The 142,461-nt window shown below is 52.0% G+C and overlaps 1 protein-coding gene and 2 pseudogenes across 1 annotated transcript; 2 read left to right on the forward strand and 1 right to left on the reverse strand.

Annotated features, from left to right (window-relative positions):
* Nucleotides 1–21,319: 21,319 nt before the first annotated feature.
* LOC130153731 (hydrocephalus-inducing protein homolog) lies at nt 21,320–84,074 on the reverse strand (annotated as a pseudogene).
* Nucleotides 84,075–103,117: 19,043 nt separating this feature from the next.
* On the forward strand, nt 103,118–105,736 carry LOC130153733 (E3 ubiquitin-protein ligase RBBP6-like). Its single transcript, XM_056348999.1, has 3 exons — nt 103,118–103,288; nt 105,519–105,618; nt 105,727–105,736. The coding sequence occupies exons 1-3, from the start codon at nt 103,123–103,125 to the stop codon at nt 105,734–105,736; spliced, it is 276 nt and encodes a 91-aa protein (XP_056204974.1). The 5' UTR covers nt 103,118–103,122.
* A 25,849-nt stretch (nt 105,737–131,585) lies between these two features.
* Nucleotides 131,586–142,461, forward strand: part of LOC130153734 (hydrocephalus-inducing protein homolog) — a 51,358-nt pseudogene continuing 40,482 nt past the window's right edge.

The raw sequence follows: 142,461 nt of genomic DNA on the forward strand, positions 1-142,461 counted from the left end.
CGCGGCCCCCACAGCAGGTCAGGGCCCACCGAGGGGCTGGGGCCAGCAGCGCGGGCTGAGCCCGCCGGCTCCTCCTCGCAGCCCCGGTGGGAGGACGATGGGGACAGGCCCTGGCTCGGCCTCCGCTCCCTCCTCGCACCAGCGCTGCCAGGCCAAGCTGCTCGCTATGGCAACCCAGGCGGCTCCGCATTGTGACAGAGGGGCTCAGGGGGCCACTCAGCGCCCCTGGGGGAGGGGCCTTCATCAGCCCCGCCTGGGCCGCCGGTGTCCCTGCTGTCCCCCAGCCTGTCACCGCCCCGTGCCCTGTCACCCCCCAGGCTGTCACGGCTTGCTGTCCCCTCCTGTCACCCTCGATGCTGCCACTGCCTGCTGTCCCCTCCTGTCACCACGCAGGCTGTCATGGCCTGCTGTCCCCTCCTGTCACCCCCATGCTGTCCCAATCTGCTGTCCCCTCCTGTCATCCCCAGGTTTTCACGGCCTGCTGTCCCCTCCTGTCACCTCCCAGGCTGTCATGGCCTGCTGTCCCCTCCTGTCACCACCCAGGCTGTCACTGCCTGCTGTCCCCTCCGGTAACCCCCAGGCCTGTCCCTGCCTACAGTCCCCTCTGGTCACACTCCACACTGCCACTGCCTGCTGTCCCCTCCTGTCATCCCCAGGCTGTCACTACCTGGTGACATAAGCTACATAAGATAAAAAAGAAAAAAGAAAAAAACCAAAACGAAAACCTGCTTAGGTGAACACCAAAACACCCATGACTTTCTCAGACTCTTCACTACCCCACATGTGAGTCAAGGGACAGGATCTCCCAAAGGCTCTTTTGCAGGCACTTCCTGAAGACACCCCCACCCCCCACCCCACCCTGCTTTTCTACAAGTGCACAAAGAGGTGAAGAAGAGTTTCATGTTTAAGTTAAAGGAGGCAGTTTCGGAAATTAGCTTAGGTGAAAAAAACAAGGTGGTGTACTCATGGATTTTCTCCTCTGCAAAGCCATGAAGAAAACATGAACCGCACTCCCCAAAGGCAAAGGAGCAAACTGAGGGAGAGCAGCTCATCGGCGCCTTTCAGAGCTTCAGCAGTCTGGAGAAATGGGAAAAAAACCCCATACAAAGATAAACAGCAGCCAAGAAGCACTTTTATAAAATGCATATTGGGGCCTGTTCCAGACCTCAGAATGACTTTCAATATTGCTTTGCATGACTATTAGACCAAGGCCTAAAGTGGAGTGATAGCTTCTGCTTGCCGGGGCATGAGAAGATCACTCAAATGAGCGACACAGTAACAAGTTAACACCAAAGGCAACAGCGGAGCTTACCATTTCCCTCCACTGGCGACCAGCTGTGCAGTAAACCAGCTTAACCAGCCTCCCTAAGGATGGCTCTAAAGTCACTGAAAAGGAAAAAAAGAAGGTAAGTTCCTAGCCTGGAATGCAAAGGCACCATCTTGGCTCCCAGGCAGGTGGCACTGATGGCCCAGCAGGGTCATGTCCCCACGTTCCAGGAAAGATAAAAAAAGTGCAGGACGTGTTTGTGGGGTGGGTTTGATGCATCCTTTCCGTTTGGTGAAAGCCTGAGGAAGGATGTACCCCACGGTGGGACCGGTGGCACTTTAGACCTGAGGTTAAAAAAGTGCTGCACATCAGTGACACTGCCCAAGCTGCTTTCACCACCAAACAATAAAAGATTTGCTTTCTGCAGTATGGTGGGAATGATGCCATAAAGTCGGTCATGGAGAGAAACCCTCTAAGCCTTGCTTGCAAGTTTCAGAAGGCAGGCATTCTTTATGGCAGTGCTGGGAGCACGGGGGAATGTTTCCTCTGAGCGTGCTCACCCAGTTACTCGAGGGCACGCACTATGGACAGCAGAGCACTTGCACACTCATAGCGCATTACACATGCATTTTCAGTCAGGCACAGGATGGGTTACAAGTTTCTTGCTTTAATACAAATGAGCACACACCCTCAGACAGCACTGCTGAGGTTTTTTACTAGCTCCCCATGCTCCCCAAGCGGGGCCTTGCCCTCTCTCGGGGGGCTATCTGAGTCAGAGGTCGCGATCTCCCCCCACAACAATTACCTCTGCCCGACTTCCAACCAACATTCTGCGGATCGCAGCACTCTATCGGCTTGTCTCCTCCTGTGGCCACAACGTCCTCACCCAGAGGCTCTTTCTGCATCACTGAAGAGAACGGAGATCTTTTCCCCATCCATTCTTTGTTCCCCATCATTCCCAAGGCTGACTCCCTGGATGAGAGGTCCCTTAATTTGTCACTTCTAACAGCTTTAGAGAGTCAGCTTGGCCTAACCTTTGTGCGCAGGTGTGTTTAACGTAGAGCTAAACACCAAATCAGTGTGGTAACTGGGGAGCTCAGACATCTTGTCCCTTCGCCGAGCCAGCAGCCTTCCCTTAACAGAATCCCTGGACATAAACGTATATACAGTGGAATCTATACGGTGGCATCAAACGTCCGCCCAGACACCACATCCGTCCCTAAAATCCTTCCCCCCAAACAACCCTGAAAGACTTCCCTTGACCCCCTCCTCCACCCTGGCTGTTCCTGAAGTCATCCCCCACCTCCACCTCCCCGCCCTGTCCCTAAAACCTTTTCCCCCAGACCCTGGTCCAGCCCTCCCCCACCCTCGGCCCGTCCCTAAAATCCTTCCCCCAACCCCCCGGTTCTTCCCTAAAGGCCTCCATTAACCCCCCGTCCGTCCCTAAAACCCTTCCCCCAGGCCCCCCAATCTGTTCTCTAAATAACGCACACACCCTCAACCCCCCCCACGCCCCCACCCCCGGTTTATCAATACACACACACCCACCTCCCCCCACCCCCCACCCCCCCCACCCCCACTCCCACAAACACACATCCTTGCCCCACCCCCACACACCCCGCTCCATCCCTAAACACCTTCATCCATTCCCACCCGTCCGTCCCTAAACCCCTTCCCCCCGCCCCCTCCCCTGCCCCCGTCCCTCTGTCCCTGGCACGGCCCAACTGCCCAGCACCACCAGACCACTCTGGCCCAAGCACCGTAAGGCAATGGTTCCCACCTGCCAACAGCAAGTCGAGGAACATTTTTTCTTCTTAAATAGAGAGAGTTTTACTTCATACGATGCCGACTACGCCAAATTATGTTTTGCTGACTGACTGGATACACAGCAAAGCTGAACTCTACATCAAATATAATCAAATCTATCAAATATATCAAATGATGGAATATATCAAACGCAGTTTCTTATATTACAATAAAAGAAAATAGCATGCAATATGATAAAAGGAACCAGTAGCAGTTACTGTGAGCAATATGATAAAAGAGCAACAGAAGCGAAGCATCCAATTGTTATTCCAAAGTGTTAACATGCCTAAGGAAAGGAGACATCACCAATTCCCACCCCAATTCCCTTCGGCTGGGAGCCCCCTTGCAGCTGGTGCCAGGAGTCTCTCGGGAACTGGGAAATTCCCCTGGAGAAGGTGCCAGGAAGGAATTCTCTTGCTGCTTCCCACCGTGCATGGTAGCCATGTGAGGCACAGCGCAAGGGTTCTGCTCCCTGCTTTCTGTGGTGAGAAAATTGACACAGCACTTTAGAACTCATTCAGAAGCAAAAAACATGGCTTGGGAAAGTGCAGTGCTGCTCCCCTGGAGAGGGTTCCAGGCAGGAATTCTCTTGCTGCTTCTCACCCTGCCCTGGCAGCCATGTGAGGCACAGCACAAATGTGCTGCTCCCTGCTTTCTGTGGTGAGAAAACTGACCTCTTTTCAGTGGCAATAATGCACAGCCCAAAAAACTCACCTTGACAAAGTGCAGCAGTGCTCCCTGGAGAAGGTGCCAGGCAGGAATTCTCTTGCTGCTTCTCACCCTGCCCTGGCAGCCATGTGAGGCACAGCACAAGAGTTCTGCTCCCTGCTTTCTGTGGTGAGAAAATTGACCAAAACCTTGTGCACTCATGCAGCACCAGAGCTCACCTTGGCAAAGTGCAGCACTGCTCCCCTGGAGAAGGGGCCATGAAGGAATTCTCTTGCTGTTTCTCACCGTGCCCTGGCAGCCATGTGAGGCGCGGCACAAAAGTTCTGCTCCCTGCTTCCTGTGGTGAGAAAACTGACCTCTCACATTTGCAATCATGCAGAGCCGAAAAAACCCTCACTATGGGTAAGTGCAGCACGGCTCCCCTGGAGAAGGTGCCAGGAAGGAATTCTCTTGCTGCTTCTCACTCTGTCCTTGCAGCCATGTGAGGCAGAGCACAAATGTTCTGCTCCCTAATTTCTGTGATCTGAAAATTAACCCCTCACATTTTCAATCATATAGAGCCAAAAAACCCTCACCTTGACAAGTGCAGCATGGCTCCCCTGGAGAAGGTGCCAGGCAGGAATTCTCTTGCTGCTTCTCACCCTGCCCTGGCAGCCATGTGAGGCACAGCACAAAAGTGCTACTCCCTGCTTTCTAAAGTCAGCAAAATTGACCGTTCACAGTTGTACTCATGTTGAGACAAGACTTTCTTACTCAAAAGCAAAACCCAAGAAACCACGTACCCGTGGGAACCCCCTTGTCCTTCTGTGTGGCTGGTGACTTCCCATGGCTCTTCCACAAGGCAGGACAGATAACCACGAATTTGGAAGCCCACGTAAATTCAAGTACACTTAGTCCTCTGACAGTCACTACTTATGGGCCAGCGGTCCTCTCACCCCTCCACAGATCTGCCTGTTAGTCCTCTAGCAGTCATTCTCCATGGAGGGACCACAAGTCCTCCACACCTACCTACCAGCTCACCAGAAATGAGTCAGACCACGCCAGAAGTGACACTGCCTGACCTGCAGGAGATCTATTAGACCAGTATCGATGGTTTCAAGACAGAAAAGCCCACCACCATCCACCAGCACAGCAGAAAAACAACGAGAAGAAACATCATACACAAACCAAAGGCACCCATCCAAACCCCACAAAGGCAAAATAGCTGAAAAAAGGCACTCTCCACAAAAAAAACCCACCACACAGATCACAAGATAAGATAAAAATGCCATAACCCCAGGAACACAGGGCCAACAAACACAGATTCTGTCCATTACAGTAACACACTTTGACACTAACTCGCTTGACCTCTGACATACTTGACCTTGTTGCCCCCAAACCACAGCACATCGTAGCCCTAAGGCAACACAAAACGGAGCACAAAGTCCCTGAAGATCTCTGCCAGGGCAAAAGCAAAGCACAGAGCCACACAGGAGGGGGGGGTTGGAAGGGACCCGTGGAGGTCCTCTGGGCCAAGCCCTCTGCTCCAGCACGCTCGCCTCGAGCAGGTTGCTGAGAACTGTGTGCCCTTGGCCTTTGAAGATCCCCAAGGACAGAGACTGCACAACCTCCTTGGGAAACCTCTGCCAGCATTTGATCGCCCCGAGGGGGAAAATTTGCCATTTCTATCTCTCCTTTCACTGTACCACATTCCAGAACAGCCATGAGATGACAAGCTCAGGCTTGAAAGCCAGTGCTGTGGCTGGCCTGAAATTCTGTCCCCCTTTTTTTCATCCACTAGTAGCTAAAGGAGGACAAAGAAGGATTTCTTTCAAAGGAGAACTTCTCTTTTCCTCTGTCCTTCTTCTCTACCAGTGATCTGGATTCTGAGTGCTGTGCCACTGTCCTAATGGCTGGGATAGGGATACTTCTTGTAGGACAGGGAGGAGGTGACAGTGGAGATGATCAGGCTGGGGAAGCTGAAGGAAAACGCAAGCAACTGGAGCTGCCTGGAGCAAGAGTGGCCAGCTTCTGAGCTAGGTCACCTCGTGTCCTCAGCTCCCATGCAGGAGCTGAACCACACACATGGACTGCAAAGCAGTGTGACCCATAGAAAAAAGTTTGCTTGGCTCGGGATCGCCCAGGGGCATTTAACTGCAATTCCGCCCTTGTCAGCAGGAAGGAAACATGCCCTGCAAGCACACACTGAGGCACGACACCTTGCCCGGGGCTAAAGGGTACCTCAGGAGACCTACATGGGACCCCCCAGCACCTGGATTGCTGGCTGGAGGATGGGTAGGTCAAAGGACCCTGATGGGAGCCCTGCAGGCTCTCATACATTGGACCAACGGGCACCTTCCCTTGTCATACAGAGCATCCTCTCGGATGCTCTGGACAGTTTCTGGTAGATCTCTGGAGAAGAGCTTCTCCCCAGGCCTCTCCCATGGGCTTGCTCACCCCCGGAGCCCTTCCCAAGCACAGCCCCAGCAGGTGGATGCAACCGGCGTTGCAGGGAAGAACAAGCAGCAGGCACCACAGTCAGCACTGCGGGAAAGCTGGGACCCCAGACACCCACCCAGGCTCTCCAATCCCAGCCTGGCCCACAAGAGTGCCTTTATCTCCCTTTCCCAGAAGTGCTGAATTCCCCTTCCAGCATTAGCCACTGGACCCACGCTGCTTCTTGCTGCAGTGTACAACAGCCACAAGAGAATTTGCTAGATGTCTCTGATTTCCTGCATTTTTCCTGAACAGGGCGGGTGTGTAACTCTCTGAATCACTTCTATTTGAAGCAAGGCATTGCTTAGGGTCAACAGTGAAACGAGACACAGGCCATCAAAAGCTGACTACTTTTCCCCTTCTTTGCCATGGTCACGGCCTACCCCACAGACTCGCCCCTGGCCGTGTCGGCCACCGGCTGGGTGAAGGTCATGGCTAACAGGGCAGGGGCTCCTGTGTGGCGCTCATCCAGCCCTGATTGCCAAGGGTGAAGCCTTAGCACCCAGGTGGAATAAAGCCTTCCCAAGCAAGGGTGGTGCTCCAGGGGCACCACAATTCCTGCCGAAGCTCACCACACATTTCATTTCCCTGTGGCGCCTGGCAGGACACGAGCGGCTCTTGACTGCTGCTAGTCCCCCCGTCTTTTGGTAAAAATGGAAGTTTTTCCTCCTGCTGGGCCTGCTCCAGTTCCAGCGCCTTGGGGCCTGAGGCCTGGCACGGCCTGTGTGCCAGAGGCCTTCCGACCGCTAGGCCGGCCTCCACCAAGAGGAGTCTGCCTCAGGCCACAACGGTCACCTCTAGGAAAAACGGCTTCTTTTATCGAGCAGGACCCTGTCCAAACCCCAGGGCAAAGCGCTGGCCGCAGGCGCAGGGAGGTGGCCCTTGCCCCCTGCCCTGTCCTGCGCGGGGCTCCCCGGGGCGAGGCAGGCCCGGCCATACTGGAGAGGGCCCCAGCCCCGCCCCGCAGGCCCCGCCCACTTTCCGTTGGGCTCAGACCGTTGGTCACGGGGAGCCCACGGCCACCACAGGCAGCAGGGCAGAGCCGTGCTGGCACGCAGCGGCGCTGGCAGGAGGCAGCCTCTGGCCCAGCAGCGCTGCCACAGCACCAGCACCCCGCTTCCCAGCCTCGCCGTCGCCGGCTGGGCCCCCTCCTCGCTGCACGGCCAGGGCCCTCCTCTCCCGGGCAGGATGGGCCAGGCCAGCTGCTGCTGCGGCTCCAGGTGGGCTCCCCCCGGGCTCGGGGACACGCGGGCACAGCTGGGCCACGCAGCACTGGCGTTGCTCACGCCCGCCGCTCTCTGCTCTGCAGGGAGGCTCTCAGCGACGCCGAGCCGGTGCTGAGCGCGGACGTGCGGCTGACGCGGGGCCGCAAGAGGAGCGAGAGGCGCCTTCTGCTCCTCCACGAGGAACTGGTGGTCGCCAAGTTGCGGTAAGACCCTCAGAGCCCAGATCCTTGCCCCCAGCCCCGGCCCAGGGACACCCTGGCACCAGCCCCAGGCCCCGGCCCCTCGGTGCTAGAGGCACCAATGTCCGTCCCAAGGGCAGGTGGGGGACAGGGCTCTGCGCGTGGGGACCCAGCCCAAGGAGCCCCCCTCCAGCTCACTGCCCGCCTCTGCTCTCTGCAGACACGGCACCAGCCTGCGCCCACAGCTCCGCCTGGCGCTGGACCAGCTGTGGGTGCTCAGCAGTGGGAAGGAGGCTGCAGGGCAGGATGGACAGGAGGAGGAGGAAGGCACCGATGAGGACAGCACCTCTGTCATCCTCGCCTGGCCCACCGGCTCCTGCATCGCCACTTTTGGGTGAGTCGTGGTCGGGCAGCAGAGGTTCCCAGCCGTGCCCACGCCATCCCATGAACACAGGCCTCTGCCTTGCGTGCAGAGCTGGGCAGGGGGCAGGCAGCCCGGTGGCAGGGAGGGAGGGATGTGGGATGTTTCCCCATCCTGCATCCCCTGGTCACCTTTTGGTCCCCAGAAGGGAAGGGCAAATGCAGCCGCTCAGGCAGGACAGAGCGACCCAGGGCTTGGACAGCACCTCTGTCCTGCCCCACAGCACAGGGCTGTGCAGGCACCCACCTTTGCCCAGGGCTGGGGGCAGCAGGGCCTGACGCTCTCTCTCCTCTCTATCTGCAGATCCCAGGCACTGAAGGAGCTGTGGGTGGCCACGCTGCTGGGGTAAGCCGGGGGGATGCTCCAGGAGAAGCTGGATGGACGGGGGAACACAGCCCCCAGCTGGGGGAGGTGCCCCCGTGGCTGCGAGCAGCTCTCGGGCACAGCTGCCTGACAAGAGACAAGAGACGGCTTGGGGCTCACCCAGCTCCCTCCCTCTCCCTTCCCGGTGCACAGGACACCAGAAGGACGCACGGGAGCCCGCGTCACCCATCTGACATCCATCAAGCTCCTGGAGAGGGAGCTGAGCCGCCGCCACGCCGTGAGTGTCTCTCTGCTCTGGGCCCTGTCCCCAAGCACTGCTCCTGCAGCCGAGCAGCAGAGCCATGGCTGCTCACCTTCTTCCCCTCCTTCTCTCCTGCCCAGTGGAGGACACTGCGCGCCAGGAGCCTGGAGAGGCTGATGGAGGCACAGGCAGAGGTGAGAATGGCTGCCTTGCACCTGCCTCTGGCTGCGCCGGGATGCGCAGGGACTGGGGTGAGCTTGTGCGGGAGGGACAGAGGGTCTGATGGTGCCACTCAGGGAGCAGAGAGTTTTGGGAAGCCAGCAGCACGCCAGCACGTTCTGACTGGTGACACTGGGAGGAACCCTGCCACATGGGGAAGAGAGCCCGGGAGGGCAGAGGGTCCCAGCTCTGCCGCGCTCAGGCTGCTGGTGGCCCTTTCTGCTGCGGGGCTGCTCTCCAAGCACAGCCCGATTCTTGGTTCTTGCAGGCTCATCCCAAGCAAGGGCCTGCGACGGCCCCATCTGCAAACGCAGGGGGACTTTGCCCCGCACCAGGTGAGTTTGGGAAAGCAAGGCAACCTCCTGCAATGCTGTGCTCACTTGTCCCGAGTGTCGCCATGCAGGTTGGGCAGCCCACGGAAGGATGTCACCTGGACGGACAAGGACAACTGCTGGGCAGTGCCTGCTGGATATGCTTCTGCGGGGACACGGAGCCTCTGCTGCTGCCCGCAGCTTGCAGAAGGGCAGGGCGAAGGCTGGCACAGGCTGACCCCGTGGCACGATGGCTCTCAAGAGCCTCTAAGTCAACACCTCCGAGCCACAGCCGCGGTTCCAGCTGCTGCCTCCCTGCCCATCCTGCCGCACCACACAGCACCGTGCTGCCGGCAGGGCAGCGCAGGGCAGGGCAGGCGCTGGGACCGCTGGCCTGGGGTCTCCATTGGTGGCGTCTTACTCTGTTTTCCTCTGCAGCAGGAGGGAGCAGCAGCGGGAGCAGCACCAGCAGGAGGAGGATGGGGCTGCCCTGGCCCTTCGCCCTGCGGCGCACCCCGGCCGCTGCCCAGGCGCCAGGGCAGGCGGGCTCCAGCTGCAGCAGGGTGCTCTTTGGGCAGCCCCTGGCAGCCCTCTGTGGGGAGGACAACACGCTGCCCCGGCCCATCCAGGTAAGCCAGCCTGGACAGACGGGGTCCCCAGCCCTCCCTCCGGCTGCTCTGGAGAGGGCCTGCGTGTCCCCAGCAGCTGCGGGGACAGGGCACTGGGCTCTGCACCCCCAGAACCTGCTTCTGGTCCCAGACCCTTTGTGGCGCTTAGGCAACCACGTCTGGGGCAGAGCTCTGGTCCTTGCCACCGCTTGGTTCTTCAGCCAAGCAAGTGGCCTCCTGCCTCTCCTGCAGGAGCTGCTGGCTGTCCTGCGCCAGCAAGGACCAGCAACGGAGGGGATATTCCGCAGAGCTGCCGGTGGGACAGAACTTCGGCAGCTGCGCGAGGCCCTGGACCGCGGCAAGGACATCGACATAGGAAGCCAGCCTGCGCTGCTGCTGGCCGTCATCTTGAAGGTGAGCACTTCTGACGTGCAGCTGGAGGAGCTCCTGGCTGGCCTGCAGCGTTCAAAGGCTCACCTGCAGCCCTTGGCATTGCAGGACTTCCTGCGAAGCATCCCCACCAAGCTCCTTGTCGTCGACCTCTACGAGGACTGGATGGCAGCCATGGAGAGGGCCAGCAAGCAGGCCAAGGTGGAGGAGCTGAAAGCGTAAGTGTGGGCAGCAGCCTGCCTGGTGAGCAGGGACCGGGAGAGTTCTGGGACCTGCCTGCAAAGGCACGGGCTCCTCAGAAAGCTGTCTTTTCGGGCAGCTGCAAAGCTGTGCAACACGGCCGCTGGCTCCCACCCGCCTGGGGCCAGCTGCAGGGACGGCTGTGGGCACCCTCTGCTTCATCAGCCTTGTCTTCCTCTTCCCCCAGGGTGGCCAACAAGTTGCCTGCGGCCAACCTCCTCCTCCTGAAGCGGCTGATGGCCCTGCTGCAGCACATCGGCCACAACGCAGCCACCAGCAGAATGAGCTGCAGCAACCTGGCCATCTGCGTCGGGCCCAACCTGCTGAGCCCACCCAACGAGGACCTGCTCCCGCTGCAGGCCATGCTGGCGGTGACCGAGAAGGTACGCCCTACCCAGCAGCCAGTGCTGCCTTCCCGGCCCATCGGAGCTTGGCTGTTGCGAGGTCCCTGGCTGCCTCCTCCCTTGGGCCAGTGCTGGTGGGCTGGGTGCCTGGAAGAGCAACCCCCAGCCGCAGCCGCCTGCGCAGGCGAAGGGTCAGCAGTGGGAAAGGCTGCTTGACACGTCTGCAGGCACCTGGCTTGAGACCAAGGCTTTGATGTCTGCAGGTGAACGTGCTGGTGGAGTTCCTCATTGAAAACTGCGGGGACATCTTTGGGGAGGAGGTGGCCGGCCTCTCCCCTCCATCAGCCGAGGAGGTGCCAGCACCCATGGACCGGGGCACAGGTAGGAGGCGGGACTGAGGCTTGTCACAGACACTGGGGCTTGGGATGCCAGAAACCTCAACGCTGACGAGACAAGTGGTGTAGGGCTCGGCTGGGCTTTGCTTAGGTGTTCTTGACTTCCAAGAAGTCGCGCTGCTGCACGTGCTTTTGCTTTCCAGAGCTGCGGTGCGAAGAGCAAAGTGGCCCTGCAGGCACAGCAGAGACCCAGCATCCGGCAAAAGCCTTTCTGGATGCAGCCGCCTCTCTGCTGGGCATCGACAGCGGAGCTGGGGGAGACACAGGGGCAGGGCCCAAAGCGGCAGAGGTACGGCAGCTCCACAGACGCTGGGGCAACATGTCTCAAGTGGGACAGTAATTTCCCAGGAGGCCAAGCAGCCGCTGGGCCTCCTCCTGGCAGCCGCTCTCTTGTGCCTTTGGGGTTCCTCCTCTCCCCCCAGAGTGGTGCGTGCTAAGGAAAACTGGAAAGGCTGTTTCTGGAATGCACTTCATTAAGTGTGATCTGCTTCATCAAACAAAACATACCTACAAAATACCCACAAAAGGACAGAAAGGAGTAGCTGCCACCTTGAGAGGGCTTTTGCTCAAATCCTACTCCGTCGCAGCTTCATCAAGTCTAGGCTGCGTTGGCTGGACTGTGCAAAATGTGCACGATGCAAACCAGCATCTCCTCTGTAGAGCTCATACAGCAATTTGGCAGTCAGGCCCTCACTACCCCAGGCTGTCACTTGCCACCCGTTACCTCCCAAATTTCTGGTTTAGGCACCTCCAGATTTGCCTCCAGGCACCCCCGAGGGCACGGCAGAGTCCCTGGCACGCCTGCCACAACTGACCAGCCTGCCCCAGGAAACCAGGTAGGAAGAGCTCCCCTTGCCTGACCTGAGAGCTCGCTGCAGGGGCTTGGGGCTTTCCCCATCTCATCACGCTGTGGGATGGAAAGGTTTGCAGGCTCCCAGCAGGAGAAGGAAAAGTCAAGGAAAAGGAAGAGAAAAGAAGCCTGGGCAGAGGAGAGGGACAGCCAAGCACAAATAAAAAGGAGAAGAGAGGAAGTGATTTTGTGGACCCAAACCTGCGAAAATGCAGGAAGCTGCAGCATGTCAGGAAGGCCAGGTGCGTACCACGCGCTGCTGCCCATCTTTCCCAGCCCTGAACACGGCCCTAAGTCAGCCCAGCTGGCTGGCAAGGGCCGGCGAGGGCTGGTGCTGAGCAGGGTTTGGGATGAGCCCCACGGCAGCTCCCCGGGGGCTCCCCGTCGAGCCCTGCTGCGCGGCACAGGGGCACTGTCAGCATCCCTGCGCACGCACAGCTCCCTAGGGACATCACCCCTGGGGAGAAGGCACCGGAGCCGGCCTCGAGTGGAGGCCAGCAAGAGCTGTCCCTTCTGGGCCATGAGGAATTCCTCGGAAACAGCGTCCCCCAAAGAGGGGGGAACCAAATCCTGCCTCTTCCTGCCTCTGGGGGCTTATCAGAGCTTTCTGACTCTGTCGTTGCAGGTGCCGACTGATTTTCACCGGCTGAACCGCTGTGACTCCTGGGCCCCTGCAGCTGCTGTTGACAATAAAAGAATCTTTTCCCTCTCCTGACTGTGTCTGCCATAGGGTCTTGTGGAGTGGGGAGCGCTTGTGCTGGGGTGGACCCTCGGGGAGGAGATTGGGATGGTCCCTTGCCCCAGCACCCTTTCCAGCGGGCATCGGGGCTGAGCTGAGGGGCTTTAGGAGGAAAAGCAAAGCACAGAGCCACACAGGAGGGGGGGGTTGGAAGGGACCCGTGGAGGTCCTCTGGGCCAAGCCCTCTGCTCCAGCACGCTCGCCTCGAGCAGGTTGCTGAGAACTGTGTGCCCTTGGCCTTTGAAGATCCCCAAGGACAGAGACTGCACAACCTCCTTGGGCAACCTCTGCCAGCATTTGACCGCCCTGGGGGGAAAAATTTGCCATTTCAGTCTCTCCTTTCACTGTACCACATTCCAGAACAGCCACGACATGACAAGCTCCCTACAGCTCTGGCAAAACCAAACTGGGTGGAAATCAGAAACTGGTACTGCTGTATAAGCAGCACAGCCTTTAAACCCAAACCAAGGGTTTAATTCTAAAGGTCAGCTGTTGGAGCACCATGAGGCTCTGGTGGGACAGCTCTGGAAAGAGTTAAGCCTACGCATCTTCAAAAGTTCTGCTCACCTTGGAAGAGGCCACATATGCAGGGCTAGCGCTGCCCGTACCCTGGAAGGTTAATTTAACCCTAATTTCTAAATAGCACTGCAGATACCATTTGAAGGGCACAGCACTGTCTGCCTCTGTCTCACTAGGAGCAAACACTGACCCGCTGGCTAATTATTCAGCTGCTTTGGGGGGGCGGGGGTGGTGGTGGTGGTGGTGGTGTTAATTTGCAGTAGATTTAAAAACCACCCTCTTGCCAATTCAAGTCTGCTCCGACTTCAGTGAGAGCAGCTGGGGAGAACTGCAGTCAATGCTGACATGCTCTTCAAAGCCTTCACTGCCCCCAGCCGGCACGGTTTGCTCAGAGAGCAACAGAATTGCCCGTCAGCCAGAACAAGGAACAGAATCACTAAAGCAGCATCCCCTCATCGGCACTGTTTTTAAGTTTATCTCCTCCGTGTTTTGCTGTCTCTCCATATGGCCGTTTTGTTAATAAAGGCAGTGTCGCCAAAGGCTTGAGGTAATAAACAATTAAATTAGTAAATGAAAAAAATTGTGTGCTAGAGGGGAGAAGCCAGTATGGGAATGGGAACTGCGTGTTCTGCCCTTGCTTACACCACACCTGACCAAGAGCCTTTATACATTGCCTGAAAAATCAGTTATCTGCAGTGAATCCCAGTGACAAGACAAATAGTTACAGCTTTTTTTCTTTTTTTAAAAAACAAACAAAACTTGGTCTCTTCTGCAAGGTCAGCTCCAGTTGAATGTGACAGCAGCGCATCCCTGGGAACGCCGAAGGGGATCTGCACTGAGCCACCAGGCACCCTCCTGAAGACGAAGCAGCTGGCTGTACGACCGCTGCTGGAAACCAGGCAGCAGCGAGCTTCACCTGGAGCACAGGGCTCTGGATCAGGGAGGTCAGGGACCAGGCTGAAGGAGACAGGACCCCGCATTACGACCGTCATGAGAAGAGGAAATCCCAAGGAAGGTCTTCTGCCTCCTCCCTCGTTACAAGGCGCTGGGAAACCATTTGCGCCCTGTGGCAGCACATAACAGACCCAGCACGGGGGTTATGCAGGCAGAAAAAAGCTGCCACTGATTAAGAAAACTTACACCCTAGGCCTGTCTCTTCTTTCCTGATCACAGAGATGTGACATGCAGCTGCCTTCTGTGATGCCAAGAGATGTCAGCCTTAGCAGCCACATAAAACATCTCCGAGAAGACAGCATGACAAAGAACAAGTAGGAAATGACCTAAGAATGATGCTTTTTCCTTTCTGCAGGGAGAGCAAACACTTCCATCAGTCCATAACAAGCCTTTGGCACTTGTCAATACGGCAAAAATCAGGCACTTAGGGAGGCAGGAAAAGAAGATGACAATGGAGCAAGGAGGAGAAACAGCCACTTTTGTCAGCAGGTTACATCAGCCCCCAGCTAAGCTGCAACAGCTCCTTCATGTTGACTCATTCCTCCAGTCTTTTTTTACCCAAGACAGACACAAATCCTCCCCTTGCTGGATCCAGAGGATTCCCTAACACGCTGGGCTGCCTGGCAGCTGGGAAAGCAATCTGACAGGGAAAAGCACACCCGACAGACACAGGATTTGACAGTGTGAGCACAGGACGACACACTGGTCCCAAGGGTCGCAGATCTGCAGACACCCTGGCAAGCAGGGATAAGCCAACCGAGGACGCAGGTATGCAGTCCCTACACCCCTCTTCCAACCCAAAAAGCCCCGTCTCAACACACAGATTTGGCGGGTTTTTACTTATTTTCTTCTGGTGGCAGAGATACTCCCTCCCTGCTGCTCCCTGCAACTGAGAATAGAACAGACACAACTCACCCAGCAGAGAGGAGAGGGGTACAGGGAAGCTGGTGCCTGAGGGGGACTGCAAGGAATTCCTGAAGTCACTTTCCCAAAGTGAAGTTCACCACAAATCATGCTGGCTTGCTCAGGTAATGATCTTGTCTCCCACAACGCCAGCAGCAAGCTTGCCTTAACAGGAAGAGCAATTATCACTCGAGGGTTAAGAGTACCACCGGGGTGGCAGCACGGCCACCTGCATTACAGCATTTTCCTTTTCTGTTTCAAACAAGACACCAGCCTTTCGTTTGCCCTGTTGCCGCCCCTTAAATTAACCTCATTCAGTTTGTCAAGCTGTCCGTCAGTCTGCATAACATTCCCGATGCAACGCTCCTGTGAAAATTTCAGTCGATAACTCGCCCTTTCAATTGGAGACCATGATCTCTGAGCCTCACAGCCACCGTTTGCAGATTGGCCAACAAATGGGAGACAGGGAAATGATGGCTCACCACCCTGCAGCAACCTCCAAGCAGGAATCAGAGCAGCGGCTTTGGCGCTTTACAGGACACAAGGCTTGGGTTCAGGGACACGGGGGAATGAAGGATGCCCGTGTCACCCATCAGCTGGGCTAAGGCACAGCGCAGCCTGCTCCGCTCTCAGGTGGACACGTGCACGTCACCCTGACGCCCGACTGCATCTCAGGCTTTATCTCCACAATTATTCAGTCCCCTCTGCTTCCCGTCAAGGAGCTGCCAGGCAGCGTAAAGCAGCCAAGGGCAAAACTTCAACTGGGGCAGCAAAAGAGCGGCAGAGCAGGCAGCTGCTGAGGGCCAGGGCGCAGCTCGGGCACATCTCGCCCACGCCCGCGCTGCTCCCATCAGGCAGCCTCAGCAGCACCGTGCCCACAGTCTGTCTGAAGAGCCTTTGGTGAAGCGGCTGATGGAGCAGGTTCCCAGGACCTGCCTCCTGGCACGTCTCCATGAGAGCAGCAGCTGCCCTGAAAAGCAGAGATGCTCACCATGGGGGAACTCAGCCCCGTGGAGTCAGCAGGGGGGATCATCACACACACAGAGTCACAGCGCGGCTGGGGCTGGCGAGACCTCTGGAGATCATCTGGTCCAAGCCACTGCTCAAGCAGAGCCCGTCTTTATTGCAGGGAAAGAAGCCGTCCCTGAGCCGCCTCGTGTTACTGCTCTAGTGACTGATCAGCCCCAGGACTGGCAGAGATGGCGGTGAAGCACGACAGGCTTTATTGCCCAGTCCCATGGGTTAGGGCCCTGAGGCAACGGAGGGGCAGATGTACCCTGCAAGCCCCCCGGCTACACCGCGAGCTGCCCGGGGAGGAGGGAGGCATTGCACCGGGGCAGCAGGACCCGAACAGCTCTGCGGGTCACTGCCTGCGACAGGCATGCAAACCCATCATTTCAACACCAGTACCAGCCATCCCTGGTGGCTTGCTCTCGCCACAGATGGAAAGTGGGTTTTCATGGTGGATTCAAAGAAAGCTGCCCTGGGAATCCCTCCCCCACTTGGAGGTTACTGTTGTCCCCCAAACAGCTGGAAAAGCAGCAAGGAGGAAATTCGCCCCCCTCCCCCTTGGCCCAGGAGGCTGAGCCTGGCCTCTCGCACGCTGCCTGATGCTTTACCCGCAGACCCAACCAAGCCCACAGAGCCAGGCCTGGGTGAACCAGCTCCACAAATCCAGCCCACCTAGCGTGGAGCAGAACAAACCTCCTCCCAACCCTGTTTTTAAGCCCCTCACAGATCCCACCTCCAGTGAGCGGCACAGCCCACCCAGCGTCTGCACGGGAGCCCTCCCTGGCTGCACCAGCCCTGCCCCCCCCGCCAGGGCAGCGACCCAACCTCCTCCTGCCACGCAGCTTGTCAGCTGCAGCCTCCATCAGTTCAACGGCCTTTCCCTGCGGCTGGCCTCCGGAGATGCCCTGCAACGCGACGGAGCCCACACGCTCTGTAGCTACACAACCCTTACCGTTATATTTTTGTGCAACACCACAGCTGGTTGGGCCCCCAGCAGGTGTGAAACTCACCTCACCACAGGCAGGCTGAGGACAAACTTCACACCCCAGACTCTGTCACAAACAGCAGTCTGACACAAAGCAAACGCAGACCTAATGGGGAAAGTGTCGGGAAATCCATGCCCTTCCAGGAGCAAAGGGCCACAGGGGCCTCTTGATCTCAGAGCTCCAAAGACACGACTCTCCGTTAAATACCACCCAGAAAACAGAGGGAAAACTTGTAAAGATGATCCAGACTCATTTCTGCACAAACATCTATGCAAGCTGTCTATTTTACTGAGGGGTGCCCCAGCTAAAACTGCCCCCAGAGCCAGGCTCCTCTCGCTGCGTTGGGACGGAATATCTTGCTTTCTCTCCGAGACAGCAATATGGAAACGTTGCATGTAAAAATCAGGCCACAGGCTGCTACAGACCAGTCAATTTTCATTGGGAAATAGCCCCACAGATACTTACCATCTCTACACAGAAGGAAGCAGGGATGACAGCCTGATTGGAGAGGTGGAGAGTTTTGGACGCATCTTGTAGAACTTCAATACTGCTGGAATTTATCTCACTCAGATGCACGTAGACAACCCGTCCTTCTCCAATGCTCACTAAACAGATATTCTGCTCCAGGAAGCAGGTAGGAAAGAAAAAAGAAAAGCAGGGGAAGTTAAAAAATATGAGACAGCTCTAAGTGTCCTCCTCGACTGGGCGATAAGTACGGCTGTTGGAAGTTTTCAGTGTTGCAAGGCTGAAACAGAAGGCCTGGGGCAAGTGCAGGCTCGGGAGTGACCCCATCTGAAAGCCACAAGCTCCCGTTCTCAGGGGACAGAGAAACCCTGGGTCCCACGCTCTCCTTTCCAGACCTCCTCCACAGTTAGCTCTCCTTTCTCTGCCTTGTGCCTGCTCCCGCTCCTTCTGCCGCTCAGCCTTGCCCCAAACCTCCCTGACCGCTGCTGCTGCACAGCGACACTTGGACAGTTACTTTTCTGACATTCCCAAAAATGCACCTCTGAAAACCAGCAGAAGCCAGAAGCGAAGCAGGCTCTTCAGAGCAGAGATCGTGCAAGTTATGGCCTCTGATGTGTGCTTATGTGTATTCCTGGTATGGCATGAATAACAGGCATTAATTATTCATTACATCATTCAAGTGGTGTTTTTTCTCTTGACAGTCAGAACCAAAAGCTTTCTCCTTGCAGAACTGGCACAGACTACTGGAGGAGGAACACAGATCCCTTTGCTAAACCACCTTCCCACATCATTAAAAACAACGAGAATTTGTCCACTCTTGCGGTGGATTTCACTGGTTCCAAACACCTCAACACTTCAACAGGATCTGAATGCATAGAACTCCCAACACTGACCAGACGCCGTATGATTCACTGGAGGGCACAGAGTACGATTTAACCGAAAAAGAAACCAGCTTCCACGATGTAAAACCTTTAATGATGTCTGGCTCAAGGAAGTGGTATTGACCGCTGTCAGAATCACCAGCCCAACTCAGCCAGAAGCAGCAGCATCCAGAAATGCTCATCCCTTGACAGGGCACTGCTGCGTGCAACTAAGAGCCAAAAACCTCACCTACCAAGGCTGGGGACTCCAAAATAAGGAACTGAAGCCATGCACGATGATGCACGTCTGGGCGATGCTGCCCAAAGCTCCCGGGAAGGAGGAGCTGCAGGGAAGAGCTGCGCCTCGCCAGCCAGCTCAGCTTCCCGGTGACAGCGGGACAGCAGCAGCAAAGGCAGGGCAGAGCCCTTTGGGGATGAGCGGAACAACATCTGGAGGATGCCCAGGAGAGCTGCCTTCTGTCAGCCTGTGTACTAACACCACGCATCCTCACCACCAAGGAGAGGGCTTCAAAAACCCCAACCCCTTCATCTACAGGGTTCTAAAAGGGACAAGGAAAATGCCATGCAACAGCGTTACAGGCAACATGGCACAGGGAAAGGCAGCAACAAGCGATGGCAGCTCTGCCACCAGTAACGCCAGCGCTGGGATTTACCAGCTCCTTCATGCAGATGACACACGCCAGACTGGAGCTGGCACGCGTTCACCTGCAAACAAAATACCCGACAACGGAGCTGTGGAGGGACTCTGCACAACCTGGATGAAAGATCTGTACCACGTTCTGCCTGAAACGGTGGTAAAGACCAGGCATCGACACTGGGCACCCCAGCCTAAGGCAAGAACGAGCTTTGAAGTTCTACTGGAACACACTGCAGCGATTCCCAAGGTCAGACTTGCAGCCGTACGGGTAGGATCTGCCACCAGCGCAGGACATGTAACAAGACAGCCAGCTCTTCTGCCAGCCCAGAAAGCTTTGGGTGCGTCAGCTACCAGGGAACTACTGGAACTGCACTGCAACCAGAAGACAGACCTATAGAAAATGCAACACATCTAGTCCTTTCTTTAGGCACAGCTACGCTTCTCCAGCTGAAATGCTCGCCCTTTGGGCAAAACATTGACACGTTCACGTCCAAACAGAAAAGATTAAGGTAAGGTCAACTTTCAATTTATAAATTGTTAGCCCAAGCGTAAAAGCTTTTCAAGGTACCTGTAGTTCAAAATCCAGCTGACATTTAAACAACTGGTTATTCCAGTGGGGAGAAACCCTCCTCTTTCGGGGAAGCATGCCTTCTGTTTGCAAGCAACTGTTTTGTCAAACGTGAGACTTCCCTGCAAAGCCTGCATTGCCTGGCCTTGCTGTTGACTGGTTTACATGCACATCCCCAGCAGCCAGGGTTGAGATGACCAGTGGCATCCAAGGGATTTGGCATCATCGTTTCAATTCGGTTTATAAAAAGTTTATATCCCTGCAATTGTTTTCAAAATGTCAGCCTTCCTTTCTGTTACAGAAAGCTTCACGTTCTCGGGAATCCTCTGATATCCCCTTCCGTGCTCAGAGAGAGGACAAGACATTTTAAAACAGCTGCTTCAAAAGTTAGTATCCTTTTAAATTAAAGTTTAATTAACTAAATTTGTTCTCGATTTCAGCCAGTGGAAGCCAGGACACCAGATACAACATTCTCTTGCCTACACTTTGTTGTTGCTGCTGTATATGCCTGAATGCAAATGTCCTGTAGGAGCCTTTAGTCCAGGAATGCTTTGCCTCACCCCTTTTCAAGCTTGGTAGGGAAAAAAAAAGAAAAGAAAAAAAAGCTTGTGCTCCAGATGCAAGCAGTGTGGAGTCTCATGCGTCTTTGGCTGGGGCTTTTGGCAAAGAGATATGATGGATATTTCTCAGGCGGGATGGACCTGACTTTCAGGAAAGCTTAAATCCAGCTTTACAGAAATCATCATTTCAGCACGGTCTCTTACACCGCTCTTGCTTTAGTGGTATTCAGCGATGTCCCCGTGCGCTCCCGAACAAGAGTTCTAATGAAGCAGCGGTTGCTGCTCATCTCGTAACGCAGGAGAGCGAGAGACCCAGGAATTGCTCTGGGTTTCAGACTGGGCTTGTTATCCCGCCTCACACGTCCGTAATTAAACACCATCTCAGACACTTAGATTTCCACCTAAGAGGACACCACCCTTCTCTAGGCATTAGCTGCTACTTATGCCATGAATCCCTTCTTTCCGTGTCCGCACCAGCCACATATTGTCACGTTCTCCTTTTCCCTGGCAGAACCCCTGTACACTTTATGCCCACCAAGATGAGTCACACAAAGGCACGCATCTCGCCTAGCACTCACCAGCGGGGATCTTTCATTCCCAAACACTGAGACACTAGCCACAGTGTCCTGCCTTCCTATCGCCTGGGCTTCCAGCGTCAACGGCATCTCTACCGAGCTGTGAGGCTGGATAATCCCACACGGCACAGGGCTGGAGTACCACACAGCAGCATCCTCCTTGTGCTCCTATAAGGGACAGAATCAAAGACAACTTCAGAGTGACCTCTGAGGAAACTCCAAGCTTCTTAACATCCACCACAACGGCAATTCACCCACATTTTTAAAAATCCCTAGGAGAAAGCAGAAAGGCACAACACAAGGAGCAAGATTTGTATGGGCCTAATTAGCATCCTCACAGGGTCCAAAAGCTGCTGCACTCGCAAACGCCCACTCCGGTGCTGGCGGCCTCCTTGCAGCAGCTTTTCACAACCCTCAAAGTTCTCCTGCATGAAAGCACCCCAAAGACTAGAACCGAAACTGCTTCCTGAAGAGTTCAAACCGCTCCTGAAGTTCATATTCAGGTAGCTTCCCGTTCTCTCCAAAACTTTAGGTTTGAATATAAAACAGCAAGGTCTTATCCAAACCCCGTTTCTTTCCTAACAAACCCCTCGATAACGACGTTTGAGGGCAGGAGGCGAACACGACGCCAAGCCTGAGGAAGGACTCCATAGCAGCCTGGAAGATCGCTGTCGTTCACAAGGGTCAGCATCCACTCGCAAGGGAACTTCAGAAAGCACCGTCCAAATGTCAGAACAGGGCTGAGCACGGGCAGTGGAGGAACGACACATCCGGGTGAAGAGATGACCAAAGGGAATTAGAGACACTGAGAGAATGTAGAAGTTGTTTACTCCCCAAACAGCATGAAACAGACACAAGGCATTTGTCTCTGCCAGATAGACATTTCCTACCTCTACGGCAATCGATCACCTCTAACTTCTTCTTACTCAACAGCCTCTTGTAACGGAGGGGCAGCCCCAGACTCCCGTGGCAGAGGCTGCCCAGTGCCCTGCCCCAGTGCTCTCTCATCAAGCTTTGCCCCTCCCTTGCCCCAGGAGGCCGGCAAGGACCCTCCCACAGTCCCAGCAAGGCACGAGCTCTGCGGGAGCCTTCCCGCTGAGGACCAGCGCTCCCCAAAGCTCAAGGAAAACAAGACTCCCGCATCTCAGTAAAAGCAACTCCCTCCTCTCCCGTACCGCTCTCGCCCTGCCTGAAACCTCAGCCGCTTGCCCCCGCGATGGAGGGCACCAGCACCGCCTGCCTCTCGCACTGGGTGACCAGCCTCTCCCAGCTCCTGCAGCTGCCTGGGTCCTCCACACACCAGCCCACACACTGACTCTTCCCATTCCCACTCGTTTTACAAAATTGCAGCCCAGGCACCCAGTGGGTGACTCTGCCGGGGAGAGGGAACCGCACCAGCAACTGCGTCCCTCTCGTCATTAAACTGGCACCCGCTGCGGCGCAACGGCATTGAACGACGCTGCAGCTTTTGGCTTAAGTCTGGGAACGTTCATGCTCAAGAGAACCAGAGAAACCTGAGCTCACCTGCCACACCAAGGACTAGTTTCCCCTCACCACTCCTGCCGTAAGCCCCTTTCCCATTTGCACACGCCTTCATTAACTGAGCCAGACCCCAGCTTCCAGCAGGCTGCTCGCCGCCTTCCAAACAAATGCTGCATTTTGGGCCAACCCAGCACAAGCCCACCGCTTGCAGGGAGAAGCAGGGGCAGTCCTTTGGAGATTCATTACTCCTCACGTCCCAGACAACAGGCCAATAGTGAATATAATCACTGCTCCCTTAAAAATAAAATAAACCAAAAAAAAAAAGACAGAGGCATGGCCCTGAGCACTGAGCACAGGTGCCTCTCAACATGGGCTGCTTTCAAAGCACGGCTGTGCTCACAGCGAGCTGGGCAGAACTAGCTCGTTAAGCAACATTTCTCATTTGGAGCTGAAGCCAGGACACCCCACGCCAGGCAGCGTGCTGGGCATGGGTACGCGGGGAAAGGTGGCCAGCTGCAAGGAAAGCGCCGGTACCTGGCTGTGAGAGGCACGCCAACACCTCCTGGCCAACACCATCCACGTCCACCACCAGCGCCAGCTCGTATCGCCCCACCGTGTTGGAACACAGGGTGACCTGGTAGAGGAGAAGAGCGTCAGATACTTAATCACTGCCAGAAGCCACCAGCCACGCGTGGTGTCCTCTGGCTCTCACCCACGGTCAGGAAAGGGAGCGATATTTTGCCTTAGTTCTCCTGCTGGTCCACGTGTAGACCACTGTCTTTCCGAGTAACAAAACTCTTCTGGCGATATCCGATTTATTAAGTACGCCTTGCATACCAGGGCATATGTAAGCTAAATTAAAGCACAATTCATGTTCTACTTGCCACTGGGACCAATTTTTACTCTCGACTACAACAGCATAAATCCAGAGGAAATCTGTTGACTTTCACAGAATGAGTCCAGCTTTACAGTGGGAAGCCGAGGGCAAAACGTGGCCCAGCAGCAGCTGTGCAGCTCACGGCTGCTGGAGCTTTTCCAGTCCTCGCTGCAGTGGATGCAACCATTCTGCTCCACACGAGAGGAAAGATAAGACCGGGAAGAATAGCAAACTGCTTTATGCAATGACATCTTTCTTTTAACAGTCACCTTCTGTCCCCATCCTTCCTCGGCCCACTTTAAATCAAATTGCTCTAAGCAGCTCAGACACACACGCGTGGCTTCTGTGCTTGACCGTAGGGTACATGATCCTTGGCTTACAACTTTGGAAACAAAACGGTGCTCCGCCCCAGAGTACCCCAGCTCACAAAAACCTAACACGAACACCGATCTCTTACTTGCGTTATGCCCAAAGCCAGCAGCACTACAGCCCTCCTGCGCACCAGTGAAGCTTCAGCTCCACCTGCTGAAGCACGTATGGCCGGGCTCGTGCCATACCTGGATACCCAGGGCTCCTTGGGAGCGGATGGTCCCCTTGCAGGGCATTATGGTGAATTCAGTTGGCTTGATGTGATGTTGGGCTCCCTTTCTCCAGGACGGGCAAGTGTTGTCTGATATCTGAGCAAAACTGGTGACGCTGCGCTGTCCTGAGCCTTCACCAGGGATGCGAAGGTTGAAAGTCATGGGAACCAAGGAGGTGTTAGTGAGGCGACACGGCAGGGTGCGAGGAAAGCCTGGGAAGGTGAGACAAATATCAGTTAAGTCCCCGGTTATCCCGTGATTCCTGGTGTGACTCTCCTGTTAGGATAGACCGGTGCTTGTTGTTTATCTCTTTTCAGTGTGAATGAGAGGTAATGGAGAAGCTCAGGGAGGAGTGAGTTGTGACTGAAGTTGCTTTTTCCATGGATGGCACAGCTTGCTTCCTTGGCAATGGGCAGTGCCGTTGGTGCTGAAGAGCTGTCTCTACCTGTGAGGAGCTCTCTCACCTGCCCCCAAACCAGCCCCAACTCTTTCTCACTGATCAGTGTGCACCCAGACAGAGCATTTATTCTGAAAATTCAGTCTGTAAAATCCCCATTAACTCCATGAACATTCCCCCAGTTTTCAATATATGAAAGTAGGGCATTGTCATGTAAGGAAAAGAAAGGATGAGACCGGGCACTACAACATGATGCATTGCACTCTAATGCAGTTTCTCTAGGCAGGACCCTTAAGGCATCTCCTGTTTCTGGGCAACCAGACTGAGCACATGACAACTCAGCCCACCTCACTGCACGCAAACCTGACGCTTCCTTAGAAATGAGCAGGAACTGTGTCTCACCTTACCTAACACACGGGGACATCACATCCACACTGCCTTTGATTACTGCCCACAAAGCCTGACATCACTCCAGCTCTGACACTTGCTTTCCACAACGGAAAACCAGTGGTACAACCACACTGGGTGAGGGGGTGGCTGTTCTGCAGAGGCAGGACACCAGCCCGCAGCTTGGTCTGGAGCGGACACCAGCTCTGCCAGAAGACACCTCCCATGCCCTGCTTACCAAGTGCTATTTGAATAAAGACAGGGAGGAAAACCACCCGCAGACACAGCAGATAGTTCCTCTGTGCCCAGCAGCAGTGACCATTGCCCACCGCCAGCAATTACTCCGGCAGGGAGGCGGGGGTGGGGCACAGAAAGGACATGCACCAACTGACCCACTGCACAGCCCCAAATGGGACCGAAGTCACCAGATGCAGACAACAGCCAGCAGCACAGTGACAAGAAGCAAAAATACAATAGCTGCCTTCAGCTGAAAAGGCCTTGTTAATGAAATCAGATTAAAGTAGGATGAACCTCCTATTACACAACCGCATTTCTGCCGGTGCGTTTCTTGTGGGTCTATTTATTCAAAAGGAAGCAGAGAAGTGGCCGAGTGGTGATGCAGGGAGAGGGGGAAGTGGCTCAGGGAAAGTATTGAGATTTCCTAGAAAGTCCACGAACAGCATGAAACCACAGAGGCATCCTGGGCACAGAATGATCATGGCCCTTCAATCAATCCCCAATTGATTTCACATGTAAACTTTAGAACATCTCAGTACAAAGCCTTTTCTCTGAGACTCGAGATGGAGAATCAGAATCTGCATTTCAGTGGAGATGCTCTGGGTGCTCAGCCACCGGCTCCGTCAGTGGAGCAGTGCTTCGGCTGGGGAAGGAGAAGGAGCCCACATCTCTGGAGACATCACTGCCCAAACCAATGCCGAGCTACTGCCTGGGCTTATTACCGGGCAGGTGATAACGAGGAGCCCTCACAGCACAAATTAACAGCTCACACTAAAGGTCAAGTGGGTAAGTGGTGTCCTCGCCTTGCAACAGGAACGTTCACCCTGAGCAGCCACAGGCTAGCGTGTGGCTCCAACTCCCTTCTCCTGCAGCCCCATCCCCTGGGCCCTTCTGGGACAAGGGCTTTCACCATCATTCTGCCGCCAAGGATTGGGAGGTTGGGGCTGAGCAGGCTCTGAGGGCACCAGGAAAATACTGACTTTCTATTCCTTTGGTCCTGTTTGATCTCACGGCAGCAAAATACCACCTGAGCAAGCGGCAGCCCTGGTTCTAACACCCTGAAGGCTGCTGTGGAGGAACACAAGTGACAGACGCTCCCAAAGCGCTTCATTTCAGTAAGGCACAGACCTCCCCACCAGCGGTCCAAGCCCAGGGCACACTCACCAAAGGAGACGTCGCCGAATGGAGGGAAGGTACATGGAAAGGGAAAGTCGGTCCGATGACACAGCCCCTGTAAGGACAAAGGCAGAGGAGGAACTGGCTTGGTTAAAAAGAACTGCAAAGTGTTCGGCTTTTGTTACCACCGGGACGGATAGAAGCTGGTCTCAGCAGCACGGTGGGTTTCAAATCAACCCGTCACCCCTGCGCTCGGCACAGCATCCCTGTGCACAGGGGCAGCCAAAGCAACGTGGTCAGCAGGTGGCAGCTGCTGAGGTGGCTCAGGGCACCAGGGCAGGCAGGGTACACCCCCAGGTTGCTGCTGGCCCAGTGAAGGACCCTGAACAAGTGATGGCTCTGTGCCTCAGTTTCCCCATCTGTCATGTGACGGGCAGAGCTGTCCATGCAGAAGCAGGTTCATTGTAACTAGCCCTCTCAGCCACAGGTTCCCTGCTTTGGTATCTCTTTGCTGGAACTGGCCTTTCCACGGGCTAGATGGACATCTTCCTCAGACCTTATTCCACACTACCATTATGCGTGCAGGATTTTGAGGCACGAATCCACAGGAGCCCCAGACATCTACTGAGAAACGCAGCACAAGTTCTACACAGTGGATGGCGGAATCTTGGAGGAAAGTATCAGCTTGTCACCAGTGCACCGGCTGACACATCCAAGAGCAAGACTGTTTGCACCACCAAACATGAGTGTCCTGAAGCCACCACACCAGCCCGCCCATCCCTAAATTCAGAGAGGTTCCAAACTCCCAAACTCACCAACATCCACTGAAATCAGCACTTGAAGCTGCACAACATTCATTAATTTCATGGTTGATGCCAATCAATGCCAGCTCTGCCTCTTGGTGAAAAAAACAAATACAGATCAAGGAGCACAGTGACCCGTGCCTCCTAGTTTTATTCACAGGACTGCCACCGGGTCTCTCGTACACATGAACAGACCCCAGCCTCCCGCAGGAGGGACCTGCACTCACCCGTGGTGTCCCAGTTCCAGCATCCCTTTCTAAAGAGCAAAAGAACAAGCGTTCAGGACCTCGTCAGGTCTGTTTCCAAGCAAAGAGTGATCACCTATGGTTTGGGCATCTTCTGACTGCACAATCAAAAAGCACTCAAAATCTGACTTTCAGGAGTTTCAATCCCATGCTAATTCTCGATTCCTGGAGCTGAATCAGTTCCTGAGAACAAGTTAGGTAGCAAACCCCTTCTGGCAATGAGGTTCCCTCTCCAAGGACCTCACGTAATCAGACTTAACCTGCCAAGCCCCAGCATCCTACTCTGGATGGAGCAAAGGGAGCAGACATGCTTTCCGTAATAGCACTTGCCAAAAGACGATAGAAAACTGCCTCCAAACCAGCCACAACTGGGTCTCACACTGGGAAACTGCCAAGGGTGAGCCTTGCAGCGAGGGGGGAAATAACTGCCGTTTCTGCTGAGCACACAGGAGCTGTGCTCAAGGAAGTCAGACCTGAAGGACTGCCCAGAGGGCTCGGCCAAGCAGCCAGCCCAGAGCCCTGTGCGCTACAGCCGGTAACAGCGCAGCTTGCAAGAGAACGGGGGAAGAGGGCAGTCTTTATGGCAACAGCCACATCTTCCAATAGTGCTTCTGAAGGGAGATCGGGGTCCTCGCAGAGCAGGAAGGAGCACAAGGTAGGAGAGGAACCACCTGCACTCCCACCGCTGTTCCTTCCTCTGCAGCCCCATGTCCCACCAGCCAGCTCATCTCCACTCAAAAGAACTGGGAGTTTTTCCCTCCCTGGAGAACTAAATCCAGTGCACAACCCCCCCTGAAGAGGGAGGCTCGGCTTGCCCCGGTGGGTGGGCATCTCAAAAGCATTTGAAACAAACAGCTTGAGTTGTGGGGCTGGAGAATGAGAGATAAGGGCTGGACAGGGGTCCTTGGAACAAAGGCAAGACAGAAAGCAAGGAGGCAGATGCCATCTCGAGGAGAGGAGTCTGCAGTGGGAATTACTGTGGAGGCACCCCCCAGGCTCCTGTAACCCTCCTCACCTGACGGTCAAGGTCACGGGCTCAGGGGACCCATCCACACTGAACCGGAATCCTTCTGTGAACTGCCCCAGGGCGGTGGAACTGAAGGAGATCTGGATGACTTGGAGGACATCTGGTAAAACGATGCCCTCCTGGGGGAGAAAGGAGAAGCAGGAGCCCAGAGCGGTCGCCGGAAGGACCAACTTGGAGGGGGCATCAATGACTCCTTTGTTAAACAGGATCACCTGCAGCAGCAAGAAAGCAAAATGGAAATACATGAGGAATCTTCTTTCCTTACAGAAGGCTGATTTGTTTTCTAATTAAACTTCTACAAAAGGCAGAAGATGCTGTGTGCTGCTGCTTGGCTGAAGCCAAAGAAAACACAACAGGACAGTTTCTGCCTTTGGGTTTTTGCATGCAAAAAACCCCAGTGATAACTTCACATAAACAGAGTCACTCTGGGTTTATTCCACTGACACAGAGCAGTCCGCTTGGACTTGCAGGGCTGAGGATGTGCTCAGCATCACCAAGGCGATGCAGACCTGCCCCAAAGAGCAGCAAAGGGCGGTCGCAGCATTACAGCGAATCGTCACCTAACTGCTCCCGCTCCAGATGAGCCCAGTCCTGCCAAGGGCAAAACACATTCAGCTCCCGTTACAGCCAGCAAGTTTACTGGATGTAGAAAATACCTTGGGACAGCCCCATAACCAGCTTCAGCAGCACTCCCCGACTCTGCTAGGGTACGTCAGTGAGGCGCATTTTGTTCTTTTCTTTGATCTGAGAGTCTCTTTGTCTTTGCTCAACCAGACATGTCAAGAAAGGATGAGAGTGAGGGGCATAGCAGCTCCACCTGCTCTAAAGAATCTCTTTCATAAATATTCACAGCCATCATCTACTAATTTACCATTATTTACTGTTCCAACAAGCTACACAATCCTGCAGCATTTGCTGAGATTCAGCAAGAAATGCCCACACCTGCCTGTGAGTATCAGCACACTGGTGGTCACCAAACCTACCCAAAGCAAAGCTCTACAGTTTCCGAAGGCTGCAGGTGAAATCCGGCCATTTCTGTGGACTTATCTACCTGCTTGGCAGTTATTTTCCCTAAGTTTTGTCCTTGCAAAACCTGTCAGAAAAACTGAGACAGAAGCAGAGGTACAGCCCTTATTTTTTTAATTTTGCAGCTGCTGTTGAAAACATTCCTGTATTCAAATTCTGCACTGGTAACTTGGAAACTACTCATATGTTTTACACCTTAATTACAAATTGCACTTAGGGATCCTACACTGAAGTTTACCTCCAGTCTGGCTACTTAATACAGCACTTGGAGTATCATCTACTTATTCACATTTTCTCCAGTAATGAAACCAACACATTGATATATATAGAATCAATAAAGAATCAGCATTAAAAAATGCATACATACAGTGCACAATATTTTGGCAAGAAAACACCTTAACGTGTCCTTCCCTGCAACAGTCAAGCTTTTGAAAGTGTCTGGCACGATGTACTGCCTCATTTTCTACCGCCTCCAGTTGCTGTATCTTGGGGTTTTTTTTGGTTGGTTTTTTTTTGAGAAAACTTGCCACCATCGGCGGGGGGAGGCAAATACCCAGAAAGCTCCTTTGCTTCATTTCCAGAACTGCCCTGCTCTGTTCATAGAGCCAGAGGGGCACCAGGTCTGAAGGGTGGCAGGAGGCTGCTCAGCAGGGACAGCGCTCCCGGTGCCTGCGCGGGCAGCTCTGCGCGGGGAGGCTGCCCAGCTTCCCTCCGGCGCCAGGATCCAGCAAGTTGCGCTTCACTGAAAGGTGTTTGCAACGGACTCGAGTCGGAACACAACACCTTTGTTCCAGCTGCTTTTTAACCGCCAGGGTACCAGGGCGCAGTGCATCTAGGGCTGAAACAAAAGCCTCTGGATCCTGACCTTTTTGACCCGGTGTTGCTATCATGTGTCAAGGGCTGGATTTTCTGCATGAAGCCTCCCAGCTGGTCTCAAAGGGAGGTTGCCAAAACGCAGGGATCGGGGCTTTGTGGACAACATACACACCTTTCAGACCCCATCAAAACTATCCAGATTCTGCAAAAACTCCCACATTTAACTTACATCAAATAATGCGTGCACATAACTGCCTGTGTTGCCAGAAATCCAGCAGGTGCACAAAGCTCACTGCTGCCCCAGGGGCCATCAGGATCCACCCCAACCCCAGCAAGCCCCACTGCTCACCTCGTAGCTGGGGGCTGACGCAACAAAAACCTTCCCGATGTCCAGCTGGTCAAAGCTGAAGCGCAGCTGGGGCCCTGTGCTGCTCCCTTTGATGCGCAGGGGCAGCCTGGTCTCACGGCCTGGGGAGAGGTTGCCATGTCAGTACAGAATTCCTTCGGTTCGCCTGGATTTTCCAGGCAGCCTCAGAGCCAGTCCCTGACTCCGGGCTGGGTGGCACCAGCACTAGATGCTCCGCGAGAAGATACGGGACCCTTCTCTTCCCTCAGCAGATCAACTTTGCGGCTGGTTTCTAACTTCTGACGGAGCCCTTGGGCTGGTTTGTAACTTAGCAATCAGTTTGCACCCTCAGAAAGTGATGCTGCATATAAAACATGATTTCTGAATTCCTTCCCATGCACTTAAACGAGCTTTGAAATCCATTCAGAGAAGGCACAAAGCTCACAAAACAGAGCCGGAGAGAAAAATCTGCTGTCTGTATCGCTGCAATCGGAGACGACCGCACAGGAGCTGAGAAGTATGAGCCCAAGCAAGGCAGAGCAGCCTGCTGACAGCGATACCCCAGCAGCCTGCTGACAGCGACACGCGCACCCGAGCGCTGCCTCAAGCAGGCAGAGCATCTCAGCCACCACCTGCGCCTAACGTAGGGCTCCGTACCGGGGTGCTCCAGGGCTCACCGCCTGCAGCAGCGCCTTGTTAAGACGGGGCTTTACGGTCTCCAGAGAGCAGCACTCACCTGTTCCCACCATCAAACCAAGAGCTCAGCTTTGTAAAGACGCCCCACCTGAAGCATACTGAGCAGTTACGGAAAACCAGCCTCCTCGCTACTGAAACCAGATAAGCTCTAAGTGTACTGCTAACACACATATCCCTTGCTGCAAAGGCAACTGAGACCACAAGGCTTACAGCTGAACTCCAGGATGCTGAGTTTCTTCCTTAAGTCTGCTAAGATGGCATAGTGCAGGATCTTTCAGTCTGAAGCCTTTCTTGAACCACTGGAGCAGCCTAAAGTGCCTGAATTCTAGCTCAGATTTTGGCTTAGGTCCCCCTGCTGTTATAGATTTGCTAATAAGTTAAGATTGATTGACTTTATTTGATTGATTATTTGATTTTATAAAATCAATCATGTAATAGAAATATAAGAGGATAAGAAAATATATTTTAATGAAACTTATAGTTATAGTAAAAAGCGGCTATAGAAAATCCTCTGTACAGCCCCGTACCAAGGCCGGAGGAATTGGTCAGAATCACCTAGTAGGAATGTTTAGAACTTAGATAACAGACTTAAGATTTGAGATGATTGTTTATATGTAACCTAGGAGGATGTACTAAAATGTCAAAATGAGAATTTATGTGAACTGGGAAGAGTCGAGTGAAGCAACCCATAGTTGCCGGCCAAGAAACAGTTACCTCAAGTGGCAGGTAATTCCGGCAGGGGGAGATCGAGACCACCGACTCACATACCACCTACCCAAATCGTACCCCAGACCCATTTCCGGACCTTTCTAACCTTTACTGCGCAGAATCGGATACGGGAGGAGAGTATGTTAATGATTTATGGGAAATCTTACGATTATGCATGAATATTTAATGAATATGGATGAATGAGTTCTATATAAGGTGTATGATTTTGAACCATGGTGTGCGTCGATCGTGAGGGGACTCGCTCACGCACCCGGCCGTCCATAAAGAAATGTCTGCTTATCTACATCACATTGGTGTCGGTAAGTTCTTCATTCCGAGATTTCGGTAACAGTTTTGGCGACCCAGATGGGACCTCGCTGAAGGAGACCGGAGGAGTCGGGGACCTGCTCGGTTCCAGCCGGCACCGAGGATTTCTCGGGGACACCCATCGATCCCCGATCCGTAAGGCTCTTCGCGACGTTCCCTGGATTTTGGTAAGACACTTCTTCTTGTAATTGTAGTAAGTGGGTAGGAGTCCCACTATAATAAGTGTATGGTAAGGAGTGGGTTGGAGACCCACCAGTGGGTTTGAGTCTCACTGAGTAAGTCTGCCTGTCAGACGCGGTGAGAGCTGCGCAGGCTTGGACTATAAGGATCCTTGTGGAAGAGGAAGCCTAGGCGCCTGCCCGTAAGACATAAGCAAAAGCTATTGCAGGGTTGGACAAAAGTGGAAACAAGAGAACCTACATGCTCTAGTGTTCTCTAAGGTAGTGCCTCTAACAAGAAGTTAGGAGGGGTTTTTCTTCTGATACAGAATTGTTTATTGTGTCTGTGTATCGAGAAGAAAATTAAGAAGTGTATAATATTGTGTTTTATGTCTTTGTTTAAAGTAACAATTGTGGAAAAGTGTGAGTGTGGCTGTAAGGGTGAGACGTGCAATTAAGCACGAAAGCGAGTGTGGAGCGTGGATCCGCGGATCGGGGAGACAGAGTTGAATAATTGTGTATTGTACTGTGAGTGATTATACCATGGCATCTAAGTTAACTCGGTTGTTTAAAAGTAAAAGCATGCGTAATCTTGCTGTAAATGATAAAATCCCGAAAAATTCTCCATTGGGATGTTTATTGGCACATTGGGGAGATTTATATGAGGATTTGCCAAAAAGCCAGATGATTGAGTATTGTAATAATTGGTGGCCTCTGTATACATTGGAAAATCAGGAAAAGTGGCCCATAAATGGAACACTGAATTATAATACTATTCTGCAGTTAATGTTATACTGTAAAAGGGAAGGGAAATGGAGTGAAATGCCGTATGTGGATTTGTTCTTTTACCTGAGACAGAGAAAAGACTGGCAGGATGAATGCAAGTTAACTGATGGAGATAATTTTGTGATGGCTGTAACTGCTGATAACAAGAAAGTAAAAAGGTGTTGCTCAACTTGTGAGATCGGGAAAGGTTGTTTAAAGAAAAAGATTGTCACTGGGAGTGATGATGGACCAGAATTAGATATATCCCCTCTTAGGAGAGAAAGGAATCAGGGTCGAGAATCTAGGGCACGAGAACAGGCGATTGAACCGGATAGCAGTGGAACAGGAGATGTGGAAGAGAGATTATCGGAGATTGTAATTCATACTCCTGTTTCACGGAGAACTCGGCAACAGACACAGACTATAGCTCCCCTGCGACAGGGAGTTGGTAGTGATGGACCGGTCTATGTGAAAGTACCTTTTACAGCTATGGATTTGATGACTTGGAAGCAGGCAGCAGGAAATTATAGAGAAGATCCTGAAAAAGTGGGCAAGGTGGCAGATACTATAACTAGAACACAGAATCCAGACTGGAATGATTTACAGGTGATCCTGGATAATGTGTTAGATGATACAGAGAAGCAAATGGTATTAAAAGCTGGTAAAGCTCAGGCAGAGTTGGATGTGATGAGTGGAATTACAGGTGGAACAATAGAACAGAATTTTCCATCTGGGGATCCGCAGTGGGATCCAAATAATGTAACACATAGAGAAAGACTGAGACGGTATCAGAAATGGGTTTTATATGGGATTAGACATGCCATGCCTAAATCTCTGAATTGGTCTAAATTATATGAAGTAAGACAAGATAAAAATGAATCTCCCTCAGCATTTTGGGAACGATTAAAGGAAGCTGCCAGAAAACATACTGATTTGAGAGTGGAAACAGAGGCAGCACAAATGCAACTGGCTTTGATTTTTATGGGGCAATCGGCACCAGATATAAGGAAAAAACTCCAGAAACTGGAGGGAGAGAATTCAAGGAGTTTGAATACAATGCTGGAAGTCGCATGGAGAGTATATAACAACAGAGAAAGAGAAGAAAGAAAATCAAGGAGAACAGATTTATTGGCAGTAATGACAGGAACGGTAGACAGAGGAAGGGGCAGAGGAAGAGGACGAGGATTTAATGGGAGGGGAGGTTGTATGCACTGTGGCCATCGGAAATTTAATACCCCCTTAGGAGTAAATCAGTGTGCTTTGTGTAGAGAGGAAGGACATTGGAAAAAGGATTGCCCTAGAAACAAGAGTGTTTCTCACGACCTTGCCAAGATAATGATTTTAGACGACTGAAGGGGACCGGAGGGGAACCCAGCTGAACCTCTGGTTAAAATTTAGCTGGGAGATAAAGAAGTTAAATTTTTAGTAGATACAGGAGCGACATCTTCGGTATTAAATACATGTAAAGGAAAAATAGGAACAAAACCAGCCAATATAATAGGAGCAACAGGGAAAGAAGAAAACCAGGCCATTCCTACAACACCTAGATTTGAAATTTGGAAATAAGATAATTACACATGAATTTTTGTATGTACCAGAATGTCCGATACCCTTGTTAGGAAGAGATTTGTTGTCTAAATTAAATGCACAAATTGTTTTTGATGAAGGAGAACTTTTCTTGAAAATACCCGAGTCAAAAACGGGAGAAACCTTGATGATACAAGAAAGAGTAAAGGAACAAGAAATTCCACCGGAGGTGGATTTGGCAGTGATCCCTACTGTATGGGAAACAGATATTCCTGGTAAATCGAAACTAGCAGAGCCTGTTAAAATAGATTTGAAGGAAGGCGCAGGAACAGTGAGAATTAAACAATATCCAATCAAACCGGAAGTGAGACAGGAATTGAAGAAATTGAGTGATAAATTTTTGGAGTATAACATTTTGGAAGAATGTGAATCTGAGTATAAGACTCCTATTTTACCAGTCAGAAAACCCTCGGGTGAATATAGGCTGGTACAAGATTTGAGAGCAGTAAATCAACTAGTTAAGGACATTTATCCTGTAGTAGCAAACCCTTATACACTGTTAACAGCATTAAGGGACACTTATCAACGGTTTACAGTGCTTGATTTAAAAGATGCTTTCTTTTGTATACCTTTGGAAAAAGAAAGCAGAAAACTGTTTGCTTTTGAATGGGAAAATCCTCAAACCGGGCGAAAGATGCAGTTGACATGGACTAGATTACCCCAAGGATTTAAAAACAGTCCAACTATCTTTGGAAATCAATTAGCAAAGGAACTTGAAATGTGGAAACAGGATAAATCAAGAGCTGGGCATTTACTTTTACAATATGTGGATGACATATTGATTGCTACAGAAGAAAGACTTACCTGTATACAGGTGACTATCGACCTCTTGAATTTCCTGGGACTAAATGGATACGAAGTGTCCAGGAAGAAAGCCCAGACAGCCCGCCAGACTGTGATATATCTGGGCTTTGAGATTTCAAAAGGACAACGACAATTAGGAAAAGATCGCAAAGAAGCTATCTGTGGTATACCTGAGCCGAGAAATATTCATGAACTCAGAGCATTTTTGGGAATGACTGGGTGGTGTCGCCTTTGGATCATGAACTATGGGCTAATAGCTAAACCGCTGTACGAGGCCCAAAAGAACCCTCCCTTTGCATGGGGCCCACAACAACAAAAGGCTTTTGTAGAGTTGAAGCGTGCCTTAATGTCTGCACCTGCCTTGGGACTGCCGGATCTAACCAAAGATTTCCAGCTGTTTGTACATGAAAGGCAACACCTTGCACTGGGCGTGTTAACCCCGAGGATAGGAAGCTGGAAACGACCAGTCGGATATTTCTCTAAACAACTGGACACAGTGAGTAGAGGGTGGCCAAACTGCCTTTGAGCAGTGGCAGCAACAGTGATGCTCATACAAGAAGCTCGGAAATTGACTTTGGGAAGAACAATAACAGTCTATGTCCCACACATGGTGATAACTGTCCTAGAACAGAAGGGGGGACACTGGCTGTCCCCCAGCCAAATGATGAAGTACCAGGTAGTACTGACTGAACAGGATGATGTGATTCTAAAGACAACTAACCTGGTAAATCCTGCAGTATTTTTAAGTTCCATACAGGAAGAAGGACGACTGGAGCATGATTGCTTGGCTGCCATCGAGTATGTTTATTCCAGTCGTGAAGATCTGAAGGATGTACCACTGGAGCGACCAGACTGGGAACTGTATAGTGATGGAAGCAGCTTCATGGAACAAGGAGTCCGATACGCCGGATATGCGGTAACAACAGAGACTACAGTCATAGAAGCAGGAGCATTGGCGAGTACCACATCAGCCCAAAAGGCAGAACTCATCGCTTTAATTCGAGCCTTAGAGATAAGCAAAGACAAGAAAGTAAGGATCTGGACTGATTCAAAATATGCCTTTGGGGTAGCGCATGTCCATGGAGCTTTGTGGAAAGAGAGGGGGTTATTGTCCTCTCAAGGATCAAACATTAAGCATCAAACAGAAATTTTATGATTATTGCAAGCAGTTCAAAAGCCAGATCAAGTAGCAATCATGCACTGTAAGGCACACCAGATTGGGAATACAAAAGTAATAGCTGGGAATAATTTAGCTGATAGAACAGCAAAAAAGGTAGCAAAGAAACAAGCATTGCAAATGGCAATAATTCCTTCTAAAACAGTAACCCTTCCTAGGGAAAACCCGAGATATTCAGAGGAAGATGACAAATTGAGTCCATTATTAAATGCTAAGAAAAACTTAGCGGGATGGTGGGTAACCCCTAATGGACAGGTAGTAATTCCACCTCTTGTGATGAGAGAGATAATTCAAACGAGACATCAGGAATGTCACTGGGGAGCAGAAGCCTTAGTAACATCTTTACGAAAACAAGTAATATCAGTTAAGATGTTGGGAATAGCTAAAATGGTAACTGCAAAGTGTGAAGTATGTTTGAAAAATAATCCAATGATTAAGAAAAAGGTTCAAATGGGTAGACTGAAATCTGGTGTAGAACCTGGAGATGATTGGCAAGTAGATTTTTCAGAGCTACCCAGACAAAATGGGTACCGGTACATCCTGGTAGGGGTTGATACTTTTACAGGATGGCCAGAAGCCCTTCCCTGTCGCACTACACAAGCAAAAGAAGTGGTGAAGTGGTTATTACAAGAAATAATTCCGAGATTTGGAGTTCCTATTGGAATTTCTTCTGACAGAGGTCCACACTTTGTTGCTGAAGTAGTCCAAAGTGTTAGCAAAGTATTGGGTATTAATTGTGACCTACATTTATCTTGGAGACCCCAATCTAGTGGGAAAGTGGAAAGGATGAATCAAACTTTGAAACGACAAATAAGTAAAATTTGTCAAGAAACCAGTCTAAAGTGGCCTCAGGCGCTTCCATTGGCATTATTACGTATCAGGGTACAGCCAAAGAGTGGAACCTCACTCAGTCCTTATGAATTATTATATGGAAAACCATATGAGTCTCCAGAACCAAATCCAAACGTACATGTAAAAGGAAAGCAGGATGTATATAACTATTTGCTTTCTCTAGGAAAAACTTTGGCTGCAATTCGGAGTGCAGTAATTTGGAATAGACCTTTATCCCTGGAAAATTCAGTGTATGATTTCCAACCAGGAGATTACGTCTATGTGAAGACCTGGACCTCTGAACCTTTACAGGAACGTTGGAAAGCACCTTTCCAAGTACTGTTAACCACTTTTACGGCTATCAAGATAGCAGAATCGGATGCTTGGATCCATTATACTCGAGTGAAGAAAGCACCTATTCCATGGAAGATTATCAACCGTGACCCAAAGACTTTAAATTTGACTTTGAAAAATGTCTAATTTTTCATATCAGGTTATGATCGTTCTTTGGATTCCATTTGGGTTGGTAGTGTTGGCAGGATCATGGGCTGACTTGGTGGACAGGAATGAAAGACAAATAGAGACAGAACAAGTGATTGAAATTCCCAAACAAACGGCTGAGGAAAATTTGATGGTAGGATTGATTAAAGGATTTGCCAATTTACAAAATGTTATGCAGATCACTGCTTGTTTACCAATACCGAGGGCAGTAGGTGAATCTATTCCATGGGGAATCTTAACCATGAATCTGACCAAATTAGAATATGAAAATGAGACAATGGATTGTAAACAAGAACCTAGGGAAACTTGGGAATTGCAAAAGGTTAAAGTTGGGGAAGAATCACCAGTATATTCAACCATTTGGGAATGTAAAGGATGATCTGTAGCTAAACCGGGATTATATGGAGATTTAGGGAACAAGGGATGGTGTTACTAGCCTAAAATGGCTACAACAAACACCAGTGTATGGATAACCGAGACAAAATGTGAGAAAAAGAATCGAACCCTACAGGAAAAGGAAATAGTTTGGGATTCGGTTTGGTCTATGACCTTATATTCCCATTTTCAGTATATGGCAAAAACTCCTTGGTGTTTTACCTGGGATGGAAAAGTGTTTTCAGTATTACCCTGGGTCAATGATAGATCAACTTCATTGGGAGAAAAGGAGAATAAAATAGTGCCATGGTGGAAATGTGAAAAAGTGTATGATTGTAGCAATGCAGACTTAATAATTCAAAGAATCCCTCCTTTGGCTGCCGCTTTAAAATATGGTTGTTTTTGTCGAGGTCTTAAGAATACTCTCAATCTATCTAGCGCCTATATACCCAGAAGAGGAATTATGTTTAGTTGTAGAAAATCTACTATTCAAAGTCCAGGACATTTAATTTGGGCATTGAGTGATGGAACCTGGACAACTCATCTACCATTAGATGGTAAAGTGAAACAAATAACTTTAGGCGTGCCAACATTGTGTCCGATTTGGAAGAAATCACCGTTTAGAGGATCTCTAGAAAATTTAGAACTGAAACGAACAAAGAGATCTGAGACAAATGATGATACTTGGAATGAACCATCTACAGGAGTGAAAATTGGCTGGGCAATTGAATCACTTTTAAATCCTATAGCATCATATAGAAACAGAGCATGGCTTTATAAGTTAACTGGTCAAGTGGAAAAATTAGCAAACGTTACCAAAAAGGGGTTTAAGGAATTGAATATACAATTACAGGCAACCTCTAGAATGACTTTACAAGATAGAATGGCACTAGATATGCTCCTACTTAAAGAACATGGAGTATGTGGATATCTCAAAGATAAACTGGACCACTGTTGCATCCCCATTTCAAATGTCACACAAGATGTGGAACATGATTTGGATTTATTAGATAAAATTGAAAAAGAAACAGAATCAATTCAAGAAGATATGTCAGAAGACTGGTTAGGGAAAATTTTTAACAAATTAGGAAGGAACTTGAGCTCTTGGATACAATCCCTAATCAAAACTTTGTTTCTGTTACTGATTGTCTTTTTGATGATCATGTTGGTATATGCATGTTTGAAGAAGCAGTTTACCAATAGAATTGCAATCAATCGTATGATCATGAGAGAAGTACCAACCAGTCCACCAAGGTATAGCCCACCACCAAAATATGTTGAAACAAATGATATGTAAATAATGTGAAAGTATTGAAATAATGATTTTCAACACTTTCAAAGGGGGGAAATGTTATAGATTTGCTAATAAGTTAAGATTGATTGACTTTATTTGATTGATTATTTGATTTTATAAAATCAATCATGTAATAGAAATATAAGAGGATGGGGAAATGTTATAGATTTGCTAATAAGTTAAGATTGATTGACTTTATTTGATTGATTATTTGATTTTATAAAATCAATCATGTAATAGAAATATAAGAGGATAAGAAAATATATTTTAATGAAACTTATAGTTATAGTAAAAAGCGGCTATAGAAAATCCTCTGTACAGCCCCGTACCAAGGCCGGAGGAATTGGTCAGAATCACCTAGTAGGAATGTTTAGAACTTAGATAACAGACTTAAGATTTGAGATGATTGTTCATATGTAACCTAGGAGGATGTACTAAAATGTCAAAATGAGAATTTATGTGAACTGGGAAGAGTCGAGTGAAGCAACCCATAGTTGCCGGCCAAGAAACAGTTACCTCAAGTGGCAGGTAATTCGGGCAGGGGGAGATCGAGACCACCGACTCACATACCACCTACCCAAATCGTACCCCAGACCCATTTCCGGACCTTTCTAACCTTTACTGCGCAGAATCGGATATGGGAGGAGAGTATGTTAATGATTTATGGGAAATCTTACGATTATGCATGAATATTTAATGAATATGTATGAATGAGTTCTATATAAGGTGTATGATTTTGAACCATGGTGTGCGTCGATCGTGAGGGGACTCGCTCACGCACCCGGCCGTCCATAAAGAAATGTCTGCTTATCTACATCACATTGGTGTTGATAAGTTCTTCATTCCGAGATTTCGGTAACACTGCCATCCCATTCTACTCTTGTACGGAAAGCGAGTAGCACAAGGAGCAGAAGATAGCCCCAGAAGTTGTACACAACCGTCACTGTGGCTTTTGTGCAAAACTATTCCTCTATCCTTTGAGCTCCTTTTGTGTGACACCCACCAATAACTAAAGCTTAGGGACTGAAAGTTGATTTCTTTTTTTATAAAAGTCTGCTGCTTAGTCATTCCAGAATGTCCAAACCAACTTCTTATTGCAAAGAGCAGCCCACGTGTGACTAGATCACAACTCAGAAAAAACCCTCCTGGAACAGCCTTTTCAGTGATCCCTGACTTTGGGCTTGCAACCGTGGCACGGGGATGTTTGATCACATCCAAAGCCAGAAAGGAAGAGCTAGGGAGCTTTTGCTGAATTCAGTGGTTTTTCAGTGGATCCAGCCGCAGCCCAGCTGACAGCAGAGATGAGTTACACTTCACAGCTCAGGCACGCATCAGAGGGCTGTGTACTTCTATTGCACAGACACCCGAAAAGAGGCAGTACTGGGTGCTCGCTGTTCAGAAGATTTTTCCATCTTGCATCACATGTGGCCTAATTTTCATTAAAAACTTGATGTTCTAAACCATCAAAGCTCTTAGGAAATGACAAAGATTTCCAAGGGACAAGTTTTGCCCATAATCATGGGTGAGGCATGCCCCACGGCCACTATCATCAAAAAAAATCAGTGGCCATTCTTTCCCTTCTGCAGCAGGCCCTCAGCCTCTCCTGGAAGGTCTGCGGAAGCTATCCTTTCTTCTGCCCCACCATTGATGCTGGAACTTTAGGAAACCCTGGGAGTTTTACGCTCTCTCCTTCCAGGTGAACCTCAGAGAGTGCTCTCCTGAAAGGAGGAGGAGCAGAGTAAAATACAGACCATTCAGGACAGCCGAGAGAAAAAGAAAGAAAAAAGAGAGTATGTCCCGCTCCTCGCTAGCAGCTGGGGCTTCCAGGAGCACCCAGCCGCTGGCCAAGGCCTGGGTACCCCGGGCTGGGACCGTGTGATGCCCCCACCACAGCATGTCCCAGAGCACATGGACCAGGGCATGGAGGGGCCACAGCCTCCTTGTCCTCAGTCCCAAAGCCACACCTGGTTCTGTGGAGTGAGAATTCGGATCTCAGTCGGGTTAACACCTTGGCACATCATGGAGGGATTACAACTCGGCATTCAAAGAAACAGGGGTGTGGGTGGCCCAACAGCACAGAACTGTTTCCCAAGTCCCTAACTTCTGCTGCTTTCTGGCACTCATTTTTTTGCCCACGGAACGTCCCCAGGTTTTGAGGTTGGTTTTGAACGTGATTCTCAACCAACCACATCAACACAGAGATCCAGTTTTACACGATGTAGGACACGGCAAGTGAAGGAGGGATCAGCACTTAGGATTTTGCTTCTCCCTGCAAAAGTGGCTTAGAAATGGGTTTTGGAAGAAATCAGATGTAACCCAGTACATTTCCATATCCAGAAAAAAACAACAAAAAAAGAATTTTAGGTGATTGAGCCCCCCCACCACGTGCTTCCTTCCAGCACTCACGAGCCATGGCTTTATTTGCATGAATAACTAAGAAAGTTCATTTTGAGCTTAAACAAAACAAATTTCAAACCACTTCTTAACCGCTGGCTTTGCAAGTTGCACAGTGCTGATGAGTTCTGTAAATCACCTGATCCAGAAGCGTTCGGCTAAGCAATTTATGGAGGCAACTGCAAAAACACACATGGAGGCCAGCCACTTCCCCGTGGGGCTCGAGATCCAACTGCAATTTCACAGTGCTGCACTAGGGCAAAGCTTCTAAATATTCCCTGCAAGGGGCACACGCTGTCTGCAAATCGTCCTCCAAAGGGATCTGTGACTGGCATGCAAATGCACGAGGAAGGCTGTCACACTGCTCAGAGTCGTCAAGAAGCAAAATTAATGACTCCCTAGTTAAAGATCACGGGTTTCTTCTTTAAACTCTTTTTGCACCCTGGGACAGTCTCCACCCTGACGATACAGCGGCTCAGCTCTGTTTTGTGAGGGATGGGGGGTAGGTGACCTCCTTGAGGTCCTCTCCCAAGGGGCCCATGGAAGAGTTCAGATCTCCTGAGGGACCACGAGGGTTTTTCCAGAGACGCCTCCTCTTTCTAAACACCGATCGCTTGCCCAGCTCTGTTTCCTGTAACTCCCAGGTTGCATGTAAGTAATTTTCCTATTTCTCTGCCACAACAACAACAAAAGCTCTCCAGGCACAACCCCTGGAGATCCCTGCAGCAAAGTGATGGACAGCCCCACCACCACAGCAAAAATCCCAGGGCCAGGAGCACAGCGCTGAGCCAGGATTCCCTTGGGAGCAGCTTTTTAAATCAACCCTTTCCTTCCACAGCTCTAACAACTGCAGCTGGCGGCCAGGAAGGCGGTTTGTTAACACGAGCCCTGGTTAATTACTGTAGGTGGCATTTGCCAAGTAAACCCTGCGCAATTACCGTATCAATAAAAAGTTGTTTCATGGCCTTTGTATCTGTCAGCTTGGAGCAGTAAGGAATGGCTCGAAGCAGCTGGGTTAGTGATCTCAGCACCCTCCAGAACGGGAGCCTGGCTGCTGGGGACCACGGGCCTCGCACCTCCTTCCTCTTAGATGGGGAAAACCAGAGCGTTCCCTGGATGGAAATCTGACAGGGACCTCCCACTCCTGAAAAACACCTCAAGCAGCACCACACGGACGGAGAGGAAGGACAAGGTAACCTGAACCACGGAGCTTGCTGCAAGCATTCCCTGCCCCGTGCCAGCACAGCAAGGCCATCACCTCTGTAAGGGCAAAGGCGGCGTAACTCGGTGGGTCAGTGATAACCGCTCCCAGAAAAAGACCTGACAGCACTTCTGTCAGCCGGGAGGAGCATAAAGCTTGTCTAGCAGGCTGCTCGCACTCTGACTTCTGGGGAGGGTGCTCACCCTGCTGAGGGCAGCGAGCCCTGTAACACGCGACCCAGATGAAGCAGAGACTTGAGCCACGAGGTGACGATTCCCACGCAGGGACAGCAGCACACGTGTGGCACGTTCACAGACACCCTGCGCTCAGCAGGGCTCAGCCACTACGGTCTGGCAGCGCCTGGAGAGCGGGAGGTGACCCAGGGGCAGGGAGCACGTTTCACTCAGCTCCTACCGCCTCAGGAGCCCGATGGTGCATCCACGTAATAAAGGCTCATCCTGGAGGTCTATAGGGGCTTAGTGCTCGTCCACCAAAGCTCTTCTGCTGTGTACCTCTCTGCCTTTACAAACACCTTGCAGCACAACGAATGCATGGTATGAAAGCTCGCTGCTTTGGCTGCTCTGGGATCAGCGGTCGGAGCCAGGCGCGCTAAGCCCTGGCTCTGCACAGACCAGCTGGGAGCCACAGGGACAGCAGGAAGGTGCTGGCACTGCCCTGCTGACCACCGGCTCTTCCTAGGAATTCCGTGGGAACCAACTGGGCTGGAAGAGTATTTGTGCCTCGCCTTTGCTGTGGGTAGCAGGAGGAGGAGAAAGGAGCTGTACTGAGATGTCGCAGCAGACTGTTGATACGCTCTGGCTTCTCGGGGTTTGAAGATCACGTAAATTTCAACTGAAGAATTTGGCCAGACATCTCCCTCCTAAGACAGGAGACAACAAACCATTTACCTTCAAACGTTACATTTCTTGTTTTCAACCACAGCCCTGTAAGCCTTTATTTAGAGCATCAATGACGAGCAAGGAGCAAACAACACTTACAAAATGTGTAAGACTTTGGAAGCAGCTGTGAAAAAAATTAAGTCCCTTACCTTTACTAGCACCCGGTAAAGGCTTGCCTTTTTTTTTTTTTTTTTTTTTAATTAGGGCTATAATAAAGGAACTAAACTGGCTGGCTTCGGCATATCAAGGATCTCTTCAGAAGTGCCAGCTGACCTAAAGAAAAGATACGGTTTCCCTCCAAACCTTCCCTTATATCCCTGTGTCACTACAGCCATGTGAACACGTCTTCTCAGATCAGAAGAGATTTAGCAAGTCAAATGGATTTTTCCATTCTTAGTTACAAAGACAGAAAGAAAGAAAACCATGCCTGCCTTCATCATTGCAGAAGAGATCTGTAAACCAGCTCACAAACAAAGGCAAGGTCCCGTCAGGGCTGGCTACCCCGGCCAGGGCTCACTGTCCAAGCCTCCCTCTGCTTGCAGGCAACAACTGGCAGAAGAGGAATATCAGGGCTTTGCAATCTGCTCCAGCTGCCTGCAGGTCTCCACAGGGGGTATGAGACATTGCCCATGACACAAAGCCCTAGTTGTCCTGGCCTCCTCCCGTTCCTGCATCACCGCTGCTGTCGGAAGCGGAACCGGAGCTGGGTCAGTGCCCACGTGGCATTTCTCTGACACTAGAATGTGATCCTGGCTCAAAATAACCCAAACCGAACACCAAAATGGTGAACTTCCGCTGCACAAAAAAAATCCAGCTTCAGCAAGAACCTGGGAGAACCCTGCAAGCGTAAATCTTCAAACAGCGAGGGAGTGGCGATGGGTCCCTGCAGGTGTTATTCCCAGCGGCCGAGGCCCCAGCGGGATGATTTGCCCAACACCACCGAGACCACGGTGATCGCTGCAGTGTTGCTGGCATCTCTCTGTACGCTGTATAACTCACCAGATGTCCTGCCATGCTCCAGGAAGCCAGTCAGTGGTGCAGTAAGATCCTGGTAAGGGACATATCTCCCTACATCCAGGGTGCTGCTGGATCCCAAGGCACAGTCAGATGAGACTGCTCTAAGGCATCAGAGGAGACAAGCCTACGGACGAGCAACACAACCCATCCATTCATATGCACCCGCACAGCTCTCTGCAACAATCCTAACGCAGCATTATTGATGGAGCCTTGCACTCATATCCTCACTCCCAAGAAAACCTGCACCAGCAGTTAACAGACTCAAACCTCTTGAGCTTCTGACATGAAATCACCATTCTCCAGGATTCAACGTATTCGGACAGAAACTTCAGGCAGTACGGCCACAATCAGCTTCCCTGTATTGTCAGTGAAGCTGCACGCCAGACTGTTTGACTCAAAGGGAGAGGGCAAGAAGAAATCATCAGTTACACATTATTCTACTATTCTGTGGCTAAAAAAAAATTGTGAAGGACATGACTGTTTTGGGAAACCTTTGTCATTTCTCCCTTCATTACTGCTGTATGTCAGACCATAAAACTGGAAAATATTGTGACCTATTTCTCCTGGGAAATGAAAATAGGCTGTTGGAAAGGTTCCTCACATTCCTGCTACCCCACGGGGAAGAAAGAATTGCTGGTTAAAAGGATACACTTCACTACTCACCCTTGCGGGCTACTGCTACATAGGCGTACCAGCCCTAGGACACGGCAGGAGCCAGCTGTCTGCCGCGGCTAGCATATTCTCCGTAAGATGGCAGTGGAGTCAGATCATGGAAAACTACCGTGGATGCTTGCCAGGACAGAAATGCAACTATGCAGTGCTGTGAACACGATACTGCAACACTTCTGGCTTAATGTCAGCCTCAGGCAGGCTGCAGCTGGCAGGTGGCATAAAATACAGACGGTGGATGTATGATGATCCAGCACAAAAACTCCTGCTGTTGTGCCCTGGCTTTGCTACAGCATATGCCAACGTGATACCCGAGGGGACGGCACACCATGACTCACCGCTACAGAAGTGACCTCAATAAGGAGACCAACCATAAATAGATGCAGATCCTATTTCCCCTCCCTCAGCCCCTAAATAATGCGAATCTCCTCAACCTCCACCAGCCTGAAAAGGAAAAAGCTGGTCTTGGAAAGTGGGGCACCACCAACTGTCGGCCTGCTTTGTTTGGTGGAGGGAGAAGGTGATCCATGGAAAGGAAATCACTGCTCAAAGCACACCAAAACCCCCAAAGGCAGAGCTGGCAACACAAGTACTGAAGTGACTCCCCAAAGTGCATCCTGTTAGTTCAGGGCACTCAGGGAAAAGGCAGCGCCAAAGCCAGTATCTGCCCCTTCCCATCAATAACCGAACCCACAGCGAGCGGAGGGATGGACCATAGCTCCCACTGGAGATGGCGCCTTCTGCCAAAAACCAAAGTGCTCTGCAGTCCCCTCTCATTTGGATGGGGACCAGCTGGGCACCTCAGCTGAGGTGGACGTTTGCAGGAACAAATATAGCTGTTATCTCCTGGCCCAACCTCTGCACCAACAGCAGTAGCACTTGCGTAACCTGCACATCTTGAAGACCACCTCCATCGGCTCAGAGCTGACACGTGGCACTGAGGAGTCGCTACCAGGCAATGACAAGACAGTGATGACTTGTCAAGGTAAGAGCAATGATTACAAATCCTTTTCCTCCCTTTCCTCTGGTTTCCATTTCCAAGGAGTCAGCTCCCACGTGTCTGTACTGTGACTTACAGCTAAGCTGTGGTGGGGAAGGTGCAGCAAAAAGCAAGGACTTTGTCCTTTGAGAGCCACCTGGGCTTCTACCACAGATGCTCCTGCTGACATACCATGTGTCTTTGCAAAAATAAATCAACTTTGAGATGCACTCAGGAAGTCAGAGTTACAGAACAGCTTGTTTCCCACAGGCTTGGACGGCTGCTCAAAACGTTCATGGTCACAGGCTGACTGCAAAACCGCTCCTCCTCTTTTCTCTTATTATTTTCATCAGCAAGTTAACCTTATACAGGCTGAAACAGCCTGCTGCAGCTTCCACTGAGAGCAACCCCTGGCAGCTAACGGCCCGCTTACACAGCAAAGCTGCTGCACAAACCCTGCAAAGCCACCCTGCCCAGAGAGCCTTTCCAAGGCTATCGTCCCTCCAGCGGCCTCCTAACCTCTGGGAACCTCCAGCCACTTGTTCCAAGGGTTTGATTCTTTCTATAGGGTGCTCCCAGGCACCACAGGTGATAGGTGAGAAGAGCAGCCGCCGCTTTTGGCCAGGAGGTCCGAGGCAGCAAGGTCCCAGCTCTGGTGGGGCCCCTCCAGCAGATTTACACGGCGCTGCAAGAAGGGTCTCTGTCCACGCTACAAGTTACGGGACTCTCACCGGGGAGAAGGTTGTGGAAGTCAGCAGCAGTGGATTTTTAGATTTTACATTTGATAGGAAAAAAGACTAACATTTGATGTGAAGACACCCGTACGCCAGGGGGGAAGACAGACATCAGCAAAACTATGAATGTGAAACCCATTGGTCCATAAATCATGGAATTAATGGAAATCTAAAGACTGATAATGCTGAACCAGCCAGGAGGGGAACGACTCCTGTAGTATCCCACTTACACCCAGTCCTAAGCCAACTGTAACATCAACACAGCCATTCAGGAAAGGTTTCCACTCGAGACTTGAGGCCAGGCTACACTCTGGGTCCGTACAGCGCTACACGGAGCACCAGGACTCAGCGGGCAGCCAGGCTGCTGGACCTCACCCTAATGCACTTCAGGAGCCCAAGAGCAGGTTAAGCTCGTTATGGAGACCTAGCCCAGTTGTAATGAAGCAGGAGCCCTGCGACATGCTCCAAAACCAGCTGGCACAGCTCAGGCGATCGGCTCCCGCTCTCTGCAATACCCCCGCTGCTCTGACACAGGCTCTTGGTCCCATCATGCTGCTCTCAGCTGCAGTGGTGTGAAACTGCAGCTGTGCTCACATGGGGGGCTCTCAGCCTCATTCGGGCTATAGGAGTAACCAAGAAGAGAACAAGATCCCCTTCCTTAAAAAAAAAAAATAATAGTTTCACCTACTATAAAAGAAAGAAGAGGCTCGGATTATTCTAGCGTTTGCAACAGGATGAGAAGGGATTTTGCATTGCTCAGGCAGCAGGCATTCTTCATCTCAGACCACGCAAATACTCAGAGTCAGGGCTCTGTTTCATTGAAGGACATGAGGTTTTGATTGCGCAAACACAAAAGCAAAAAGTTTTCTCCAAGTCTGCAATGAAACTCAAAAAGTTCGTTTAAAGCTGCCAGCCTTGCGTGCAGGCTCACAGACAATGCTGGGAGGGAGAGTCACGCATGGTATAAATCCAGATTATATGAAGGGATTGGTCTTTCCATGATTAAACGGGCTGAACTTGGCCTCCTTTCCATAGAGGACCTTTTCATTCTTCAATAGGTGAACTAATGCCCATGGTTAATCCCCACACGCTACGTGTAAGGCCTGCCCTTATATATAATAATCAGTACCCCTGAACACTGTAAGGACAATTATGAAGTGCCCTTAATTTACAGCCCTTGCAGCAGAGCTCAGCTTTAGGCAGGCTCTCGCCGCCTGCCAGGAGCTCACTGTTTAGAAACGCTTTTTGCAACAACCTCTCCCAGCCTCACTAGAAACCTCATGTCTTCCCTCTCGGCACATCAAGACGCTGACGCGGGTATCTGCCAAGTGACCTCATTCAGGGAGGAGGAGGAGGAGGAAGAGAGGTTCTCAGCTATTGCTTACCACCGGCTCAATGGCAAAAATATCACTGGAGAAAAGCATAGAGTCTTCTCACACCTTTGCCCTCTGGTTCTGGAAGGCACGGGAGAGAAGGGAAAGGCGTTCTTGGAGCGTGGGGTCCATTGCACGCTGCTTGAGAAAAGAATCCCTCTCATTCTCCTCCTGCTTCTGCAGCCTGAGACAGCACCTGCAGCCATGGGGAGACACAAACCAAGCAGATCATTTAATAAACAACATATTTGCAGAGACTGTCGCGTAAGCGCAGGAGCAGCCACGCACTGGGGGAGGAACAGCAGGAGCAGCTCAGCAAGGGGCTGACCCCAAGCCACGGGGTCCCAAGCAGATCAGGTTATCACTTGTTCGCTGGCACGGCAGGTAGTTTTACGCCACACTCACGAGCTAAGAGGAGGTTTTTGAAAGCTAGCAGCCCTCAGGAGAGCCTCCTGGCTCAAAGCTACTGCCACGACTAATGGACAACCCACCAACACCCTCAGATGGCTTTTCCTCCCGTAGAGGTGCTCGGGGAGATGGATGAAGATGAAGGAGCACACACTGCAGTGCTTCGCTGGCAAGGGGAGAGCAGCTGGGATTCAGCTGCAGGTTACCAGCATCACTCTTTTTTACCTTCCCTTTTGGACTGGCAGGGATAAGCAAACTAGATCTGCTCCACCGCCTACACTGCCATCCAGCAGAGGATCCCAGAGCATTTGAAAAGCCAACTCACGGACTTTCAGGCATTGCATCACTTCAGTGAAATTAATGGGTTTATATGCATGAAGACAGAGGCCCCGAGAGGTGAAGGGACTTTGCCTAGCATCACCCAATAACGAAGGCAGGACCAGCATCTCTGAATGCAAACCCTTACATCCAGCCTTGAACCACTTCAACATTTTTCTCTTTTTGGCCTTCTCCACAGAGCTTTGACACAGGTCACCTCTCCCTCACTCGGTAGTTGTAGCAGCAATCATTCTAGTGTTTAAAGCTCGCAACCGAGAGGTGAGAAGGGAGCACTGCTGCAGAGCACTTGCTTCCCAGCTGGCACGTGGATGTGCCCCCTTCACGCTCCAGTCCCCTGGCCACCAAGGACCAGCAGGTGACTACTCGAGGGGGATGAGGGGAAGGCTCCATACACAGCACATCAGGGCAACGTGGTATAAACAGGACCGCAATCACCACCCAGCTAAATTCCAGTACGTTTAGAAAGGAAACACAGCCATGGACATTACTAGCAGCACGCAGACAGAGCCTCGGGCAAATGCTGTCACCAGTGCCAAAAATACTTTCTTTGGCTTGCTCCCTGTGGAGTGTCATGAGAAATGTTTTTCCACGGCTGACCTACAGCGCTGTGCATGAGGGGGGCTTCCAGGCACCAAGATGAGCAACCCTCAACTAAGCCTTCATCAACAGACAATAATTCCATTGTTGAATCCCAGAAAGTCCTGCAGGAGGGAGACAGAGCAAACCCCTGGGTAGACCTTGTGATGATCCAGGTCTTTTGGGGTGACAGCCAAGCGCAGGGTGCTGAACTGCCTCCTCCCATTGGAAAGGTCCTCTCTGCTCTGACATCTCAAAAGCTTCTGCTACAGCAGCACAGAGGCCTCGGAGCTATGACCACCCCTAAGACTGCAAGTAAGGAAGAACAAAGCACTCTGCTCAGAGTATAGAACACGAGCTGGCATAAGATCAAGTGCCATTGGAAAAAAATGGGTTGAAGTTAACTGTGGGGAAACCTGGTTGCTTCTGAGGGGAGAGAGGATCACTCAGGGTCCCATCTGAGATAGGCAGGTGGGAAGAGATGCTAAAAGAATGGCGCAGGGACGTACTAAGAGAAGGTCATGAGACTTTTTCTGTTAACACACTGATCTTGCACAGAAGTCACACACTGCGCAATTAAAAACAGAGAAGAGTGGAAAACTCGTTTTGGCCTTCAAGGCATTTCTGACCTAATTACACTGAACTTTATTTGCTCAGAAGCCCTCAAAAAGTTCTCCAGCTGAAGGCAGTTTCCTGACCAGCTCTGGGTTCAGACTAACTCCTATACACCTACAGCCATTCAACTCTGAGAAGGCACACAAGGACTCCCTAAATCACCCCAGCTTCTAAGTGTCATTCCCAGTGCATCCCCTTGGGCTAGAAGTGTTTCCCTGCTGCCCCAAACGGAATTTCAAAGCTTCAGAGACACCCTGTGGAGAGCCTGCCCCACCTCTCAGCACCACGAAGACACAGGTGCTGACGCCCAAAGGCACTTCCAAGTCCTGTGCTGCCCTGCCTTCCCCGCAGAACCCTCCACCTCCGAACTCTCCGAGCCCCGGAGAAGGGGCAGGGATACCTCGCTGTGCTGGAAGCCGGGACAGCGCAAGGCAATTCAGCATCCTACAGCCGGATGGCCTCAACGTTCGGGGCCAGCAAAGCACCCTGCCCTGCGCACTACTGGACAAGAAGGCTGAAGAAGGTTGCCATCTTATCAAAGCTGGAGGGGAAGAAACTGCAGTGAATATCACAGCAGGTACGCTGCCTGCAGCTGTTAGGTGCTACCGCTCAACGCAGTCCCAGGTAAGGAGTGCCGACACCTTCCTCAGCCTCACAGACCCTCTGCGAGCCCAGGGACCTGGCCTCACGGACTTAGGGCTCCCACAGATGGGAATTTGCTCTCCAAGGAAATGCAACCTTTCCTCCCCAAAACATGAGCTGGAACATGGATGGAACCGGAATGGGAAGCACTGAGCTCCATTACCCTGAAGCCCAGGGGGGGACACCCTGGTGTCGTGGATGGTTTACTTGTCCTACGCCATTCAAAAAAGCACCAACATCCCTCTGAGGCCGTACGTTAGTTTTACCCTTGGGCAGCCTGTCTTACTGAAATGAATCTTCCCAACGAACCTCAGGTTCTCCTGATCCTCCCCTTCTTGACTAACAAAAGCCTTCCACTGGAGTGGGCTATGACTTTACTCCGATTGTGGATGACCACGGATCTGTGGTTTGACAGCGTGATGTAGGTCTTCCCAGCTGTCAAGGAGTTCCTGTCTAGCCTGATGTTGACATCTTCAGCGGCTCCATGAAGGCTTGTGTGAATATCTTCACCTGGAACAAAGCAAAAGCGAGACTTTGCTCATCGCCCTTGCTGATGGGAGTACAAGGAACAGAGGAAGCCACAGGGAACAGAAGTGTCACAGCCTTTAGCTGTATTAGCAGTTCCACAGATCAATACCTTTATCACAGCCTGATAGCTGCATGTGTACAGCACGAGGATGTCCTGGACACCACCTTAAGCACCTTATTTCTGGGTGGGCTTGTGAAGATTTATCCCCAAGGTGACCCTGTCTACAGGGGGACTTTTTCAGATGTGCCCAGGTGGCCTTTGGGTTGCCATCCCACTCGGGTCCCAGGGAATTCTGCATCTGAGTCGTTCAGGTGACTCTCAGGAGTCCCACCTCGGTCACGGCTCGCCCAGAGTCTCCTGCAAGCACGCCACCGGGGTTGTGTCTCTCCTGATCCCTTGTTGCCAACAAGCCAAGGTGCCTGGGGCATGCAGGCAGAAGAGGGAGGCAAGCAAAGTGACAGCCCACGGCAGGATGGGACGCAGATGAGAACTTCACTGTGTTGGAGCAGCAGCACCCTCACTTGCTGTGTGTCTGTGCAGACAGGTCGGAATGAGACTGGTGGGGCACGGCCCACGCCAACCTGCCCATCACAGCCCTGCAAGCCCATTTCTTCTGCCTGGAGCCTGTCGGTGCCTGTGCCTGAGCGTGCAAGTCTGCACCGAGTATGCCCAAGCTGTCCCACAACCCGAGCGAGCACACCTTTGCTTTCCACCTCAGACCGAAGAGGAGAGAGCCCCTGGCTGCGCACAGCAGCCGATTAACGCCTGGACACTTGCTGGAGCACCCGCCAGCACTTCACCCTCCAGAAGAGACCCCCACCAAAGCGTCCCTCACTGCCAGAGCTTCCAAACCTTCATTCTTCCCAACCAAGCAACTCCTGGGAGTCAACCATCTCAAACTTGAGCACCGAGCCTACTCTGCCTGTTGCAGGTGAGGGTTTCCAGGTGAGAAGCAAACCACAAACACGAGACATTCTCCGTCGAAATGGCACTTCTGTGGAGCGTGTTTAAAGCCTCAGAGCCAGCCCCAGCTGAGAAGGGCAGCGACCCGGCCATCCCTGGAGAGCATCCCCCTGCCAAGGCAGAGCCTTCTCCTCGCTGCACGGGTTACAGCAAGGCAGCCAGGGGATGGACCTGCCTTTCCAAGGCAGCCACGCAACAGCATGGGGGAGAGCTGGCGGTGTCCTACACGGACTCCTTAAACCCTAAGGCAGACACAATGCGGCGACTCACAGCCGTGCCAGGAGAAAGAGAGCCCCTCTCTTGGAGGGAGGCTGGGAATGAATCACCCTTTAAACAGATCTCTGCAGCCATTCCCTCACCTCCACACATGGAGAGTTCGGCCTTCGTGCCTGTATAACCTCAACTTCTCTGCTCTTAAGGGAGCCCAGGAGGAGTGGGAGGGATTCGTGGCCAGAGATGAGTTATGTTGCGAGAGAAACAGCGACGTCTCCAATGACTGGACAGCCTGCTTTCTGGAACGGACAACTTAGCGTAGAAAAATAACTGAGGTTCAGAAGCGTTACAGAGGCAGGTGTGCTTTATAAGCACTGCCTCCCCCCTCCGCTGAATCCTCGGCGTACGTTGGCAAGCAGAGGAAGCAGGACCCAAGAAATGGGAGACATGCACAGTGCTTTGAGCATGCACAACTCCGGTTCATGGAAACATGACATGAAAAATGCTCTACGAGACAACAAACTACTGCAAAATGAACTCCACGAAAACTATCATGATCTCCCTGTCTAAACCCATGGCCAGGTGGGTCTTGAAATAATGGGTATAGTTCTGATCTTAAAAACCAGACTGAAGCCTTTGAAATTTAATCGTTCTTTCTGCCCTTCTCCGAAGTACAGAGCAGCTTCTATACGAAGACTGAACAGGATTCCTCAACCTAGAAACCACACAGGAGATAGGTAGGTTTGTAGAAGTATGAATGGCCTGGGAAAAAGTGAACGAGGAAAAAGTTGTCACAATTTGTTGTAAAACAGGAACCTGAGGGCCTGAAATGGTATTAGTCAAAATGAGAGAAAAGTAGTTCTAGTACTTTTCCAAGGAATATTCCTTCCTTTGGAACGTACTGCCATAGGTGCCTACAGGCGCTCATCGCTATAAATCCACAAAGCAACTGGACAAAGGCTTGGAAGGTAAAACCATCAGAAGCGATTAAACAAAGACGTGAATAAAGCCTCCAGCACAGAAAAATGCTGCCTCCAAGGCCCACGAGGGAGAAAGCATATGCACTGCCTGCTTCTACACGCTTTGCTAAGCATCCCCTACTGCTGCTCTCCTGGAGAGCACTTACACTCCCGGCTGCAGGCACCGAGGACGCTTCTGAAGGCTGGAGGGCTTTGCCGGAGCACCTTCTACCACAGAGAGAAGGATCTGGCATCGTGCTGACTGTGTAAACCCACAAACCTCCCGGTACAGACGAGAGCGTGCAGACGCCAGCGAGTCAGGAGGGAGCAGCAGGTCTTTCTGCCAGGCAGATAAACTGACACAGAGCAGAGCTGTCAGGGTTGGCCCAGGGCAGCTGCAGGCTTCACGGCCTGGGTGCCAAATTAGATGTGACATTTATTTAAGACTCTTGATGGTTTAATATATAAGTCTGGAGGAAAAGAAAAAAACAACAACAAAACAATCTCTGTACTGTACCAGCAATGTAGCCCTAGGTATTTCACCTGATGGGGTAATGTCCGTGGGTCTGTGCTTTGGGATGCTTTGCTGCCATGAAAGCACATTTACTGAATCCAGACGTACCTGCCCTATTGTTACTTACACAACACGATGATCTTATTACAGGCTGTCAGCTCTCTCATTCTTACACGCTTTTGACGTATTTCCCAGAGACAGCAGGACACAGCTCACTCTGCAACCTGAACAAAGCAACACCTGAACTTGAAATTAAAAGAGAGGCTTCTTACACAGCAGTAGAGCAGGTGCTTTGGGCTGTGCACTCCTGAGCGATGCTCTCTGAGACAGCGGGAACACCACCGTGTTTTATTCCAGCATCCATCTGCATGGCTATGGCCACCGGTATCTCAGCACATCATGGTAACTTTTAACTATCTGAAAGTAAGAAACCCAGCACTGGGTCGTCCTCTGGGGGGCCTGTTGTGCAGGAGGAGAGGGAACTTACAGAAGAGCTAAAATATCTTTCCGAATATTAAGCAAACCCTTGAACAAGATTTCAAAACAAATTTCAGGTTTTATGAAGAATGCGTTCCCAGCATTCAACAGCCAGTACCTTCCTCCATCGATTACTGCTCTAAATATTAGGAAGCTGGTAGCCAGATGGATTAGACTGAAGAGAAACAAAACAGCACTCTGCTGCCTTTCGTCCTCACCGTAATATTCTCCCTCTATCCCTGTAACTCCCTCCTCGCTGAATTTGGATTTTAAACCTTTCTAGGAGTGCATGACAGTCAGGTTCAGAATATTTGGGTAACAGGGAAAGCAAGTTTAAGTTAATTTGCCCAGTTTGTCAGAAAACTATGCCTGGCTCTCACCTCTTCTAAAAGAGACAGGTCCTGCTGCTTTTTCACTGAAAATACAAGCAAGCAACGAAAGCCGAGCTCTTCACTCAGAAGTGTCATTGTACCTCCACATCGACCCTTTGAGCAGTTCTTTTGCTCCTGCTACTATCACGATACCCAACTGCCTCACCATCACCAGCATATTCTGGTTTTTCAAACAGCATGCAAAGGTCTGCTGGTACCACTTCACCACCGGAGAAGGGAGTCACTTCACCAGGCTAACGATCTCTGGAAAGCGAGAGGAGTCCCCTGCGGCTGGATCCAGCCCTCCCCACCATACGCTTTTGGCTGCACCTCCCACAGAGCTACCTCGGTCAGAGTCAGGAGCGCTGCTCTGAGCTGTTTTGCTGTCAGGAAGCTAATGGCATCACCTACAAAGTGTGCTGGGTCTCTGACAAAGGCCACCTGTCAGTCCCCACGCTCGTATTTCCAGCACTAGAGCAAAACACAGGGCAGCGACAGTCATTTTTAAGTGCTTCTCGGAGGCAGTGCTCATGAGCTACCTTCAGACATCATTAAAACCATCGTGCTAGTTACTCCAGCCCTAGGAGCAGCTTGTTTATAAACCTCACCATTAAATAACTGCTGCCAGCACAGGGGTTTCTACAGGACCATTGCCCAGGCTACAACAAAGCTCAGGGCACCCTAATCATCACTGCTGCCACAGCTGATGCTGTCAACAGCTAAAGCCCCCAGCAAAGCCCCCTCTGAGCCCATGCAGCCCATCGCAAGGAAAGGATCTGCTACCCCAGAGCACTGCAAGCCACCGTGAGACAACAGATGGGCAGGAAAAGGGAGATGGAGAGCAATGACCAGCCACAGCGTCTACGGGACAGGTCGCAGGCTCTTCAGACGGCTCTCCTGCACTTAGGAGTCACCTTGCTTTCCACCAGGCTCCTTGCTGTGCATCCTCCTGTAATGGAGCACCCAAAGGATTCCCCATTACCTCCTCCGCACCGTGCTTAGGAAGGGCTGTTGGCTTTCTTACGGGATGAAATACTCCAGCGCAGGAATATCTGGGAGCCAGCACAGAGCCTTTGTGCTGCCCAGTGTGAAGGAGCCTCGCAGAATGGACTGAAAGGACAATGAAACTGTTGGATAACACAAGACAGCGCTGCCGCATATCCAGGATGCCGTGGGCTATATATAATCATTATTGGTACTACAGCCATGATACGCTGGGGTTGCTGATCACTGAAACACTGCTTTTGGCCCACGGGGAAAGACAGGGCAGGAACCTTCCTTCTGATTGCCTGGCAAAGACATGCTTAATACGCCACTTCATATATCAATCACCCTTCAAGCTACTCTTCTGCTTCTCAGCAAACGCTGATTGATCCACCAGGAAAGGAGACTAATGAATGGTCAGTTCTGCCCCGAAACGCATCCAGGGTTCATGGCACCTAAGAACATACTAGTGATTTCCATTGATGATAGAAGAGACAAGCTGCACTCCAGGATGCCCTGCAAAGAGATGAAAACTACATTCTCCAGAAATCCTTCACAGGCTAAGAACGGGATAGGCGGCGTCACATGGAAGTCTGCTTCTGGGGATGAACAAAACAGCCAAAACCGAGACTTTTGGCAAGTCCTGAGCCTCCTCTGCTCTGGCTGGAGTCAGTACAAACCGCAAGGGCTCAGCAATCTGAGTGATCTCAGGAACGTGAAACGCAACACAGCAAGGGCTGAACTTCAGCTAAACCCTGCTGCCTATCCACATCCATCCGTGGGTTTCCAGAGAGAAAAGACAAAGGCTTGATCTAGAGGCTAAGCCAATAGGATTTTCATTTTGTTTTCAAACAAGTTCCTGGAAGCTACTGATGGCAGTGCCAGCCTGGCAAGATGACAGGACCTTCGGTAGAAAGGGGGTTCTTAAAGAAAAGAGAAGAGAGGCATGCAGAGGTGGTCGTCTTCTCCAAAGTCTACACAAAACCACAGACTAATATCACAGCAAGGTAATGTTTTACTCTTGCGAGTAGCTGAGATGCCCACAGGTGTTCAGCCTCAAACATCAATAAACACGTAGGGCTGGGATTTAATGAGCTTCCTGCGTGTGTACAGTGGCCACTAACACACCGCCAAGCCCTTGCAGAGGTGGCCTCATTTACCAACGTAAGCTGATTCAGCTAAGCCCAGCATCAATTTCAGCTGAAGAAAGGGATTCAGCACCCCAACACACCGACATTCCCGGCTGGGAACCCCATGCTGATCTGTGCAGGAGCTGAGCAGTCAGCAACGCCCCTGACAATTCCCCTCGGCCCATTTGCAACGCGATGCAGCCCCTACCACAGTTTCCCACCGCGGCCGAGATGCACAGGCTGTGCTTGCCCTGCTGCCAGCCGAGCACACCCGGTTCTGTAGTTACCGTCATCTTCACCAAACCCAAATGGCTCTAACACACCACACCAAACTCTCTGTCGTGCCACAGGTGACTGAAGAGCTCCACATCAGCTCCCTAATTAATCGTGTTTCATATGCCTTGATTTTTCCTGTGATCTCATGCCTCATTTTCCCCCATTTGTGATGAAACCTCGGTGCTTTCTCAAGCTGGCGGTTATCACTCACAGCTCCAGAGGCTGCTGCAGCACAGAGAAGCTGCCTGTGGTTAGACTGAGAAGGGCAGAGGCACCTCAGGGCAGTAGCTCAGGCCGTCCTGCGTAGGACAGACGACCCAGATCCTCTTCTGACATCCCCTGCCACCCTGAGCATTGCTGCCGCACTAAATACAGTGATCCCCAGCCAGTTCTTCCAGATCTACCCAAGAAATTCTTTTGTTATTATTTTTTATGCTTACGTTGCCCTAAGGAGATCTTGTCTATCGTGCAAGTGTCGGTGCTGGCTTAGAGGAAGGGGAAGATCTGAGGCCAGCTCATCACGCTTACTGACCAACCCAAACCACACATCCCAGTAGCTCTCCAGTGCTCAGTACCAAACCCCCCTGCAGCAGCCCCCCGCGTGCGGGCAGCCTAAGCAGCAGCTGCTGGCCAGCCTTCGGGACTGGGGGGCTGGCGGGAGCCTGCCAGGGAGGAGACGGCTCTGGCAGGGCTTGCTTCTCCACGCTGCAGGCTGGAATCACCACCCCTGACGCGTTTGACAAACACACAGATGTGGTGCTTCGGGACACAGTTTAGTGGTGGGCTTGGCAATCCGGGGTTAAGTTGGACTTGGTCATCTTCAAGGTCTTTTCCAACCTCCATCATTCTATGATTCTACGAGGCTGCTGGCATTTGCCCCACGCCTAGCAAGCAGCAATGGGGAGGAAACGGTGCTGGGGACCCCCTGCTTCCAGGGCCAGGCAGCAAAGCTCAGCGGCGGGGGAACAAGGCAGCCAGACCCCTCCCTGACCCAGGGCAAGGCAAGCTCTGCTCCACATCCAGCTCCCAGCGTGCTGCACTGAAGAAGTCTGTTTAGCTGCTCTCTCCTGCCATATAGGAATAACCTGAATCTGGCACAGAGCAAGTTTTGCTGCCCAGGGCTCAGGAGGGGAGACATGACTTCACCCACTTCCTACGGGGACAGGAACTGAGCCAGCGCAGGAAAACTCACTCTGATTAACAACCACGGAGCCAGAATCAGACCCTGCTCGCACTTTCTACCTGCCCTTGAAGTAAGCAATTGAGGAGCCGAGGCTGAACTCCCCCATCTGTGCCCTGGGCGTGCAGAACCACAAAGGATGCTCTGAGCCTGGGTCTGCCATCCACAGCAAACAAGCCAAGATTTGCTTTAGCACAGCTCCTGCTCAGCAGCTGTCAGCCCTCCTGCAAGCTGTGTGGGAAGTTGAGGGAAAACAGGGTATTCATCTGCCAAACACCTAGACGGTTCCTCAGCAGGCTTTTAGCACAAGGCTGGAGGCTTCCAGCAGGACTAAAACCACCGAGAACTACTCCTGAGCCACACACGTTACCTCTCTTCTGGGGAAACCGCTTTTTGGGGCTCTGAACCAAGGGGAGACAGAAGAGTAATGGAATAGGCAGTTCTGCTTGAGGGCTGCCTCCTCTTGGGTGTGCTGTCTCCTAAAATACTCCTATGGGTATGGGTTCTGATCTCCCCCCTCAAAGAGGGTGAGATCCTGCCCCAGGCTTTTGCTTCTGCATTAGACTCACAGAGCTACTGAAAGAGAGCCATCTGCATCATTACTTTTATTACTGACAGCAATAAAAGCATCTCAATACATAGCGTCCGTCGGCCACGCACAAGCTCTGTGGTGCTTTGCTAATTACTGAAGTTTTCTGTGCTGACAAAGAGATGCCAAGGGATGCAGCAACCGATGGGGAAAAACTGCACAGAGGAATTTCAATACCGCACCACAGATCCCCTGGGCTAGAAGCGTGTTGTAGCGCCTTGCCACAAGGGCCAGTGGGCACTGCTGGCACCCACATACAGGCACAGGATCTGGTCCTACACCTTGAAGACCACCCATCATACTATACTAGTACTCGTTGGAGACAGGAGCCTAATGTGAGTCAGCATTTAGGGAGCTCCGAGTAGAGAAGCAATTCTCCTTCCACAACTCCAAGCATCTCGCCGGCACCTCCTGTCTCTGGCAGCCTTCTTCACCTGCATGGAGCACCTGCCGTAGACGTTATTGTTTTGGATGGCATTGGACTGGTGGATTTGCTTTGCACCTCTGGCACACCTCTGGGAACCCGTCATGCATCTCCTCAGCCACGTGTCCCTGAGCAAAGCTCACCTTCCCACACCAAGCTGGTGCTACGCTGCCAGGTTGCAATAAATGTTGTTACTGCAGCAGACTGGGTTTGGTGTACAATCAGCAGCACTCAGGGCAAGCAGCTTGGGCATCATCTCACTTGAGCAGGACTTGACAGCTGAAAGAATATCGAAACTTTAAGAATACTGGATTGGTTGAGACTAGGACTTACCTCCATAAACTTATTTTCCCACATCCACACGGTCCACACAGGGTGGGCTGAACGTCATCTGGGAAAGGCCAAGTGACCGACAGGACTTTCAGTGGTATTGAAACCTTTTCCAAAGCTGTACGAGTGCTTCGCACGCAGGTTTCAGAAACCCTTTCAAGTACCATAATCTGATGTTAAGGTGCTGGACAGGGATATGCTGGAGCCCAGAACATCCCAAGTCACCCTCATTTCAGTACGAGCTGGGATTTTTCACACCCAGACACACGTACACAGGCGAAAAGGAGGAGTTTAGGCATGTAAAGCACTGAAGGACAAGTTTTCATTGTAAATCATTACGCTCATAGCAGCAAACATTTTCTCCACACTCATCCATAAATTTGTAGCAACAGAACCGCCACCACACACACAGTCTATCCAGGGGACAGTACCTGTGCTCCTAACCAGCCCAAAAGACACACAATTTAAATCAACCAAATCATACGCTAAGGGAAAAATTGTGACTTGTTCACATGGAAGAGCTCCATGCTTGCTTAAGCAATGCTAGGGACAGATCTGACCCAGCTTCAGCAGAAATTTAAGCAATGTTCACCTGATCCTGCGTAAGTCACCCTAAGAAGGGTGTGATCCATTGAGAACGACTGCTGCCTGCGAGCAAGTCAGTACTGATACACAGCCAAGCGAGGGAAACGCCTCCCAACACCTTAAACTGCTGTTTTGCTCTTAGCACTTCTGTTTCTTAATAAACACTCTGTTGGTGGCTCTGAAAGAGCAACCCGGCTGCTTTCTGTACGCGCGTCACAGGGAGCCTGCCGTGGTGCCGGACACATGAGCCAGGGCTCGCCACGCGAGGTCAGGGAACGCTGTCTGGTGCTCTGCACTACTCCTGCAATAAACTCTGCACCACACCTCGAAAGACTGATTGATTACACGTTTCTGCTTCACTTTAGCCATTCATCTCAGCAGCCTTTCACTTACCTGTACGCTTCAAAGCTAGAGAGATAATCCCTTCATTATCCCCTTGCTCTCCTTCGCAATTCGTAGTTTATTTCAAAATAACTGCAACATTGTACTGGCAGGCAGGAATGAAATCCTGGGTTCATCTCCCAGGGAGCTGCACGTGTTCCTGGGAAAACACCCATCTCAGAGCCAGCAGAGAGTTTATCCCCGTGGCCTACCCACACAAATCACTTTTGCAAAGATTGACTATGGGGGAACCAGCTGTTTCAGTAAGAACAAGACTCTCAGGTTTTTCAAAGCAAGCCACGAAGATCCTGGCCCTAATTATTCGCTCACTCTGTTCCGTCACAAAGTATAAACCCTACGGCCCTAATCTCCACTGTCACTGCTCATCTGCCCCAGAGAAATTCTAGCCCTCTGAATTTTATCCTATAGATTCTGTATAGGCATACAAATAAGGCACGTTTTTGTGCTTCCCTAGCTGATATTTCAGTCACCCGTCCTAGAAACTGTTACCCAAAACAATAAGCTCCTCTGAGTGAGCATCAACCATTCTCCGTGAATATGTCAATAACTGGAAAACATTAGACAAAGCTGAAATAAGTCGTGAGGCTACATAAGTGTTTGGAAGATACAGGAGCATTTGTAACTTCCACAAACCCAAGACAACTAAAATGCTCTTTGCCGGCCTAAAGCAGCACACAGTATCCCCTCGGTTAGGACACCGCACTTCCAAGGACCAACGCTGAGGAACAGGGACAAACCAAACCTCCCTCTCAGGCGAGAGGAAACACACGCCAAGTGCCTTCACGCAACTGAGGAAGCGCCTCGTTCGGCACCACAACATACGCCTGCTGAGCCAAGGCCGACAGAAGCATTCTAACATGGCGCCTTTTCCTAAAGATATTCCCCGCTTACTCTTCAGTGAAGCGTAAAGCTGATGGTGTTTCTGTGGCCTGACCTCAGCTTCTCCTAGCCTAATATAAATCTTACACCTATCTCGGGAGGCAGCGAGCTCTTCCTGCCAAATCCCAAGAGCCCTCAAGTCCTGGCTGCATTAGTCCTGATGTCGTGAGCTGTGGGAGAAGGCAAAAAGAAAGAACAAGGCTCTGCGGCAAAACAACGTAGAAGCAGTGCAGGGGACAGATGTGTAAGAGACAGCGGCATTGGAGCGAGTCTGACAGAGGCACGCATTCCCATGTCGCGCTTCAAACATAGCACCGCCAAGGAATGAAGCTTCACACGTGCATATGCACACCGTAACGGAGAATCAAGGTTCCTCCCGCCTCCGACTCAGCAACTCCCAGCAAAACCCGATTCCAAAAAACCTCATTCCTGCTTGAGGGGATGCACTTTAAAAGCCCCCTAAACACCAACTATTTGTCACTTTTCTTTGAGGCAAAGCCGGGACAGGGGAGATACACCTGGAGAGGCAATTAAGGTGACCGGGACAACAGGGAATGATGGCAGATGGCAGTCATGGGGGGTGCTGGGTGGAGAGCACCCAGCCGACACCAGCATCCCCCAGGGAGAGACCGGCACACAGCCACACAGAACGAGGGCACACGCAGCCTTTGCCCCTTACCTGCTCACTTAAGCACCGAAACATACAGAGGTTTTGAAAGAAAAGGTTTTAGAAGTAGTCTGCAAAGCAAGCTTAACATTTTTCTGCTTTGAAAGGTCTCTGTTTTGAAGGACGCAGAGACTGGGCACCATGCAGTGCCCAGACCTTACCTGTGTCATAGTGAACTGTCAGGGGCCTGGAATAATCACCAGTCTTCTCTGGGTGGAAGTCCACCCTTACTTGCACGGCATCGCCAATCCCAAGAGTCCCAGCAGAGGGATCAACAGAGAAAGGGCTGCAACACGGAGAGGCACATCAGGATTATTGTGGGACCTTTGGGGACTACGTTCCTTCTGCCATCCAGCTCACTCCAGCTCACCTGTATTAGCAAGGGGCCAAGAAACCACAGTCAGCAGCAGAAAAAGAGAACATACAGGGCCAGGAACTGAGCCACCGACCCAACTCCTGAAGAGCTCCAGCCCTCAGAAGATCCTAAGCGATAAAATGACCTCGTCTCCCCCATACCCTGCATCCAGTTTTCTGCAGCAAGGCTCAAGAGTCTGACTGCTAGCGATACGATCGGAGGAGGGTTTTTGAAGGGCACGGAGATGGCAAGAGTTATTTGCATGCACAACTTGACACTGAGTTCCTCAGGAATCCGTCTTTTCCTGCCACCTATAAACCTCAAGAGATGCAAATGTCAAGGCAATACCTGTCCCAGTGAGATTACAGCCTGGAAATCAGACAGGGAGAACAGAAGTTTATTCTTGAATGACCGGAGAATAATTAGACTTTAATGGCAGAATTAATCTATCTTTCTTTTTTTTTTTTTTTTTTACCTTGAAAGCATCCTGGGTTTGCCTCAGAAAGGGCACATTTTATCAGCATTTCAATGAAAGCTGTTCTAAGCAAAGAAAAATCTGTACGAGTGCAAAGGCAGATTAGAGTGATACAGAAACAAGAAAACAAGACACAAAAGGAGTATCCCATTTACAGCCTGAACAATTAAATCTCTAGCTAAATGAAGCACCGCTAGCAGGAGCATATCAAGGCACCTTCAACAGGAGGTTTTCTGCGTATTCACAAGCAATGCAGTCTGGGGCTCTGGGTTGTAATCCAGGCTTGGTAACTGTTTGCTTGGCCTACTAGAGAAATTCTGTGCAATGTGTGGGAAATAGTATGAAAATGTGTCGGTGTACTTTAGATTTAACAAGAGCAATTATGATTTGTCGCCAGGTAAACAGCTCTCAGCTGACAGACACATAATTCAGTCCTTTAATGCTCAGGGAAAAGTCACATGCAACATGTTTCTGCACAACAGCAGCTGGGCTTTGCGGCTCTTGTACAGCCTCACTTAGAAAGCAAAAGTTATTGGATTTAGTGCTTTGCTGCTGGTCAATTTGTCACCTTAAAAATATTTTCTGCAGAGTTTTACAGTGATTGGGGAGTGCAGCCCACAGAAATAATGAGAAAAAATGGAGCCATGCGCAAGCTGAGCTTCGCTCATGGAAGCAGTGACAGCTGATGAAATTGCTGGAGTTCCTGCTCATTAAGGAGACACTGATGCAATTGGGGGCCTGACCTGCTCCCATCACGACTAGCAAGAACATCGCCAGTGACTAATGGGGAAGCATTGGGCCCGCAATGTTCACGTGCTGGACCTGAGGCTTTTGAGAGGGAGGAGGAAAGCCAAGGCGCCGCCAGCCTCAGAACCGGGCTGCTCTACATGGCCCTGCACCTGCGCTGGGGGTTGTGCCTGGTTATACTGGGCAGGGCTCTGCTGGTGCTTGGCGGGGATCACTGCCTGCTGTGGGAAAGGCACAGAAAAATTCCCCCCCACCTCTTTTAGTTTGTTGTTTTTACCAGAAACATTGCCAGAACAGAAAAGCTGCCGGGTAAGGGCCACACTTCAGCACTACCTCCCATCCCATGCCCTTCCTACTCCATCCCCATGTCTGCATACCCCTGCCCTCAGATAGCTGGGATGGGAATGACACTCCTGAGGATGACTTCAGGGGATGCCCGAGAAAGTAGATACCTTCACATCTTCAAATTACCAGAGAAGAGGATCCCACCGAGGTCAGGACTCATTCTCAGGACTGAGAAACAGAGCACAAGTCAGACACCGCACCTCCTGCCTCCCACCCCACGCTGTACCCACAGGACAACTTGGTTCCTGATGTAGCAGGAGCTTGGTATCCCTCACGTAGACCTGCTTCTCCAAGACCCAGAGGGATGTAAGGTCCATGCTTCACCTGAACTCTGAACTTCAGTCCACATCACTAAGCTGTTCCCTGCAGCCTACAGATAAGAGATGCTAAGGAAACGTCCCTGACACACTAATAGCCACACGGAAACCACTGCCAACAGATGAAGCTGGCAGGCTAAACTTTGGCCTTTTAGCCATTAATTGTGAGCTGTTCTTTACGGTAATTCTTGTCCTGTTAGATCTACCCTTGTAATGAATAACTACTGCTCCTGACAAAACAGGAAAGATAAGGTTTGGAGGTTTATTAATAGCTCTTCTTCTGACATGCTTTTCAACTACGTCCATTTGTACGTTTGCTTTGTTGTACAACATCTAAACTTTCACAGGTCCAGATCTCCCAACGGTGCCTTGCAATCCCCAGCTTGTATAAACTCATCTAGCCGCACCAATCTGAGGGAGACCTTCCCAGCAGAACCTGCTGAGATCTTGCCCGTAATTGCCCTTCAGAAAGGGAACAACACCAGATTAGTGAGCAATTTCATTGTGATCTGCCTTGGCGTTTACATCTTGCTTGCTTTCACCAGGCATCAGCTCCCCAAGCTGGGCAAAAGTTAAATCCCATGAGGATACCACGGGCAAAATACTCCTGACAATTTAGCAACCAACTGACAAGTGAACAACGCTGACAGTTCTGTGGCTCAGGCTTTCCCGACTACCGCGCTGCCTTTCCTCCTGGAACCATACGTTTAGTCAGTGCAGCGTGCAACGAGGCTGCAACATACTTCGTCCCATGGTATGTTTCTCTTCTACAACCAAAACCCCTTTACTCCTCTGGTGCCTTAATTTGCATTATAAAATCATCTGAGTTTGTGAGAATTGATTTCATTAAAAGCTGCCTCCAACCCCAAGACCGACAGTAAAATTACTGGTGATTGAATTGCCCCCTCTGTCAACTAAGACCTATTGCAGGAAAAAACCCCCAAAGATCACTTAATCTTGGCATACGTAATGTTTTGGTAATGGTATAAAAGCCAAAGTCGAGCACTGTAACCACTCCAGTAAACACAGTCTGTTAGGTCAAAGCATCCAAGACTCCATCTCCATACTGAAAAAATCCTGCACAGAGCCAGCATCTCACAAGCTCTCTCTTTCCCTCTTTCCCTGCACGTAGGCTCTGTTGTCACATCCCTGTACATCCCATGGTAACTCTCCAGCCCCACACCTCCATGTAGTATAATGGGTACTGCAGGGAGGGATGCAAGGCGGCTCCTGGCACTGTGCCATGTAAGATCATTTCCTGAGCTTCCAGAGCTTGATGGGACATTCCTAAATGGACCTTCTCAGACAGATCCTCTCTAACCCATAGCACAGCACAGCACAGTGTAACGTCAGGAAAAGGCAGTGCTGCACTGAGATCTGCTTCCAGGCACCATTTTCAACTGAAATGTGCTGGAATGACATTTATCTCCGTGAATGCCGTGGAGAAGAAACTCACTATCCAGCCTTAACAATGAGAATGGCAGGAAATGACTTTCTATATTTATACTATTGTTATTTTTTTTATTACTACACTATGCAGTGAACAGCTGGGTATGGGCATGCAGGGGGAGGACAGGCACAGAGCCAAGCTGCATAATGGGGAGTGCTTTGGTGTCAGGGTTCCCACACACACACACACACACACACCCTTTACGAAAGAGGAGTCAAAACGTGTCCATGTTTTCTGGTAGATACCACGGCAAGGGAGAGTTCTGAACAAGCAACAGCAGAAGGATGCTGAACTGGCCCCGTGGATTCATTTGAGAGCTCTGCCGTGGAGTAAAATACACCACACAAGTCCTTAGATAAAGTTGTAAGAGGCAAGGAATGTCCTTATGAAGTGACCCGCTGCAAGAGCAGAGCTCGCAGTACTGACCGAGAGGAAAGGTTAGCATTGGAGATGGGCTGAAAAATGCACTGAAGGTGAAAGCTGGTAGGTTACGCTTGATGCCAAGGGAATTTTGAGAAAGGAGGCAGAGAGAAGTGATACGAGCGGCGCATTGGACTAGGAAACTGTGGCGCCTGCAGCTGCCTTGCAAAGGGGCAAGAGCCTGAATTCGCCCAGGCCAGAAGACAGAAGTTGCAGCAACTAAGAAGTCTCAGTTGTGCAGAGAGAGAATGAAGGACACAGAGGCCAGCTGATGGTCCACAAACTTTGATCTCTCATTCCCTTCTACCCCACTAAGCCTCCTCCCCCTCTCACGTGCACGCATGCTTACACATAGCGGCACACAAAACTATTATGTGATATTGATGTTGGCTTTAACACAACACTACATCCGTACTCAGCAAAAGTTAAGCACACACTAAAGCTGCTTCTGTTCTCCACTAAATAGGAAGAGACTAAAACAGTCCTGAATGTAAGTCTGTAAGGCTGGCACTCCTACCACCTATGCCATAACTCTTAAATACTGCGTCTCGTATCTACACATTAAGCTCTCCAGGACAGGAAACACCACGCATTAACGTCCAAAGCACAGGTTTAAGTGTTTGTGATGCTGAACAATCATTACGGGAGTCATTCAAAAGAATGCATGACATTAAACTAAAAACTTCCCCTGTCGTTAATAATGATGCAGCCTTGGTCACAGCCTCTAACGCAGGGAAATTAATCCCCTGACATGAGGAGGAAAACGGTCTCTCCCGCGAAAGCCTCTGTAAGTAGAGTTGTTCAAAGACAATTAACAGCTAATGACCTACTCGCCTGTGGAGCAGTGTATTGGTGAGACTCTCCAGCCAACTTGTCATGCCAGCTGGGAGGCCAGTTCTTTTCTGCTGGGGCTGCTGGAGCCACTGAGCTCACCTGGGACCTCGGGGCAGGCACCTGAGCAACTGCTCACAGCACAAGCAGCAGGGAACCCACTGTCACCCAGCGCAGTCCCCAGCACTGGCTGGAGAAACCACTCCTGGCACACCATGGCCTCATCGCACAGGGAGAACGTGGTTGTTCTGCTCCCAGGCTGCAAGGGGACGTGGTGACCTGGTCAAGAGTGGGGAGCACTCGGATTTTGAGTGGAGGATACAAGCTTGGGGGAGTACAGTCGAGATACTGGAGGGCTGGGCTGCTATTCAGGGGACACAGCAGAACCGCATGCAGCCGAGGGATGGAAAATGCAAAAACCTGTATTTGGGATGGAAGAATCCCTGGCAGTGCAGGCTGGTGGGCACGAAAGCCTTTCTACAGAAGAGGAGCTTAGGGGCTGGAGCACAGCACATACAGGGAGATGCTGGGATAAATGGCTTTGCACAGCCTTGAGAAGGAAAGACGAAGGCTGGTATCACTTGGTCTTACTTTTCGTGTTGAGTGCACACCTGATCAAACTTTGACACTGGTCTTGCTCTGAGCACTGTGTTTGCTCACATGATCTCCAGAGGTCTCTTCCAAAGTTATTCTAGGATTTTATCTTCTCCAGCAGCCCAATTCCATTTCACGTGTTCCCCAAATTTCTCATATTATTTCTTATACATCTGTGCATATATATAGGCAGATGGTAGACACACAGGCATTAGAGGAACTCAACCTTTAAGAAAGTTCCCAATGAGGAATTCGTTATGACATTTCGCTGAACACTTAAAGCAAAAAAAAATAAAAGAGCAGAAAGACAGGAACCTCAGAGTATTTAAAAAAGAAATCTGAATGAAAGTGGGGGCGACCTAATTAGAATAAAACGCTGCTTATATTCAAAGATCATCAGTTTGAAATTTCAGACTGGCTTTCAAAAGTTCATAACGAAATGGAAGAGATGACTGATGCCTTTGGCTGACATGGGAAATCTTACCAGCTTTTGATCTCTGCGCACACGCAATCCAGTTATTCAGAATTGTACTTTCTTGTGTAGTTTGAAATAAAGCTTTCGTAACGCTTCCCATCCCTTTGTTGCAAGTCAGGACTGAAACATTCAATTGGTGAAGTTCAGCATAAAATCCATATCAAGCAGGATTCAACGTACGCCGTATCACGCGATAGAACAGTTGGCAAGGACATTGCCAAGAGATGCTACACACGACTGGGTACTTGTTTTGGTGGTGACAAGTAGATCTGGAAATCCCAGAGGGAAGCTGTACAGGGATTTACAAGTTCCTGCCTATGTATTTCCACAGTGAAAAGAAGCAGCCTGCTTGAACAGCATCCTGGAAGCCTGCTTCAACAGCCTTGCCAGGCTTTGGTAGAAGCCTCTTGGACCTTCGCATTTCCCAGGAGAAAGAGCAAAGAGCCTTCTCTTGACCCCTGTTTTCCTGGGGAAGAAACCGAAGCAACTCAGGTGCACTAAGGCAGACGGCACGTCTTTGCTGCATTCTGGACCTCAGCTCCTACACCAAAACCTCTGGGACCAAGCAACACGGAGCTAACTACCAGCCAGCTGAAGTGGTTTCCTTGCAGGTGCAGTTTCCAAAACGCATTACCCTCTCCAGTTCAGCAAACTGGAAAACCAGTGACTGTCTTCTCAGACCAAGAGGAACAGTACAGGCTGTCCACGACACAGCACACATCAGGCGCTTGACCAGGAGACTGCCGAAATGCCACGTGCTTGTGGCCTCCCAGGGAATGGGTATATTTGGTCAATAGGGCCACATAACCACTTCAGAAGGTACTGAAGATCAAGGGGGTTGCTGGTAGCTACTACAGCATGCTAGAGCACTTTCCAGGAGATCTGAGAGAGACAAAGCTCTAGAAAAGGCTCCCAACCCACGCACCAGCCATTTGCTGCACCTTTTGCCTGTGCGCCCATCGGCATTCTGCTTTGGGGCTAAAGTGCAGGTTTGAAGCCGCTGCCAGCTCATCTCCACTTAAGAGCTCATTCTAATGAAGAACAGTGGATCCCAGGGACCAGATCAAACCTACTGGAAAACCAGGTTCTGGACCCCACAGGGTTTTTGTCAGGGTCTCAATACCAGTTGCTTTGATCTATCATCTCTGATTGCACTTGCTACTATAGACAAACTGCTGGTAAAGCTGATGATAAATTCTTAAATGTCTCTTCCACCAGCTCAGAGCTTGCCCATTTCTTAACACTGCCTTTGGTCCTCAGGAACTGAGCTCCTAGAGCTGTCGTCTGCCACGCAGGATCTTACACAGCCCGAGGGCAGTCCAGCTGCCTTCCTACATTTGCTCGTTCAATCTAACAGAATCAGTCTTGCACGACTGTGCACTGAAGACACCGTTGCACTATAAAACTCCACTCTGCAGCTTGCAGAGTTTTAGCAGAGGCTGCGCCATGCTTCAAACACTATAATCAACAGCAAACCCCACGTGCCCTGCCCATTTCCAGCCACGGCAGCAGTACAGCAGCTCACGCGCTCTGGCTCCTTTTTGTCGCTGTTTACCAACTGTATTATCACACAACAGTGTTTTGCACAAAAAGAGATGAGCTCCCTACCTCTGAGGGCTGATGCAGTAGCGGGCCGCCCCGTTACCGATGTTGCGAACCAGCAGTGTTTTCTGGGTGCTGTACTTGACTGGACAGGCTGAGAAGTTCACCTGGTCGGGGAAGTCCAGGATAGCTCGGGCACCTATAGCTCGGAGAGGCACAACAAACTTCTCCCCTTTCTGTGATGCAGATGAGCTCGTGGAAATAATCCTGCGGGGAAAGAAACAATCTCAGCACAATGCTTTTAGTACTTTCCCCACGGCAGAAGGAAAGCTGCTGTTTTCTATGGCTGTAGCAGTATCATTCAGTAACGCAACAGTACTTTTTACCTTCATGAGCTTTCATTCCAGTAGCATGACTTGCACAGGGTCGTTAACTTGCAAAGGAGAAACAACCCCATTGATTCACCTGCTTTTGCAGCAAGCTGGCAGCACCACAATTATCTGATGCTTTGATTCCGAGACACCAGAACAGTCTCTTCATGCAAGGGATCACAGCACTAACGCAACCTGCTTCGATCGCCACTGCAGACTATTGGAAGCACCACTGAGAACCCAGCTGTGCCACAGCACTAACTCCAGTGCCAGCAACGCGGCGACCTCGTTGAAGCTTGGCAGGGGATGCTCAGGTACACTTTCAAAAGGACTTCACCACATGCATAGTCAACGGTCAGTCTTCGGTGAAATACTTCACAAGCTGGACACGGTAATTGCGGCAGCGTCAGGGCAGTGCAGGGTACGGCTGTATTTCCTGCCCCTTCTCACAGCGTTATAGGGCCAAGGCTGGGGACACGCACCCTTCAAAAGCCACCTGATCCATCTCCCCACACCAGAGCTGGCTCAGCTCCAGACCCAAACTGTTTTTGCGAGAGGTTTCACAAGTACCTAGAAGCGCTAACGGTTCCACCCCTGCCCTCAGCAGCCTATGCCACCTCTGCGCTAGAATTAAAGGGTGTTAGTTCTTCCTGTGTCTGAACTCCGTTTCCCTTTACATCTCACCCAGCCTCAGGGGACACAGGAGACAGCTCTGGCTGATGCCGTAATCACACCCCTCTGTAAGGTCTGTTCTAGAGGAGTAAGTGACGGCGTGCCTGGTTAGCACACCCACCCCAGGCAGGCGGCATCGGGAGCTGCACACAGGGGACACTCAGACACCCCACCAGAGCAAAGCCGGCTGTGCAGTCCCAGCCACTGCCTTCTGCAGAACAGAGCCAGGCAATCCCCCCCGCGCCCCGGCTGCCTGGCGTTTAGCAGCAGGAAGGCAAATCAAATTACCAAAATCATGTTACTGTAGAGATGAGCAGAGCAGTCTCCAGATGTATGGCGTGGCATCGCTGCGCTGGAACTATCACCTTGCCCCCACTGAAATCAGTGGTAAATCTGCTGCCATAGGGCCAGGAGCCATTACCCCCAGCAGCGCTCTTATGGATGAGCTGATAAAAACTCTGCTTCTCGTCACTCACTGGCTGCCCTGATTTTTTCCTCAGTGCTTTTAATTAATTTGATATTTTTATCACTGTTGAAGCAGCAAGCACTTTAGGATTTTAATGATTTAGGAATTGCATACAGCAGCAAACTCCCTTCAGCAGAACCGATCCAGACTCCCCCACAGCTGGGATTGCCTGCTCCCGTCCCCATCCCCTCCTGGAAGGGCCCTAAGGCAGCCAGCCCAGGCACAGACACGTACCTATTGCTCTAACGCAAGCGCTGACAGCCAGCGCCTCACCCACCACCCAGCACCTCGCCTACCACCTGCTCAGCTGGGGTTTAAGCTTGTCAATACAGATGCTGCCCCACCCAAGACAAAAAGAATAATCTCCTTTTCTAGACATCTCAAATATTCACCCTAGAAACTGCAGAAGGGCTTTTGCTTTTCCTATTTGGAAGGTAAAATACTAGGAAGGGAACTGCAGCAAGCAACCTGCATGATTTAATACCGCATTTCAGGAAAGCGTTTCATCTTCAGCAAGTCGTTCTGAGTTAGCAATTTTGTACTCAATCTTGCAGCCTAAGCCCTCTAAAATAAAAGCTATGGGCAGCCCATACGAATTTAAAGCACCTATTATCTGGGTACTTCACGTCCTGCACTGTTTCGATCCTCAGAAACTCATTAGCAAATGAAGAATGTTATTTGCTTTTGTTGTTGTTGTTCTTTTGGCCACACTACTGTAACAAAGGCATTGCAAAGCCAATTGAAAGCTACCTGCCTTATTAAGTCTTGGCATGCCATATTTACTTAGCTCCCTCTTCCAGGTGCCAGGTAGGCAGAGGAGGATGCAAGTTCAGATCAGCAGGAGGATAAAGAAAAAAGGAACTTCAACAACTGGAGCTACTTGGAGCAAGTAAAAGGAAGTAATTGTCAAGGTGTTGTCATTGCTAAGGAGCAAATGGATCAACAGCAATGCAATTAAGAGCCCAAGAAATAAATCCCCCCCAAAAGCAAGCACAGGCAGCCTTCCCAGCTCCGTTGCTGGTGAGGGGCGCTGGGACCACCTGCACAGCAATGCACAAGGGATTTCTCCAGGGACCTGAGGGCAAGGCTAAAGCAACAAGGATTTGGTTTCACAGAGACAACCACGACCTTGAGAGAGAAAGATGCCTCTCGCCATTCATGCAGATGCACATTATGCTCCAAGCCCCCTCTCCAGGGACACCGTGGGACATGGCATCCCGTGCAAGGCTTGACTCAGCACTTCAGAGCGGGCTGACCCTTCAGCCACGCTCTACCACCCCACCAACGTGGGACCCTGCACCAGGCTGAATGCAGCGCCAGCCCAAACAGGGGGAAACCCAAGGCAAGAGGGGTGCTAGGCAGAAGCTGGCTGTTTGTGCCACTGTGAACCCATGGTCCCTTAAGCTTTTGAAAGCTGAATTGCCCTCCCTTGGGGGCAACAGGTTGCAAAGTCTCTACTGCAGCACTGCCTCGTGTTACCAGGGCACTAACCCTGCTACGCACTTGCTTGCAGCCTAGGGGCACAGTTGAGACCAGTTCAAAATGTTGTTCTGCTTCGCAACTGCAAACCCTTAGCAGACTGTTTAAGACCAGGTTTCTAAATAAACGTGCCTGGATGACAGAGGGGTTGCATCCCATCTATGCTTTAAAGTTTGCTGTGTTTAGACACAGCTTCAGGCTATAGGTTTTCATGAAAACACGACTTCATCCTGCATACAACTCCCCTCTCAGTTTCAAGGAAGATACAGACAGTTGTACGATGGCTCCCCTTCTCGTGCTCCCCTGTGACAAGCAGTAAATTACAAGCTCTGGCCTTCCAGGTATCACCACTGGCGTCTGAACTGGCACCCACTGAGACTGAAGCGGCTGCTCGTCTTGGGTGTTGTTTCAGGCTCTTTGTAAACTCAGGCTAACAGTAATTACTGTCGCAGCAATATCAAGCCTAACTGCCCAGAACCCCAAACTCAGATGTCAGTTTCCCTGCATAACCTATCCCAAATGCTTCACTGAAGTCCTTGCAGCAGCCAACCTGCAAAGAAAAGATCCTTGTAGCATGAGGTAACACAGCAAGCCAAGCAGGGAAAGCTCCTGCTGAAACCCTGATATAAAAAAAGGCTGGAAAATAAGGGCCGTGACAACGGAGGAGAGACCAGAGGATGAATATCCGTTCGCAGCAGAGGGGGTGCCCCTGCGCCTGCCCCCCTCAGCCGCCGGTTCACAGGAGTCCTTGAAATGAGTCACTTGGCTTCAGGTTCCTGTGGCGCCGCGCCATTTGCCTTGGTCTTCTGCCCCTTTCCTCCTCACAGGAGTCATCTTAAAAGTATTCTTGGAATAGCTTCTGTGCACAACAAAACATCTAGCAGGGCTGGGCTGAATTTTAAAGGACTTCATTTCAGTCATGCAATAACTCACCGTCCTGTCATATTCCAGAGTAATCAATGTGCATTAATTCAGTCTCCACTGAGCATCAGCAATGAATTTCACAAACCTCACAGACTGAACTTGCACTGCCTGAAAACAGTGCACTGCTACAGTGAAAAGAGCAAGAGGACAACACAGAATAAGCTCTGCCATGTTTTTATGTGCTTCTTGCTTCCTTCTTCCTTTACAATAAACTACTAATAAGCCTGAAGGACGCACAAATGGAAGTATTTCTGTCTGTTGTTTATCTGCCGGTCAGTGCCACAATGGTTTCCAGTTCAGCAGAGGCCGTCAGACCATAACGCAAGAACACACGGGAACAGGGGCTGGCACGAGAACACCCACGCTGTACAATGGAGCCATAGAACAGAAACGTGCAAATCAGAAGCAGCAAGAGTAACAAACTGGAAATGTTGCCCAGCAGAAAAATTAGCAGTTCATTTATAACACAAGTGCCAATAAACCAAGAGGCGCGTCAGCTATTCCTTTTCTGACAGTCTGACCACGTGGCACATTCCCAAATGACTGCGAGACAGTAGGAAACTGCTCATTTTCCAAGAAAGGGCTACGTGGCATTTCAGCCACTAACAACTCACATGGCCCTATTACTTAGGGCTGAGGCACAATTTTACTCCTTTCAATCAGGAGTGACTTCACTGAAGTCAGACTTACGCCAGGGAAGAACAGATTCAAAGCAAGAGAATGACACAAACCGGCTCCTCATCAGGAAGACCCAGACCCCACTTCACTGGGTTACCCACAGTCCCTGTGGATCATGCAGTATCAGAGATGTAGGAGTTATTCAAAGGCAGCACTCCTGAGCCTTCCACAACTAACACACAGATACTCTGCAGGCAAGCAACTGCAAGCCCAACACAGGTGGCTTTACAGAACCATCTCCCAAAGCCTGCCTCTTGGCTAAGGGCTTTTCAAGGTGCTCTGCACATCCTGACCATGCTACTGATGCATTTCTAGCTGAGCGACAGCACTCCGGCACTTTCCTGACTCACACTCCATCAAGTACGAGACAAAAAGTTCGATTTATACAACATTCTGGTTCTGCTGTAGAGTCCCCATGTGCTCCTCACCAAGCAGCCCACATCCCTCTCCCAATGCCCTGCAAGGAGCACAAAACCCAGGTCGGCAGAAACCGCCAGGGTGTCGCTCGAGCTGTGCAGAGGACCTCGCTGGCACAGCTCCCTAATGCCACACACTCACCAGTTCAAGGGCAAGACAAGGGACAAAGTACTGGACATGAGTGTTCCTGGGAGTTACCTCACCCTACTTCTATTTGGGGTGATGTTCATGTGTTGCTCTGCTGCTTCTCTGTAGTTGAAGAGCAGCTCTTTGCCCTTCATGGGAACCGATTTACTTCCATCCCAAAAATGAATGCTCATGAATACTAGTCAATCACATTTTAAAGGAAGCAGTGTCCCCTGCAAAGCCTACCTCGGTGGGATTAAGCTCTTATGTCACTTGGGCAGTATGGAGAACTGCCCTAAGCCAACATCGTTTTAACCTTCCATACGAATGACGTAAAACAATTTCTCAGTCCCTCCGCAAAGCAACAGATCATTTCACAAGCATGGGGAGCCAGGCACCACAGGGCATTTCCTCTCTAGTTTGCTACAGCCATGCTGTTTGAGGATAGGACAGGGTGTTCAACTAAGTCTAAGCAGCAAACGGAAGATGAGAGAACAGCTGTGCCCAAAGAGAGCCTGCACCTCTGGCCTGGCACAGAAACACCAGCTGGCTCAGAGCGACCCCCTCACCTTGCATCACCCACAAAGTCACGCAAAGAACTGTGCCAAGAGGCAGCAGAGTGCTGGTGTAAAGAGTCAGCCTGTCTGTCTGTGTTCCCCTGCAGGGCTTCCTCCCTTCCATGCCAGGTACCAAACCCTTTTGCGTTAACAAGCCTCCAGGTAACACCGCCGCCCCTTCACATCACGGCACAGTGCCAGACTTGCCAGGGCCACAGCACCGACGTTCCAACCTCCGAGCAAAAGCATGGCACACGGGGCAGGGAATAGGTGCCAGCTGACACAGCAACCACAGCCCCATGCACGCAGGCACAGCCACACCAGCGTGACTGCCCAAAGGCTCCAGGCTAACACTCTGCCTGCAGATGCTACCTGCCCCTTCACTCCTGTGTGCGCTCCAGATGCCTCAGTCCTCTGCAGCACACCAGCCTCCTGCTGGTTAAAGACATCTGGAGCTCAGCGTGTCTGGGCCAGGCTGGCTCCCTGCCACGAGCACAGCGCATCTTCTCCCCTAGAATCACAGCTGGAGCACAGGTGGGCAAGTATCCTCAGGGGCAGCACAGCGGCAAGGCTGGAACACAGAGGGTATGAAAAAGCATCACCTTCGCTCCAGCCCAGGGTGAGGCAGGGAACTGGTTGCCAGACGGGAAAGGGGAAAGCTCTCTGGATCTAGCCATTCCCCTAGCGTTTTCCATCATAATTAAGCCCCTAACATCGAGTAGAGAGGTGCGATGGCTAAACACCTTATCAGCACCCCTCCCTGCCATTTCCCTACTGTCCCACGTGCGCCTTCCCCTGAAAACGCCCAGGAAAGCACAGGGAGGGAACGCACAGCTCGTCAGTCCCTGCTGCGGTGGCATCGCATGGTGCTGCCAGCCAGGATGTGACCAGCTGCAGGCTGCCTGACCACAGCCTAGAGCAAACCTCGCAGCACGGCATGGGCTATGACCGGTGTGCAAGAAAAGTGCCGGCTTCAGACAGAACGTTCCGCCGTCTCACTACTGCGGCCAACACGATATGCATTCAAGAAGCAACTCCAGTTTTCAAAGGTGGTGGTCCTCACTCTGATCAGGCTCAGCTTTGGGTCCTCCAAACAACAGGTTTGTATTTATGCAAACAGGCTTTTGTATTTATAATTATCAGAGCAAACCCGTAATTATGCAGCAATAGTCAGATACTAGAAACCAACACCATGAGAGGCCACCCCACCACACAGTGCACTCTTATCCCTGAAGCCAACAGACATGGCATTAAACGTTCCAGCACCAAAGGATAATCACAGTCTGAAGCATAGAAGAGCCTCCAGCCTATGACAGCATCATCTTCACCACAGGAAAAGTTTCCCCCAGCTGCAGATCCAGTGCAATGCCACCGAAACCAGGACAGTGCCTCAAAACCCACAGCAGATGCCCTGTTCTGAACCCAGCCCCGCAGGTTCACCTCCCACTGAAGGCACACACCTCTCGGGACCTCCAGTCTCACCTTGTTCTCATCAGGGGAGAAAACGATGCGGAAAGTCGCAAGCATGCCAGGCAGTACCTTGCGGCACACAGCATGGTGGCTGATCAGCTTGAAATAAGGTGAGCTCTCCAAGATGACCTTCACCAGCCCAGGAACCTGCAGAAAAGAGAGGAAAGTATGATCTTGCAGCTTGTGGAAACAGGAGGAGAAGAGGCCTGGTGATACCACCTTCACAAAGCACTTTTAGCTCTGGAGGTACATGCACGTAACACATAAGAGTGAACATTAATCCCTTCTGCCTGGGCAAAACAGCTCGAGGCCAGAGGCAGCAGGGCGATGAAGGAAGGGCCAAGCAGGGAAGACACCAGCAGCACGGCGGTATAATATCTGAATCAAGTCACCCGTGTATTCAATAAGCCCAGAGAATCTGCTGGCTTCTGCCCGTACACATCCAGGCAGACATGCCCCTAGAAGGGGCATGTATTATCTGAACGCCAAACAGTACGTGTTAATCCTGGCGGAAGGAAGAAATTCACTTTAACGTGCTGGGTTTGAGCGGGGCAGTCAAGCTGCGGTGCTACAGCCATGTAGGCAGACCAGCAAGAGGGGACCACAGATACTGTGGCCTTACTGGGAATAAAAGCAGCAAATGAAGAGCAAAAGGAGGAGACCCAGGAAGACAAAGAGACAACCCCAGAAACAGAGAGATGGCTGGGAAAATCCAAAGGGAGCTGGAAAGAAGCAAGGGAGAAGCACAATATGCTACAAGGAAAGGCTGATGCAGAGGATGAGAGCCAGCAACCTGGCCAAGTGATGGAAAGCCAGGCGACCCCCCAGGCTGTGCCTATCAACTAGGGGCCTCAAAGGCATTTTCTGCCCCGAGATACATGACTGGCACTGCCTGGTGGTGGTTTCATTATTAAAAGCCAACCTCTGCTCTCCGGAGGCTCCTGCTGCCTGTGACTGTAGCCAGGCAGCTGCCAGTGCAGGCAAGCCAGATCCCTGGGGACCCCTGCCCACCCCCAGCAGTCCCTGCAGGCACCCTGCTGCACGGTTCTGCCCTCTGGGGCACCACCAGCACACAGACAGCACACAGGCATTTTCCTAGCACATAGAGAGCAACCCCTGAGCGCCAAATCTCAAAGTCTGAAGCAGGTGGTTTGGACTGGTGGGCAGCTTCACGGATCAACAACAACCCCACATGAGGCTTGGAAAAAATGGAGGCTCACTCTGCACCACCCACCCGAGCCTGGTAACCCGTGGCCAAGGCAGTCCTGAACTCTCCAAACGCCCTTGGAACGCAGCAATGTCCTGGGGCGGCGAGTTCCAGGAGCCAACTTCACAGTGCAGACAAGCATTTTGGTCACCATGTCCCTTAGAAGGGGAGCACGTGTGGCTCAGACCTTCAGCAAAAGCCACCCAGAACATCTGAGGGTGCTGAGGAACAGCCTGAAAATAGAAAAGCAATTTTTACAACACAGGTAAGAGCAGGAAGTATATAGTACAGCACTTCTGTAGTTGCATGATTACAGAGCCTCTATGCGGAATATATTTTGCTGTCAGCTGTATTTTTATGGGGCAGACAACTTCAGGCTACCATGCAGTGTAACTCAGTATGATTCAGAGGAATGTGGGAAACTGGCACGAAAAACTTGAGACGGAGCACAACGTTGCTTTTCTCCAGGACATCGCCAAAAGCCAACCAATTTAGAATATAACACCCTCGCAGGATTATCCTCTCTGTCTTTCTGTATTTAAAACATACCAAAGATTTTCCTGGAGCTTATCTTACTTTTACACCCATGCTCTCCAGTGGTTGAGCTCTAACTAGCTTCAAAACTACATTGTTTTGGGAAAAAAACCACAGTTCACACATTGCCTCCCCCTTCACAGGGCACGTAAATCCCAAGGTGCAGCTTTACACAGTACAAGTTTATTATCATTTACTGGGAATGGCAGAAATGTTAATGCAGATGATCTTTTCCACTTGAGGAAGCATGAATAGAGCAAATTAACTGTTTGCCTGTTGGCTGGTACTTGGCAAAGATAAACATTTTGAAGTGCTGCATGGATAATGGAGCAGGTGAAGCCAAAGACTCAGTGGGAATGAAGCAGGGAGTAGGAAGAGAGAAAGTGAGGACTGAGGCACATTTTAATCAGGGACGAGGATACCTACAGCAAAGACTGCCCAAAATTCAGCGCAGATCACACCAGTGGCATCCCCCGGGTGCAGGCACACATGCTGCATCTTATCAATGTTCCCAAGTTAAATGCCAGACCAGGAATGGTGCAGTACTCTCCCGGAATAACTGAGGGAGCACACCCGCATCCTTCCTTGCCAAAGGGTCTTCCATTTTCACCCACATCCCTGTCACAACCTGTTATCTCAGGAGATACTTGGACTTGCTGTTCTTCCACCTGCAGTATGCCTCGACAGCTTTTTTTTGTTGTCCACCTGTTTGCCCTCCCCAACAGGGAAATTTGGAAAGGAGGCGAATTCACCGTCTCTTGTGCACACTTCCATCTTCCCATCCCACCCTGCCCTCACGCATACCCCTTCCTCTTCATTACAGAAGAGTATCCTTAATTACACCCCTCTTTCTGACCTGTCTCTACTGCCCGTGCACTTACTGCTATGTATCAAGAGAAACCCCTGCGTGTATGAAAGTGCGCAGGGAGAGAACACCAAGCTCAGCTCCTTTCCTCCCTCCTGCCTTTTCCCACCAGCTTGCCCTTGGCACATGCCTCATTCCAGCAAACGTTTCCCCAGCTGAAGTTCAAAAGGTCCCAATTTCCCTCCTGACAGTGGAACAAAACTGCTGACATTTTTCAACTTTTCCATTCTCAACTTTCTTGGGAAGTCTCAAAATGATCGTTTTTTTCAAGTAAAGGTGGAGACCTTTGAGGGCACTTTACTCCAAACAGGCCGTGGCTCTCCAAAGGGGAAGCAGAGCATCACGTTGTCTCAGGAAAACCTGAGCAGAACCCAATTAAGCTTAGCAGGAGCCTGAAGGGGCACCTAAAGGCCTCCCGCTGCTGCTGCTAAATCAGCCTGCTTCCACTGCTGTTTCAAAACACCTTTCCTGAAGCGCTGTTACCACTAATTATAACTTACTCCAGCATAAAGTGGAGAAGACCCCACCCCGAGCTCTGACAGCCCATTCAGCTCTCTGTGCAGCTCACCCAGAGGCAGAGGTGCCCTGTGGAAACTGAGATTAACCACGGAGCCACCAGGACGCGGTGCACACTCGAGGGAAAGCACGAGGGCAGGGAAGAACTGTACAGCCCCCAACATTCCCACCCGTGCAGGGCTTCCACGGGGAAAGGTGCTGACCAGAAAAGCTCCTTTCAGCTAGGTACCACCAACACACAGCCAAAACCAGGGGGAGAAACCTCAGCATGGCAAGATTTCCACCGTCTTGCAAAATAAAGGCGGTGAGACGTTTTATTCTGGATGCGCTGTGCTGCAGCAGGCGACTGGCTGTGCTGTGCACCGCACGGATGACACTGCTCTCCAGTTCCAGCACAGGGTTAAACTTCCACATCCCAGCACTTACCTTGTCCACGTTCCTCAGAATCAGTGGCACTTCATAGACCTCATCGGGGACGTAGCTCTGAAATACCACCTCTGATGGGAAAGGCCGGAACAAGCTCTGTTCCAGGGCAACTGCCGAGAACTGGAGATGCAAAAGAGAGCAGAGAGTTTCAGCCGCGGGGAGAAAGACTCATCGGTGAGAGAATACAACACTGGCCTCCAGCGAAGGACAGTCCCTTGGTGAGTACGCCTGCCCAGCTCACGCTAGGGGAACAGAAGCTCACCCACCTGTGTTCTGAGCAGATCAAAAGTTTCTGGGCCACACTAGAGCAGGCTCAAGCGAGCAGCTCTTTTGGCAGGTGTTTCTCCAGGTCGCCTTCTCCAACAGGCAAGGCAGCACTTACCTCCGGCAGAGCCCTGGGCTAACACGGTCACACAGCTCCAGAGCACTCACTGCAAGAGCTGTAAGCACTCGTGGAGCAAGGGAAAGCCAAGAATTTACAGGAGACCCCATGGGAAACAATTTGGGGATCATCTTTACATTGAGACACAGAGACCGAGCCCAACACATCCTCAAATCTCTTTTTTGACACACAGCCCAGAAACCAGGAAGAAGAGAAGACAGGCCAGAAAGGAACACCGCCGTTAAGAAAGCGACAGATGAGGTGGTAAGTTCCAGGTACTTTCCCAGCATCACTGGGCAATCTGAGTAAAGCTGGACTTGGCATCTCCTTTTCCCACGAGCTTTAAATGGATGCTTCATTATATTCTATTATTGCCAGTTTCTTTAATACCACTACAGAAGCAGGTCTGAAAACATACAGAAACAGCAAATGCTTACAGCGCCGAGGCGTTACTTTGAGAAAACTCCTCCCTGCTCTGCCTCCCCCCTTCCAGCTGAACTCTTCACACTCACAAGACACAGGCACGTCTCCTGCTTCTCCACAGGAGTCAGGGTCGTGCTGAAGCCAGCGGCCACAGCACACGGCCAGTTCTGTGTGCGCTCGTCCGAGGCGTTCCCAACCTCACGCGCTGTCTAGGGCAATCCTTAACCAATTTGCTACAGGTCTCTCGCTGGCAGTTTGCCACTCAACAGCCTACCTCAGTCATCTACCCCTTTGGAACGTGTGTTATACTAAGCAGATCTGTAAGAAAAGCAGCTTTAAACACACGTGTAAATAAACATTGATCCAGATAAAGCACACCCACTCCCCTCTGCCCAGGGCCATTCCCCTGTGTACCCGGCAGCCTGAAAAATCTAACACCCTGTACGGGTCCCACTCGATGGTCCAACCCAAAGCATTCATGCAATTGCTTTAGCTACACCTTGAGTAGTTACCGTAGGCCCTCAGCCCTCAAAGGCCAACGCTGCCACCACTGAGGGCATCCTATGACCCCAAGTGTTCGACAGAGACTACACCAAACCAAGGGCTGGCTATTTCAGCAGGAAGGTGGGAAATTGCAAGCTTGCATCCTTGTGGCCCGCCCCAGCCTTCCCCCAGTATCATGCTTTAGCCGCAGTAGCTCATCTCCAGCAAAAGCCACCAACTTCAACAGAGGTTGTTTATATGGGCTTAGCGCAGGTCAGGACTTCAACATCTCACTGGGGAAAAATGTTTTACCTTTCCCCCAGCAGAAGGAACTCCACACCGGCAGCAGTCTGAAACAACAACAGGACTTAGTCACCAAGGCATTTAGATAAGCTGGAGGCAAGCCTGTCACAAGCACGCGCTCTCTTCAAACGTCACATCAAACAGCAAGGAAAAGGGCAAGAAAAGGCTACCTTACGATGGGAGGCTTCGCTCATGTCTAGAATCTGGATAATCTGGGGTCGCCGCATCTCCCGAGTGCTGGCCAGCCTCTGCTTGGTGGTAAGAGACATCTCCTTCAGGAGGGCAGAGGGAGTCAGCTGAAATGCAAAACACCAGCAAGAGCTACAGAACTGCCTTTATTCAGAAAGGCTTTTCTTCTTCAAGAGCCACCGATGAATAATTTGTGATCATAGCCGCTAGGATAGTCCTGGAAGTCCCATAACTACCTGTTGAAATATTTAACATTAGTAAATTAATGATAGAGAGTGCAATACACATGCTCCAAACAAGTAGCTTTGTCCCGTTAGCTTCTCCTTCGTGATTTGATGTGACATGTTGGGGGTTTTGCTCTTCGGGCATTTGTTTCCTTTCCAGTTTGGCCGGAGTGAGCCAGTGACCTTTGAAAAAGGTTGGGAGGAGTTACCAGAAATCCCTTAACTCCACCCTTGCACAACGCTCACAACCACCACACATGTGGAGATGTCACTGCTGGGTGAGTCAGGAAAGCAGAAAATCAGTGTTGTGCCAAGACTGAGGTGGAGAGGAATGGCTCCAAGTTTTAGTTATCTCTTTTGAATTAGCACTTGTTTTCTCTGTTTGGGCCTCCGAGACCCCTCCACAGAAGTATGCAAAGGTATCTCCTCGACAGAGCTTCAGCACCAGGTCATCTTCAGCCAAGTGAGCTCTGGTCAGCAAAGGGCTGTCTGAGGACGGGGAGGAGGAATTGCCCTGACTCCGCTGCTGTCTGCAGCGCTGGATCTGTGCTCCACACGGGATACGGGACAGAACAACTGTTTTGGAACCTGTTCCATCTGGGACCAGCCATACCTCTCGAAACCTTCAAGCAGAGTTTGAGCAGCCCACCACGTGCCCAGCTGCCTGGAGGGCAGGTATGGTCAGAGCAGCGCTGGCAAGCATCCCGAGGTGACAAAACGTTACTGCCCACACAAAGGGGGCGGAGAGAAGCACACGCTCACGCTTCAGCTATTCCGGTGCAATGCCCGGTACGTTCATTTAAACTGGCTCCAGTGGCACATCCAGACACAACTCTGGACTTCCCCTGAAGCAGCACACAGTCCATCCCCTACCGCACCATGGTCACCACCTCCGACAGAAGCATGGCAGCAGAGAGACGGGGAGGTGGTGTCCAGCTTCACAGTGCTGCCAGACAACAGGAGGGGCAGGTAGAGGAAGGACGCGGGGGCAGTTTCCAGCCTTACACAGCTCCTACCTGGCCGCAGCAGGTACTTACAGTTGCAGGCTTCTCTGTCCCTCTGGCTAGCTTCGGCTTACGAGGCACTACCACTTGGCTCGGGAATCTACCAGCCATCCTGGAGGACCCCGTGAACCAGCGGGGCTTTCCAGTGGCCATGCCTCAGTTGACCTGCAAGGAACAGCAACGGGACTTGGAAAACCCAGCATCCCCTTCCATGGCAGACCCAAAGGAGACAGCTGTGTCTCCGGGCTGTGGCTCCTTCATAACTGGAGAGCAGCCGGCATCCCCACCCTGTTTCATAACTAGACCATATTTCAGTGGCAGAGTTAAGACTGATAGAAGTAAAAGCCCAGAACAAACACCCCAAAACAGCCTTTTGCTGTGGGCGCAGTCCCACAAGCCACAAACACACATCAAAGACTGCTGCCACTTCTCATCTTCTCCCCCTCTTCCATGTATTTTGGAACTATTTGCTGGAATTATTATCCAAATCTCTATTAATACCCAAACTGTCCTTTATTACTCTTTAAAAGTTTTTTGGTGGGAACAATGTCACTTCACTGCTTCATTTTGCAAAAACAGCTGACCCGATGTGACTTTGTGCCTGACCCTACTAAGTGCTCAGACTATTATGAACAACCTTACACCCAGGGATCGCTGCTGCCCCAAGCATCAAAATCAGACTGCTCTCCTACTTTGCAAACCAAACGCCCATCCTTTGTGCAAGGAGGTTGGTGATGTTTTTAACTAAGGGACCATAGAGTTCAACACTCTGATTAACAACTATGGTTTCTCAAAGCTAATTTGGTTAGGTTACAAAACTTATCCAGCAAATATGACTCCTTCCAGGCATGAAATTACCATGCCCAAGAGCCTTTCTCCATGGAGAATGAGGGCCTTATTTTTTTCACTTACTAACACCCAAACTCTAGGCTCCCTACAGGCATGAAAAGCTGTGGCAGCAGAAATAAAAGCATGAAACCATTAAAGTCGCATGAGCAATTAGCTCAAATAGAAATACAACAGATGTGACAGCTTGGCCACTTCAGGCTATCCTAATGGCAGTTCCTCTCAAGCATCCTTATCCTGCAGGCAGCATGGCTTGACAGGTCCATGGGCCATCCTTCTTCTATCACCAGCCTGCTGACAACCTCCCCATCTGTCTCTCAAAAAGTGGGTGTGCAAGAAAGGGAAAGAAAACACCCCCAGAAAGTGGGTCTCAAGCACCGACAAAAGTCAAAGGTGAGTATGTACAGCATTTACTAAGCACTACTTTGGACGAGAAATCGTTTCCCCTCCCTTTCTGGCTAACTGGACCAAGGAACAGATGGATGTCCCCACCTCTTTTTTTTTCTGGGACTTGAAAGACCAGTGGCCTCAAACCCAGCTCTACCCTAAAATTATTTTACATCCGGACAATAAGTAAAAAATCACAGATCCTACCCCCTCCTGCTTCCTCCTGTTCCACATCATTTTTCTTCATGTGGACTTGCTGTACACAGCTAGACACCATTCTATGCAAAGACCACCATTCCCTTCCCCTCAAGTTTGACCCACATCCTGCAAACGAGGCAATACTTTCAGCTCATTACTCCCGAAACAGCTACAGCATTGCGCATGTTCACGGTACCAGGCCCTTCATAGTTTCAGGGACATTTCCTTTTGTCCTTGCCGGGAACATGAGAGAACAGCACGGTCCTACGGACACAAGGGCATGCTGCAGCTGGAGCTCGGATTGAAAGCCAGAAATAACTATTCGTTAAGAGAGAAATCTAATGGGGATGATACAACACTAATCTGGGTATCAGTGCTTTATTACTGGGTCTTGAGAGTAACTGGATTATTTGTTTCAATTTGCTAACTGTAATTTCACTTCACTTGAAACTAATCCTGCTCATCATGCCCACACCAGTTATTTCCAGAGGGCTTCCAGTCTGCATGCCCCCATACCAGTCCAGCAGCTTCCCCTACCCTCTAGCCCCAGAGTTAGGCACTTCCACAGCCCCACTTCCCTGGAGCCTGCAGGGACCAGCCTCCTGCATTAGGAGGAAAGCAGCAGAACTAAGAAAGCAGCCACATTCTCCTGCGGGGGCAGGACAAAACAGCAACCGCAACACAGCCCACCTCCAGCCACCACCCCTGGCTGCTGCACGGGGAGCTCCATCTTCCCCACCTCAGAGAGCCCTTCACCCCCCCCAGAAATTAAGGACAGACTGCAACTGCCCCTCTGCTCCAGGCTCAGGGCACAGACGGCTCGGGCACCTCGACTGTGGGTTCAGAGCATGAACGCCCCAACCCTGGGCAGGGGAACCAGCTGCGCCAGGACACAACAGCTACCATCACCTCAGAAAAGCAATGAGGAAATATACCCAGGGCTGGGGTACAATTCCTGACGTGTCTCAGGAAACCCAGGTGTGCCAGAGCAGGGTGCCAAGCTCCAGCCTCCTCCCACACGCTCCCTTTACTCCAGTACCTACTACTATGTACTGCTCTGCTTTTGTGCTGTGCCTCACATGGCTGCCAGGGCAGGGTGAGAAGCAGCAAGAGAAATCCTGCCTGGCACCTTCTCCAGGGGAGCAGCGCTGCGCTTTGCCAAGGTGAGGTTTTTTGGCTCTGCATGATTTCAAATGTGAGGGGTCTGTTTTCTCACCACAGAAAGCAGGGAGCAGAACTTTTGTGCTGTACCTCACATGGCTGCCAGAGCACGGTGAGAAACAGCAAAACAATTCCTTCCTAGCGTCTTCTCCAGGGGAGCAGCGCTGCGCTTTCCCAAGGTGATTTTTTTGCTCTGTGAATGATTCCAAGTATGAGAGGTCAAATTTCTCAGAACAGAATGCATGGAGCAGAACTTTTGTGCTGTTCCTCTCATGGCTGCCAGGGCACGGTGGGAAACAGCAAGAGAATTCCTACCTGGGATCTTCTCACCATGTCCTTGCAGCCACGTCAGGCACAGCAGAAAAGTTCGGCACCCTTCTCTCTGTGGTGAGAAACTGGACGCCTTTACATTGGCAATCATGCAGAGCCCCAAAGAGTCACCTTGGCAAAGTGCTGCACTGTCCCCCTGGAGAAGGTGCCAGGCAGGAATTCTCTTGCTGCTTCTCACCCTGCCCTGGCAGCCATGTGAGGCACAGCACTAAAGTTCTGCTCCCTGCTTTGCGTGGTGATAAAATTGACCCCAAAATTTTGCACTCATGCAGAACCAGAGCTGACCTTGACATAAGTGCAGCACTGTTCCCCCCTGGAGAAGGTGCCGGGAAGGAATTCTTTTGCTGCTTCTCACCCTGCCCTGGCAGCCATGTGAGGCACAGCACAAAAGTTCTGCTCCCTGCTTCCTGTGGTGAGCAAAACTGACCCTTCAAAGCTGCAACCGTTAAGAGCCCAAAAAAGGCACCTTGGGAAAGTGCAGCACTCCTCCCATAAAGAAGGTACCAGGACAAAATTTTCTTGCTGTTCTCACCCTGCCCTGGCAGCCATGCGAGGCACAGCACAAAAGTTCTGCTCCCTGCTTTCTGTGGTGAGAAAACTGACCTCTTTTCATTGGCAATCATGCACAGAAAAAAAATAATCACCTTAAAGCGCAGCGCTGCTTACCTGGAGAAGATGCCAGGCAGGAATTCTCTTGCTGCTTCTCACCCTGCCCTGGCAGCCATGTGAGGCACAGCACAAAAGTTCTGATCTCTGCTTTCTGTGGTGATAAAATTGATCCTTCAGAGTTGCAATGGTTAAAAGCCCAAAAAATCACCTTGGGAAAGTACAGCACTCCTCCCATAAAGAAGGTACCAGGAAAAAATTTCTCTTGCTGTTCTCTACCCTGCACTTGCAGCCATGTGAGGAACAGCACAAAAGTTCTTCTCCCTGCTTTCTGTGATGAGAAAATGGACCCAAAGTTTTTGCACTCATGCAGAGCCAAAAGAAAAAATATATCTTCGGAAAGTGCAGCACAGCTCCCCTGGAGAAGGTGCCAGGCAGGAATTCTCTTGCTGCTTCTCACCCTGCCCTGGCAGCCATGTGAGGCACAGCACAAAAGTGCTACTCCCTGCTTTCTAAAGTCAGCAAAATTGACTGTCCACAGTTGTACTCATGTAGACATAAGACTTTCTTACTCAAAAGCAAAACCCAAGAAGCCACGTAGCCTTGGGAACCCCCTTGTCCTTCCGTGTGGCTGGTGACTTCCCATGGCTCTTCCACAAGGCAGGACAGATAACCACGAATTTGGAAGCCCACGTAAATTCAAGTACACTTAGTCCTCTGACAGTCACTACTTATGGGCCAGCGGTCCTCTCACCCCTCCACAGATCTGCCTGTTAGTCCTCTAGCAGTCATTCTCCATGGAGGGACCACAAGTCCTCCACACCTACCCACCAGCTCACCAGAAATGAGTCAGACCACGCCAGAAGTGACACTGCCTGACCTGCAGGAGATATATTAGACCACTAACGATGGTTTCAAGACAGAAAAAACACCACCATCCACCAGCACAGCAGAAAAACAACGAGAAGAAACTTCGTACACAAACCAAAGGCACCCATCCGTACTGTACAAAGGAAAAAAAAGCTGAAAAAGGCACTCTCCACAAAAAAAACCACCACACAGATCACAAGATAAGATAAAAATGCCATAACCCCAGGAACACAGGGCCAACAAACACAGATTCTGTCCATAACAATAACACACTTTGACACTAACTCGCTTGACCTCTGGCATACCATAACCTTGTTGCCGCCAAACCCCAGCACACTGTAGCCCTAAGGCAACACAAAATGGAACACAAAGTCCCTGGAGATCTCCGCCAGGGCTTTCAGGTGCTCCCTGACCTCAAGTATCACAACCTTCAAGAGAGAACAAGATGGAGGCACCAGGACAACACCGCCATGCGTCTTCACACCCTGGAAAAGGGCCTGAGATAAACGCTCCTGGGCAGAGAGGCTGAGGCACTCGGAGGCTTTGAGCCAGCCCTCCACCACCACAGGGCTTCAGCTCATCATTTCTGTGTCAGAGCCACCAGGCAGGTGGCCCCATCCTCCCTGAGAGACCGCTCAGGGCACCTGTACCCAGCTCCAGGGGGCTGGACACACAGCCTTGGATCCATGGGGGGAGGGGTGCTTTAATCCTGGGAGCAGGATTTCTGACAGTGCCCCTGAGGAGGAAAGCCTCCTCAGGCCTGGAAGCCTGAGAGACATCCCTGCGCTGCTCCACATGTCACCAAAATCAGGGGCTGAGGAAGGCTGCTTTGGGGCCCGTCGAGGGAACCAGCTCCCCTGGGCTGCTCTGCGGCCACCGGCTGCCGTTGCTGTCGCGCGGGTCTCAGTGCTGCTCTGCAGTCGGCCGTCACCTCCCCGCGGGACACTCCCCAGCGCAGCACACGTCTGCACTGGCTCTCCCTGGGCACAAAGATCACAAGCGAGGGACGGGCTTGGCTTTGCCCCCAGTCCCAGGCTGCCACCAGAGAGACCTGCCACCCCCCGCCCCAGCTGTGCGATGTGGGCACCACGTACAGCTGCAGCTGTGGGTCAGGGCAGCTGTGGGCAGGGGGCAAGCCCCGTGGCGGTGCCCCCGGCGCTGGCAGCAGGCAGAGCTGGGGGAGCGAGGGGCAGCCCAGGGCAGCCGGCAGCCGGCGGCGGGGCCCGGCAGGGTGCAGCACCCTCAGCAATGCCCGGCTCCTTGCGCCTCGGCCCCAGGGCTGCAGCGCAGGGCTGGCCCCAGCCGGGGCTGGGCTGGGAACAGCCAGGCAGGGCCCCTGGCACCCCGGCACGCACCTGCTCCCTGCGTGGGGCGGCCCGGTCCTTTGCAATCGACCCCGTGGCATCCAGAGAAGAGCCCTGCCCTGAGCCTGAGCCATCGCTGCAGGGATGAGGCCTTCCTCGGCATCCGTCCCTCAAATCCCTCCCTCCGGCCCCCACGGTCCGTCCCTAAAACACTTCCCCTCGCCCCCGGTCCCTGCTGGCCCTGAAGGCTGGCCACAGCACTTGGTTTCAAGCCTCAGCTGGTCATGTCATGGCTGTTCTGGAATGTGGTACAGTGAAAGGAGAGACTGAAATGGCAAATTTTTCCCCCCAGGGCGGTCAAATGCTGGCAGAGGTTGCCCAAGGAGGTTGTGCAGTCTCTGTCCTTGGGGATCTTCAAAGGCCAAGGGCACACAGTTCTCAGCAACCTGCTCGAGGCGAGCGTGCTGGAGCAGAGGGCTTGGCCCAGAGGACCTCCACGGGTCCCTTCCAACCCCCCCCTCCTGTGTGGCTCTGTGCTTTGCTTTTCCTCCTAAAGCCCCTCAGCTCAGCCCCGATGCCCGCTGGAAAGGGTGCTGGGGCAAGGGACCATCCCAATCTCCTCCCCGAGGGTCCACCCCAGCACAAGCGCTCCCCACTCCACAAGACCCTATGGCAGACACAGTCAGGAGAGGGAAAAGATTCTTTTATTGTCAACAGCAGCTGCAGGGGCCCAGGAGTCACAGCTGTTCAGCCAGTGAAAATCAGTCAGCACCTGCAACGACAGAGTCAGAAAGCTCTGATAAGCCCCCAGAGGCAGGAAGAGGCAGGATTTGGTTCCCCCCTCTTTGGGGGACGCTGTTTCCGAGGAATTCCTCATGGCCCAGAAGGGACAGCTCTTGCTGGCCTCCACTCGAGGCTGGCTCTGGTGCCTTCTCCCCAGGGGTGATGTCCCTAGGGAGCTGTGCGTGTGCAGGGATGCTGACAGTGCCCCTGTGCCGCGCAGCAGGGCTCGACGGGGAGCCCCCGGGGAGCTGCCGCCGTGGGGCTCATCCCAAACCCTGCTCAGCACCAGCCCTCGCCGGCCCTTGCCAGCCAGCTGGGCTGACTTAGGGCCGTGTTCAGGGCTGGGAAAGATGGGCAGCAGCGCGTGGTACGCACCTGGCCTTCCTGACGTGCTGCAGCTTCCTGCATTTTCTCAGGTTTGGGTCCACAAAGTCATTTCCTCTCTTCTCCTTTTTATTTGTGCTTGGCTGTCCCTCTCCTCTGCCCAGGCTTCTTTTCTCTTCCTTTTCCTTGACTTTTCCTTCTCCTGCTGGGAGCCTGCAAACCTTTCCATCCCACAGCGTGATGAGATGGGGAAAGCCCCAAGCCCCTGCAGCGAGCTCTCAGGTCAGGCAAGGGGAGCTCTTCCTACCTGGTTTCCTGGGGCAGGCTGGTCAGTTGTGGCAGGCGTGCCAGGGACTCTGCCGTGCCCTCGGGGGTGCCTGGAGGCAAATCTGGAGGTGCCTAAACCAGAAACTTGGGAGGTAACGGGTGGCAAGTGACAGCCTGGGGTAGTGAGGGCCTGACTGCCAAATTGCTGTATGAGCTCTACAGAGGAGATGCTGGTTTGCATCGTGCACATTTTGCACAGTCCAGCCAACGCAGCCTAGACTTGATGAAGCTGCGACGGAGTAGGATTTGAGCAAAAGCCCTCTCAAGGTGGCAGCTACTCCTTTCTGTCCTTTTGTGGGTATTTTGTAGGTATGTTTTGTTTGATGAAGCAGATCATACTTCATGAAGTGCATTCCAGAAACAGCCTTTCCAGTTTTCCTTAACACGCACCACTCTGGGGGGAGAGGAGAAACCCCAAAGGCACAAGAGAGCGGCTGCCAGGAGGAGGCCCAGCGGCTGCTTGGCCTCCTGGGAAATTACTGTCCCACCTGAGACATGTTGCCCCAGCGTCTGTGGAGCTGCCGTACCTCTGCCGCTTTGGGCCCTGCCCCTGTGTCTCCCCCAGCTCCGCTGTCGATGCCCAGCAGAGAGGCGGCTACATGCAGAAAGGCTTTTGCCGGACGCTGGGTCTCTGCTGTGCCTGCAGGGCCACTTTGCTCTTCGCACCGCAGCTCTGGAAAGCAAAAGCACGTGCAGCAGCGCGACTTCTTGGAAGTCAAGAACACCTAAGCAAAGCCCAGCCAAGCCCTACACCACTTGTCTCGTCAGCGTTGAGGTTTCTGGCATCCCAAGCCCCAGTGTCTGTGACAAGCCTCAGTCCCGCCTCCTACCTGTGCCCCTGTCCATAGGTGCTGGCACCTCCTCGGCTGATGGAGGGGAGAGGCCGGCCACCTCCTCCCCAAAGATGTCCCTGCAGTTTTCAATGAGGAACTCCACCAGCACATTCACCTGCAGACATCAAAGCCTTGGTCTCAAGCCAGGTGCCTGCAGACGTGTCAAGCAGCCTTTCCCACTGCTGACCCTTCGCCTGCGCAGGCGGCTGCGGCTGGGGGTTGCTCTTCCAGGCACCCAGCCCACCAGCACTGGCCCAAGGGAGGAGGCAGCCAGGGACCTCGCAACAGCCAAGCTCCGATGGGCCGGGAAGGCAGCACTGGCTGCTGGGTAGGGCGTACCTTCTCGGTCACCGCCAGCATGGCCTGCAGCGGGAGCAGGTCCTCGTTGGGTGGGCTCAGCAGGTTGGGCCCGACGCAGATGGCCAGGTTGCTGCAGCTCATTCTGCTGGTGGCTGCGTTGTGGCCGATGTGCTGCAGCAGGGCCATCAGCCGCTTCAGGAGGAGGAGGTTGGCCGCAGGCAACTTGTCAGCCACCCTGAGGGAAGAGGAAGACAAGGCTGATGAAGCAGAGGGTGCCCACAGCCGTCCCCGCAGCTGGCCCCAGGCGGGTGGGAGCCAGCGGCCGTGTTGCACAGCTTTGCAGCTGCCCGAAAAGACAGCTTTCTGAGGAGCCCGTGCCTTTGCAGGCAGGTCCCAGAACTCTCCCGGTCCCTGCTCACCAGGCAGGCTGCTGCCCACACTTACGCTTTCAGCTCCTCCACCTTGGCCTGCTTGCTGGCCCTCTCCATGGCTGCCATCCAGTCCTCGTAGAGGTCGACGACGAGGAGCTTGGTGGGGATGCTTCGCAGGAAGTCCTGCAATGCCAAGGGCTGCAGGTGAGCCTTTGAACGCTGCAGGCCAGCCAGGAGCTCCTCCAGCTGCAGGTCAGAAGGCTCACCTTCAAGATGACGGCCAGCAGCAGCGCAGGCTGGCTTCCTACGTCGATGTCCTTGCCGCGGTCCAGGGCCTCGCGCAGCTGCCGAAGTTCTGTCCCACCGGCAGCTCTGCGGAATATCCCCTCCGTTGCTGGTCCTTGCTGGCGCAGGACAGCCAGCAGCTCCTGCAGGAGAGGCAGGAGGCCACTTGCTTGGCTGAAGAACCAAGCGGTGGCAAGGACCAGAGCTCTGCCCCAGACGTGGTTGCCTAAGCGCCACAAAGGGTCTGGGACCAGAAGCAGGTTCTGGGGGTGCAGAGCCCAGTGCCCTGTCCCCGCAGCTGCTGGGGACACGCAGGCCCTCTCCAGAGCAGCCGGAGGGAGGGCTGGGGACCCCGTCTGTCCAGGCTGGCTTACCTGGATGGGCCGGGGCAGCGTGTTGTCCTCCCCACAGAGGGCTGCCAGGGGCTGCCCAAAGAGCACCCTGCTGCAGCTGGAGCCCGCCTGCCCTGGCGCCTGGGCAGCGGCCGGGGTGCGCCGCAGGGCGAAGGGCCAGGGCAGCCCCATCCTCCTCCTGCTGGTGCTGCTCCCGCTGCTGCTCCCTCCTGCTGCAGAGGAAAACAGAGTAAGACACCGCCAATGGAGACCCCAGGCCAGTGGTCCCAGCGCCTGCCCTGCCCTGCGCTGCCCCGCCTGCAGCACGGTGCTGTGTGGTGCGGCAGGATGGGCAGGGAGGCAGCAGCTGGAACCGCGGCTGTGGCTCGGAGGTGTTGACTTAGAGGCTCTTGAGAGCCATCGTGCCACGGGGTCAGCCTGTGCCAGCCTTCGCCCTGCCCTTCTGCAAGCTGCGGGCAGCAGCAGAGGCTCCGTGTCCCCGCAGAAGCATATCCAGCAGGCACTGCCCAGCAGTTGTCCTTGTCCGTCCAGGTGACATCCTTCCGTGGGCTGCCCAACCTGCATGGCGACACTCGGGACAAGTGAGCACAGCATTGCAGGAGGTTGCCTTGCTTTCCCAAACTCACCTGGTGCGGGGCAAAGTCCCCCTGCGTTTGCAGATGGGGCCGTCGCAGGCCCTTGCTTGGGATGAGCCTGCAAGAACCAAGAATCGGGCTGTGCTTGGAGAGCAGCCGCGCAGCAGAAAGGGCCACCAGCAGCCTGAGCGCGGCAGAGCTGGGACCCTCTGCCCTCCCGGGCTCTCTTCCCCATGTGGCAGGGTTCCTCCCAGTGTCACCAGTCAGAACGTGCTGGCGTGCTGCTGGCTTCCCAAAACTCTCTGCTCCCTGAGTGGCACCATCAGACCCTCTGTCCCTCCCGCACAAGCTCACCCCAGTCCCTGCGCATCCCGGCGCAGCCAGAGGCAGGTGCAAGGCAGCCATTCTCACCTCTGCCTGTGCCTCCATCAGCCTCTCCAGGCTCCTGGCGCGCAGTGTCCTCCACTGGGCAGGAGAGAAGGAGGGGAAGAAGGTGAGCAGCCATGGCTCTGCTGCTCGGCTGCAGGAGCAGTGCTTGGGGACAGGGCCCAGAGCAGAGAGACACTCACGGCGTGGCGGCGGCTCAGCTCCCTCTCCAGGAGCTTGATGGATGTCAGATGGGTGACGCGGGCTCCCGTGCGTCCTTCTGGTGTCCTGTGCACCGGGAAGGGAGAGGGAGGGAGCTGGGTGAGCCCCAAGCCGTCTCTTGTCTCTCGTCAGGCAGCTGTGCCCGAGAGCTGCTCGCAGCCACGGGGGCACCTTCCCCAGCTGGGGGCTGTGTTCCCCCATCCATCCAGCTTCTCCTGGAGCATCCCCCCGGCTTACCCCAGCAGCGTGGCCACCCACAGCTCCTTCAGTGCCTGGGATCTGCAGATAGAGAGGAGAGAGAGCGTCAGGCCGTGCTGCCCCCAGCCCTGGGCAAAGGTGGGTGCCTGCACAGCCCTGTGCTGTGGGGCAGGATAGAGGTGCTGTCCAAGCCCTGGGTCGCTCTGTCCTGCCTGAGCGGCTGCATTTGCCCTTCCCTTCTGGGGACCAAAAGGTGACCAGGGGATGCAGGATGGGGAAACATCCCCCATCCCTCCCTCCCTGCCACCGGGCTGCCTGCTCCCTGCCCAGCTCTGCACGCAAGGCAGAGGCCTGTGTTCATGGGATGGCGTGGGCACGGCTGGGAACCTCTGCTGCCCGACCACGACTCACCCAAAAGTGGCGATGCAGGAGCCGGTGGGCCAGGCGAGGATGACAGAGGTGCTGTCCTCATCGGTGCCTTCCTCCTCCTCCTGTCCATCCTGCCCCGCAGCCTCCTTCCCGCTGCTGAGCACCCACAGCTGGTCCAGCGCCAGGCGGAGCTGTGGGCGCAGGCTGGTGCCATGTCTGCAGAGAGCAGAGGTGGGCAGTGAGCTGGAGGGGGGCTCCTTGGGCTGGGTCCCCACGTGCAGAGCCCTGTCCCCCACCTGCCCTTGGGACGGACATTGGTGCCTCCAGCACCGAGGGGCCGGGGCCTGGGGCTGGTGCCAGGGTGTCCCTGGGCCGGGGCTGGGGGCGAGGATCTGGGCTCTGAGGGTCTTACCGCAACTTGGCGACCACCAGTTCCTCGTGGAGGAGCAGAAGGCGCCTCTCGCTCCTCTTGCGGCCCCGGGTCAGCCGCACGTCTGCGCTCAGCACCGGCTCGGCGTCGCTGAGAGCCTCCCTGCAGAGCAGAGAGCGGCGGGCATGAGCAACGCCAGTGCTGCGTGGCCCAGCTGTGCCCGCGTGTCCCCGAGCCCGGGGGGAGCCCACCTGGAGCCGCAGCAGCAGCTGGCCTGGCCCATCCTGCCCGGGAGAGGAGGGCCCTGGCCGTGCAGCGAGGAGGGGGCCCAGCCGGCGACGGCGAGGCTGGGAAGCGGGGTGCTGGTGCTGTGGCAGCGCTGCTGGGCCAGAGGCTGCCTCCTGCCAGCGCCGCTGCGTGCCAGCACGGCTCTGCCCTGCTGCCTGTGGTGGCCGTGGGCTCCCCGTGACCAACGGTCTGAGCCCAACGGAAAGTGGGCGGGGCCTGCGGGGCGGGGCTGGGGCCCTCTCCAGTATGGCCGGGCCTGCCTCGCCCCGGGGAGCCCCGCGCAGGACAGGGCAGGGGGCAAGGGCCACCTCCCTGCGCCTGCGGCCAGCGCTTTGCCCTGGGGTTTGGACAGGGTCCTGCTCGATAAAAGAAGCCGTTTTTCCTAGAGGTGACCGTTGTGGCCTGAGGCAGACTCCTCTTGGTGGAGGCCGGCCTAGCGGTCGGAAGGCCTCTGGCACACAGGCCGTGCCAGGCCTCAGGCCCCAAGGCGCTGGAACTGGAGCAGGCCCAGCAGGAGGAAAAACTTCCATTTTTACCAAAAGACGGGGGGACTAGCAGCAGTCAAGAGCCGCTCGTGTCCTGCCAGGCGCCACAGGGAAATGAAATGTGTGGTGAGCTTCGGCAGGAATGTGGTGCCCCTGGAGCACCACCCTTGCTTGGGAAGGCTTTATTCCACCTGGGTGCTAAGGCTTCACCCTTGGCAATCAGGGCTGGATGAGCGCCACACAGGAGCCCCTGCCCGGTTAGCCATGACCTTCACCCAGCCGGTGGCCGACACGGCCAGGGGCGAGTCTGTGGGGTAGGCCGTGACCATGGCAAAGAAGGGGAAAAGTAGTCAGCTTTTGATGGCCTGTGTCTCGTTTCACTGTTGACCCTAAGCAATGCCTTGCTTCAAATAGAAGTGATTCAGAGAGTTACACACCCGCCCTGTTCAGGAAAAATGCAGGAAATCAGAGACATCTAGCAAATTCTCTTGTGGCTGTTGTACACTGCAGCAAGAAGCAGCGTGGGTCCAGTGGCTAATGCTGGAAGGGGAATTCAGCACTTCTGGGAAAGGGAGATAAAGGCACTCTTGTGGGCCAGGCTGGGATTGGAGAGCCTGGGTGGGTGTCTGGGGTCCCAGCTTTCCCGCAGTGCTGACTGTGGTGCCTGCTGCTTGTTCTTCCCTGCAACGCCGGTTGCATCCACCTGCTGGGGCTGTGCTTGGGAAGGGCTCCGGGGGTGAGCAAGCCCATGGGAGAGGCCTGGGGAGAAGCTCTTCTCCAGAGATCTACCAGAAACTGTCCAGAGCATCCGAGAGGATGCTCTGTATGACAAGGGAAGGTGCCCGTTGGTCCAATGTATGAGAGCCTGCAGGGCTCCCATCAGGGTCCTTTGACCTACACATCCTCCAGCCAGCAATCCAGGTGCTGGGGGGTCCCATGTAGGTCTCCTGAGGTACCCTTTAGCCCCGGGCAAGGTGTCGTGCCTCAGTGTGTGCTTGCAGGGCATGTTTCCTTCCTGCTGACAAGGGCGGAATTGCAGTTAAATGCCCCTGGGCGATCCCGAGCCAAGCAAACTTTTTTCTATGGGTCACACTGCTTTGCAGTCCATGTGTGTGGTTCAGCTCCTGCATGGGAGCTGAGGACACGAGGTGACCTAGCTCGGAAGCTGGCCACTCTTGCTCCAGGCAACTCCAGTTGCTTGCGTTTTCCTTCAGCTTCCCCAGCCTGATCATCTCCACTGTCACCTCCTCCCTGTCCTACAAGAAGTATCCCTATCCCAGCCATTAGGACAGTGGCACAGCACTCAGAATCCAGATCACTGGTAGAGAAGAAGGACAGAGGAAAAGAGAAGTTCTCCTTTGAAAGAAATCCTTCTTTGTCCTCCTTTAGCTACTAGTGGATGAAAAAAAGGGGGACAGAATTTCAGGCCAGCCACAGCACTGGCTTTCAAGCCTGAGCTTGTCATCTCATGGCTGTTCTGGAATGCGGTACAGTGAAAGGAGAGACTGAAATGGCAAATTTTCCCCCTCGGGGCGATCAAATGCTGGCAGAGGTTGCCCAAGGAGGTTGTGCAGTCTCTGTCCTTGGGGATCTTCAAAGGCCAAGGGCACACAGTTCTCAGCAACCTGCTCGAGGCGAGCGTGCTGGAGCAGAGGGCTTGGCCCAGAGGACCTCCACGGGTCCCTTCCAACCCCACCCTCCTGTGTGGCTCTGTGCTTTGCTTTTGCCCTGGCGGAGATCTTCAGGGACTTTGTGCTCCGTTTTGTGTTGCCTTAGGGCTACGATGTGCTGTGGTTTGGGGGCAACAAGGTCAAGTATGTCAGAGGTCAAGCGAGTCAGTGTCAAAGTGTGTTACTGTAATGGACAGAATCTGTGTTTGTTGGCCCTGTGTTCCTGGGGTTATGGCATTTTTATCTTATCTTGTGATCTGTGTGGTGGGTTTTTTTTTGGAGAGTGCCTTTTTTCAGCTATTTTGCCTTTGTGGGGTTTGGGTGGGGGCCTTTGGTTTGTGTACGAAGTTTCTTCTCGTTGTTTTTCTGCTGTGCTGGTGGATGGTGGTGTTTTTTCTGTCTTGAAACCATCGTTACTGGCCTAATAGATCTCCTGCAGGTCAGGCAGTGTCACTTCTGGCGTGGTCTGACTCATTTCTGGTGAGCTGGTAGGTAGGTGTGGAGGACTTGTGGTCCCTCCATGGAGAATGACTGCTAGAGGACTAACAGGCAGATCTGTGGAGGGGTGAGAGGACCGCTGGCCCATAAGTAGTGACTGTCAGAGGACTAAGTGTACTTGAATTTACGTGGGCTTCCAAATTCGTGGTTATCTGTCCTGCCTTGTGGAAGAGCCATGGGAAGTCACCAGCCACACGGAAGGACAAGGGGGTTCCCAAGGCTACGTGGCTTCTTGGGTTTTGCTTTTGAGTAAGAAAGTCTTATGTCTACATGAGTACAACTGTGGACAGTCAATTTTGCTGACTTTAGAAAGCAGGGAGTAGCACTTTTGTGCTGTGCCTCACATGGCTGCCAGGGCAGGGTGAGAAGCAGCAAGAGAATTCCTTCCTGGCACCTTCTCCAGGGGAGCCGTGCTGCACTTGTCAAGGTGAGGGTTTTTTTGGCTCTATATGATTGAAAATGTGAGGGGTTAATTTTCAGATCACAGAAATTAGGGAGCAGAACATTTGTGCTGTGCCTCACATGGCTGCAAGGACAGAGTGAGAAGCAGCAAGATAATTCCTTTCTGGCATCTTCTCCAGGGGAACTGTGCTGCACTTACCAATAGTGAGGGTTTTTTCGGCTCTGCATGATTGCAAATGTGAGAGGTCAGTTTTGTCACCACAGAAAGCAGGGAGCAGAACTTTTGTGCTGCGCCTCACATGGCTGCCCAGGCACGGTGAGAAACAGCAAGAGAATTCCTTTCTGGCATGTTCTCCAGGGGGGCAGGGCTGCACTTTCCCAAGATGATTTTTATTGGCTCTTAATGACTGCAACTCTGAAGGGTCAATGTTCTCACCACAGGAAGCAGGGAGCAGCACTTTTCTGCTGTGCCTCACATGGCTGCGCGGGCACGGTGAGAAACAGCAACAGAATTCCTTCATGACACCTTCTCCAGGGGAACAGTGCTGCACTTTGACAGGGTGAGCTCTGGTTCTGCATGAGTGCACAAGGTTTTGGTCAATTTTCTCACCACAGAAAGCAGGGAGAAGAACTTTTGTGCTGTTCCTCACATGGCTGCCAGGGCAGGGTGAGAAGCAGCAAGAGAATTCCTGCCTGGAACCCTCTCCAGGGGAGCAGCACTGCACTTTCCCAAGCCATGTTTTTTGCTTCTGTATGAGTTCTAAAGTGCTGTGTCAATTTTCTCACCACAGAAAGCAGGGAGCAGAACCCTTGCGCTGTGCCTCACATGGCTACCATGCACGGTGGGAAGCAGCAAGAGAATTCCTTCCTGGCACCTTCTCCAGGGGAATTTCCCAGTTCCCGAGAGACTCCTGGCACCAGCTGCAAGGGGGCTCCCAGCCGAAGGGAATTGGGGTGGGAATTGGTGATGTCTCCTTTCCTTAGGCATGTTAACACTTTGGAATAACAATTGGATGCTTCGCTTCTGTTGCTCTTTTATCATATTGCTCACAGTAACTGCTACTGGTTCCTTTTATCATATTGCATGCTATTTTCTTTTATTGTAATATAAGAAACTGCGTTTGATATATTCCATCATTTGATATATTTGATAGATTTGATTATATTTGATGTAGAGTTCAGCTTTGCTGTGTATCCAGTCAGTCAGCAAAACATAATTTGGCGTAGTCGGCATCGTATGAAGTAAAACTCTCTCTATTTAAGAAGAAAAAATGTTCCTCGACTTGCTGTTGGCAGGTGGGAACCATTGCCTTACGGTGTTTGGGCCAGAGTGGTCTGGTGGTGCTGGGCAGTTGGGCCGTGCCAGGGACAGAGGGACGGGGGCAGGGGAGGGGGCGGGGGGAAGGGGTTTAGGGACGGACGGGTGGGAATGGATGAAGGTGTTTAGGGATGGAGCGGGGTGTGTGGGGGTGGGGCAAGGATGTGTGTTTGTGGGAGTGGGTGTGGGGGGGGTGGGGGGTGGGGGGAGGTGGGTGTGTGTGTATTGATAAACCGGGGGTGGGGGCGTGGGGGGGGTTGAGGGTGTGTGTGTTATTTAGAGAACAGATTGGGGGGCCTGGGGGAAGGGTTTTAGGGACGGACGGGGGGTTAATGGAGGCCTTTAGGGAAGAACCGGGGGGTTGGGGGAAGGATTTTAGGGACGGGCCGAGGGTGGGGGAGGGCTGGACCAGGGTCTGGGGGAAAAGGTTTTAGGGACAGGGCGGGGAGGTGGAGGTGGGGGATGACTTCAGGAACAGCCAGGGTGGAGGAGGGGGTCAAGGGAAGTCTTTCAGGGTTGTCTGGGGGGAAGGATTTTAGGGACGGATGTGGTGTCTGGGCGGACGTTTGATGCCACCGTATAGATTCCACTGTATATACGTTTATGTCCAGGGATTCTGTTAAGGGAAGGCTGCTGGCTCGGCAAAGGGACAAGATGTCTGAGCTCCCCAGTTACCACACTGATTTGGTGTTTAGCTCTACGTTAAACACACCTGCGCACAAAGGTTAGGCCAAGCTGACTCTCTAAAGCTGTTAGAAGTGACGAATTAAGGGACCTCTCATCCAGGGAGTCAGCCTTGGGAATGATGGGGAACAAAGAATGGATGGGGAAAAGAACTCCATTCTCTTCAGTGATGCAGAAAGAGCCTCTGGGTGAGGACGTTGTGGCCACAGGAGGAGACAAGCCGATAGAGTGCTGCGATCCGCAGAACGTTGGTTGGAAGTCAGACAAAGGTAATTGTTGTGGGGGGAGATCGTGACCTCTGACTCAGATAGCCCCCTGAGAGAGGGCAAGGCCCCGCTTGGGGAGCATGGGGAGCTAGTAAAAAACCTCAGCAGTGCTGTCTGAGGGTGTGTGCTTGTTTGTATTAAAGCAAGAAACTTGTAACCCATCCTGTGCCTGACTGAAAATGCATGTGTAATGCGCTATGAGTGTGCAAGTGCTCTGCTGTCCATAGTGCGTGCCCTCGAGTAACTGGGTGAGCACGCTCAGAGGAAACATTCCCCCGTGCTCCCAGCACTGCCATAAAGAATGCCTGCCTTCTGAAACTTGCAAGCAAGGCTTAGAGGGTTTCTCTCCATGACCGACTTTATGGCATCATTCCCACCATACTGGAGAAAGCAAATCTTTTATTGTTTGGTGGTGAAAGCAGCTTGGGCAGTGTCACTGATGTGCAGCACTTTTTTAACCTCAGGTCTAAAGTGCCACCGGTCCCACCGTGGGGTACATCCTTCCTCAGGCTTTCACCAAACGGAAAGGATGCATCAAACCCACCCCACAAACACGTCCTGCACTTTTTTTATCTTTCCTGGAACGTGGGGACATGACCCTGCTGGGCCATCAGTGCCACCTGCCTGGGAGCCAAGATGGTGCCTTTGCATTCCAGGCTAGGAACTTACCTTCTTTTTTTCCTTTTCAGTGACTTTAGAGCCATCCTTAGGGAGGCTGGTTAAGCTGGTTTACTGCACAGCTGGTCGCCAGTGGAGGGAAATGGTAAGCTCCGCTGTTGCCTTTGGTGTTAACTTGTTACTGTGTCGCTCATTTGAGTGATCTTCTCATGCCCCGGCAAGCAGAAGCTATCACTCCACTTTAGGCCTTGGTCTAATAGTCATGCAAAGCAATATTGAAAGTCATTCTGAGGTCTGGAACAGGCCCCAATATGCATTTTATAAAAGTGCTTCTTGGCTGCTGTTTATCTTTGTATGGGGTTTTTTTCCCATTTCTCCAGACTGCTGAAGCTCTGAAAGGCGCCGATGAGCTGCTCTCCCTCAGTTTGCTCCTTTGCCTTTGGGGAGTGCGGTTCATGTTTTCTTCATGGCTTTGCAGAGGAGAAAATCCATGAGTACACCACCTTGGTTTTTTCACCTAAGCTAATTTCAGAAACTGCCTCCTTTAACTTAAACATGAAACTCTTCTTCACCTCTTTGTGCACTTGTAGAAAAGCAGGGTGGGGTGGGGGGTGGGGGTGTCTTCAGGAAGTGCCTGCAAAAGAGCCTTTGGGAGATCCTGTCCCTTGACTCACATGTGGGGTAGTGAAGAGTCTGAGAAAGTCATGGGTGTTTTGGTGTTCACCTAAGCAGGTTTTCGTTTTGGTTTTTTTCTTTTTTTCTTTTTTATCTTATGTAGCTTATGTCACCAGGTAGTGACAGCCTGGGGATGACAGGAGGGGACAGCAGGCAGTGGCAGTGTGGAGTGTGACCAGAGGGGACAGTAGGCAGGGACAGGCCTGGGGTTACCGGAGGGGACAGCAGGCAGTGACAGCCTGGGTGGTGACAGGAGGGGACAGCAGGCCATGACAGCCTGGGAGGTGACAGGAGGGGACAGCAGATTGGGACAGCATGGGGGTGACAGGAGGGGACAGCAGGCCATGACAGCCTGCGTGGTGACAGGAGGGGACAGCAGGCAGTGGCAGCCTGGAGGGTGACAGGAGGGGACAGCAAGCCGTGACAGCCTGGGGGGTGACAGGGCACGGGGCAGTGATGTGCCCAGGGCTGTTGGGAGAGCCCCCACAGGCATAGGGGCTGACAGGTGACGCAGGATGGTGAAGGCCCCAGGGGGTGACAGCAGGGACACCGCAGCCCTGGGGGGTGACAGGGCACGGGGCGGTGACAGGCTGGGGGACAGCAGGGACACCGGCGGCCCAGGCGGGGCTGATGAAGGCCCCTCCCCCAGGGGCGCTGAGTGGCCCCCTGAGCCCCTCTGTCACAATGCGGAGCCGCCTGGGTTGCCATAGCGAGCAGCTTGGCCTGGCAGCGCTGGTGCGAGGAGGGAGCGGAGGCCGAGCCAGGGCCTGTCCCCATCGTCCTCCCACCGGGGCTGCGAGGAGGAGCCGGTGGGCTCAGCCCGCGCTGCTGGCCCCAGCCCCTCGGTGGGCCCTGACCTGCTGTGGGGGCCGCGAGGCCAGCTGCTGCGTGAGGTGCCATCGCGGAGCGGGCACCGCCTGGCCCCGGCCATGTCGTGTGTCCACTACAAGTTCTCCTCCAGGCTGAACTCCGATGTGGTCACCTTTCACGGCCCCCACATCTCCCTGCGCGACCTCAGGCGCCAGATCATGGGCCGCGAGAGGCTGAAGGCGACCCACTGCGGCCTGCAGGTCACCAACGCCCAGACCATGGAAGGTGCGTGGGGGCGGCGGGCGCGGGGACCGGGGACCGGCCGGCTGGCGATGGCGCAGGCGGCCAGTGAGGCGGTTGGGCCACGGCCGGCAGCGGTGACTTGTGCTGGGGCCTCAGAGCTGCTCTTCCGTGGTTGTGCGCTGGCAGCTGGCATGAGGGCTGTGTGCGCAGCCAGGCACAGCAGCGTACGGGGTCCGTGTGCGACACCGCGCGTGGAAGGGGTTTGGTTTCTGGGAACCCTTCTAGATAAATGATAAGGGAATGTGGGACAATGCCTTGTCATCACAGACCTGCCAGATTTCTTTGAAAGCCGGCAGAGAAGGCTGAACGTGATAGAAAAGGAGTGGGTGGCTAATTTAAAGGGGAAAAAAAAGTGGGTTTGGTGACTGAAATTTGTCTTCAGCTACTTTTACTCCACCGCATTGGAAAAGCGGTGCTTGGCTGCTGCAGAAACTGCTCAGTAGCAACGTTTTGGATCAAGAGTGTATCTGTGAGTGAGAATCTATGCAGACCCTGGAAAGCCATCTTGTAGACGAGTGTTCTGTCTAAAGTATACTTGGCATTTCTTGCTAATACAGCTTCTTTGCTGCACCATGCTACACATTCATTCAGATGCTATTGAGCATCATTTCTTCATTTCTTTCAAACGGTGCATTTTTGTCGTGGTACTGCGTGTTAAACGGTGTCAGGGCAGTACTGAAGTTTTATGGCAGATCAGTTATGGTGAATATACCTAGAAATGTTCTTAGAGAAACCCTAAGTTCTTTTGAATCTGAGAAATGGTGCTTGATTCTCAGAGACGGTAATGGTTTTGTATTACTTAGTGTGCTGTTTCAGTTTGGTAATCTACCGTCTGGCAAAGCTTGCATGTGATTAAAGACTTTGGAATATGACTTGTCAGAAATACAAAGACTTGGAAACCGTCTCCATTCCTTAAACATTCAAATTTTATCGGTTGGGGTTTTTTTTCTTTTTTCCTGTGGTTCTGTGACATTCCCACAACAGTCTTGTCGTTACAATGTGTACTCATAGGATTTTTTCCTCTCCCTGTTTGATGTATTAAAACTTAAACAGAATAACATGCCTGCTGCGGTAACTGTAACTTTGGCCCCAGCCTTTCAAGTGGTTGGACCTAAACACGCTGTTTACCTACAGATAGGTAAAGTATGTTCAGGACAGTATCTGTGAGCAGACTTAACAGCACGGTGTTAGGGGTCTTGGGGGTGTTACGGGATCGCGTGTCATATACAGCAGTAGAGACAGACATGCAGGTAGAGGCAGACGTACAGGTTGTGACACAGATGCTTACTGGAACTTTTGTAAGGGTGTTTTCCCCGTGAAAATGCAAAAAATTCCCCAGCGGTTGTCAGAGCAAAGCTAAGGAATACATTTCGGTGTCATTTATGTGTATGCCAGATTTTGGGGTTTTATACATAACTGTGACTTTCCGTTTTTATTGAACAGCATCTACGTGCTTAAAGTCACCTTCAGAAGATGAAGTAAAGAACTAGGCCTGGATGTCCTGCCTAAAGGGGGTTCTTGGAGATCCTCCCTGTGGAGATATGGTAGTGGGTTTTATAACTTTGTGCAGGAGTCCTGACTAAATGTTGGCATGATCTTGGAAAGACCCTTCAGTGAACCTTGAGTGAAGATGGCCAACTTGTTCAGAGTTTTCCGAGCCGCGTGATCACGGAAATCTCGTAATAGAAGCAATGCTAATAGAAGCTAAAAGTAAACAGGATTTTACACATCACTGGGGGGAAAAAAAAGAGATGGTGGACTCTTTTTGAAGATGGTGGGAAGGCAAAATGGATGGTTGGGATGTGTTTTAAAAGGTGGGAGGCGGGGTGGGGGTGTCCTCTTCCGTGCTCGCTATTATAGAGACATGTTCTAGGGTTTTGTAAGCTAACAGGAGCAAAAGCAATGAAAGTTAGATCAGGAAAGAGCCTCATGTTTCAGCAGACTCTGCTTTAGTGACTTTAGAGACCATTTTGCTGTTGGCATTGAAACGATTCAAAACAAATGGAAAAGATTTTGCTGCTTGTGTTTGACTATCAGACCTGAAGATTTCTGGAAAGGTACCGTGAGTGTGTGGACATGATAAAAGCATGACGCTGTGTGTAAAATGTTGCTTTTCTATCCGTAAAGGGTTCCCTGAAGTGCTATGTCATGACATATTAATATCACTCTTACGAACTGACTGATGCTTTCTCTGTATTGATGTTGTTTTCAGAATACACAGATGACAATGCCCTGATTCCAAGGCACTCATCGGTAACTGTTAGGAGAGTCCCTGTTAGAGGAGTTAAAGCTACCGGCAAGACAGACCTTGGGTAAGTAGCCATAACGCGTTGTGTTCTTTGGGAGGGGTTTCAGTGTGTTCACCTTCTTTGTGCCTGTTGGGTTACGGAGGCATTCCGGTTGTCTCTTTCTTGTTAAAGCTGCTGTTAAATTGTGTTGTGACAGGGCAGATCTGAATGTATCTGTCCCAAAGCAGACTTAGATTTTTCAGCCCGCTGGGACGTGGCATTCAAAGTCCAACAGTGGTAGCTGTTCAGACGTTTGAATTGGGTTTGTTCTTGGGGTTGGTTTTTCTGAGAGTCAAGTTCTCCATCCTGTTTCCTCTATGCAGAGAGATTCCTTATTTTATGCTTTTGCTTGTATTGCTTTTAGAGTAAACGGAGAGACACATTGCAGTGTGAACTGGTAATTGGTTCCCATCTGCCAGCAGTCCGAGTCCCAGTGTTTGACTGCTTCCTTTGTTTGGGGGCGGGGGGGGCAGGGTATTCTTACACCCCAGAGGGGTGGGGGTGGCGGGGCTGCATGCTGTCTCCAGAGGAAAGACTGAGAGTGGCCAGCTGGCAAACCGTGCGAACAAGAAGTTTCATTCTTAAGTGATTCCTATTAGTTTCCTAAAGACAACGCCTGTGTCGGGCAAGAGAAAAAGAGCAACGTCCTAAAGCGTATTGCCTTTTGTGCCAGGACGGTGAAGGAGCAGTTGATCTTTTCCAAACCTGAAGCTCAGAAAGCAGTTGGGCACATTCCCAAATGTTGGTAGTTACCTTTCTAAGTTTGATTTCACCCTAAGCTGCTCTCTGTGCTCCAGGTATTACTGCTGTATTCCTCAGATTTATGGAGGACAGAGAATCTGATTACAATTGCAGATATTCAAATGTAAGCCTGACTACAGCATTGTTGCTGTCATCGATGTATTCGTCCAGTCCAGTTCTGTATCAGCTGCGTCAGCATGGTTTGAATGGTCATGTTTTCCAGCCTTCTTCAAGACAGACCTCTCCTCCACCATTAGTAGATATTATTGACTTGTGGTTATGCCGTGTCTTTCTAATGTTAGTTCTCAATAAATAAAGTATACCGGCGAGTTTCAGCGTGTCTCTAAGACTTATCTCTAAGACTTAACCTTGAGACATAACCATAAGTCTTAACCTAAAGACCTAACCTTAAGACTTAACCCTAAGACTCAACCCTAAGACCTAATGGGTAGAAGCTCCTGATCTGGCTCCGGTCAATCTGGGATCATCACTGGGAACCACGGAACTTGGCCAGCACAAGGTCTGTGAGGTAGCAGGTTAAATGAGGCAGAGGAGAAGCCCACCACTCTGATGAGCTGGGTTCTTGGCACCAAGGTACCTCTGTGACATTTTCACTGTGCTGCAGTGTAAAGACGGCCTGTGATTTTCAAAAACTGAAGATCAGTCTTTAAAATGCAATTCCTTGGACAATAATAACATTGTGTCAGGTAAATACATACACCCCTCACCAATGGAGTTTTGGTTTTTTTCTTTGTACCTTTGCTGCTTCTGCAGAAGCCAGTAGTGCAGAGGGCTGAGGGTACAGCTACACAGAGTGGCTTCTGTTCTGTGAGCTCTAACTAAGCATGCAATGGACAGCCATTAAGATTGGGAAAGCTCACAAAAAGCTTAAAAACAGATAAACCACAACATTTCTTTCTTTTTTATAGAACTCCTTAGACTACTCCTTTTTTTATAAAAATGAGAAATCAGGGGTTAGTCATGCTTTGTATGCTATCTAAAGGCTTTAATCAGCAGTGCCTCCCCTGTCCATGCAGAGGAGGTCATGTCCATCTTTTTTCAGATTTTCTGTAGCTGGAAGAAGTGTTTTTGCCAGCCACCACAGACAAGTTTTCCTAAAAGGCATAATCTGTCCATTTAAGTGTTCCTTCAGCCTGATAATGATTTAAAAACTGTGCCTGCTGGTCTGAACCTGGATTTCATGTTCTAGTTCCCTCCTAACCAAATAAATAGAATGTTCTTTGCTGTAGATGCCCCATTGCAACGGGGTCTTCAGGAAGGGATTCTGCATCCAGCCCATCATAAATAATCACGCAGAATTCCAGAGAATATTTTAAGACCAACACGCTCTGCACTGATATACGTCTTCACCACTGTCATCTACAGTGGTGAAGATGACAATGAGGAGTACAATGAAGAGGAAGAGAACTGTAAACAGTTTTTTTCTCTTTTTTTGCAAGGAAGAAGAATGAGGGGCTTTTCAACGCTTGCAATGCACTGCGTGAACGATTTCTTAGAAAGAGCATTACAATTCTAGGGAAGACTTGTCAACAAGTTTTTTGAAATAGTTTCCTAATCTTCAAAATATTGGAGCTGGTAGTCACCAGCTGTGGCTGACGCACCATTTTCTGACTCCTGTGAAATGCCTAACTGTCTGTTTCCATAGTGGTATCATTCCCATACCTCCTTTTCCTTAAATAGAGTTTAAAATGGGGTCCACAAATCAGATGATGCGGTCCACAATTCAGATGGCCATCAAAGAGTCTTCAAAATTTCTCAAAATTCAGGTACTTCTTTTCTGGGAAACATACTCTTTGCGACTTTAACAGAACGTGTATGTGTATGTATGTGTAGGTATTTACAAAGAGGCATTTTGTAAAACATTAGTTAAAACGTTGACTGTCTCTCACTTAGAGGTGAGAGATTCCGGGGGAAGGAATGGATTGCACATTCCCAGCGAGTGAAAGCGAGAGAACACCCTGCTCCCGCACGTTCCCTCCGTAAATGCCTGTGCTAGTTCTCAGGCGGCCCCAAGCTGCTTTTCACATCCCCCCTGCCCTTCAGGCTGGCTGGCAGGGCTGCCGGTTAGCGCTCCCTCACCGCCTTTCAGGCTGAGCACGCCTGTCAACAAGACAAACAGGAGGGCTTTGCTAACCTTAGTATCCTCAACGGAGACGGGGAAGGAGCACTCGCGTCACCAGCTCTGCTGGCAGGCATCACAGGACAGCAGGTCTGCGCAGAGGTTTTGTGTCGAGCCCTCCCTGGGGACACGCTGATCCCAAAGGTTTCCTTTTGGGTGTCAAAGGGCGATTGTTTTGAAAAGGAGTGCTGAGGATGGTTTTGGAATCATTTAAGATCAACAAAGAGCAGCTTCTGAGTACGTGTTGGACCTGCAGTTCCACTGCACTTGGCAATAGCTGCTGTTAAGGACTCCTTTTCCTGGCCAGGAGCAGAGCTTGTGGGCAGACAAAAACCAACAGAAAATCCAGTACCAACAGACAATTCTTAAATCCCTTGCTAAGGGATTATCAAAAGCTTGATTCCTTTTAGTGCTTCTGGGTCTGAAGCTGAATTTCAGCAAGCAAAAGCATCTGCCACAACTCTTAAGTTGTGTGTCCTTTTAATGCCGCAAAACATAACTAATGCTACTTGCATGCATCCCAGTTAAATGTACCGTGGCTAGCTTCTTCAACCAGTCTGGAGCTTAAAGGCCAGCTTCAAAATGCTGGCTGGTGTGCTTTTTTCTACACATAGCTTCAGTCCGCTTGGAAGAAAACTGGATTGGTTCAACAAGTCTTTATGTAAGGTACAAAGAGAGCCTATTTGTAGCCTAACATGAGTGTCAAATAATCAGTACCTGTTAAACAGACTGACAACCTGGCCGAAGACAATGCTACCAAAGAGGATAAGGTACAGGCTATGATGGTACAGTCTTGCTGTGAATACAACCCAGTCAAGGAAGTGTCAGGTATGTTCCTTGAAGGTTATGGGAACATTGTAGAGATGTTTGTTTTAAGAAGAGAGATGCATGCATACCTTTTCCTTTTTTTTTTTCTTTTTCAAAAAACTTCTAGTTACATGAAAGACCCCTGGGATCCACCTCCACCATAGTACATTTGCTTTCGTTTTGGAAAACCTGGCCACCATAAGGTTAAGACTTAGGTTGAAGTCTCATTGTTGAGACCTAGGCATAAGTCTTGGAGCTAAGTCTTAATGTTAGAGTCTTAGGGTTAAGTCCTAAGTTTAAGTCTCAGGGTTAATTCTTAAGTTTAAGCCTTACGGATTGAGTCCTAGGGTTAAGTCTTAAGTTTAAGTCTTAAGTTTAGGTCTAAGGGTTAAGCCTTAGGGTCGAGTCTTGGGGATAAGTCTCAGGGTTATGTCTTAGAGTTAAGTCTCAGTGTTAAGTCTTATGGATAAGACTTAGGGTTAATTTGTAGGGTTAAGTTTTAGTGTTAAGCCTTAGGGTTAAATCTTATTGTTAAGCCTTAAGGTTAATTCTTAGGGTTAAGTCTCAGGGTTAAGATTTAGGGTTAAGTCTTAAAGGTTAAATCTCACGGTTAAGTCTCAAGGTTAATTCTTAAGGTTAAATCTTATGGTTAAGTCTTAGGGTTAAGTATTAAGGTTAAAACTTAAGGTTAAATCTTAGGGTTAAGTCTTAGGGATAACTGTTAGGGTTAAGTCTTAGGGCTAAGTCTTAGGGTTAACTATTAGGGTTAAGACACAGGGTTAAGTCCCATGGTTATATCTTAGTGTTAAGTCTTAGGGTTAAATCTTACCTTTAAGTCTCAGGGTTAAGTCTTAAGGTTAAATCTTAATTTAAGTCTTAGTGTAAAGTCTCAGGGTTGAGTCTTAAGGTTAAGTCATAAGGTTAAATCTTAAGGTTAAGTCTTTGGTTTAAGTTTTACGGTTAAGTCATAGGGTTAAGTCTTATACTTTAAATCTCACGGTTAATTCTCAAGGTTAACTTATAAGGTTAAGTCTTAGGGTTAATTCTTGTAGTTAAGTCTGGGGATAAGTCTAAGGGTTAAGTCTCAAGGTTAAGTCAGGTTTAAGTCTCAGTGTTAAGTCTTAGGTTTAAGTTTTAGGGTTAAATATTAAGGTGAAGTCTTAAATGTAAGTGTTAGTGTTAAGTCTAAGGGTTAAGTCTTAAGGTTAAGTTTTAAATTTAACTCTTAAGGTTAAGTCTTAAGGTTAAATCTTAAGGTTAAGTCTTAGGGTTAAGTCTCAGGGTTAAGTCTTAAGGTTAAATCTTTAAGGTTAACTATTCAGGTTAATACTTACGGTTAAATCTTAAGGTAAAATCTTAAGGACAAGTTTTAGGGTTAAATCTTAGGGTTAACTCTCAGAGTTAAGACTTAACATTAAGTCTTAAGTTTGAGCCTTATGAATAAGTCTTAGGGCTAAGTCTGAACGGTGAGCCTTAGGGTTAAGTCTTAGGGTTCAGTATTAAGATTAAGTCTGAAGGTTAAGTCTTAGGGTTCACTCTTATGGTTCAGTCTTAGGGTTAAGTCTGAAGGCAAAATCCTAAAGGTTAAATCTCAGGGTTAAGTTTTGCGGTTAAGTCATAGGATTACATCTTATGGTAAAGTCTCACGGTTAAGTCTCATGGTTAACTCTTAAGGTTAAGTTTTAGGATTAAGTCTTAGGGATAAGTCTTAGGGTTAAGTCTCAGAGTTAAGTCTCAAGGATAAGTTCCAGGGTTATGTCTTAGGGTTAAGTCTCAGGGTTAAGTCTTAAGATTAAGTCCTAGGCTTAAGTCTTAAGTTTATGTCTTAAGGTTAAGTCTTGGGTTAAGTCATAGGGTTCAGACGTAGGGTTGAGTCTTAAGTTTCATCCTTTAAGGTTAACCCTTCACCTTAATTCTTAAGGTTAAATCTTAAGGTTAAGTTTTAGGGTTAAGTCTTAGGGTTAATTCTCAGGCTTAAGTCTTAAAGTTAAGTCTTAAGGTTGAGCCATAAGTATAAATCATAGGGTTAAGTCTTAAGGTTAAGTCTATAGGGTTAAGTCTTTAGTGTATATCTTATGGATTGAGACTCAGGGTTAAGTCTTTAGGTTAAGTCTTAAGGTTAAGTCTTATGGATGAGTCTTAGGGTTAAGTCAAAAGTTTAATTCTTAAGTTTAAGTGTTAGGGTTAACTCTTAGAGTTAAGTCTTGGGGATAAGTCTTAGGGTTAAGTCTTAAAGTTAAGTCTTAAGGTTGAGTCCTAGGGTTAAAACTTAATGTTAAGTCTTGGGTTCAGTATTAGGGTTAAGTTTTATGGTTAAGTCTTAGGGTTAAGTAGTCTTAAAGGTTATATCTCAGGGTTAAGTCTTAGGGTTAAGTTTTAAGGTTAGATCTTAGGGTTAAATCTTAGGATAGAGCCTTAAGGTTGAGTCTTAAGGTTAAATCTTAAAGATAAGTCTTAGGGTTAATTCTCAGGGTTAAGTCTAAACGTTGTATCTTTAAGTTTGAGCCTTAAGGTTAGGTCTTAGGGTTAAATCTTAGGTTTAAGTCTTAAAGGTTGAGTCTTAGGGTTAAGTCTTAGGCATATAGTCTTAGGTCTCAGTCTTAAGGTTAAGTCTTAAATTAAAGTCTTAAGGTTACGTCCTAGGGTTAAGTCTTAGTGTTAAGTCTTAGGGTAAAGTCTTAACATTAAGTTTTAAATTTAAGTCTTAAGGTTAAGTCTCAGGGTTAAGTCTTAGGTTAATACTTAGTGGTAAGTCTTAGGGTTATGTTTTAAGGTTAAGTCTTAGGGTGAAGTCTCGGTGTTGAGTCTTAGGGTTAAGTCCTAAATTTAAGTCTTAGGGTTAAGACTTAAGGTTAAGTCTTAAGGTTGAGTCTTAGGGTTAAGTCTTAGGGTTACTATTATTACCGGGAACAGAGGTGTATTTCTCAAGTTCTTGCAACTTAGTCTTCTGCAAGATTGATCGATAGATAGATAGTCAGACGGACAGAAAAATTACGCAATAGCTGCCGTAAATGGTTCAGAGATTTGTTTCCATCAGGGTAGGGCGCAGAACTTCCTACAGTGGTTATCTGCTTCCTCATGCGGCCAAGAACTCCATCGTGTTTGCCATCACTGCTACCAGTTGCTCTGTTCCTTGCTTCTTTGGGCAACTTTGGAGCCTTTGCTGTGGAAACAGGCTGGTGTGATGAAATTTAGCACATAGGAATACTTCATGGTTTGCTGGCTCTTCAGCAGGGGTTTCCTTCCTCCACTCCCTGCCCAGCTCCACCCCTGTTCTCTTCATTCCTCTGTCCCTCTCCTGTCCCTCTCCTGCCACCACACCGCCCCATCTCACCCCCCTCTGCTGCTCGAAATATTAAGGGAACTAGACCTGTATTGAAAAAAGTGGGGTTTCTCTTTCCTCTCCTGAGGATTTACCACCCAGAGCAGGCTCAGGTTCTGATCCTGCCAACTGCTCCCCAGCGCCTGGATGCTTGCTCTGGGAAACAAGGACAGCTGCTCTAATTCTTTTGCAGGCACAATCTTTGTTTAAATTCTAGTTGAAATGAAATAAAGAGCTGTCATCAGTCCCACCTGTGGCACAGAGAGACACCTGTGTTTCATGCACATGTCTGCACAGAAACACACACAGAGGGAAAAAAGCCCAGAACCGCTTTGTGCAAGGAAGTACGTAAACTCTCCCTATCAGCATTGCTGCTTTGAGCAATTGAATTGTTCTACAGTCAACTGACAAGCCGACACGCTGCCCATCAAATGAGAACCAGAATGTATGCCATTTGCAAGATGGGGCAGCAATAAGCTTTCGACCATTTTCCAGCAAGATCATGTCAAGCAAGGTGGTGTACTCATGGATTTTCTCCTCTGCAAAGCCATGAAGAAAACATGAACCGCACTCCCCAAAGGCAAAGGAGCAAACTGAGGGAGAGCAGCTCATCGGCGCCTTTCAGAGCTTCAGCAGTCTGGAGAAATGGGAAAAAAACCCATACAAAGATAAACAGCAGCCAAGAAGCACTTTTATAAAATGCATATTGGGGCCTGTTCCAGACCTCAGAATGACTTTCAATATTGCTTTGCATGACTATTAGACCAAGGCCTAAAGTGGAGTGATAGCTTCTGCTTGCCGGGGCATGAGAAGATCACTCAAATGAGCGACACAGTAACAAGTAAACACCAAAGGCAACAGCGGAGCATACCATTTCCCTCCACTGGCGACCAGCTGTGCAGTAAACCAGCTTAACCAGCCTCCCTAAGGATGGCTCTAAAGTCACTGAAAAGGAAAAAAAGAAGGTAAGTTCCTAGCCTGGAATGCAAAGGCACCATCTTGGCTCCCAGGCAGGTGGCACTGATGGCCCAGCAGGGTCATGTCCCCACGTTCCAGGAAAGATAAAAAAAGTGCAGGACGTGTTTGTGGGGTGGGTTTGATGCATCCTTTCCGTTTGGTGAAAGCCTGAGGAAGGATGTACCCCACGGTGGGACCGGTGGCACTTTAGACCTGAGGTTAAAAAAGTGCTGCACATCAGTGACACTGCCCAAGCTGCTTTCACCACCAAACAATAAAAGATTTGCTTTCTCCAGTATGGTGGGAATGATGCCATAAAGTCGGTCATGGAGAGAAACCCTCTAAGCCTTGCTTGCAAGTTTCAGAAGGCAGGCATTCTTTATGGCAGTGCTGGGAGCACGGGGGAATGTTTCCTCTGAGCGTGCTCACCCAGTTACTCGAGGGCACGCACTATGGACAGCAGAGCACTTGCACACTCATAGCGCATTACACATGCATTTTCAGTCAGGCACAGGATGGGTTACAAGTTTCTTGCTTTAATACAAATGAGCACACACCCTCAGACAGCACTGCTGAGGTTTTTTACTAGCTCCCCATGCTCCCCAAGCGGGGCCTTGCCCTCTCTCGGGGGGCTATCTGAGTCAGAGGTCGCGATCTCCCCCCACAACAATTACCTCTGCCCGACTTCCAACCAACATTCTGCGGATCGCAGCACTCTATTGGCTTGTCTCCTCCTGTGGCCACAACGTCCTCACCCAGAGGCTCTTTCTGCATCACTGAAGAGAACGGAGATCTTTTCCCCATCCATTCTTTGTTCCCCATCATTCCCAAGGCTGACTCCCTGGATGAGAGGTCCCTTAATTTGTCACTTCTAACAGCTTTAGAGAGTCAGCTTGGCCTAACCTTTGTGCGCAGGTGTGTTTAACGTAGAGCTAAACACCAAATCAGTGTGGTAACTGGGGAGCTCAGACATCTTGTCCCTTCGCCGAGCCAGCAGCCTTCCCTTAACAGAATCCCTGGACATAAACGTATATACAGTGGAATCTATACGGTGGCATCAAACGTCCGCCCAGACACCACATCCGTCCCTAAAATCCTTCCCCCCAAACAACCCTGAAAGACTTCCCTTGACCCCCTCCTCCACCCTGGCTGTTCCTGAAGTCATCCCCCACCTCCACCTCCCCGCCCTGTCCCTAAAACCTTTTCCCCCAGACCCTGGTCCAGCCCTCCCCCACCCTCGGCCCGTCCCTAAAATCCTTCCCCCAACCCCCCGGTTCTTCCCTAAAGGCCTCCATTAACCCCCCGTCCGTCCCTAAAACCCTTCCCCCAGGCCCCCCAGTCTGGTCTCTAAATAACGCACACACCCTCAACCCCCCCCACGCCCCCACCCCCGGTTTATCAATACACACACACCCACCTCCCCCCACCCCCCCCACACCCACTCCCACAAACACACATCCTTGCCCCACCCCCACACACCCCGCTCCATCCCTAAACACCTTCATCCATTCCCACCCGTCCGTCCCTAAACCCCTTCCCCCCCGCCCCCTCCCCTGCCCCCGTCCCTCTGTCCCTGGCACGGCCCAACTGCCCAGCACCACCAGACCACTCTGGCCCAAGCACCGTAAGGCAATGGTTCCCACCTGCCAATAGCAAGTCGAGGAACATTTTTTCTTCTTAAATAGAGAGAGTTTTACTTCATACGATGCCGACTACGCCAAATTATGTTTTGCTGACTGACTGGATACACAGCAAAGCTGAACTCTACATCAAATATAATCAAATCTATCAAATATATCAAATGATGGAATATATCAAACGCAGTTTCTTATATTACAATAAAAGAAAATAGCATGCAATATGATAAAAGGAACCAGTAGCAGTTACTGTGAGCAATATGATAAAAGAGCAACAGAAGCGAAGCATCCAATTGTTATTCCAAAGTGTTAACATGCCTAAGGAAAGGAGACATCACCAATTCCCACCCCAATTCCCTTCGGCTGGGAGCCCCCTTGCAGCTGGTGCAAGGAGTCTCTCGGGAACTGGGAAATTCCCCTGGAGAAGGTGCCAGGAAGGAATTCTCTTGCTGCTTCCCACCGTGCATGGTAGCCATGTGAGGCACAGCGCAAGGGTTCTGCTCCCTGCTTTCTGTGGTGAGAAAATTGACACAGCACTTTAGAACTCATACAGAAGCAAAAAACATGGCTTGGGAAAGTGCAGTGCTGCTCCCCTGGAGAGGGTTCCAGGCAGGAATTCTCTTGCTGCTTCTCACCCTGCCCTGGCAGCCATGTGAGGAACAGCACAAAAGTTCTTCTCCCTGCTTTCTGTGGTGAGAAAATTGACCAAAACCTTGTGCACTCATGCAGAACCAGAGCTCACCCTGTCAAAGTGCAGCACTGTTCCCCTGGAGAAGGTGTCATGAAGGAATTCTGTTGCTGTTTCTCACCGTGCCCGCGCAGCCATGTGAGGCACAGCAGAAAAGTGCTGCTCCCTGCTTCCTGTGGTGAGAACATTGACCCTTCAGAGTTGCAGTCATTAAGAGCCAATAAAAATCATCTTGGGAAAGTGCAGCCCTGCCCCGCTGGAGAACATGCCAGAAAGGAATTCTCTTGCTGTTTCTCACCGTGCCTGGGCAGCCATGTGAGGCGCAGCACAAAAGTTCTGCTCCCTGCTTTCTGTGGTGACAAAACTGACCTCTCACATTTGCAATCATGCAGAGCCGAAAAAACCCTCACTATTGGTAAGTGCAGCACAGTTCCCCTGGAGAAGATGCCAGAAAGGAATTCTCTTGCTGCTTCTCACTCTGTCCTTGCAGCCATGTGAGGCACAGCACAAATGTTCTGCTCCCTAATTTCTGTGATCTGAAAATTAACCCCTCACATTTTCAATCATATAGAGCCAAAAAAACCCTCACCTTGACAAGTGCAGCACGGCTCCCCTGGAGAAGGTGCCAGGAAGGAATTCTCTTGCTGCTTCTCACCCTGCCCTGGCAGCCATGTGAGGCACAGCACAAAAGTGCTACTCCCTGCTTTCTAAAGTCAGCAAAATTGACTGTCCACAGTTGTACTCATGTAGACATAAGACTTTCTTACTCAAAAGCAAAACCCAAGAAGCCACGTAGCCTTGGGAACCCCCTTGTCCTTCCGTGTGGCTGGTGACTTCCCATGGCTCTTCCACAAGGCAGGACAGATAACCACGAATTTGGAAGCCCACGTAAATTCAAGTACACTTAGTCCTCTGACAGTCACTACTTATGGGCCAGCGGTCCTCTCACCCCTCCACAGATCTGCCTGTTAGTCCTCTAGCAGTCATTCTCCATGGAGGGACCACAAGTCCTCCACACCTACCTACCAGCTCACCAGAAATGAGTCAGACCACGCCAGAAGTGACACTGCCTGACCTGCAGGAGATCTATTAGGCCAGTAACGATGGTTTCAAGACAGAAAAAACACCACCATCCACCAGCACAGCAGAAAAACAACGAGAAGAAACTTCGTACACAAACCAAAGGCCCCCACCCAAACCCCACAAAGGCAAAATAGCTGAAAAAAGGCACTCTCCAAAAAAAAACCCACCACACAGATCACAAGATAAGATAAAAATGCCATAACCCCAGGAACACAGGGCCAACAAACACAGATTCTGTCCATTACAGTAACACACTTTGACACTGACTCGCTTGACCTCTGACATACTTGACCTTGTTGCCCCCAAACCACAGCACATCGTAGCCCTAAGGCAACACAAAACGGAGCACAAAGTCCCTGAAGATCTCCGCCAGGGCAAAAGCAAAGCACAGAGCCACACAGGAGGGTGGGGTTGGAAGGGACCCGTGGAGGTCCTCTGGGCCAAGCCCTCTGCTCCAGCACGCTCGCCTCGAGCAGGTTGCTGAGAACTGTGTGCCCTTGGCCTTTGAAGATCCCCAAGGACAGAGACTGCACAACCTCCTTGGGCAACCTCTGCCAGCATTTGATCGCCCCGAGGGGGAAAATTTGCCATTTCAGTCTCTCCTTTCACTGTACCGCATTCCAGAACAGCCATGAGATGACAAGCTCAGGCTTGAAAGCCAGTGCTGTGGCTGGCCTGAAATTCTGTCCCCCTTTTTTTCATCCACTAGTAGCTAAAGGAGGACAAAGAAGGATTTCTTTCAAAGGAGAACTTCTCTTTTCCTCTGTCCTTCTTCTCTACCAGTGATCTGGATTCTGAGTGCTGTGCCACTGTCCTAATGGCTGGGATAGGGATACTTCTTGTAGGACAGGGAGGAGGTGACAGTGGAGATGATCAGGCTGGGGAAGCTGAAGGAAAACGCAAGCAACTGGAGTTGCCTGGAGCAAGAGTGGCCAGCTTCAGAGCTAGGTCACCTCGTGTCCTCAGCTCCCATGCAGGAGCTGAACCACACACATGGACTGCAAAGCAGTGTGACCCATAGAAAAAAGTTTGCTTGGCTCGGGATCGCCCAGGGGCATTTAACTGCAATTCCGCCCTTGTCAGCAGGAAGGAAACATGCCCTGCAAGCACACACTGAGGCACGACACCTTGCCCGGGGCTAAAGGGTACCTCAGGAGACCTACATGGGACCCCCCAGCACCTGGATTGCTGGCTGGAGGATGCGTAGGTCAAAGGACCCTGATGGGAGCCCTGCAGGCTCTCATACATTGGACCAACGGGCACCTTCCCTTGTCATACAGAGCATCCTCTCGGATGCTCTGGACAGTTTCTGGTAGATCTCTGGAGAAGAGCTTCTCCCCAGGCCTCTCCCATGGGCTTGCTCACCCCCGGAGCCCTTCCCAAGCACAGCCCCAGCAGGTGGATGCAACCGGCGTTGCAGGGAAGAACAAGCAGCAGGCACCACAGTCAGCACTGCGGGAAAGCTGGGACCCCAGACACCCACCCAGGCTCTCCAATCCCAGCCTGGCCCACAAGAGTGCCTTTATCTCCCTTTCCCAGAAGTGCTGAATTCCCCTTCCAGCATTAGCCACTGGACCCACGCTGCTTCTTGCTGCAGTGTACAACAGCCACAAGAGAATTTGCTAGATGTCTCTGATTTCCTGCATTTTTCCTGAACAGGGCGGGTGTGTAACTCTCTGAATCACTTCTATTTGAAGCAAGGCATTGCTTAGGGTCAACAGTGAAACGAGACACAGGCCATCAAAAGCTGACTACTTTTCCCCTTCTTTGCCATGGTCACGGCCTACCCCACAGACTCGCCCCTGGCCGTGTCGGCCACCGGCTGGGTGAAGGTCATGGCTAACCGGGCAGGGGCTCCTGTGTGGCGCTCATCCAGCCCTGATTGCCAAGGGTGAAGCCTTAGCACCCAGGTGGAATAAAGCCTTCCCAAGCAAGGGTGGTGCTCCAGGGGCACCACATTCCTGCCGAAGCTCACCACACATTTCATTTCCCTGTGGCGCCTGGCAGGACACGAGCGGCTCTTGACTGCTGCTAGTCCCCCCGTCTTTTGGTAAAAATGGAAGTTTTTCCTCCTGCTGGGCCTGCTCCAGTTCCAGCGCCTTGGGGCCTGAGGCCTGGCACGGCCTGTGTGCCAGAGGCCTTCCGACCGCTAGGCCGGCCTCCACCAAGAGGAGTCTGCCTCAGGCCACAACGGTCACCTCTAGGAAAAACAGCTTCTTTTATCGAGCAGGACCCTGTCCAAACCCCAGGGCAAAGCGCTGGCCGCAGGCGCAGGGAGGTGGCCCTTGCCCCCTGCCCTGTCCTGCGCGGGGCTCCCCGGGGCGAGGCAGGCCCGGCCATACTGGAGAGGGCCCCAGCCCCGCCCCGCAGGCCCCGCCCACTTTCCGTTGGGCTCAGACCGTTGGTCACGGGGAGCCCACGGCCACCACAGGCAGCAGGGCAGAGCCGTGCTGGCACGCAGCGGCGCTGGCAGGAGGCAGCCTCTGGCCCAGCAGCGCTGCCACAGCACCAGCACCCCGCTTCCCAGCCTCGCCGTCGCCGGCTGGGCCCCCTCCTCGCTGCACGGCCAGGGCCCTCCTCTCCCGGGCAGGATGGGCCAGGCCAGCTGCTGCTGCGGCTCCAGGTGGGCTCCCCCCGGGCTCGGGGACACGCGGGCACAGCTGGGCCACGCAGCACTGGCGTTGCTCATGCCCGCCGCTCTCTGCTCTGCAGGGAGGCTCTCAGCGACGCCGAGCCGGTGCTGAGCGCGGACGTGCGGCTGACGCGGGGCCGCAAGTGGAGCGAGAGGCGCCTTCTGCTCCTCCACGAGGAACTGGTGGTCGCCAAGTTGCGGTAAGACCCTCAGAGCCCAGATCCTCGCCCCCAGCCCCGGCCCAGGGACACCCTGGCACCAGCCCCAGGCCCCGGCCCCTCGGTGCTGGAGGCACCAATGTCCGTCCCAAGGGCAGGTGGGGGACAGGGCTCTGCACGTGGGGACCCAGCCCAAGGAGCCCCCCTCCAGCTCACTGCCCGCCTCTGCTCTCTGCAGACATGGCACCAGCCTGCGCCCACAGCTCCGCCTGGCGCTGGACCAGCTGTGGGTGCTCAGCAGCGGGAAGGAGGCTGCGGGGCAGGATGGACAGGAGGAGGAGGAAGGCACCGATGAGGACAGCACCTCTGTCATCCTCGCCTGGCCCACCGGCTCCTGCATCGCCACTTTTGGGTGAGTCGTGGTCGGGCAGCAGAGGTTCCCAGCCGTGCCCACGCCATCCCATGAACACAGGCCTCTGCCTTGCGTGCAGAGCTGGGCAGGGAGCAGGCAGCCCGGTGGCAGGGAGGGAGGGATGGGGGATGTTTCCCCATCCTGCATCCCCTGGTCACCTTTTGGTCCCCAGAAGGGAAGGGCAAATGCAGCCGCTCAGGCAGGACAGAGCGACCCAGGGCTTGGACAGCACCTCTATCCTGCCCCACAGCACAGGGCTGTGCAGGCACCCACCTTTGCCCAGGGCTGGGGGCAGCACGGCCTGACGCTCTCTCTCCTCTCTATCTGCAGATCCCAGGCACTGAAGGAGCTGTGGGTGGCCACGCTGCTGGGGTAAGCCGGGGGGATGCTCCAGGAGAAGCTGGATGGATGGGGGAACACAGCCCCCAGCTGGGGAAGGTGCCCCCGTGGCTGCGAGCAGCTCTCGGGCACAGCTGCCTGACGAGAGACAAGAGACGGCTTGGGGCTCACCCAGCTCCCTCCCTCTCCCTTCCCGGTGCACAGGACACCAGAAGGACGCACGGGAGCCCGCGTCACCCATCTGACATCCATCAAGCTCCTGGAGAGGGAGCTGAGCCGCCGCCACGCCGTGAGTGTCTCTCTGCTCTGGGCCCTGTCCCCAAGCACTGCTCCTGCAGCCGAGCAGCAGAGCCATGGCTGCTCACCTTCTTCCCCTCCTTCTCTCCTGCCCAGTGGAGGACACTGCGCGCCAGGAGCCTGGAGAGGCTGATGGAGGCACAGGCAGAGGTGAGAATGGCTGCCTTGCACCTGCCTCTGGCTGCGCCGGGATGCGCAGGGACTGGGGTGAGCTTGTGCGGGAGGGACAGAGGGTCTGATGGTGCCACTCAGGGAGCAGAGAGTTTTGGGAAGCCAGCAGCACGCCAGCACGTTCTGACTGGTGACACTGGGAGGAACCCTGCCACATGGGGAAGAGAGCCCGGGAGGGCAGAGGGTCCCAGCTCTGCCGCGCTCAGGCTGCTGGTGGCCCTTTCTGCTGCGCGGCTGCTCTCCAAGCACAGCCCGATTCTTGGTTCTTGCAGGCTCATCCCAAGCAAGGGCCTGCGACGGCCCCATCTGCAAACGCAGGGGGACTTTGCCCCGCACCAGGTGAGTTTGGGAAAGCAAGGCAACCTCCTGCAATGCTGTGCTCACTTGTCCCGAGTGTCGCCATGCAGGTTGGGCAGCCCACGGAAGGATGTCACCTGGACGGACAAGGACAACTGCTGGGCAGTGCCTGCTGGATATGCTTCTGCGGGGACACGGAGCCTCTGCTGCTGCCCGCAGCTTGCAGAAGGGCAGGGCGAAGGCTGGCACAGGCTGACCCCGTGGCACGATGGCTCTCAAGAGCCTCTAAGTCAACACCTCCGAGCCACAGCCGCGGTTCCAGCTGCTGCCTCCCTGCCCATCCTGCCGCACCACACAGCACCGTGCTGCAGGCGGGGCAGCGCAGGGCAGGGCAGGCGCTGGGACCACTGGCCTGGGGTCTCCATTGGCGGTGTCTTACTCTGTTTTCCTCTGCAGCAGGAGGGAGCAGCAGCGGGAGCAGCACCAGCAGGAGGAGGATGGGGCTGCCCTGGCCCTTCGCCCTGCGGCGCACCCCGGCCGCTGCCCAGGCGCCAGGGCAGGCGGGCTCCAGCTGCAGCAGGGTGCTCTTTGGGCAGCCCCTGGCAGCCCTCTGTGGGGAGGACAACACGCTGCCCCGGCCCATCCAGGTAAGCCAGCCTGGACAGACGGGGTCCCCAGCCCTCCCTCCGGCTGCTCTGGAGAGGGCCTGCGTGTCCCCAGCAGCTGCGGGGACAGGGCACTGGGCTCTGCACCCCCAGAACCTGCTTCTGGTCCCAGACCCTTTGTGGCGCTTAGGCAACCACGTCTGGGGCAGAGCTCTGGTCCTTGCCACCGCTTGGTTCTTCAGCCAAGCAAGTGGCCTCCTGCCTCTCCTGCAGGAGCTGCTGGCTGTCCTGCGCCAGCAAGGACCAGCAACGGAGGGGATATTCCGCAGAGCTGCCGGTGGGACAGAACTTCGGCAGCTGCGCGAGGCCCTGGACCGCGGCAAGGACATCGACGTAGGAAGCCAGCCTGCGCTGCTGCTGGCCGTCATCTTGAAGGTGAGCACTTCTGACGTGCAGCTGGAGGAGCTCCTGGCTGGCCTGCAGCGTTCAAAGGCTCACCTGCAGCCCTTGGCATTGCAGGACTTCCTGCGAAGCATCCCCACCAAGCTCCTCGTCGTCGACCTCTACGAGGACTGGATGGCAGCCATGGAGAGGGCCAGCAAGCAGGCCAAGGTGGAGGAGCTGAAAGCGTAAGTGTGGGCAGCAGCCTGCCTGGTGAGCAGGGACCGGGAGAGTTCTGGGACCTGCCTGCAAAGGCACGGGCTCCTCAGAAAGCTGTCTTTTCGGGCAGCTGCAAAGCTGTGCAACACGGCCGCTGGCTCCCACCCGCCTGGGGCCAGCTGCGGGGACGGCTGTGGGCACCCTCTGCTTCATCAGCCTTGTCTTCCTCTTCCCTCAGGGTGGCTGACAAGTTGCCTGCGGCCAACCTCCTCCTCCTGAAGCGGCTGATGGCCCTGCTGCAGCACATCGGCCACAACGCAGCCACCAGCAGAATGAGCTGCAGCAACCTGGCCATCTGCGTCGGGCCCAACCTGCTGAGCCCACCCAACGAGGACCTGCTCCCGCTGCAGGCCATGCTGGCGGTGACCGAGAAGGTACGCCCTACCCAGCAGCCAGTGCTGCCTTCCCGGCCCATCGGAGCTTGGCTGTTGCGAGGTCCCTGGCTGCCTCCTCCATTGGGCCAGTGCTGGTGGGCTGGGTGCCTGGAAGAGCAACCCCCAGCCGCAGCCGCCTGCGCAGGCGAAGGGTCAGCAGTGGGAAAGGCTGCTTGACACGTCTGCAGGCACCTGGCTTGAGACCAAGGCTTTGATGTCTGCAGGTGAATGTGCTGGTGGAGTTCCTCATTGAAAACTGCGGGGACATCTTTGGGGAGGAGGTGGCCGGCCTCTCCCCTCCATCAGCCGAGGAGGTGCCAGCACCTATGGACAGGGGCACAGGTAGGAGGCGGGACTGAGGCTTGTCACAGACACTGGGGCTTGGGATGCCAGAAACCTCAACGCTGACGAGACAAGTGGTGTAGGGCTTGGCTGGGCTTTGCTTAGGTGTTCTTGACTTCCAAGAAGTCGCGCTGCTGCACGTGCTTTTGCTTTCCAGAGCTGCGGTGCGAAGAGCAAAGTGGCCCTGCAGGCACAGCAGAGACCCAGCGTCCGGCAAAAGCCTTTCTGCATGTAGCCGCCTCTCTGCTGGGCATCGACAGCGGAGCTGGGGGAGACACAGGGGCAGGGCCCAAAGCGGCAGAGGTACGGCAGCTCCACAGACGCTGGGGCAACATGTCTCAGGTGGGACAGTAATTTCCCAGGAGGCCAAGCAGCCGCTGGGCCTCCTCCTGGCAGCCGCTCTCTTGTGCCTTTGGGGTTTCTCCTCTCCCCCCAGAGTGGTGCGTGTTAAGGAAAACTGGAAAGGCTGTTTCTGGAATGCACTTCATGAAGTATGATCTGCTTCATCAAACAAAACATACCTACAAAATACCCACAAAAGGACAGAAAGGAGTAGCTGCCACCTTGAGAGGGCTTTTGCTCAAATCCTACTCTGTCGCAGCTTCATCAAGTCTAGGCTGCGTTGGCTGGACTGTGCAAAATGTGCACGATGCAAACCAGCATCTCCTCTGTAGAGCTCATACAGCAATTTGGCAGTCAGGCCCTCACTACCCCAGGCTGTCACTTGCCACCCGTTACCTCCCAAGTTTCTGGTTTAGGCACCTCCAGATTTGCCTCCAGGCACCCCCGAGGGCACGGCAGAGTCCCTGGCACGCCTGCCACAACTGACCAGCCTGCCCCAGGAAACCAGGTAGGAAGAGCTCCCCTTGCCTGACCTGAGAGCTCGCTGCAGGGGCTTGGGGCTTTCCCCATCTCATCACGCTGTGGGATGGAAAGGTTTGCAGGCTCCCACCAGGAGAAGGAAAAGTCAAGGAAAAGGAAGAGAAAAGAAGCCTGGGCAGAGGAGAGGGACAGCCAAGCACAAATAAAAAGGAGAAGAGAGGAAATGACTTTGTGGACCCAAACCTGAGAAAATGCAGGAAGGTGCAGCACGTCAGGAAGGCCAGGTGCGTACCACGCGCTGCTGCCCATCTTTCCCAGCCCTGAACACGGCCCTAAGTCAGCCCAGCTGGCTGGCAAGGGCCGGCGAGGGCTGGTGCTGAGCAGGGTTTGGGATGAGCCCCACGGCGGCAGCTCCCCGGGGGCTCCCCGTCGAGCCCTGCTGCGCGGCACAGGGGCACTGTCAGCATCCCTGCACACGGACAGCTCCCTAGGGACATCACCCCTGGGGAGAAGGCACCAGAGCCAGCCTCGAGTGGAGGCCAGCAAGAGCTGTCCCTTCTGGGCCATGAGGAATTCCTCGGAAACAGCGTCCCCCAAAGAGGGGGGAACCAAATCCTGCCTCTTCCTGCCTCTGGGGGCTTATCAGAGCTTTCTGACTCTGTCGTTGCAGGTGCTGACTGATTTTCACTGGCTGAACAGCTGTGACTCCTGGGCCCCTGCAGCTGCTGTTGACAATAAAAGAATCTTTTCCCTCTCCTGACTGTGTCTGCCATAGGGTCTTGTGGAGTGGGGAGCGCTTGTGCTGGGGTGGACCCTCGGGGAGGAGATTGGGATGGTCCCTTGCCCCAGCACCCTTTCCAGCGGGCATCGGGGCTGAGCTGAGGGGCTTTAGGAGGAAAAGCAAAGCACAGAGCCACACAGGAGGGGGGGGTTGGAAGGGACCCGTGGAGGTCCTCTGGGCCAAGCCCTCTGCTCCAGCACGCTCGCCTCGAGCAGGTTGCTGAGAACTGTGTGCCCTTGGCCTTTGAAGATCCCCAAGGACAGAGACTGCACAACCTCCTTGGGCAACCTCTGCCAGCATTTGACCGCCCTGGGGGGAAAAATTTGCCATTTCAGTCTCTCCTTTCACTGTACCACATTCCAGAACAGCCATGACATGACCAGCTGAGGCTTGAAACCAAGTGCTGTGGCCAGCCTTCAGGGCCAGCAGGGACCGGGGGCGAGGGGAAGTGTTTTAGGGACGGACCGTGGGGGCCGGAGGGAGGGATTTGAGGGACGGATGCCGAGGAAGGCCTCATCCCTGCAGCGATGGCTCAGGCTCAGGGCAGGGCTCTTCTCTGGATGCCACGGGGTCGATTGCAAAGGACCGGGCCGCCCCACGCAGGGAGCAGGTGCGTGCCGGGGTGCCAGGGGCCCTGCCTGGCTGTTCCCAGCCCAGCCCCGGCTGGGGCCAGCCCTGCGCTGCAGCCCTGGGGCCGAGGCGCAAGGAGCCGGGCATTGCTGAGGGTGCTGCACCCTGCCGGGCCCCGCCGCCGGCTGCCGGCTGCCCTGGGCTGCCCCTCGCTCCCCCAGCTCTGCCTGCTGCCAGCGCCGGGGGCACCGCCACGGGGCTTGCCCCCTGCCCACAGCTGCCCTGACCCACAGCTGCAGCTGTACGTGGTGCCCACATCGCACAGCTGGGGCGGGGGTGGCAGGTCTCTCTGGTGGCAGCCTGGGACTGGGGGCAAAGCCAAGCCCGTCCCTCGCTTGTGATCTTTGTGCCCAGGGAGAGCCAGTGCAGACGTGTGCTGCGCTGGGGAGTGTCCCGCGGGGAGGTGACGGCCGACTGCAGAGCAGCACTGAGACCCGCGCGACAGCAACGGCAGCCGGTGGCCGCAGAGCAGCCCAGGGGAGCTGGTTCCCTCGACGGGCCCCAAAGCAGCCCTCCTCAGCCCCTGCTTTTGGTGACATGTGGAGCAGCGCAGGGATGTCTCTCAGGCTTCCAGGCCTGAGGAGGCTTTCCTCCTCAGGGGCACTGTCAGAAATCCTGCTCCCAGGATTAAAGCACCCCTCCCCCCATGGATCCAAGGCTGTGTGTCCAGCCCCCTGGAGCTGGGTACAGGTGCCCTGAGCGGTCTCTCAGGGAGGATGGGGCCACCTGCCTGGTGGCTCTGACACAGAAATGATGAGCTGAAGCCCTGTGGTGGTGGAGGGCTGGCTCAAAGCCTCCGAGTGCCTCAGCCTCTCTGCCCAGGAGCGTTTATCTCAGGCCCTTTTCCAGGGTGTGAAGACGCATGGCGGTGTTGTCCTGGTGCCTCCATCTTGTTCTCTCTTGAAGGTTGTGATACTTGAGGTCAGGGAGCACCTGAAAGCCCTGGCGGAGATCTCCAGGGACTTTGTGTTCCATTTTGTGTTGCCTTAGGGCTACAGTGTGCTGGGGTTTGGCGGCAACAAGGTTATGGTATGCCAGAGGTCAAGCGAGTTAGTGTCAAAGTGTGTTATTGTTATGGTCACAATCTGTGTTTGTTGGCCCTGCGTTCCTGGGGTTATGGCATTTTTATCTTATCTTGTGATCTGTGTGGTGGGTTTTTTTTTGGAGAGTGCCTTTTTTCAGCTATTTTGCCTTTGTGGGGTTTGGGTGGGGGCCTTTGGTTTGTGTACGAAGTTTCTTCTCGTTGTTTTTCTGCTGTGCTGGTGGATGGTGGTGTTTTTTCTGTCTTGAAACCATCGTTAGTGGTCTAATAGATCTCTTGCAGGTCAGGCAGTGTCACTTCTGGCGTGGTCTGACTCATTTCTGGTGAGCTGGTAGGTAGGTGTGGAGGACTTGTGGTCCCTCCATGGGGAATGACTGCTAGAGGACTAACAGGCAGATCTGTGGAGGGGTGAGAGGACCGCTGGCCCATAAGTAGTGACTGTCAGAGGACTAAGTGTACTTGAACTAACGTGGGCTTCCAAATTTGTGGTTATCTGTCCTGCCTTGTGGAAGAGCCATGGGAAGTCACCAGCCACACGGAAGGACAAGGGGGTTCCCAGGGGTACGTGGTTTCTTGGGTTTTGCTTTTGAGTAAGAAAGTCTTATCTCTACATCAGTGCAACTGTGGACAGTCAATTTTGCTGACTTTAGAAAGCAGGGAGCAGCACTTTTGTGCTGTGCCTCACGTGGCTGCCAGGGCAGGGTGAGAAGCAGCAAGAGAATTCCTGCCTGGAACCCTCTCCAGGGGAGCCGTGCTGCACTTTCACAAGGTGAGCCCTGGTTCTGCATGAGTGCAGGTGGTTTTGGTCAATTTTCTCACCACAGAAAGCAGGGAGCAGAACTTTAGTGCTGACTCACATGGCTGCCCGGGCAGGGTGAGAAGCAGCAAGAGAATTCCTTTCTGGCATGTTCTCCAGGGGGGCAGGGCTGCACTTTCCCAAGATGATTTTTATTGGCTCTTAACGACTGCAACTCTGAAGGGTCAATGTTCTCACCACAGAAAGCAGGGAGCAGCACTTTTCTGCTGTGCCTCACATGGCTGCCCGGGCAGGGTGAGAAGCAGCAAGAGAATTCCTGCCTGACACCTTCTCCAGGGGAGCAGCGCTGCACTTTGCTGAGGTGAGCTCTGGTTCTGCATGAGTGCAAAATGCTTGGGTCAAATTTCTTACCACTGAAAGCGGGGAGCAGAACTTTTGTGCTGTGCCTCACATGGCTGCCCGGGCAGGGTGAGAAGCAGCAAGAGAATTCCTGCCTGGCACCTTCTCCAGGGGAGCTGTGCTGCACTTTCCGAAGATATATTTTTTCTTTTGGCTCTGCATGAGTGCAAAAACTTTGGGTCCATTTTCTCATCACAGAAAGCAGGGAGAAGAACTTTTGTGCTGTTCCTCACATGGCTGCAAGTGCAGGGTAGAGAACAGCAAGAGAATTTTTTCCTGGTACCTTCTTTATGGGAGGAGTGCTGTACTTTCCCAAGGTGATTTTTTGGGCTTTTAACCATTGCAACTCTGAAGGATCAATTTTATCACCACAGAAAGCAGAGATCAGAACTTTTGTGCTGTGCCTCACATGGCTGCCAGGGCAGGGTGAGAAGCAGCAAGAGAATTCCTGCCTGGCATCTTCTCCAGGTAAGCAGCGCTGCGCTTTAAGGTGATTATTTTTTTTCTGTGCATGATTGCCAATGAAAAGAGGTCAGTTTTCTCACCACAGGAAGCAGGGAGCAGAACTTTTGTGCTGTGCCTCACATGGCTGCCAGGGCAGGGCGAGAAGCAGCAAGAGAATTCCTGCCTGGCACCTTCTCCAGGGGGGCAGTGCTGCACTTTCCCAAGATGTATTTTTTTCTTTTGGCTCTACAGGAGTGCACAAACTTTGGTTCCATTTTCTCACCACAGGAAGCAGGGAGCAGAACTTTTGTGCTGTGCCTCACATGGCTGCCAGGGCAGGGTGAGAAGCAGCAAGAGAATTCCTTCCCGGCACCTTCTCCAGGGGGGAACAGTGCTGCACTTATGTCAAGGTCAGCTCTGGTTCTGCATGAGTGCAAAATTTTGGGGTCAATTTTATCACCACGCAAAGCAGGGAGCAGAACTTTAGTGCTGTGCCTCACATGGCTGCCAGGGCAGGGTGAGAAGCAGCAAGAGAATTCCTGCCTGGCACCTTCTCCAGGGGGACAGTGCAGCACTTTGCCAAGGTGACTCTTTGGGGCTCTGCATGATTGCCAATGTAAAGGCGTCCAGTTTCTCACCACAGAGAGAAGGGTGCCGAACTTTTCTGCTGTGCCTGACGTGGCTGCAAGGACATGGTGAGAAGATCCCAGGTAGGAATTCTCTTGCTGTTTCCCACCGTGCCCTGGCAGCCATGAGAGGAACAGCACAAAAGTTCTGCTCCATGCATTCTGTTCTGAGAAATTTGACCTCTCATACTTGGAATCATTCACAGAGCAAAAAAATCACCTTGGGAAAGCGCAGCGCTGCTCCCCTGGAGAAGACGCTAGGAAGGAATTGTTTTGCTGTTTCTCACCGTGCTCTGGCAGCCATGTGAGGTACAGCACAAAAGTTCTGCTCCCTGCTTTCTGTGGTGAGAAAACAGACCCCTCACATTTGAAATCATGCAGAGCCAAAAAACCTCACCTTGGCAAAGTGCAGCGCTGCTCCCCTGGAGAAGGTGCCAGGCAGGATTTCTCTTGCTGCTTCTCACCCTGCCCTGGCAGCCATGTGAGGCACAGCACAAAAGCAGAGCAGTACATAGTAGTAGGTACTGGAGTAAAGGGAGCGTGGGGGAGGAGGCTGGAGCTTGGCACCCTGCTCTGGCACACCTGGGTTTCCTGAGACACGTCAGGAATTGTACCCCAGCCCTGGGTATATTTCCTCATTGCTTTTCTGAGGTGATGGTAGCTGTTGTGTCCTGGCGCAGCTGGTTCCCCTGCCCAGGGTTGGGGCGTTCATGCTCTGAACCCACAGTCGAGGTGCCCGAGCCGTCTGTGCCCTGAGCCTGGAGCAGAGGGGCAGTTGCAGTCTGTCCTTAATTTCTGGGGGGGGTGAAGGGCTCTCTGAGGTGGGGAAGATGGAGCTCCCCGTGCAGCAGCCAGGGGTGGTGGCTGGAGGTGGGCTGTGTTGCGGTTGCTGTTTTGTCCTGCCCCCGCAGGAGGATGTGGCTGCTTTCTTAGTTCTGCTGCTTTCCTCCTAATGCAGGAGGCTGGTCCCTGCAGGCTCCAGGGAAGTGGGGCTGTGGAAGTGCCTAACTCTGGGGCTAGAGGGTAGGGGAAGCTGCTGGACTGGTATGGGGGCATGCAGACTGGAAGCCCTCTGGAAATAACTGGTGTGGGCATGATGAGCAGGATTAGTTTCAAGTGAAGTGAAATTACAGTTAGCAAATTGAAACAAATAATCCAGTTACTCTCAAGACCCAGTAATAAAGCACTGATACCCAGATTAGTGTTGTATCATCCCCATTAGATTTCTCTCTTAACGAATAGTTATTTCTGGCTTTCAATCCGAGCTCCAGCTGCAGCATGCCCTTGTGTCCGTAGGACCGTGCTGTTCTCTCATGTTCCCGGCAAGGACAAAAGGAAATGTCCCTGAAACTATGAAGGGCCTGGTACCGTGAACATGCGCAATGCTGTAGCTGTTTCGGGAGTAATGAGCTGAAAGTATTGCCTCGTTTGCAGGATGTGGGTCAAACTTGAGGGGAAGGGAATGGTGGTCTTTGCATAGAATGGTGTCTAGCTGTGTACAGCAAGTCCACATGAAGAAAAATGATGTGGAACAGGAGGAAGCAGGAGGGGGTAGGATCTGTGATTTTTTACTTATTGTCCGGATGTAAAATAATTTTAGGGTAGAGCTGGGTTTGAGGCCACTGGTCTTTCAAGTCCCAGAAAAAAAAAGAGGTGGGGACATCCATCTGTTCCTTGGTCCAGTTAGCCAGAAAGGGAGGGGAAACGATTTCTCGTCCAAAGTAGTGCTTAGTAAATGCTGTACATACTCACCTTTGACTTTTGTCGGTGCTTGAGACCCACTTTCTGGGGGTGTTTTCTTTCCCTTTCTTGCACACCCACTTTTTGAGAGACAGATGGGGAGGTTGTCAGCAGGCTGGTGATAGAAGAAGGATGGCCCATGGACCTGTCAAGCCATGCTGCCTGCAGGATAAGGATGCTTGAGAGGAACTGCCATTAGGATAGCCTGAAGTGGCCAAGCTGTCACATCTGTTGTATTTCTATTTGAGCTAATTGCTCATGCGACTTTAATGGTTTCATGCTTTTATTTCTGCTGCCACAGCTTTTCATGCCTGTAGGGAGCCTAGAGTTTGGGTGTTAGTAAGTGAAAAAAATAAGGCCCTCATTCTCCATGGAGAAAGGCTCTTGGGCATGGTAATTTCATGCCTGGAAGGAGTCATATTTGCTGGATAAGTTTTGTAACCTAACCAAATTAGCTTTGAGAAACCATAGTTGTTAATCAGAGTGTTGAACTCTATGGTCCCTTAGTTAAAAACATCACCAACCTCCTTGCACAAAGGATGGGCGTTTGGTTTGCAAAGTAGGAGAGCAGTCTGATTTTGATGCTTGGGGCAGCAGCGATCCCTGGGTGTAAGGTTGTTCATAATAGTCTGAGCACTTAGTAGGGTCAGGCACAAAGTCACATCGGGTCAGCTGTTTTTGCAAAATGAAGCAGTGAAGTGACATTGTTCCCACCAAAAAACTTTTAAAGAGTAATAAAGGACAGTTTGGGTATTAATAGAGATTTGGATAATAATTCCAGCAAATAGTTCCAAAATACATGGAAGAGGGGGAGAAGATGAGAAGTGGCAGCAGTCTTTGATGTGTGTTTGTGGCTTGTGGGACTGCGCCCACAGCAAAAGGCTGTTTTGGGGTGTTTGTTCTGGGCTTTTACTTCTATCAGTCTTAACTCTGCCACTGAAATATGGTCTAGTTATGAAACAGGGTGGGGATGCCGGCTGCTCTCCAGTTATGAAGGAGCCACAGCCCGGAGACACAGCTGTCTCCTTTGGGTCTGCCATGGAAGGGGATGCTGGGTTTTCCAAGTCCCGTTGCTGTTCCTTGCAGGTCAACTGAGGCATGGCCACTGGAAAGCCCCGCTGGTTCACGGGGTCCTCCAGGATGGCTGGTAGATTCCCGAGCCAAGTGGTAGTGCCTCGTAAGCCGAAGCTAGCCAGAGGGACAGAGAAGCCTGCAACTGTAAGTACCTGCTGCGGCCAGGTAGGAGCTGTGTAAGGCTGGAAACTGCCCCCGCGTCCTTCCTCTACCTGCCCCTCCTGTTGTCTGGCAGCACTGTGAAGCTGGACACCACCTCCCCGTCTCTCTGCTGCCATGCTTCTGTCGGAGGTGGTGACCATGGTGCGGTAGGGGATGGACTGTGTGCTGCTTCAGGGGAAGTCCAGAGTTGTGTCTGGATGTGCCACTGGAGCCAGTTTAAATGAACGTACCGGGCATTGCACCGGAATAGCTGAAGCGTGAGCGTGTGCTTCTCTCCGCCCCCTTTGTGTGGGCAGTAACGTTTTGTCACCTCGGGATGCTTGCCAGCGCTGCTCTGACCATACCTGCCCTCCAGGCAGCTGGGCACGTGGTGGGCTGCTCAAACTCTGCTTGAAGGTTTCGAGAGGTATGGCTGGTCCCAGATGGAACAGGTTCCAAAACAGTTGTTCTGTCCCGTATCCCGTGTGGAGCACAGATCCAGCGCTGCAGACAGCAGCGGAGTCAGGGCAATTCCTCCTCCCCGTCCTCAGACAGCCCTTTGCTGACCAGAGCTCACTTGGCTGAAGATGACCTGGTGCTGAAGCTCTGTCGAGGAGATACCTTTGCATACTTCTGTGGAGGGGTCTCGGAGGCCCAAACAGAGAAAACAAGTGCTAATTCAAAAGAGATAACTAAAACTTGGAGCCATTCCTCTCCACCTCAGTCTTGGCACAACACTGATTTTCTGCTTTCCTGACTCACCCAGCAGTGACATCTCCACATGTGTGGTGGTTGTGAGCGTTGTGCAAGGGTGGAGTTAAGGGATTTCTGGTAACTCCTCCCAACCTTTTTCAAAGGTCACTGGCTCACTCCGGCCAAACTGGAAAGGAAACAAATGCCCGAAGAGCAAAACCCCCAACATGTCACATCAAATCACGAAGGAGAAGCTAACGGGACAAAGCTACTTGTTTGGAGCATGTGTATTGCACTCTCTATCATTAATTTACTAATGGTAAATATTTCAACAGGTAGTTATGGGACTTCCAGGACTATCCTAGCGGCTATGATCACAAATTATTCATCGGTGGCTCTTGAAGAAGAAAAGCCTTTCTGAATAAAGGCAGTTCTGTAGCTCTTGCTGGTGTTTTGCATTTCAGCTGACTCCCTCTGCCCTCCTGAAGGAGATGTCTCTTACCACCAAGCAGAGGCTGGCCAGCACTCGGGAGATGCGGCGACCCCAGATTATCCAGATTCTAGACATGAGCGAAGCCTCCCATCGTAAGGTAGCCTTTTCTTGCCCTTTTCCTTGCTGTTTGATGTGACGTTTGAAGAGAGCGCGTGCTTGTGACAGGCTTGCCTCCAGCTTATCTAAATGCCTTGGTGACTAAGTCCTGTTGTTGTTTCAGACTGCTGCCGGTGTGGAGTTCCTTCTGCTGGGGGAAAGGTAAAACATTTTTCCCCAGTGAGATGTTGAAGTCCTGACCTGCGCTAAGCCCATATAAACAACCTCTGTTGAAGTTGGTGGCTTTTGCTGGAGATGAGCTACTGCGGCTAAAGCATGATACTGGGGGAAGGCTGGGGCGGGCCACAAGGATGCAAGCTTGCAATTTCCCACCTTCCTGCTGAAATAGCCAGCCCTTGGTTTGGTGTAGTCTCTGTCGAACACTTGGGGTCATAGGATGCCCTCAGTGGTGGCAGCATTGGCCTTTGAGGGCTGAGGGCCTACGGTAACTACTCAAGGTGTAGCTAAAGCAATTGCATGAATGCTTTGGGTTGGACCATCGAGTGGGACCCGTACAGGGTGTTAGATTTTTCAGGCTGCCGGGTACACAGGGGAATGGCCCTGGGCAGAGGGGAGTGGGTGTGCTTTATCTGGATCAATGTTTATTTACACGTGTGTTTAAAGCTGCTTTTCTTACAGATCTGCTTAGTATAACACACGTTCCAAAGGGGTAGATGACTGAGGTAGGCTGTTGAGTGGCAAACTGCCAGCGAGAGACCTGTAGCAAATTGGTTAAGGATTGCCCTAGACAGCGCGTGAGGTTGGGAACGCCTCGGACGAGCGCACACAGAACTGGCCGTGTGCTGTGGCCGCTGGCTTCAGCACGACCCTGACTCCTGTGGAGAAGCAGGAGACGTGCCTGTGTCTTGTGAGTGTGAAGAGTTCAGCTGGAAGGGGGGAGGCAGAGCAGGGAGGAGTTTTCTCAAAGTAACGCCTCGGCGCTGTAAGCATTTGCTGTTTCTGTATGTTTTCAGACCTGCTTCTGTAGTGGTATTAAAGAAACTGGCAATAATAGAATATAATGAAGCATCCATTTAAAGCTCGTGGGAAAAGGAGATGCCAAGTCCAGCTTTACTCAGATTGCCCAGTGATGCTGGGAAAGTACCTGGAACTTACCACCTCATCTGTCGCTTTCTTAACGGCGGTGTTCCTTTCTGGCCTGTCTTCTCTTCTTCCTGGTTTCTGGGCTGTGTGTCAAAAAAGAGATTTGAGGATGTGTTGGGCTCGGTCTCTGTGTCTCAATGTAAAGATGATCCCCAAATTGTTTCCCATGGGGTCTCCTGTAAATTCTTGGCTTTCCCTTGCTCCACGAGTGCTTACAGCTCTTGCAGTGAGTGCTCTGGAGCTGTGTGACCGTGTTAGCCCAGGGCTCTGCCGGAGGTAAGTGCTGCCTTGCCTGTTGGAGAAGGCGACCTGGAGAAACACCTGCCAAAAGAGCTGCTCGCTTGAGCCTGCTCTAGTGTGGCCCAGAAACTTTTGATCTGCTCAGAACACAGGTGGGTGAGCTTCTGTTCCCCTAGCGTGAGCTGGGCAGGCGTACTCACCAAGGGACTGTCCTTCGCTGGAGGCCAGTGTTGTATTCTCTCACCGATGAGTCTTTCTCCCCGCGGCTGAAACTCTCTGCTCTCTTTTGCATCTCCAGTTCTCGGCAGTTGCCCTGGAACAGAGCTTGTTCCGGCCTTTCCCATCAGAGGTGGTATTTCAGAGCTACGTCCCCGATGAGGTCTATGAAGTGCCACTGATTCTGAGGAACGTGGACAAGGTAAGTGCTGGGATGTGGAAGTTTAACCCTGTGCTGGAACTGGAGAGCAGTGTCATCCGTGCGGTGCACAGCACAGCCAGTCGCCTGCTGCAGCACAGCGCATCCAGAATAAAACGTCTCACCGCCTTTATTTTGCAAGACGGTGGAAATCTTGCCATGCTGAGGTTTCTCCCCCTGGTTTTGGCTGTGTGTTGGTGGTACCTAGCTGAAAGGAGCTTTTCTGGTCAGCACCTTTCCCCGTGGAAGCCCTGCACGGGTGGGAATGTTGGGGGCTGTACAGTTCTTCCCTGCCCTCGTGCTTTCCCTCGAGTGTGCACCGCGTCCTGGTGGCTCCGTGGTTAATCTCAGTTTCCACAGGGCACCTCTGCCTCTGGGTGAGCTGCACAGAGAGCTGAATGGGCTGTCAGAGCTCGGGGTGGGGTCTTCTCCACTTTATGCTGGAGTAAGTTATAATTAGTGGTAACAGCGCTTCAGGAAAGGTGTTTTGAAACAGCAGTGGAAGCAGGCTGATTTAGCAGCAGCAGCGGGAGGCCTTTAGGTGCCCCTTCAGGCTCCTGCTAAGCTTAATTGGGTTCTGCTCAGGTTTTCCTGAGACAACGTGATGCTCTGCTTCCCCTTTGGAGAGCCACGGCCTGTTTGGAGTAAAGTGCCCTCAAAGGTCTCCACCTTTACTTGAAAAAAACGATCATTTTGAGACTTCCCAAGAAAGTTGAGAATGGAAAAGTTGAAAAATGTCAGCAGTTTTGTTCCACTGTCAGGAGGGAAATTGGGACCTTTTGAACTTCAGCTGGGGAAACGTTTGCTGGAATGAGGCATGTGCCAAGGGCAAGCTGGTGGGAAAAGGCAGGAGGGAGGAAAGGAGCTGAGCTTGGTGTTCTCTCCCTGCGCACTTTCATACACGCAGGGGTTTCTCTTGATACATAGCAGTAAGTGCACGGGCAGTAGAGACAGGTCAGAAAGAGGGGTGTAATTAAGGATACTCTTCTGTAATGAAGAGGAAGGGGTATGCGTGAGGGCAGGGTGGGATGGGAAGATGGAAGTGTGCACAAGAGACGGTGAATTCGCCTCCTTTCCAAATTTCCCTGTTGGGGAGGGCAAACAGGTGGACAACAAAAAAAAGCTGTCGAGGCATACTGCAGGTGGAAGAACAGCAAGTCCAAGTATCTCCTGAGATAACAGGTTGTGACAGGGATGTGGGTGAAAATGGAAGACCCTTTGGCAAGGAAGGATGCGGGTGTGCTCCCTCAGTTATTCCGGGAGAGTACTGCACCATTCCTGGTCTGGCATTTAACTTGGGAACATTGATAAGATGCAGCATGTGTGCCTGCACCCGGGGGATGCCACTGGTGTGATCTGCGCTGAATTTTGGGCAGTCTTTGCTGTAGGTATCCTCGTCCCTGATTAAAATGTGCCTCAGTCCTCACTTTCTCTCTTCCTACTCCCTGCTTCATTCCCACTGAGTCTTTGGCTTCACCTGCTCCATTATCCATGCAGCACTTCAAAATGTTTATCTTTGCCAAGTACCAGCCAACAGGCAAACAGTTAATTTGCTCTATTCATGCTTCCTCAAGTGGAAAAGATCATCTGCATTAACATTTCTGCCATTCCCAGTAAATGATAATAAACTTGTACTGTGTAAAGCTGCACCTTGGGATTTACGTGCCCTGTGAAGGGGGAGGCAATGTGTGAACTGTGGTTTTTTTCCCAAAACAATGTAGTTTTGAAGCTAGTTAGAGCTCAACCACTGGAGAGCATGGGTGTAAAAGTAAGATAAGCTCCAGGAAAATCTTTGGTATGTTTTAAATACAGAAAGACAGAGAGGATAATCCTGCGAGGGTGTTATATTCTAAATTGGTTGGCTTTTGGCGATGTCCTGGAGAAAAGCAACGTTGTGCTCCGTCTCAAGTTTTTCGTGCCAGTTTCCCACATTCCTCTGAATCATACTGAGTTACACTGCATGGTAGCCTGAAGTTGTCTGCCCCATAAAAATACAGCTGACAGCAAAATATATTCCGCATAGAGGCTCTGTAATCATGCAACTACAGAAGTGCTGTACTATATACTTCCTGCTCTTACCTGTGTTGTAAAAATTGCTTTTCTATTTTCAGGCTGTTCCTCAGCACCCTCAGATGTTCTGGGTGGCTTTTGCTGAAGGTCTGAGCCACACGTGCTCCCCTTCTAAGGGACATGGTGACCAAAATGCTTGTCTGCACTGTGAAGTTGGCTCCTGGAACTCGCCGCCCCAGGACATTGCTGCGTTCCAAGGGCGTTTGGAGAGTTCAGGACTGCCTTGGCCACGGGTTACCAGGCTCGGGTGGGTGGTGCAGAGTGAGCCTCCATTTTTTCCAAGCCTCATGTGGGGTTGTTGTTGATCCGTGAAGCTGCCCACCAGTCCAAACCACCTGCTTCAGACTTTGAGATTTGGCGCTCAGGGGTTGCTCTCTATGTGCTAGGAAAATGCCTGTGTGCTGTCTGTGTGCTGGTGGTGCCCCAGAGGGCAGAACCGTGCAGCAGGGTGCCTGCAGGGACTGCTGGGGGTGGGCAGGGGTCCCCAGGGATCTGGCTTGCCTGCACTGGCAGCTGCCTGGCTACAGTCACAGGCAGCAGGAGCCTCCGGAGAGCAGAGGTTGGCTTTTAATAATGAAACCACCACCAGGCAGTGCCAGTCATGTATCTCGGGGCAGAAAATGCCTTTGAGGCCCCTAGTTGATAGGCACAGCCTGGGGGGTCGCCTGGCTTTCCATCACTTGGCCAGGTTGCTGGCTCTCATCCTCTGCATCAGCCTTTCCTTGTAGCATATTGTGCTTCTCCCTTGCTTCTTTCCAGCTCCCTTTGGATTTTCCCAGCCATCTCTCTGTTTCTGGGGTTGTCTCTTTGTCTTCCTGTGTTTCCTCCTTTTGCTCTTCATTTGCTGTTTTTATTCCCAGTAAGGCCACAGTATCTGTGGTCCCCTCTTGCTGGTCTGCCTACATGGCTGTAGCACTGCAGCTTGACTGCCCCGCTCAAACCCAGCACGTTAAAGTGAATTTCTTCCTTCCGCCAGGATTAACACGTACTGTTTGGCGTTCAGATAATACATGCCCCTTCTAGGGGCATGTCTGCCTGGATGTGTACGGGCAGAAGCCAGCAGATTCTCTGGGCTTATTGAATACACGGGTGACTTGATTCAGATATTATACCGCCGTGCTGCTGGTGTCTTCCCTGCTTGGCCCTTCCTTCATCGCCCTGCTGCCTCTGGCCTCGAGCTGTTTTGCCCAGGCAGAAGGGATTAATGTTCACTCTTATGTGTTACGTGTATGTACCTCCAGAGCTAAAAGTGCTTTGTGAAGGTGGTATCACCAGGCCTCTTCTCCCCCTGTTTCCACAAGCTGCAAGATCATACTTTCCTCTCTTTTCTGCAGGTTCCTGGGCTGGTGAAGGTCATCTTGGAGAGCTCACCTTATTTCAAGCTGATCAGCCACCATGCTGTGTGCCGCAAGGTACTGCCTGGCATGCTTGCGACTTTCCGCATCGTTTTCTCCCCTGATGAGAACAAGGTGAGACTGGAGGTCCCGAGAGGTGTGTGCCTTCAGTGGGAGGTGAACCTGCGGGGCTGGGTTCAGAACAGGGCATCTGCTGTGGGTTTTGAGGCACTGTCCTGGTTTCGGTGGCATTGCACTGGATCTGCAGCTGGGGGAAACTTTTCCTGTGGTGAAGATGATGCTGTCATAGGCTGGAGGCTCTTCTATGCTTCAGACTGTGATTATCCTTTGGTGCTGGAACGTTTAATGCCATGTCTGTTGGCTTCAGGGATAAGAGTGCACTGTGTGGTGGGGTGGCCTCTCATGGTGTTGGTTTCTAGTATCTGACTATTGCTGCATAATTACGGGTTTGCTCTGATAAATACAAAAGCCTGTTTGCATAAATACAAACCTGTTGTTTGGAGGACCCAAAGCTGAGCCTGATCAGAGTGAGGACCACCACCTTTGAAAACTGGAGTTGCTTCTTGAATGCATATCGTGTTGGCCGCAGTAGTGAGACGGCGGAACGTTCTGTCTGAAGCCGGCACTTTTCTTGCACACCGGTCATAGCCCATGCCGTGCTGCGAGGTTTGCTCTAGGCTGTGGTCAGGCAGCCTGCAGCTGGTCACATCCTGGCTGGCAGCACCATGCGATGCCACCGCAGCAGGGACTGACGAGCTGTGCGTTCCCTCCCTGTGCTTTCCTGGGCGTTTTCAGGGGAAGGCGCACGTGGGACAGTAGGGAAATGGCAGGGAGGGGTGCTGATAAGGTGTTTAGCCATCGCACCTCTCTACTCGATGTTAGGGGCTTAATTATGATGGAAAACGCTAGGGGAATGGCTAGATCCAGAGAGCTTTCCCCTTTCCCATCTGGCAACCAGTTCCCTGCCTCACCCTGGGCTGGAGCGAAGGTGATGCTTTTTCATACCCTCTGTGTTCCAGCCTTGCCGCTGTGCTGCCCCTGAGGATACTTGCCCACCTGTGCTCCAGCTGTGATTCTAGGGGAGAAGATGCGCTGTGCTCGTGGCAGGGAGCCAGCCTGGCCCAGACACGCTGAGCTCCAGATGTCTTTAACCAGCAGGAGGCTGGTGTGCTGCAGAGGACTGAGGCATCTGGAGCGCACACAGGAGTGAAGGGGCAGGTAGCATCTGCAGGCAGAGTGTTAGCCTGGAGCCTTTGGGCAGTCACGCTGGTGTGGCTGTGCCTGCGTGCATGGGGCTGTGGTTGCTGTGTCAGCTGGCACCTATTCCCTGCCCCGTGTGCCGTGCTTTTGCTCGGAGGTTGGAACGTCGGTGCTGTGGCCCTGGCAAGTCTGGCACTGTGCCGTGATGTGAAGGGGCGGCGGTGTTACCTGGAGGCTTGCTAACACAAAAGGGTTTGGTACCTGGCATGGAAGGGAGGAAGCCCTGCAGGGGAACACAGACAGACAGGCTGACTCTTTGCACCAGCACTCTGCTGCCTCTTGGCACAGTTCTTTGCGTGACTTTGTGGGTGATGCAAGGTGAGGGGGTCGCTCTGAGCCAGCTGGTGTTTCTGTGCCAGGCCAGAGGTGCAGGCTCTCTTTGGGCACAGCTGTTCTCTCATCTTCTGTTTGCTGCTTAGACTTAGTTGAACACCCTGTCCTATCCTCAAACAGCATGGCTGTAGCAAACTAGAGAGGAAATGCCCTGTGGTGCCTGGCTCCCCATGCTTGTGAAATGATCTGTTGCTTTGCGGAGGGACTGAGAAATTGTTTTACGTCATTCGTATGGAAGGTTAAAACGATGTTGGCCTAGGGCAGTTCTCCATACTGCCCAAGTGACATAAGAGCTTAATCTCACCGAGGTAGGCTTTGCAGGGGACACTGCTTCCTTTAAAACGTGATTGACTAGTATTCATGAGCATTCATTTTTGGGATGGAAGTAAATCGGTTCCCATGAAGGGCAAAGAGCTGCTCTTCAACTACAGAGAAGCAGCAGAGCAACACATGAACATCACCCCAAATAGAAGTAGGGTGAGGTAACTCCCAGGAACACTCATGTCCAGAACTTTGTCCCTTGTCTTGCCCTTGAACTGGTGAGTGTGTGGCATTAGGGAGCTGTGCCAGCGAGGTCCTCTGCACAGCTCGAGCGACACCCTGGCGGTTTCTGCCGACCTGGGTTTTGTGCTCCTTGCAGGGCATTGGGAGAGGGATGTGGGCTGCTTGGTGAGGAGCACATGGGGACTCTACAGCAGAACCAGAATGTTGTATAAATCGAACTTTTTGTCTCGTACTTGATGGAGTGTGAGTCAGGAAAGTGCCGGAGTGCTGTCGCTCAGCTAGAAATGCATCAGTAGCATGGTCAGGATGTGCAGAGCACCTTGAAAAGCCCTTAGCCAAGAGGCAGGCTTTGGGAGATGGTTCTGTAAAGCCACCTGTGTTGGGCTTGCAGTTGCTTGCCTGCAGAGTATCTGTGTGTTAGTTGTGGAAGGCTCAGGAGTGCTGCCTTTGAATAACTCCTACATCTCTGATACTGCATGATCCACAGGGACTGTGGGTAACCCAGTGAAGTGGGGTCTGGGTCTTCCTGATGAGGAGCCGGTTTGTGTCATTCTCTTGCTTTGAATCTGTTCTTCCCTGGCGTAAGTCTGACTTCAGTGAAGTCACTCCTGATTGAAAGGAGTAAAATTGTGCCTCAGCCCTAAGTAATAGGGCCATGTGAGTTGTTAGTGGCTGAAATGCCACGTAGCCCTTTCTTGGAAAATGAGCAGTTTCCTACTGTCTCGCAGTCATTTGGGAATGTGCCACGTGGTCAGACTGTCAGAAAAGGAATAGCTGACGCGCCTCTTGGTTTATTGGCACTTGTGTTATAAATGAACTGCTAATTTTTCTGCTGGCCAACATTTCCAGTTTGTTACTCTTGCTGCTTCTGATTTGCACGTTTCTGTTTTATGGCTCCATTGTACAGCGTGGGTGTTCTCGTGCCAGCCCCTGTTCCCGTGTGTTCTTGCGTTATGGTCTGACGGCCTCTGCTGAACTGGAAACCATTGTGGCACTGACCGGCAGATAAACAACAGACAGAAATACTTCCATTTGTGCGTCCTTCAGGCTTATTAGTAGTTTATTGTAAAGGAAGAAGGAAGCAAGAAGCACATAAAAACATAGCAGAGCTTATTCTGTGTTGTCCTCTTGCTCTTTTCACTGTAGCAGTGCACTGTTTTCAGGCAGTGCAAGTTCAGTCTGTGAGGTTTGTGAAATTCATTGCTGATGCTCAGTGGAGACTGAATTAATGCACATTGATTACTCTGGAATATGACAGGACGGTGAGTTATTGCATGACTGAAATGAAGTCCTTTAAAATTCAGCCCAGCCCTGCTAGATGTTTTGTTGTGCACAGAAGCTATTCCAAGAATACTTTTAAGATGACTCTTGTGAGGAGGAAAGGGGCAGAAGACCAAGGCAAATGGCGCGGCGCCACAGGAACCTGAAGCCAAGTGACTCATTTCAAGGACTCCTGCGAACCGGCGGCTGAGGGGGGCAGGCGCAGGGGCACCCCCTCTGCTGCGAACGGATCTTCATCCTCTGGTCTCTCCTCTGTTGTCACGGCCCTTATTTTCCAGCCTTTTTTTATATCAGGGTTTCAGCAGGAGCTTTCCCTGCTTGGCTTGCTGTGTTACCTCATGCTACAAGGATCTTTTCTTTGCAAGTTGGCTGCTGCAAGGAATTCAGTGAAGCATTTGGGATAGGTTATGCAGGGAAACTGACATCTGAGTTTGGGGTTCTGGGCAGTTAGGGTCGATATTGCTGTGACAGTAATTACTGTTAGCCTGAGTTTACAAAGAGCCTGAAACAACACCCAAGACGAGCAGCCGCTTCAGTCTCAGTGGGTGCCAGTTCAGACGCCAGTGGTGATACATGGAAGGCCAGAGCTTGTAATTTACTGCTTGTCACAGGGGAGCACGAGAAGGGGAGCCATCGTACAACTGTCTGTATCTTCCGTGAAACTGAGAGGGGAGTTGTATGCAGGATGAAGTCGTGTTTTCATGAAAACCTATAGCCTGAAGCTGTGTCTAAACACAGCAAACTTTAAAGCATAGATGGGATGCAACCCCTCTGTCATCCAGGCACGTTTATTTAGAAACCTGGTCTTAAACAGTCTGCTAAGGGTTTGCAGTTGCGAAGCAGAACAACATTTTGAACTGGTCTCAACTGTGCCCCTAGGCTGCAAGCAAGTGCGTAGCAGGGTT

The sequence above is a fragment of the Falco biarmicus genome, chromosome 8 (assembly GCF_023638135.1).
Source record: "Falco biarmicus isolate bFalBia1 chromosome 8, bFalBia1.pri, whole genome shotgun sequence".
Taxonomy (NCBI): domain Eukaryota; kingdom Metazoa; phylum Chordata; class Aves; order Falconiformes; family Falconidae; genus Falco; species Falco biarmicus.

Coding starts and splice junctions, on each gene's coding strand:
- LOC130153733 (XM_056348999.1), top strand. CDS start 103,123: ATGTCGTGTGTCCACTACAAGTTCTCCTCCAGGCTGAACTCCGATGTG. Junction 103,289..105,518: donor CAACGCCCAGACCATGGAAG/GTGCGTGGGGGC, acceptor TGTTGTTTTCAG/AATACACAGATGACAATGCC.